Source organism: Sorghum bicolor, chromosome 2 (assembly GCF_000003195.3).
Source record: "Sorghum bicolor cultivar BTx623 chromosome 2, Sorghum_bicolor_NCBIv3, whole genome shotgun sequence".
In the NCBI taxonomy this organism is placed as follows: Eukaryota; Viridiplantae; Streptophyta; class Magnoliopsida; order Poales; family Poaceae; genus Sorghum; species Sorghum bicolor.
In genome coordinates, this window is record NC_012871.2 from 58,631,042 (window position 1) to 58,771,505 (window position 140,464).

The 140,464-nt window shown below is 45.0% G+C and overlaps 13 protein-coding genes, 2 long non-coding RNA genes and 1 pseudogene across 16 annotated transcripts; 7 read left to right on the forward strand and 9 right to left on the reverse strand.

Annotated features, from left to right (window-relative positions):
• On the reverse strand, nt 3,826-6,877 carry LOC8059663 (cytokinin hydroxylase). Its single transcript, XM_002462312.2, has 5 exons — nt 6,461-6,877; nt 6,083-6,315; nt 5,673-5,938; nt 4,724-5,132; nt 3,826-4,621 (listed from the first exon to the last, which is right to left on the reverse strand). The coding sequence occupies exons 1-5, from the start codon at nt 6,738-6,740 to the stop codon at nt 4,199-4,201; spliced, it is 1,611 nt and encodes a 536-aa protein (XP_002462357.1). The 5' UTR covers nt 6,741-6,877; the 3' UTR covers nt 3,826-4,198.
• On the forward strand, nt 16,701-23,674 carry LOC110432948 (probable ubiquitin receptor RAD23). Its single transcript, XM_021454251.1, has 11 exons — nt 16,701-16,999; nt 19,835-19,996; nt 20,249-20,296; nt 21,018-21,088; nt 21,707-21,769; nt 21,968-22,145; nt 22,403-22,540; nt 22,623-22,736; nt 22,875-22,993; nt 23,076-23,148; nt 23,249-23,674. The coding sequence occupies exons 1-11, from the start codon at nt 16,934-16,936 to the stop codon at nt 23,390-23,392; spliced, it is 1,176 nt and encodes a 391-aa protein (XP_021309926.1). The 5' UTR covers nt 16,701-16,933; the 3' UTR covers nt 23,393-23,674.
• On the reverse strand, nt 23,946-24,662 carry LOC8060226. Its single transcript, XR_002450245.1, has 3 exons — nt 24,582-24,662; nt 24,396-24,486; nt 23,946-24,064 (listed from the first exon to the last, which is right to left on the reverse strand). It is a non-coding gene; the product is annotated as an uncharacterized LOC8060226 (long non-coding RNA).
• LOC8060227 (sprT-like domain-containing protein Spartan) lies at nt 25,152-30,424 on the reverse strand. The gene is made up of 7 exons (XM_021452677.1): nt 30,123-30,424; nt 28,167-28,319; nt 28,000-28,069; nt 27,793-27,876; nt 27,567-27,688; nt 27,118-27,197; nt 25,152-26,721 (listed from the first exon to the last, which is right to left on the reverse strand). Exons 1-7 carry the CDS (start codon nt 30,284-30,286, stop codon nt 25,487-25,489), a joined length of 1,908 nt encoding a protein of 635 aa, XP_021308352.1. The 5' UTR covers nt 30,287-30,424; the 3' UTR covers nt 25,152-25,486.
• LOC8055803 (DNA mismatch repair protein MSH6) lies at nt 32,318-42,924 on the forward strand. Its single transcript, XM_002460148.2, has 21 exons — nt 32,318-33,489; nt 33,568-33,664; nt 33,925-34,027; nt 34,106-34,159; nt 34,249-34,323; nt 34,442-34,510; nt 34,589-34,672; nt 34,858-35,055; nt 35,190-35,695; nt 35,773-35,902; nt 38,416-38,507; nt 38,705-38,877; nt 39,069-39,271; nt 39,357-39,458; nt 40,191-40,353; nt 40,909-41,198; nt 41,278-41,415; nt 41,498-41,577; nt 41,701-41,797; nt 41,891-42,020; nt 42,151-42,924. The coding sequence occupies exons 1-21, from the start codon at nt 32,607-32,609 to the stop codon at nt 42,396-42,398; spliced, it is 3,915 nt and encodes a 1,304-aa protein (XP_002460193.2). The 5' UTR covers nt 32,318-32,606; the 3' UTR covers nt 42,399-42,924.
• LOC110432546 (heavy metal-associated isoprenylated plant protein 7-like) lies at nt 43,082-44,412 on the forward strand. 2 transcript variants are annotated; one of them, XM_021453209.1, is made up of 3 exons: nt 43,082-43,578; nt 43,694-43,778; nt 43,870-44,412. In XM_021453209.1, exons 1-3 carry the CDS (start codon nt 43,567-43,569, stop codon nt 44,043-44,045), a joined length of 273 nt encoding a protein of 90 aa, XP_021308884.1. In that variant the 5' UTR covers nt 43,082-43,566; the 3' UTR covers nt 44,046-44,412. The 2 variants fall into 2 exon arrangements, with proteins under 2 accessions (XP_021308884.1, XP_021308885.1); XM_021453210.1 differs by having other exon boundaries at nt 43,697-43,778.
• Nucleotides 44,467-47,553, reverse strand: LOC8055804 (dihydrolipoyllysine-residue acetyltransferase component 4 of pyruvate dehydrogenase complex, chloroplastic). Its single transcript, XM_002462315.2, has 6 exons — nt 46,423-47,553; nt 46,148-46,339; nt 45,939-46,026; nt 45,789-45,859; nt 45,590-45,673; nt 44,467-44,719 (listed from the first exon to the last, which is right to left on the reverse strand). Exons 1-6 carry the CDS (start codon nt 47,536-47,538, stop codon nt 44,615-44,617), a joined length of 1,656 nt encoding a protein of 551 aa, XP_002462360.2. The 5' UTR covers nt 47,539-47,553; the 3' UTR covers nt 44,467-44,614.
• Nucleotides 50,361-56,214, forward strand: LOC8060229 (putative receptor-like protein kinase At4g00960). Its single transcript, XM_002460149.2, has 3 exons — nt 50,361-51,222; nt 55,009-55,424; nt 55,530-56,214. Exons 1-3 carry the CDS (start codon nt 50,772-50,774, stop codon nt 55,947-55,949), a joined length of 1,287 nt encoding a protein of 428 aa, XP_002460194.1. The 5' UTR covers nt 50,361-50,771; the 3' UTR covers nt 55,950-56,214.
• Nucleotides 51,445-56,738, reverse strand: LOC110433060. The gene is made up of 3 exons (XR_002450447.1): nt 56,728-56,738; nt 56,517-56,519; nt 51,445-51,636 (listed from the first exon to the last, which is right to left on the reverse strand). It is a non-coding gene; the product is annotated as an uncharacterized LOC110433060 (long non-coding RNA).
• On the reverse strand, nt 66,060-66,614 carry LOC8055805 (probable transcriptional regulator RABBIT EARS). The gene has a single exon (XM_021453534.1). It carries the CDS (start codon nt 66,612-66,614, stop codon nt 66,060-66,062), a length of 555 nt encoding a protein of 184 aa, XP_021309209.1.
• LOC8060230 lies at nt 68,643-69,190 on the reverse strand (annotated as a pseudogene).
• Nucleotides 90,887-93,903, reverse strand: LOC8060231 (protein CHLORORESPIRATORY REDUCTION 6, chloroplastic). Its single transcript, XM_002462318.2, has 4 exons — nt 93,554-93,903; nt 91,888-92,022; nt 91,588-91,796; nt 90,887-91,501 (listed from the first exon to the last, which is right to left on the reverse strand). Exons 1-4 carry the CDS (start codon nt 93,795-93,797, stop codon nt 91,295-91,297), a joined length of 795 nt encoding a protein of 264 aa, XP_002462363.1. The 5' UTR covers nt 93,798-93,903; the 3' UTR covers nt 90,887-91,294.
• LOC8060232 (pentatricopeptide repeat-containing protein At2g37320) lies at nt 96,102-98,962 on the reverse strand. The gene is made up of 2 exons (XM_002462319.2): nt 98,412-98,962; nt 96,102-98,051 (listed from the first exon to the last, which is right to left on the reverse strand). Exon 2 carries the CDS (start codon nt 97,969-97,971, stop codon nt 96,322-96,324), a length of 1,650 nt encoding a protein of 549 aa, XP_002462364.2. The 5' UTR covers nt 97,972-98,051; nt 98,412-98,962; the 3' UTR covers nt 96,102-96,321.
• Nucleotides 99,046-121,505, forward strand: LOC8055807 (transcription initiation factor TFIID subunit 2). The gene is made up of 25 exons (XM_002460152.2): nt 99,046-99,493; nt 101,408-101,936; nt 102,035-102,186; nt 102,281-102,347; nt 102,569-102,768; nt 102,880-103,033; nt 103,698-103,782; nt 103,873-103,964; nt 112,394-112,519; nt 112,594-112,647; nt 113,158-113,214; nt 113,685-113,782; nt 113,882-114,214; nt 114,288-114,375; nt 115,780-115,905; nt 115,984-116,040; nt 116,787-116,866; nt 116,982-117,024; nt 117,805-117,891; nt 118,098-118,187; nt 118,704-118,762; nt 118,852-118,942; nt 119,048-119,213; nt 119,284-119,467; nt 120,106-121,505. The coding sequence occupies exons 1-25, from the start codon at nt 99,381-99,383 to the stop codon at nt 121,142-121,144; spliced, it is 4,170 nt and encodes a 1,389-aa protein (XP_002460197.2). The 5' UTR covers nt 99,046-99,380; the 3' UTR covers nt 121,145-121,505.
• On the forward strand, nt 122,625-136,224 carry LOC8055809. The gene is made up of 16 exons (XM_002460154.2): nt 122,625-122,927; nt 123,881-123,971; nt 124,059-124,149; nt 124,246-124,330; nt 124,818-124,887; nt 131,899-131,968; nt 132,265-132,310; nt 132,399-132,450; nt 132,577-132,645; nt 133,077-133,282; nt 133,388-133,462; nt 134,206-134,275; nt 134,348-134,428; nt 134,714-134,793; nt 134,898-135,576; nt 135,684-136,224. Exons 1-15 carry the CDS (start codon nt 122,731-122,733, stop codon nt 135,007-135,009), a joined length of 1,395 nt encoding a protein of 464 aa, XP_002460199.2. The 5' UTR covers nt 122,625-122,730; the 3' UTR covers nt 135,010-135,576; nt 135,684-136,224.
• Nucleotides 124,926-127,021, forward strand: LOC110432515 (5'-3' exoribonuclease 2-like). The gene is made up of 2 exons (XM_021453115.1): nt 124,926-126,552; nt 126,786-127,021. Exons 1-2 carry the CDS (start codon nt 125,694-125,696, stop codon nt 126,821-126,823), a joined length of 897 nt encoding a protein of 298 aa, XP_021308790.1. The 5' UTR covers nt 124,926-125,693; the 3' UTR covers nt 126,824-127,021.

Genomic DNA, 140,464 nt, shown 5'->3' on the forward strand with positions numbered 1-140,464 from the left:
GGGGGCTGCCTAGTGTTTCCTCGCCGCTGCCACAGAAGACCTATGCCTCAGCGCCCTCTCCTATCTCCCTCATGCTACTTCCTATTCTCTCCACTCACCTCTTCCACCTCTTTGTTTGCTATCGCCACTCCAACCACTTCATTCAGCTCGGTCAAACTCCCTAGATCTCCACCCTCAGTGTGTACTTCTTCTACCTAAAGCCACAACCTCTCCTCCACTCGCCGCCGTCGTGGATGACAGAGTCATTAGGTCCCCATGGATCTAGATCTAGAGGCTTCTTCCTCTCAACCACTCCCAATGGTGCTCGCAACACAGAGCCCTCATCCCTATTGCAGCTAGACGTTGTCTTCATTTGTTGACGCTGCCAACCACTGTGGTTGAGATTGTTGTGGTGTTACCTCCATCTCTAGCTCAACCATTGGCGGACTCAAGGGGGGCTGGGGTGGCTATAGCCCCCCTCTTAGACTCAAAAAATTTTAACAGATTTTCTTTTTAGCAAAAGACTCCATGTATTTGGTATTTTTCTATGTTTATTTTATGAATCTTTTCTTTTGAGCACTTTGAATCAATATTGAATTATCAATCTTAGCTATATCTATTAGTGTACTGGATTGAGCGAGCAAAAAAAATTTAGCTATGTTATTTAGCCCCCCTCTTGGTCCGTTTCTGGGTCCGCCACTAAGCTCAACCACATAGAGTAGTCATTGCCCCTATTGGTCTATGGTGGAGACCTCTCCTTAGTCACCTGTGAGGTCAACAATGATGAGCCACCCCGAGATTCAATTAGAGATTGCTATGGAGGTTTTCTTCTGCCTTAATGTCATACAAGAAAGCATGTCACTTTTGGTTGCTAAAGTCTAGCTCTAAGTAGAGATTGCCATGGAGGTTTTCTTCCACCTCAACGTCATATAAGAAAGCAGATCACTTTTGGTTGCCGAAGTCCAATTCCACCAGGATCTAATTGCCTTCTTTGATGTGGCCATGGGTGCACAAGATAATCTAGCTTCATGCCCTGCTGAGAAGGTTTCCGTGCACTTCGTAGCATAACCGCTACCTTTAATGTTGTTTGTGGCATCCTCAACTCCACAACATTGTCTGGTCAATCGAGATTTGGGTTATTATGTTTTCGAGATAAACCCACAATTCTGGACAGAGCAATTGGTTCCTTTATTCTTCGATTATTGTGAATCTTGGTTAGGCAATCTGGATGTTAAGAAGTCCTTACAATGCCAAATAGGATTTAAAATTCACCTTTAAATTCTCCACACCACGTATTCACTCCACACCTGGCCCCCACGTCGTCCGTTCGGGTGGCTTGAGCGTCTCCCCTATGTCTCCTACCTTCCACAACAACTTGTGTCTCTCGGCCTCTGATGCCGCTGAAGCTGCTGCGGGAGGCTTGGCAAGCAGCAAGGAGGGCAACAACAGGGCCATCTCGCTCCTTCCCCCACTCATGGCCTTTTAGTTCCTCTCCTGTCGCTTTCTCCTTCACTGGTTTTTCAACATGGGAGGCAGCCATATCTATGCCACTGGTAGCCAGGTGTGCAAGTGCATAGACAAATTTGCATGGGGGCTGCCAGATCCCTACTCTCCCATGCCAGATTTGTTTGAGTCTGATGGTGAGCGACGACGTGTGTGGCGCTCGATCTAGTCAGCCTCTCGATGATGGCACAGCTCCTCAAGATCCGCTAGTGAGGCTCCAACAATCTCTCACGATGGTGTCCCTATGTTTGGTGTGTCGACTATGGGACTCCGTCCTGCTATCTTGAGGTGTCGGTGTAGTGTCGAGTCTTCCATGTGCGGTGGTTGGACTTCGTTCATAGGGGTTTCCCAAGACGGAGGGTTGAAGGGCATCTTCCTATGGCTACGCGTGTGGCGATGACGCTTGCAGTGCGTGTGGTGCCATTTGGTATCGAGGGGGGTGGAGACGCGTGCGTGTTTCACCGATGCTTTTCTTCGAAACAAGCTTGAGGTAAGGACGAAAGTATGGAGGACGACATATGCTGACACCACATCCTTCTTGGAGGTGTCCTCTTCTCCTATCATGTTGGAATTGCAGGTAAACACCATCCCATGACATGATAGCTTGTCGGTGCCTTTGGCGTCGTTTCCTTTTTGGAGGTGTCGCTAGGCTTTTTCAACTCAAAGTTACAATCTTATCGTCTAGCCATGGCAGTGCTCCAAGCTATGTTGATGGTGGTGCTCGTCAACTTGTTGAGTCTGTTAGTTGTGCTCAGTGCTAGTTGACAGAGAGTTGGTATTGCTAGTTGGTTCTTGGGTTGAGATGTTTCTGAGTTGATTTAGTTGTTAGCTAGATGCCAGTGTAGTTGAGTTGCTAGTTAGATCATTTTTGACCATGTTGGCTCAAGGTTGAGCAAGTAATGGGTAAAGTTGTTAGTTTGTTGGACGGTGTTCTAAAGTTGAGCGGGGGTAAAGTTGTTAGTTGCTTGGACAGTGTTACAAAGTTGAGCAGAATAGGTAACACACTCTTCCAATTATGTAGTTTTTGGGCTCAGTTTTGACTCAGTTATTTCTCCGTCTAATAAAGATCACGAAAAAGCTTTTGTCATTCGTTCGGGAAAGAAATTCTCCACGCCCATCCAGTCCTAAATTGTTTTTTTTTTGTAAATTGAATGGCAAGCTTTTCTGAAGCCCCTTCTCTGTTAATATTTGCACGATTAATCTCTCTCGCCCATTCAGAAAAAAAAACACTCTTAGGCGTATAATAAGCTTTTATGCATCACATGCACACATTTAGGGCCTGTTTGGATTGTAGGATTTTTAGAGGATTTTTGGAGGATGTCGTTCCTAAGGAAAGAAAGCATGTGGGTGCGTTTGGAACAAGGGAAAGGAGATTTCCGTTCCGGAGGAAAGGAAATGAGCTACATGCATTTCACAGGAAAAAAAGCATGCGGTCGAAGCCAATGGAAATCACGCTGGCTGGCTTATCACGGCTGCATGTGCTCTTCCTGCCTTGGATAACGAGAGCTGAAAAGATAAGAACGTCCAAGAGAGAGAATGGATGTAGCTAATGAGACCTTGTTTAGTTCCTTACAAAAACCAAAAACTTTTTAAGATTCTCCATCATATTGAATCTTATGATACATGTATGAAGCTTTAAATATAGATTAAAAAAATAAATAATTACACAATATGCTTATAATTTGCAAGACGAATCTTTTGATTATAGTTAGTCCGTAATTAGACAATAATTGCCACATACGAATAAAATGCTACAGTAGCCTAAAAATTTTTTGCAAGGAAACTAAACAAGGCGTGAATAAAGAGTACAGCTGCTAAAGTAAAAGATCAATGTAGTTAATAAATAAAATAATAATTTGCTAAGTAATCACTTTAAAATGCGACAATGGTTAGAACTAATTTATTGTGTAGGGACATGTGATGATTCAACCATATTCCTGCAATCCAAACAGCTCAAAGTATCAATTCCTGTGTTTTAGAATCCTGTAGTTTTTCACTTTTCACTCTACTCTATTCATGTAGTTTTTTCAATTCCTCTATTTTGTAATCCTTTGTTCCAAACAGTCCCTTAGGCTCACAGACACAGTCTGCGGAATTCAAGGTGCGTTTAGGCTGCAACCAAACTAGCATATGTCCTCTCTCTGACAGTTCTTCAGATAGCGCCCCTACGATGGTCAGCCCACATGCCTTTCTTCAGCTGCCAGTAATTCAGCAGCTTGTTCTCTGTTGGTTTAGTTTGCATCCTCTTAATAAATATAAGTAAATGTGTACTTTACAGCTGTGGTACTGCTTAAGCCTGATCCCTTCAGTGTCCCCTGTTACCTGCATGATTCAGACAGTATATAGTACCCATGTGCTAATCCTCTGTGATTAGTCAATGTAATTATGTCACTAATCTGCGTACATATATGCTCTCTAAGTCGGTACCAAAAGCTCCACCAACCCTAAACTTATAATATATAGTACGCAGTTTAGCACACTGCATCAGGTTATGGCGTCATGCCTACTCCCTTGATCAACAGCTGCGGACATGCCGGTCTCACATGTCAGCGGCGCTACAGGGAAGAAGAACCAACAGGAGAGAACAAAACTTGAAGCACTCTCTGCAGCCGAGAAGGCGCGCACCGCCGGCCGGGGGCACCAAAACGAACAAAACAAATTTTGGGAGGAGAGGGGTGGGTGGGGGGGGGGGTGTCTTCAGTCTTGTCGTCGTCGGTCACGGCCGCAGCGGGCGGAGGTGGACGGGCACGCCGTGCTTGGGGCGGAGGGTGAGCACGTTCACCGGCGCGTGGCGGTAGTCGTCGGAGATGGCGATGCGAAAGTGGGACAGCAGCATGGCGAGCACGACCTTGGCCTCGACGAGCGCGTACGCCTGGCCGACGCAGTTGCGCGGGCCCGACGCGAACGGCAGGAACGCCGGGCGCCGCCCCGCCGCGAACCGCTCCGGCCTGAACTCGTGCGCGTCGGGGCCCCAGATGGACTCGTCGTGGTGGATGGCCAGCACCGGGATCCACACCGACAGGCCGCGCGGCAGGTGGAGGCCGCCGGCGGCGGTGAGGCGGATGTCCTCGAACACCATCCGTGGCAGCAGCGTCGCCGGCGGGTACAGCCGCAGCGTCTCGTGGATGATCATCTGCAGCTGCAAGGAGCACGCGGGGCAACGTCAGAAACAAGGCCGCAATAATGCCAAACATCACCGGCTCACCGGCGACGATCGATACGACGGCACGGACGGACGTACCACGGTGAGCTTGGAGAGGTCGTCGTACGACGGCGGGTCGTCGCCGCAGACTCGGGCGACCTCGGCGCGGGCCCTGTCCTGCCACTCCGGGTGCGTGGCGAGCAGCATCAGCGCCCAGGTGAGCAGCAGCGCCGACGTGTCGTGCCCCGCGAAGAAGAACGTCTTGCACTCGTCGATCACCAGCTGCAGGTCGTAGCTGAACTGCTGCTGCTCCGCCGCCGCCGCTCCGTCCTGCTTCTTCTTCTTCTCCATCTCGGCCAGCAGCATGGCCAGCAGGCCCCGGCCGTAGGCCGACGTCGTGCGGCCCTCGTCGGCGATCTCCCTGCTCCGCCCGATGGACTCCGTCAGCACGGCCTCCAGCTCGCCGTTCAGCCGCGTGATCTCCCTCCTGTACTTGCTCGGGAAGTACCTGCACACACACAGCGACGTCGTCCAGACACGAAGTACGTCAATGCACCAGGTAGTGTGCGTGCATGTCCAAAAAGTTGTTTACTGGTGACAGGCGTACGGCAATAATGTGGTTGTGTTTGTGTCAGTGACCATATGGAATCGTTTCGAGTCGAGGCATCAGACAAGCCGATGCCTCGGCCTCGGTTCAGCGTGCGTGCCATGCCAGCGACCAAAAGTTCCCGGACAGGCGCTGGTAGTGCAATACTGCAATGGAATGGCACACTGAGAGTGGAATCCTACTTGATTAATCCATCGGTTAAGCATGATTAGTGTACCAACGAGAATTAATTAGCTAGCTTGTTAAGGTTATTTGAGGTCGCAGGCCGGCATGATCGGGCATGGGCAGGGACAGAGGTAGCGACAACGGCCAGGCGAGACAGTGGAGCGCGCGCGTGTGCCTACTGCGCGTAGGTGCACGGGTTACGAGATCGACAAAGATGAGCGGCGGGCCGGCGGCCGGCATCGAGGGGTGCCGCGAGGAGACGGCGGGGTCACTCACTGGCTGCCGGGGATCCAGAGGTGGCGGCTGGAGCTCGCCGTGAGGCGCTGCAGGTCCTCGAGGAGACGGAAGATGAGCTTCCCGGTATCGTAGCTCGTGTCGAACTCGGTGCGCGAGATGATGTCGCCGGTGAGCCGAGTCATGTACCCGCCGATCTCCACCTCCCGACGCCGCCCGCCGCCGGGCGACGGCGCCGGCGACGACGCTGCCTCCTGGAGCGCACGGATCGTCTGCTTCGTGCACTCCACCATGTGACCCACGCGCCCCTGCAATACGACGCCCGGTGACGTCAGTTTCCGCGGCCACCACGACCATTCCAGGAAAAAAGAAACGGAACACACACACACACACACAAAAGAAACGAAAGAAAAAAGAGGGAAAGAATGCAAATGACGGCGGCGGCGGCGGACCTTCAGCTTGTCGGGCATGAACGCCGGCGCGACGACGTGGCGCTGGTGCGACCAGTGCGCGCCGTTGGCCATGAGGAGCCCTCGGCCGATGAAGTGCCGGGTGCCCTGGCGCTGCAGCCACGACTTGCCGGTGGCGTTCGCCGCGTACTTGGACGACAGGAACTCTTTGATCTGCGCCGCGTCCGTCAGGCACAGGCGCGGCTCGCTGCCGTACCAGTACACGAACAGCTTCCCTGCAGCCGCACGCGCGGACCAAACACACACGTGTTACAAAGAACGTTTCCCACGCCGTCGTAAAAGGACTAAAGGTACGCGGGTCAGCGGCGCAATGCGGCGGCGGCGGCGGCCTCTGGCACATTCTGGCCTTGTCAGACTCACCGTATGTCCTGGACCAGAGCACGTAGTGCGGCATGAGGCGGCCGACGATGTCGTGGCTCAGCGCCGGCATGTCGTCGGCGGTGGCCTGCGCCACGAGCGACGACACGTCGCGGAGGTTGCCGATGAGCGGGCGCGGCGGGGGACCGTGCACGCCCTGCCGGGCCATGATCCGGCGGATTCGCAGCGGCGTCAGCAAGTAGCAGGACAGGGTGATCCATGCCGCCCTCAGGAGCAGTATCAGGGCAGGGGACGCCAACACCATGAGCGTCACGAACGCCATTGAAGGGAGGAGAGGCGCCGGAAGGATTTTGGGGGAGGCGTTGATACCGTCCAGCTAGAGGCGGCGGCGGCGGGCGGCCGGCAATGCAGATTTCGGTGGGGGTCTGTGGGCTGTATATATAGGCACACCCCGTCATGCTGGTCAGGAGGGACAAATCTCCCCTCACTTGCCAATTATAATCAATGTTCCTTATATTTATTTTTGGGGTAGATTTTCTTTTTTTTTCTTTTAGAATATTTTTGGGCTATAGATTTGAAAGCATTTAATTCAGTCCATATTTCTTTTTTTAGAATTAATTCAGTCCTATATATTTCGTCAAATACCTTTTCGTACTTGGCTTTCATTGCTAAAAGTTTGGTAAAACATTAAGCTTTTGCCAGTTTGGTTCCTTTTTTAACAACAGAGAAATAAAAAGCGGGGTCTGCCCAGTTTAGACCTTATTTGGATACACACGTATCCACCTCAATTCACATGTATTTAAAGTGTATTAAAGTGAAACTTAAACTAATTTTCACTAGAATCCACCTTGATGTGGATAGATGTGCATCCAAACAAAGCCTTAGACATATTTTGTGCTAATCTCGACATCCAGAAATATCTATATATCCCTCTATATCTATATTTATATTTTTATATATACTCCAACCATTCTCGAATACAATACATTATCACCTTCAAAATTGGTATTGAATGTTCATACTCGTATTTGTCAGTTTATTGAAAAGAAAACCATGATTAGGGAGAGACTCCGTAGTTATGTTTAATCTATGATGCATGTGTCATTTGAGTACATTACATGACGGGGAATATATATTATACACTCATTATTAAAGAGTGAAATGATTGTGCCATCTGTCTTTCTTTAATTCCTGTAATGCCCTAATCTCCTCCTTGTTCCTTCTGCGATCCAAACTCATGATCCATGCTCATATGAGTTGAATGTGTATTTATGCATCATCAATGGTGCATAGTCTGATTTTAATACATATTGGGACGAATAACGTAACCGTTACATCCAGAATATAATGCATTACCACCTTCAAAATTTGTACTTAAATTGTTCATACTTAAATTTGACAGAATTTATTAAAAAGGAATCATGATTTGAGAAAAAACTCCTTAATTGTGTTTAATCTATGGTGTGTCATTTGAGTATTCCCTTAAGTTAACTTATTTTTAAAAAAAAAACAAACATCGGTTGTATTACACGACAGGGAATATATATATTATTTTTGTTCGGAGGAACTGCAGTCAGTTCTTAATTGCTAGGCTAAACTTTAAAAAATGGACATGCAAAGGTCAGTGCATACAAGATTTGTGGAAGGGAGGACTCTAGAGTTAAGGGCTATATACATTATGAAAAAACACTGCCCACCTGGTTCGACTATCTCCGAAGATCCAAAACTGCATTCCTGAGGATTTGTCTACCAGAGACATCGTAGGTCTTAACAGTCCTCCTCCCCTTCCAGAGATTGCACAAAATGATGGTAATCACGGTTGACTAAACATTTCTAGGTGCTCTGATCTATTTAAGGTCCAAGTCTCTCCCATAGGTCTTCAAACTCGTGGCCCCTCTTGCAGGAGAAGAAAAGGTTGCGCTTGATCTTGTTGGTAGGCAGCCACATTCTTCAGAGGCATCGGAGACGGTCAGACGGAGATGTTTATGTGGTAGAGAGAAACGACGCTCTGGTTGGTGGTATTCTCTGTCGACTAGCACCAGAGACCACATACAAAGATCGATGTGTTGTGCACATTGCCATGCTGACCTTCATCTTCATGCCCCTTGTATCTGGGACACCGTCAAATGCACATTGCCATCGCTTGATCGACTAAGGATCCCCAATTCTGCCTCGGCGGCCACGGTGAGGCCTCAACCTCAGCCCGACGTCCCAGCAGTTTACTTCGCAGTGGGCATCGCGGAAACAGATATTTGGGTGACAAGGGTTGACAAGAGTTGATGATGCTGAAGTGGAGATGGTGAAAACACAAGGCTTGAAATGCTGAAGCGTCGTAGTTGTTAGTTTGGGTCGTTTCGACCAAGTTGGCTCAAAATTGAGCATGTAGTCAAGTGGTACACTGGTGGTTTTTTTCACCTGATTTTCACTCGAAAAATCTGGGCCGACAATTGTATTTTTATTTTCTTTGTCTAATATAAATCACGACAAAGCTTTTGCCGTCCCTTCTAAAAGAATCCAGTCGCAATTATCTGCTTCGCACCTGCTGCGACTAACAACAAATGTAAGCTTATAGATATATATGGTTAGGGATAGGAGAATGAGAGTTGTATAGAAACTTTAGAGATAAAATAGAAGATGTCTAGGCCTAGATTTTTTTTATAACAAATAGACCTAGAGTCCAAGTAAGACATATATCAATTGTGTAGACTACATACTAAACATAAACGACAGCCTAAAAGCAAAAGCCCTTCCAAACTACTTCCTCCATTCTCATAAAGAAAGTCGTTTTGGACAAAATTTAGGTCAAACATTAGGAATATAAATTATGAACTTTTAAGTTGATGAGTTTGGAAATATGAAAATCATATAAATAGATTTGTCTTGAAAAATACTTTCATAAAAATATACATATATCACTTTTTGATAAATATTTTTATAAAAAAATAAAGAGTCGAAGTTAGGCTTTGGAGACTGTGTTGTTGTCCTAAACAACTTACTTTATGGGTATGGAAGGAGTATATGCTATCTCTAATGGCATATATACTTACCGCATGAACCGAATACGCAATCGTACTCATTAATTTAGTGCTAACTGATGTGGCCAATGTATCTTGGCACTATGGAAAAAGTAGCAGCGTATCACTTTTATTTAGAAGTCATTTATGCATTGATTGGCATAAAGATCTCTCAAATGGTAACGTCTGCTGCAGCCATAGCCAAAATTCATTTTCAAGAAACGCAGAGATCAGGTGCAAGGTACAGAATTCATATGAACACATAAATGCATTTTGCGTATATGCACCGTGCACAGTAGACATGACGCAACCTCGCAATTTAGATGTATATATATAGTAGCTACTATATCGTTGACTGTTATTCCATTTTGTAAAGAAAAGTACAGAGATGATAAACTATATATATATATATAATACTGTACGTATTGCCTCCTGCATTGCAGAAGGGACAACTATATGGTACTACATGGACAAAAGGATGGACAAGTTCCAAAATCAGAGCACTAAGGACAGCACATTGCCGAGATGGCACCAAATGTTCTAATTGTAAGGCTTAGACAGCAGCATGCAGGATTGCAGGCTTAGTTTAGAGTATCATTAGCGTGTGTATGGATTGGTCAATCCCTTAATTAAACAATCTCATTCAGGGGGCGGGCTTTATTCTGTATTCCCCATCACCTGCTCTTTCACCAAGGATGATTCTGAAGCAAAGGTTTCTGATAAGAGGCATAGATTATTGCAGAGCGGCAAAAAGGTTAACAAAAGGCAGAAAGATACAGGAATAGGGACAGAGGGGCGAGCAATTTTGTTTCCGTTGAGTAGCCTAGTTCTCTGCACCGGCAGCAACTTGGAGAAATAAAATCCGTCTGATGCTAGGCTTTTGGAGAAGAATACAAAAGCTGTGGCCTCTCATATACCCATTGTTTACTGAATCCGTGGCATATATGTTCAGAAAAAATACATACAAAAAAGTTCAGTACGAACGGAACACAGCGTGGATGAGCTGTAGCCGATTGACGTGAGTTCTTTTTAGGTATAGATTTTTCTCTCTCTCTCTCTCTCTCTGAACTCGCAATCGAAGAAGTCGGTGCACCGGCAAATGCGACTGCTGGTTACAGCTTGATTAGCTTGAGATCAGGAAGTATTTTACACGCACAGATGCAACGATGACGAGAGCAAGTAGAGCTTGTGTGTTAGCTTACGTGAGCATTTGTGAATTCAGGACGGTGAATAGTATACTAAATAAACTAAACTGTCTGAACGTCTTGGAATTGAGGAAGGTTAGTGCTTTCTGAACCAAATCTGAAAGTTTCTGAACAAAAGGTTCAGCATGATGAGTTGGTATGGTAGTGCCAGAACAGGAAATGCTGCTCTTTTGTTGCATCTGAATTCTGTGATGGGGATATCGTACTAAAATGCCGTGCACGACAAACAGGAAAATCATTCTCATGAAGCTTGCCAGTTGCCAAGATGATTGAAAACGCGAAGCTTTCCATTCTTGGGTTCGCAAGAGCTGCGAGCGCTGCGCAGCATGGGGGCAGGGGCTCTGTCTGAGCTTTCTGAATCTGCAGCTCGATCTGCATGGTGTGCGATCTCCTGAAAGTGAAAGCTGATGATTGCTCAACTGCTCTCTCTCTCTCAGCTCTCTGAATTCTGAAAACATCACTGACAATGCCGTATCTGAATCTCAACAGAATGAATTATAAATTTATTATTACATATCCTCCGTCAGTAATATGACTGCGACTGCGAGTAATACTGAAGCTTAAACTGTCAAGGAAAGACGAACCATCGTGAAGCTTTCTGGTAGGTATAAGAGTAAGACGCGGCGGTTCTTGAGAAACCGACGGCTCGACAGCTCTCTCTCTCTCTGGTCCCGTCGTCAAACTAGACGACTCCGAATTTTCCTGACGGGAACCGTGGTTTTTACAGCACCGTGGTGCACGAGCGTGAGTAGTGAGTGTGACACGGACGACGTCGGTGAAATGCGCGACAGCGTGAACGAGCAACGCTGTCGGCGATTCAAGGTTTAGAATTAGAATGGCATGAGCGGTCGGCGGTCAGGTCACACCCACGCACGCGGTTTCTTGCTGCTTCCTGTTCCTGACGTGCAGTCCTCGATGCATTTTTCCGGTCTCACCGTCGTCCGGCGACCGGCGCGGCGTCCCATTCAATATTTTTCGTCGGTCAGCGCCTCCTCGGCGATCCCCGATCGAGCTCCCCGGAGGAAACGCGCGCCATTACCAAACCCGTTTTTTTCCTTTTTTTTTATTCTTTGCGAAGGCATTTTCCCTCATTTTTGTAATGACGCTAATCTTACTTTTATAAAAAAATTTCCCTGCGCCGGTCATTCTTAGATCCGACGGCAGCTGGAGAAGGTAGGCCGGCGGCGCTGCCGTGCAGTTGCAGCTAAACATGTGGATGAGATGATCTGCAGAAGTGCAGATACGCAACTGAACTGAGTGAGTCAACCCATAGAATTTCCATGGGAACAACAACGATCATGATACACATAGAAAGAAAGATCCCACGAGCTGAGCACGCGATTTCAAAAGAAATCCTCGTGCCAGGGTTTTTATAAAATCCGCTCAGTTTTTTCAAATGAGAAATCATCCACTCTCCTTCTCCAGCTTGGTCGGCAGCAGGTGTGAAACGGCCATCCATCATCACTGGCCACTGAGCTGCTCAATTGCATAGATTTAATTAACGATGACAAATACATATAATCCACTCTGACTAGTGAGAGTAATAACGGGAAATCACAAGTATAAATGGGCACATCAGATGGATTTGGGAATCTCGATCGACAGGGCCTAAGAACGAATGCAGGGCTCTGACCTGCGCAGCAGATTTGCTTTGCTTTCCCGTCTGGGTCTTGACAGCTATCAGCCAATCTTTGTCTGCGTAATCATCGAGAAATAAAACTAAGTAGCGACTAGGCTGTATCAACAATGATTCCCTCAGGACTTTTTAAAGAGGAGTAAAAAAAAGGAGAGCTCGAGAAAAGCGCGCAAACTTTGATATGAATTTCTCTCGGCAAGTTGCACCGTTATCTGCAAAAACCTGTCCGCCATTAAGTCCGACTCAGCAATTAGCCTGGATCATTAGGTCTCCGCACCCGCACTTGCTTAGTCGTGCCATCTTTGTTCAAGTTGATTGAAGAAGAAGGGGGAAAAAAAATCTTGTGAGATAAATACAGAAATTCACCTTCATATGGGACAGGAATTGAATCACAGTAGAAATACACCAAATGATTCAGGCTAATGGATTTTCTTTTCGTCTCATAGTCTCATAGAAACTGGAATTTTCTTGACAGCTGGTGGCTTTTTTTTTCCTTTTTTTTTTTTTTTTGTTCCTCGTGTTGGAGGTTGATGGGCTCATCATGGCCCAATAGGCCAAATTTTTATGGGCTTGCATCCCAAATACAGCACGTACGTAGTAGAAAGTGATGAAACCAGGACGAAGAGAAAGGGATGGCGTGCGGCGGCCGTAAAGAATCCCGGCCCAGCGCAGAAAGCCGCCGCCATGTCGCAGACGCAGAGGGATCGATTGCGGACGCGACACTGTGCTCGTACCCTCTGGTTCGTTCAACTTGCGCGTGACTGCAAACGCGGCGCGTTCCGGTTTGTCGTGCGTGGTGCAAAAGTGCCAGTTTATGTACGTGTTAGGATAAGCAAGCAATAGAGAATACGGAAAGAAGCAGCCCGGCCCGGATTAATACGCCGCCGCCTTCTGATGCTTTGTAGTAGTATTGTGTGCGTACACCCCTACCTTGTCTGCATTTGTCTGTTCAAGGCTTGTCCAACTTGAGAGTCCAAGTATCCATCATCCATTTCATTAAGGTATTGTTCGATACTAAAGAATTCTCATATGACCAAAAGTTAACCATGTGACTGGTGAAGTCTAATAACTAAAGGTGTTGAACAACTTTCGTTAAGGTTACAAACCTTAATTATGTATAGAAAAGGGGTGAAAGACAACAAAAACCCTAGTTTCTATGAATAGCTTAATAGATAGCCTTTTGGTGAGCCATTTAACTAATTAATTTATTAAATAACTCAATTTTGGCTAATATGGAAGTGTTGTATAGGTCATGAGCTTTGATGTAGTGCAAACCATTGATGAAAATTTGGTATTTTGATGGTTTAAATTGAAGAACAAAGTTTGAACTTTTAGTTCCAAATGCTTGGACTTGGAAAATATCCCACGTCGATGAGAAATGAAAACATTTCCATTTTGCCGTAGCATGTTCTACGATTTTCCCTAAGCAATAACTCATGCCCAAATATAAACTTGCACTTCAAACATGGGACTAGAGATTGGGAGTGTTGACGATGAAATAGGACTGGTTTGAACTTCAAAGTTGATGTCAAAAAGTGCAAGAATCATTGTTTTCATCCTTGCCCATGAACTTGAGCCTCGTATTTTCTAAACCATTGTCCAAATCATCATGGAACCTTAATAGGAATTATAGTGTGACGTGTGATCTCCAACTTTGGTAAAGAGTCATGGGCATCTTTCCATTCCAAAAATGCCAAAAAAAAACTAATGCCAAGACGCTTACATGGCTCTTTCTCGCTCCGTCGGCCTAGTCACTGCGTCATGCACGCACTTTACCATGCGCATGCCATGCATGACGCCATACGTCACCACTGCTCTGTCACACCACGCCAAGCTCATGACCATGTCGAGAAGAAGAAGAAAGAGAGATAAGAAAATAACTAAAAAACTAACAAAAGAGAAAGAAATGAAACTAAAGAGGGGGAGAAAAAAAAGAGAAATGAACTAGATAACATAATAGATAGAAAGAAGACAAAAAAACAAAAAAAAAACTAGAAAAACGAATCAAGACCGGCCTGCATGCGAGAAAATTTGAAATGCATTAAAACATGACAAAAAAATTAGAAATCAAATTATGCAACAGACGGAGTTAGAGGTAGGCAGTGGACGGAGAAGCAACAGGGGTTAATTTGGAAATAAAAAGACGGTTTGGAATGTTTCGCTCCTTAATACATATCTCTTTTTTCCGTCTTTCCTCCCCTCTGTGTTTTTTGTTTGGGTTTATTTCTCTGAATGTTTCTGTTTCCTAGTGGATTTTTTGTTCTCTGTTAAATTCAAAAAATAACATTATGGGTCTTTGAATCATTGACCTTTTCCGAATCCCTACTAAACAAATATTTCCACCACCAAATTATTTATGAGTGAAAAAATATTTCCACCACCAAGTTTTTCATGTAGTTTTGATTAGAAATAACATTTATTCTTATTAAAACGTGGATCAACCGATGGTCCAACTAGTCAAAACATGTTTTTTAGTTTTTCATAAAATTTTAAAATGACAATAGTTTCAACATTATGGACTGAATCATTGGTCTTTTCCTGAGAAGCAAATATGTCCACCATTGAATTGGTCATGTAGCTTTGATTAGAAACAAAAATTATTCTTATTAAAACTTGGATATGGTCCAACTAATCAAATCCATGAATTGAAATTTTAAACAGCTTGTTACCTATTTTAGTCTAAATAAATGTATCCATGCAATCCTTGATGGGAGATGCCATGTAGAAAATGTGGAGAGGTTCCCACTATAGTTATGGGGCAGCATACTAATCCTTAATATGCCAACAACTAACTTCTTGCTGACTTTAATTGGATATAAAAATTACATATTTTTATGGGTACTCAAAGAAAATCACAAAGCTCAATATTTACCTCTAGCACCACATAAATAGTACTCCATCCATCTCAAATTGTAAGGCATTCCAAGAATTTTGGAGAGTTAAAGCATCTCATGTTGGACCAAAATTATAGAAAAAGGATAACAATTTATGAGATAAAGTAGATATACTATAAAAATATAATTAACTAAGAATCTAATAATACTTAGTTGGTATCATAAGCGTTATTATTTTACTATATAAATTTGATTAAACTTAAGATACTTTGACTCTCCAAGTTTCTTAGAATGACTTATATTTTAGGATGGAGGGGGTATGAAAATTAAAGTTATGCTATATTTACACCTAAATATTTTGTGCTTGCAATAGGAGAAAAAATCTATCAAAATTATATTTTAATTCAATAGAGTTAATAGGACATTGTCATATTGTTATCAACATTAACTTATATGATGACCATGGTCATCATAAAATTTAGAAAAGATAAAGGGAATAGGTATATATCATTTTCATCATCGTTTTCCATGAATGTTTGATAGTTTTTTTCTACTATTGCAAAACAAAAACATGTTTGCTAGCTAAACTTAATAACATACATTGAACATCCTATTAAGAATAACCATAAGCACAACAAATTTAGGTGCTAAATTGGAAATGATTGTTACAACAACTAAGAATCAACATATAACATATTGTTAGGGAAATGATAGTAGCAAAGAGTAGATTGATCTTGCTCATAATTAATATGCAGAGATTGTATGTAGATGGCTATGCACATCTCTTTACCTATCGGTTAGCAAGATTCGATGAGGATATTATCCAATCATCTTAATTTTAGATTTGTTTTGATAAGTTTAAGACTAGTTTCTAATTGAGCTAAAAAAATTAGCTAAAGGTAGCTAAAACTTTTGCTAAAAGACAGCTACTAACGCACGACCGCACAAGCGTACACTATCTTCTCTTTTCTTTCTTACGCCTGCATGCACTATTGTTCCTTTTTCTTTCTCTCATGGTCCCATCACCCTGCTACCCATCACTCCACTATGGGCACGCTAGGGTTTTGTCGGAGCTCCGATGAAACCTTAGCCCACCCGCCGCACCACCTTCTTCCCTTTCCCTCCCTCGCCATGGCCATATCACCCCAGCCTCGTCCTGGCCTAGCCGCCTCCACCGCCCACTGCCACCAAGACGTACCCTAACCCGTCCTCTCATTGTCCTTATTGCCTGGCCTGCCTCCCGTGATCCCCGTCTCTTCTAAACTTGTCGGAGTTTGGGAAGATGAGAGGGAGAGAGGGAGAAAGAGAGAGAGGAGAAGTTCGCTGAACCTTAATTCTCAGATGGTCGAATGTGGATGAGGAGAAAGACACACCTTGCAAGCTGCAAGCACCACTGCCACCGAAACCCGTATGCACTTGAGGAGAGAGGGTGAGGAGATTCGTGTGCAACATTTATGCAAACGATCTTAAAAATAGATGAATATTTTTATTTTATTATTATTGAAAAGAAAAAATATATGCACGGGGCACACATCTTAGCGAAGGTCCCTACGCGACTATAACTTTCATGACGTCTACGTCTATAAAAAACCCTACGATTTGGATGACTTCGTGAAACAGAAAGATAACATATAAATTCAGCAAACAAGAGGACCCAACCCGCAAAAGGCGCCCTTCCGCCGCTACCGCTAGGGACCGGAATAGAAATCTCCGAGGAGAGCTCGTCCCCTCTCGCCTTCGTCCCCTTCTCCGCCTGACCGCTGCTGTCCGCCTCCAACCCTCCAGTTCGACGCAGACGGCGGCGGCGGCGGCGGCAGCGCGGCGAGATGAAGGTTTCCGTGAAGACGCTCAAGGGATCCAGCTTCCAGATCGAAGTGGAACCCACCGACAAGGTACTCGTCGCCTGCGCTCCCGATCTGTCGCCATGGTTCTAGTTGCTGGATGTATTGGCGGGGCTGCTTCGCTAGATTTGGCTGCTTGTTAGGTTCGTTTGGGGTCTAGGATTTGGTTGGTTCCCCTGCGGAGGCGATGAGAGTGTTGGAAGCCGCGAGCAAAGCTGCCGTGGATCCAATCTGTAGGTTGCTGGTTTGGTTCCGGTGGTGCGAGTGGAACAGGTGGAACGGAGAGCTGTTGCAGAGTTCGCCTGTGGGTTTTCTGGTTTCAGTTTGGGTTCCTTCTAGTGATGTTTTCGTGGATACATGAATCAGATGGCAAGGCGAAGTTATTGGGCATTAATTAGTTCATTGGTTGCTCCCTTTCTAGTTGGTAGATGGAGCATAAGTTGTAGTCAATTTATTGTTCTCTCATACATCTCTGCTGGTTGTGTTTGATTGATAAAAAAAAAGCAAGGCAGAGTGATACTTCATTACCTCGCGGGCATGAGGCACGAACATTGATTAGTTATTGCCGTTTCAGTTTATGCTCAGGAGCCATTCTTGACTTGTCGATGTTAGATCTTATCAGTAAAAGCTACTTTCTGCCAGTTTGTTTCTAGGCAGCTTCAGGATGTAATGCTGGATTTTCACCTATTTGGTAATGTGGTTGGAGTGGATCAAATAGGTGCATGCGATGGCTGCCATAAAAAAAAAGCCTTTGAAATCTGAGATTTTTTTAGTATACCTAAGTTCATATAGCACGAACCTTAGATGCTATCATCACCCTTTCATGAATATAAGGATGCCATCAACACACCTTTTCTGATTATTCCAGCTCTCTAGATAGTTACAGATATAAGGAGTAAATCAACCTTACCTGCTTACAATCGGCAGTAGAGACTGTAAGGAGATGACTTCTCTTTATTTATCAGCTAGGATAAAATGAGGATATTGCCTGACTACCCAACTCATGTCCTACTCCAATTGTCTTAGATTCACACCACTTAGTTTAATAGTTTGACATGCTAGAGAAAGATTCTGATTGGGTCGATAACTAAATGTGTGCTATGCACCAAGATAAGGCAACATAAGCATGACGAGGAAGATAAACGCTGACAATCTTTCCAATAGGAATGGTTCACAGGTGCAATTACACCTATGACCTATCATCTATCAACCATATGAATACAACATGGTCCAACTAATAGACACACACTTATATCCACACAACCAAAATGCATACCATGTGCACTGTGAACACCCTATCAGCATCCTTATCTGGCTACAGCTTCCATGTTGTCTCCAACATCACAGCCCGACTGATTTGGACACCTTCCATAAACAGCAGTGGGTACATATAAATTCATCAAACTAGAAGACCCAATCCGCAAAAGCACACTTCTACTCAGGGGCCAAAATATGAGGCTGAAAAGAAATTGCCCTCCTCACTCCTTCCTCCCCTCGGTTGGTTGTTGGGTTCCAGTGGTGCAAGTGGAATTGGCAGAACTGAGAGCCGTTGGCCTGTTGCAGAGTTCGCTTGTGGATGTGGACATGGGGTAGCTTGGCCTCTTGGGTTTGGGTTCGTCCTAGGTGATGTTTTTGGTGGATACAAAAGTCAGATGGCATGGTGAAGTTATGAACCCTTGAGCCTTTAATCCATTGGTGTTCTTCCCTTTCTAGCTGGTCGATCTATTGTTGCTGCTATGAAGACTATAAGAGTGAGTGGCCAGCACTTCCATGACAATCGTCATGCGGGCACCATCAGAAGGAAACCAGGAGGAACCGAAACAGAGTAGTCTAAGCACAGGGGACAGCGACTGTGTTGCCCTGCTTATACCCCCCTAACTTCCTGGGAACGTATCTGGTGGAAACCACAACCTTCATGAAAACCCGTGCAAACCACAGCAAAAAAGTCGCCTAAATTCACCAAAAAAATCACACATGTAGATGATATGATGATACATAACCTTGTAAAATATATTGTCCAAACTCGAATTCGTTTGTGAGATATAAAAATGACAAATTTCTAACGGATCCTGTGGACAACTTTCTGGCTTGAAATTTGTTATTTTTATATCTCACAAACAAATTCGAATTTGGACAAGATATTTTACAAGTTTGTGTATAATCATATCATCTACATGTGTGATTTTTTTGGTAAATTTAGACAACTTTTTTGCCATGGTTTGCATGGGTTTTCACGAAGGTTGTGGTTTCCACTAGATATGTTCCCTAACTGCCTAATCCCTGGACTAACGCAAGTTATCCACAAACGCACGCACGCAACTGAACTCCCTATGCCACGCCTCCTGTCGCGGGTGTGATTGTGACGTCTTCTGCTGCTGTCCTGGTCTTCTCCTTTCTTCCTCTTCTCTTCTACAATCTACACAATACCGGTCTAACACTGGAGGTTGTGTTTGAAAAATATAAGGCAACATGATACCTCACATGCACAAATACTTTTTTAGTTATATTGTCAATTTCAGTTTGTGCACAGGAGCTACTATTGATTCGTCGATGTTAGATGGCATCAATAAGTGATACTTTTTGACAGTTTGTTTCTAGGCAGCTGTTTAGGATGTTTTGCTGGATTTCACTTGTTTGGTACTGTGGTTGGGTGGATCAAAGAAGGTGAATCCGGTTGGCTGCCATAAAAGAAAGCTTCAAATTTGCAAGATTTTTTTAGTATATATACCTCATTTATTTCTGTTATCTACTTAACAAATAAGGGTTTTGATAATGCAATCTAGATTCTATTAGCACCCTTTTTTTTGGTTCTTTCAGTTTCTATCTAATAAGAAATTGATAGTGATGCTGTTACATGCCTGCTATTGACACAAGTTCTTGAAACAGGTTGCTGATGTGAAAAAGGTCATAGAGAGTATACAAGAAAATGCTTCCTATCCTGCTGACCAACAAGTGCTTATACACCAGGGGAAGGTGCTCAAGGATGACACCACATTGGAGGAAAACCAAGTGGTTGAGAATAATTTTCTTGTTATAATGCTCAGACAGGTAGGCTACTTGTTTATGACTTGGGGTGATAAGAAAGTTATTGCCAAGATATGAATAATCAATAACGTTAACTGAATAACTGTCATAGTGCATTGGATTGTTTGAAAGAATTTGCGCTTCATTTTCTAATGCTAGCTTGTTAGGCAATATTGTATATATGGATGCAAAGGCTACTGTGAATTTGGAATGTCTACAGTTGCATCAGGAAGTGTTCTATATATCTTATCACAGTACAATTGTAACCTTTCACAGAACAAGGGATCATCAAGTGCAGCACCAGCTAAGGCAACCGCAAATCAGGTGAGACATTAGAATATTTTGTTTGTGTTGATACTGATTTTTTTTTCACGTTTTGTTATTTTTCTTTCAGTATTTAACTTTTTCTTGACCCATCTAATGTATAAGGAACTCTAGTAAAAATTACGTTTATTTATTATTTATTTATTGCAAAAGTTACCCTTTTCTATATATTGTCATTCTGGATAAAGCCAATTAGCTATGACACAGTTTTAGTCTTTTAGTTAATTTATATATTATATATGCAAATCAAGCATAGATGAGGTCTGTTGAACAACTGGCTTTTTACCTTTTCTATATATTGTCATTCTGGATAAAGCCATTAGCTATGACACAGTTTTAGTCTTTTAGTTACTTGATATATTATATGCAAATCAAAGCATAGATGAGGTGTGTTGAACTGGTTTTTGGTTATATGTGGTTGCTATTTTATTTAACCAAGGGCCTAAAGTTCTAAGGTTCAAACTACAGTAGAATGTTCTGAACTCAGGAATTCTGTGTTTTTGCCATCGCTGTTGATGTTTTTTTTTTCATCCTCAATGGATCTATACTTGTTACAGTGCTGTAAAAAGAAAGCCAAAATCATAAAGCAACAAACAAAAACAAACAGGACAAAAAGAAAGAGACATGACGAATTGACGATTATGCAAATACATATGCTTTAGTGTGCACTGTAATATGTTTCTGTTTGAGATATAGACATTAACTTAAACTACTTTTGCAGGCTCCCCCTACTCAGACAGTGCCTGCTACTCCAACTCAAATGTCAGCAGCCCCAGCTGCACCGGCACCTATGTGAGCTTCACATTTAATTTTATGTAGAAAAGCTTGATTTGTGTTAGGATTGATAGTATGGATCCTTTTCGGTTGGTTCTAGGGCAGACAACATTTGCAATTACTGATTTCAGTGTCAGTTCTATGTTTGTATTGAATTGAATTATAACAAAACAAAAGGTTGTGTGTGGTCTTTGAGCCTTTGACACTGTAGTTGACAGGCTGTGAGATTTGCAGATTTATGCCACATTTCAAGCTCTACTGTTTTGAGGATGTTTCTTACTACCAACATGTCATTCTAACCATGTCCTAAGTCAAACAATTAAGTTTGACCTATCAAGAAGATCGTCAACATTTATGACAACTATGTAAATGTGTTACATGACGAATCTAATGGTATTTGTATTGGGTAAATAAATATAAATATCGGTATCTTTTTGGGTATAAACTTGGTTAAACTTAAAATAACTTAGGACAAAACTAGAATGTCAAGTTTTATGGGACAAGAGGTAGTACTATTTGACTTCTCGAATGTCCTTTGTTAACTTGAGTGTAACAATGCATAAGTTGGGTATAATTTTCATTCACTTTATACTACCATTGTCATTGCCAGCTAACTCCTTCCATTCTCTGAATTAGTGTACCTGTCAGTGCACCGGCTGCAACTGCTACAGCCTTGGCAGCTCCTGCTGTTGCTGTATCGTAAGTTCCAGATTTTCCTTCCATCTTAGATGATTTAACTAATCTTGTAATAAGCAGAATCGTTGTTTGATAATGTATGGATTTCCTATTAATAAAAATAGCTGTTAAAAGTTGCTAATGACATTCACATATATCTTCTCTTTAATGTTCACTTGAACAGCACTGAGTTGTTCTTGTTCTTGTTCTTCACTTAAACAGCACTGAGGCAGATAGTTATGGTCAGGCTGCCTCAAACCTAGTTGCTGGCAGCAACTTGGAAGGAACAATTCAATCCATTCTTGAAATGGGTGGCGGGACATGGGACAGAGACACTGTACTACGTGCTCTGCGGGCTGCCTATAACAATCCAGAGCGTGCTGTTGAGTACTTATATTCTGTAAGAATGATTCTTTGTCCTCCCTTGCTACTTTCTAGGCCTTACATATGATGAACTTTCAGTGATCTATGTGTGCCCAAATACGTTTAACTAGTGAACACATTATCTGTTGCATAAAGCAGATTGAAGCTGTATGCACATATGTTTAATTTCAATGTTTTGTGACCGTTAGAAGTTAATTGCCCTTTTAATCTAAGTATGAGGATGCAATTTTGCTTTCCAACTGTAGACACTAATGTCCTTCATCTTCTGTTTAGGGGATTCCTGAACAAATGGAAGCTCCTGCACCACCTCCAAGTTCCCAGCCAGCCAATCCTGTCCAGGCGGCACAAACAGCTCAAGCTGTAGTTCCTTCATCTGGACCAAATGCTAACCCTCTCGACCTCTTTCCCCAAGTAACTCCCCCTGTGCATGCACACTGACATTTTTGCCACTAGTTGAATTTGTTTCTCATATTTGCCCTTGTCTGAACTGTAGTCTCTTCCGAATGCTTCCGCTAATGCCGGCGCAGGGAACCTTGATGTTTTGCGTAATAACGCCCAATTCCAAAACCTGCTTGGTTTGGTGCAGGCTAACCCTCAGATTTTGCAGGTCTGTTTCCTTGCTCTGTTGCTCATCCTCTCCTCTCTTTTTTTTTTGTGAAAGTTGCTCATCCTCTTTCAGTCTCGAACAATCTCCCTTTTGCAATCCGTTTCACTCATAATTCATTTTATTATGTGCATTGTGCAGCCATTGCTTCAAGAATTGGGGAAACAAAATCCCCAGGTTATGCAGCTAATCCAGGAAAACCAAGCAGAATTCATGCGGTTGATCAATGAACCACTGGAGGGAGATGAAGAGAATGAAATGTGTGTGCTTCTTCCTTGGGCTGCCCTTGTTTTTTTTTTGTACTGCCGACATCGTTTGATATTTTTGTACTTCCTGAACCAGGATGCTGGACCAGATGGCGGATGCAGCTGAGACCATTGCAGTCACTCCAGAGGAGAACGAAGCTATACTTCGTGTAAGGGATCTTGACTAGTTCTTACACATTTGCTTTTACCTGCATTCTCACCACCTTGGTTTTTATGTTCGATTTACCCCACCATATTCCTCATGCGCAGCTTGAAGGGATGGGCTTTGACCGGGCACTTGTCCTGGAAGTGTTTTTCGCCTGCAACAAGAACGAGCAGCTGGCCGCCAACTACCTCTTGGATCACATGCACGAGTTCGACAACGATGACGGGCTCGGAGGGCCACCACTATGAGAGGCGGAATAGCTCTCAATCTCTGCATCATGCGAAGGCTTGTAGGGCAGAAATAGGAAAACGTTTTGGGATTTGTCTCGTCTCGTCTGTCCGCTCCCTCTACATTTCTGTTTGGCTTTGCTGTTTTAGTACATAAATTCTAGATTTACAGACAGACTTTATAACCTGATATAGAGGTAACGGATCAGTTTACTCTTTTCTGGATAAACTTATTAGCTTACTATATGTTTTGTGCTATTATTGCCGTTCTGGCCGCATTGAGCCAGCGGTTTCACGGTTCAACATGACAAGCGCTGGCTGCCGCAGTAGCAGAAGCGAGATGCTTGTGAGATTCCTTCCCGGTGGTTCGTTTACCCAATCCTGAACCGTGCTGATACTGAAGGCATTATCTGGCATAACATGTTAGTGCAAACATTATTACACGAATGCACGAGTAAGGCTCTCGTAACTGTGATTAAGAACAGCAAACTGGTCAGTAATGAACTAGCCAGCACACAAGCTCCGTAGTTTCTTGCACGCATATCTACCTGATTTGGGAGATATATATTGTCTTGTTATTCTCCGGACCTGCTTCTCAATTTTTTCTGGTATGCCATCTCTTAGAGGCATCAGAATCTCCATGTATTGCTTCTCCAGTGCCTTCATAATTTCTCTCTCAACATCAGCAACAGCCTGATAAGACAATAAATATAAATTGACTCCATTGTAGGAGAAATATGAGGTCTGGTTCAAAGAATGCAGGTGTACACTCTAAACTCATCAGATATTGGGGCCATCTATTGATAAACACTCCATACTCGTTTATGCTCTCTTTTATTTGCTCATACATTTGCTCGTAATGGTGAAGCTCGGTATCTGAGCTAATAAGATATTCTGAAACGCCATCTTCATTAACAATTGAGCTGAATTTGCATAATTTCAACAGGTAAAGAACAAATGTTACCCAGATTTGTCCCAAGCTGTAATAATTACTATAAGTCAGCAATCTACAATTTCGCTTTACCTCGTAGGAAGCTCATGAACATCTTGGGCCAGTATATCTGCTACTGATGATACCCCGGTCCTCTCAAGCCCTCCATCCATTTCAGCCGTTTCTGTTTGCAATACCATATGAATGCCAATGAAATCACCACTTCCAGGACAAGTTAAATCAAATGAATTACTATCACAAAGTCTCTGATGTTCTTACCAACTGCATCAAACGTGACCTCCTCGCCCCCTGCAATTGGAGGGGCACTAGGAGTCCCCAATACCTGACCCTCAAAGTGGCGTCCCTGTACATAAAAGGAGAACTCGCACGTTTATGCAACTCTGACTCTGACTCTGACTTCTGATGTTCGATGGACGAAACTAAATGAATGCTATGTGTTTTCAGGGACAGGTGTCTGACAGATGTTATGGTTGTATTGCTCAAAGCAATTGGGAGGCTGAAGAGAGGTAATATCCTTGGAAGCAACAGCCAAGACTGACATGGTGGCAAGTGGATCTTTCAGATTCGCGAGTTTGATTGATATGCTGTGTTTGTGGCGAGACTTGAGTTCAGGACATATGCTTGCGGAGTTGAACTGGTCCACATTGAAATGTGTGTATGCTGCATTGACATGTGCGTCACATTCCAGCAGCAAGTAATTATCAACTATGCAACGATGCAGCAGCCACACAGGTTAGACATCAAGCAGATGTTTCATGTGGTACCACATGCATATCCACACTAGGCTTTAGAGCCAAAGATGCTGACTGAATCACCAACAGAAGCACAGGCAGCAAAGGCGCAGGTCATTAAAATTCAAGTTTTTTGTTTAATAAATCAAGTTCAAGCTGTAGCACCTACAGTCTCGTGTCTGTCCACGAAAGAGTTCGACGACATAAAAAAAATATTACAGATATGTTGTATGGCTCTCAGCAATTTAAGAGACTTCGTGGGATCGTCAGACACTACTCTATAGTAAGAACTAGCACACTACGTCACTTCCAATATACTATGGCAGACTCGCCACATCTAGTGAGTTTGGCTGCTCATCCATACAACGCACTGCCTGTAGCAATGAGCCCAACAACCATCCAAAATATGCTAGTTATCATCATCGAAGAGGGTCACTCATCATCAGAAATTACTATCATCTCAGGGGCATCCAGGCATGGCACAGATGGCTGCGACTGATCTCCAGTTGCTGGAGTCACCACCACCTGGTTAGCAGTAGTACCAACTGCATGGTCTGAGCATGGAGATGGTGGCCGGGACTGTTGCATCGATCTATCTTGTGGTGCCATCTCGATTCTGTGGCTACTGGCAGAGGCATATGTCCTAGAGTTGACTGATGGCTCACTTCTAATCTTCTTTGACCGTGAATAAGTCAGCATCTTTGCTCTTTCTCTTTCTCTCCTCCTCCGCTCTGTTCTTTTGTTTACAAGGGGCTCGGGCGATCCACTTGACCTATCTGATTCATAGAAGTTCAGCCATGCACTCATCACAGCATACTCCTTTTCCTTCACAGGCTTCCTCTCCTTTTCCTTCACAGGCTTCCTTTTGCATTTTCCCTTTCGCTGCTTCTCTGATGCCATGGGTTTGATTCCAGGGACAGTTGGCAGAACAGTGGCTTCCTTAATGTCTTCGGGCTCATGCTGCCTGTATGCCTTCATTGAGGAGCTCATATCCAATAACTTCTCGTTGCTGCAGCCCATCAAATGGGAAAGTTCTTTCTTTTCCGGTGCAACCCGGTCTTGCTTCAGTCTTTTCTGAGGGTTAGCTGGCTGAGAACAGGCTTTCTGAGCAATCTGGAGCTCATGCTGCTCTCCTGCTTTCTTTGACGTAATGGTTTTTGGTGATTTTGCACCGTTGCAACACTCTGCTGAGGAGACTTTGTTACTCTCTGTTGCAACCAATGCATGCTTCAGTTTTGGTGTTCCCAGGGGTGCAGAAGGGAGAACACTGGATTCCTGAAGATCATCAGGCTTATGGCGCTTGCCAGCTCTCTTTGATGTATCTCTCCCCTGTGATTTTGCATCATTGTAGCCTCCCACGGACACAGGCTCACGCTTCACCGTTGCAACCAATCCATGGTTTTGATTTGGTTTTCCTTGGGGTGCAGCATGCATAACAAGTGTTTTCCCAACCATTTCAGGCCTGCACCTCTTGTCTGCTTTCTTCGAGGAGCTACTTCCCTGAGGTTTCCCGTTGCTGCCACTCCCTAGACAAAGATGCTTTTCTTCAGCATTTGGTTTTGTGGCTTTAGTATACCATGGCAACTGCAATATAGATGAACCAGATTCTTGAATGGCTCCTTTTGACTTGGATATTTCTGATGGTAAAGTCAGAAGCAACTGAGCACCTGGAAGGTAATATTGTGTGAGTTGATATGGTAACATGTCTTTACTAGAATGATAAGCATCAAATGTCACTGTCCACTGACGGTGGGGTTACCACAGTACACAGAACAACATAATGTTAAACAATGAATTCTAATATGTCAAGCTTTTATTACGGTCTGCTTGGTTGATTGAGGAAAATGTCAAGCATGAAACCCTCATGAAGAAAAAATTATCACGGCAGAAAAATTTTGTTGCATCGAGAATAAAAACAATCATGCACCTAGCTCAGTTTATGTGTAAAAGTATAAGTGTATAACTGTATTTGGACAGCCACATTTAGCTTCCATAATCATTATTGCATAGATCAATGTTTACAAATGTAAATGCATAATACATATGAAAAGTGGGACATATACCTTCTGTAACTTTCTTTTGAGATGGTGCTTCAAATTTCAACATCGTTTTTTCATACGTACCAGAACATTCGTTCTTGTGGCTGCCAAAAATAATACAATCAGTAACACAGCTCCTTGCATACACCAATGGAAATATATGCTGATTAATATTATCTGGAAATAATCTTAAGTGTAGTAATTGAGTCTATTCCAAAATAGCGCAACAGCGGAAAGTAAATTTAGTGATAAGTTAAGGTCAATTATTTTGGCGTAGTTTAAGGTTAAATTTTGAGAACAAATTCAATATCTAGTTCTGAAGGCACTGATTAGTTATTCGCTAGTGACCTTCATGTCGGATAAACCTTTTAACAAGACTCAAATGACTTGATCTCTAATTTTATTGTGCCTGTGGTACAACGGGCTCTGTCCAAATATGATAAGCTTTTATTTGTTATAGTAAACACTCTTACTTGTGCCAGTAGCAAAGAAAGTTCCCACAGGATGCACTGATGTCATCGTTCTCAATGCAGCAGGCATTAGATGGAGGACCCTGGTTTATGGGCCTCAGAAGTGTATCACCACAAGACCCGCACTGGAAAGTAGTAATAGAGCATGCCACATTATGATAAAATACTGCCAAAAAGAAACCTTAATCCAAAAAAGAGAGATAGCACAATGAGCAGATCATAGAAGTACCTTCCACAGCACACCCTTGAAGCTATGGTGCTCTTCTGGGATGAAATCATGACGAGTGGTGATATTGTACCCACCATCTGGTCTCTGAAGCACAAGAAAAAGAGAAATCACCAACAGGGCATAACGGCTTACAGGTTTTCAGACAGAAAACATAACATGGTGGTCCTTTACAGTGCATGAGTAGGTTTCCATACAGGAAAGACTAACCTGGCAATCCTGTTTGCGGCATGAGTTAATGGCTTCCATCCAAGCACGGAAAGCAGGACCATGATTATAGCTGACATGATTAACAGAAAAGCTAAGCAGCTAGCAAGCAGGGTAGAGCTAACAGCAATTTAAGGACATAAGTCTTAATTAAGAGCCGAAGATGTTACCAGTCCTTCCTATGAAACTTCACGTATATGATTGCATGGATCATTTCATGAAGCAATGCATTCTTCCGGTCAGTACATGAGCGATACTTGAGAAATGACTCGGAGAGTGATATGGTATTTTGTTGTTTTGAAAAGGTGCAAGATCCAAAAGACCTGCATAGATAACCAAAGCAGTGTTTCTAGAATTCAGTTTAAAACTGAATCGATAAAGAAGGATGCATTTAGCTAAAACAATAAAATGGAGGATGCCAATATTGGATATAAACTTTTCAAGTATGATCTTTTCTTGGCAAGTATATCTGTTATCCGAGCATCAAAATAAATCAATAAGCATAGCAACCATTGAAGGTATCACCAAAATTCCTATTTTGTCTTTTAGTGATATTTAATTCAAGTTAGAAGCTTTTACTGCCCATTAAATTTCAAAGTGTTGCCCATCCATTTAAGAAAACAGTTTGCAGATGAATATTGTCACTGATCAGAAACTTTTTTTTGTAGCATATAAACAATTCGATCATGCGTGACTGAAGTACCAAGGTAAAAGAAAATAAACCAAAGGTATCATTCGCTGCCCTTTTACACAGAGGTACCATAAATTCATAAGCAAGATGAACGATTCCTGTGGAATTCCCGCGTTCCAAACAGGTAATGAAGTTTTCCCCTCACCCAACATTTCGTGATCTCCACTAGAGTTGGCAATGGGTAAATCCCCATCGGGTATGAACTCTCCAGACCCATCCCCGTGATAACAATATGACACCACGGGTATCCCCATATACAGTCATGGGTGGGGGAATTTCCCCAGACCCATATCCAGGTGGGTAAATTAGACCCGGCGGGTCACCCATACCCGCCAAACATCAGCAATTCACAAGCACCAATCACGTAGTAGCAATTCACAAGCATCGTCACATAGCCACCTCACCATATACCTAGCAAATAGCAACATAATAATTTCTACTGCAACCACTAGTCATAGCACCATAATAGTTCATGATCCATACAAATCATGTAGTAGAGAGAAGTACTTTGCTAGCACTACATAGGGTTTCAGTGTATGAGCTGCCGGTGGACTGGTGGCTGGTGGGCTTCTTTAGTTTTGGGCCGGGTATTTTTCACCCATGGGTAAATGGGTACGGGGACTACTAGAACGTCCCCATACCCGCGCACCCAATGGGTGAAGGGTTTGCTCTATTTGTGTACCCGTGGGTACTGGTTTCACTCCATATTGGTACACTAATAGAGTAAATACCCATCGGGTCGCGGGTCGCGGGCCCCATTGACATTTTTAATCTCCACAGAGCAAATGATATATCCTCAATACCATAATGCAACTAGCAGTACGCTCCATATCCTAAAACTACTCAACTACAGAGTAAGACTACAGTAAAGATTCCACAATCAAATAGGAGAGGGAAATGAATCTCCATGGTAGAAGGGAGGAGTGGAGCACAGTAAAAGGGGCTCTTTTTTTCCATGTGCCCGGTGCTGAAGGGAAATTAAGGCTTTTGTAAAGATCATCGAGTTGAATGCAGATGATCCTATCCAGAAAAGGAAGAAGAAAAAAATATATACAAGAATAAAACCGTAAGAAATTTACTCAAAGAAAAGTGTGTATGATGATGATCGAGACACATTCTGCCTGGATTGGTCGGCACCAAACTACACCAAAACCAAAGAAATGGCGAGGGCGCAGCATGTTCGTTCTACACCCAGCCGCGCCCAAATTCGCGGAACCCAAAAGATTTACCGGCACTAAAAGAACACGGCCCCGGAATTTATCCCAAAAAAACAACCCTAAAAGAAACACCCGAGAAAAAAAAAATGCAGCGCAGGAGATCGAGTACAGGACGCGGAAACCCAGCGCATCGCCTAACTGCGCGAAAAAAAGGGGCGGCTTTGAACATCCGAACCAGAGCCGCAGCGCAGGTTTAGGAGAACCTGAAAACCCCCAACCTGCTTAGTGGTGACAACGAGGAGCGCCACTGGACGGTGAAGCCGGCGGCGGCAAGCGCGCCCCGGAAGTAGAGGCCGTCGTAGTGGTGGAACAGGTCCCCCACGTCCGGGTTCGGGTCCGCAAGGTCCACCTCCGCCACCGCATCGTCCTCGTCCATGGCCATGGCACCACCGCCGAGCAGGCCGATCAGCCGGCGCTGCTGGGCCCCTCCCTCCCTCCCTCGAACCCACGCGCCCGCACCACCGACCCGAGAAGCCCCTCGCCTCACCTCTCGTCGGCGCCCGAGTGGAAGCAGAGGAGACGGAGACGGGATTTGAGCTTCGAGTGGGTAGTAGGCACTAGGCAGGGCTCTACCGCTCTAGTAGGTGCATGCAGATGGCAAGGGGCGCTGGAGCCGATTCGACTCACCGCGGACTTGACACTGACGTCCGGGACCCACGCCTCTTTCTCCGCTATTTCTTTTTTCTTTTTTGTGTGTGGCCACTCAACCACGGCCACGCTCTACGGAGAGGAGACTGAGATTGACGGCTGCGATGGTCCTCCGGTTGGGGCGGGGTGTCACGCTGGCCGCTGGATGGAGGCGGCATGCGCGGCGATGGCTGGCGGTGTTTGGGTGGCCGGCGTGTTGAGGTGCAGGGCCCCGTAGTGCTACGACAACTGGAAGGGGAAATTCAAAAAAAAAAATGGAAGTCGAAGTGGAGCTAAGGCCTAGTTTAATTTGTAGCACTTTCATTTGTATTTGATAATTATTATCTAATCATAGATTAACTAGACTTAAATGATTTGTCTCACAAATTATAGATAAACTATATAATTAGTTTTTTTAATCTATATTTAATACTTGATGCATATGTCGGAAGATTCAATGTGATGGAGAATCTTCAAAAGTTTTTAATAGTTTTTAAATCCGTTCACTTGCCTTATAAGCCATATTTTTTCTTCTATTTAACAGTGTTTTTCTCAAATAAAAAATCAACCCTAGACCCCGCCGCGGCAGCCCACCTAGCCCCGGACTACGACTGACTATTGTCTCGCGGACTCTCGGTAATCACCAGTGAACGTCTCCTCCGTTTGTGTGTAAACTTTTGTTTCCTCTCATCTAAAAAATAAATAAAAATAAAGAGAACTTTTATTTTGTATTGACTACCGAGAGAAGTGATCTGTGGTATAAGGTAGTACGAGGTAGAGAGATTTTTCTTATTCGCATGCTTTGTTGGTAAAACTTTTGAATTCGTTTTCCATATGGATTGGCCCTAGCATTTAGTTATGTTGATGGCTTCCATGAGCTTCTGTTAAGTTATTTATGGAGCAAATGATGAAAATGCATGGATTGAGATAAATTAAAGTGCAGCTAAATGATGAACATGTGCAGCTCGTGCCATGGAGAGATTGCCTTACAATATGGAGAGCCCACAAACAAGCCTAATTTTTTTGGGTTTTGTAGGCTCATGAAGAAATCAGCTCTACGGGAAAGTCAAATTTGATTCAAGCCAGGCTGAGAGGTCTATTTCTGGTTTCTCATCACTTTGGTTTATGGAGTTTTTTTGCACATGTGGGCAACCTTCTTGTCATGGATAGCGTGGTTATAGAAAGAAAATAATACATGCGTTCAACATGCAAAGATTTATATTATTATATAGAAATATAAATGTGTATTTGATAGGGATTTAAATTTTCATGAAAACATTTTGGATCTAGATTCTCTCTAAAAATTTTTTAGATGATGAATAAAAACCCACTTCATGAAATTGTTTGGTTGATAGTCTCAATTCTGATTCTAAAAAATATTATTAAAAGATAGAACCTTTTGTAGACAGAGAATAACTTAAATATACTTTTTTAACTCGTTTCACTTAAAAAAATTAATTGAAAACTGTAGTTGCTAGCATAGAAGAGGACAGGAATCATAATCACCTAAAACTAGTTAATTGACGTTTTTCCTTGCTAGGCATAAAAGTGAGAAACTAGTGACTCTTGCAATAGTTGAAATGTTTGTGGTTGTCAAACAAGGCCTAACCATGATTTGCAATCTCGAAAGAGAAATTTAAACATGACATTGGGAACACAATTTGTCCATTAACCAAAGAAAATTGGAACGCCACAAATATAAACCGTCAAACTGACCAGTGACCAGTGGTCCTGAAAAGTCTACAGAAGTAGAACCGTCGAACCGGGCCCACATGTCAGCGCCCCTTGACCACCTCCCGCGCCGAGCTCCATCCCCCACGCTCCGCCGCAGCGCCCTCGCCGCCTCCGGTGGCCGCTGACGTGTCACCCCGCTCCCTCCTTCCCCACCCCCACCTCCTCCCTTTCCCGCCACTTCTCCGCGCCATTTGCCCATTTCCCTCGCCCACCCGCCTCCTTCCTAGCTCCTACTAATCCCCTCCCGCCATCAATCCCTCCCCCGCAAAAGGACAAAACCCTAAACCCGCGGACGCGGAGAGGAGAGGAGAGCAGCACCCATTCCTTCGCTCCCCACCGCAATGGCGTCGCGCCGAGCCAGCAATGGCCGCTCGCCGCTCGTGCGGAAGCAGAGCCAGATCACCGCCTTCTTCTCCTCCTCCCCTACCCGCTCCCCGTCCCCCTCGGGCCCGAGCCCCGGCGCGTCCAAGCCCTCTCCGTCGCCGCTGAACCCCAGTGCGAGGACGAGGTCCCCGCTTGCCGCGGTATCCCCTCCCCCTCCCAAGCTGCCGCCGCCGCAGAAACAGAAGAAGGGAAAGAAGGATAAGGAGGATCGTGATGCTGTCGCCGCGGTGCCTGCGCCCTTGGCGGCGGAGGTGGTGGGGAGGCGGCTGCGGGTGTACTGGCCGCTGGACGACGCGTGGTACAAGGGGAGGGTGGCGGCCTACGACGCGGCTTCCCGCAGGCACCGCGTGAAGTACGACGACGGCGACGAGGAGGAGGTCGATCTCGGGAAGGAGAAGTTCGAGTGGGAAGCCGCCGTTGAGGACTCGACCCCGCCGCCAGCGAGGAAGCTGCGGCGTCTCCGGCGGATGTCTGATACCTCGGTGGCAAAGTCACCGGCTGTGGCAGAGGATAGCGCTGGGGATTCCACTGAGGACGAGGACTGGAAGAGGGATACTGTCGTGGAGGATGATTCTGAGGAGGTGGAGCTGGATGAGGAAGATGAGGAGGAAGTTGTCGCAGTGCGATCACGAAAGGGAAAGCCAAAGAATTCCTTGCTGGTGTCAGGTTCAACGCCATCGACATTGAGCTCTGGTTTGACATCAGAGTCGGGGTCAAAAGTTTCGAAGAAGAGGAAAAACGTGGATGTGGCCTCATTGGATTTTGCTAAAAGGTTCACCTTCGAAGCAGTTAATACCACAAGAAAAGTTGACCCAGAAGTGCCAATGAGCTGTGGCAAGAGTAAGTAGTGGAATCTCAACTGTTGATGGGCTTGAGTTTGTCTGCCCCTCTTTTTGATTTTGGTTGCTTTTGTTACAGAAGGGCAAACTACGGGAAATGACTACACTGCTCTTACTGGGGATGCAGCTGAGCGCTTTGGGCAGCGGGATGCTGAGAAGTTCAAATTCCTTGGAGAGTGAGTGTTTTTATTGCTAGATGATTCGTTTCTTCGCAATGCTAAATTTAGTATGCTGCAATTTTTTTTTGAATCTTAGTATGCTATAATGTGTTTCTTGAGCATACATTTTTCACATGCATCGACTAGAAACTTTATTGCCTTGTCCTATTTCTCTTTGGTCTAGAGAAACGTGTTTCCTCTCATTCTCTAATGAAAGCAAAGAATTGGTATGCTTGATTAAATCTTTAGGGGCTATGCATTTCTTTTTGGAACTGTAGGGGGCGCAAAGACGCAAAAGGCAGACGTCCTGGAAGCCCGGGCTTTGATCCAAAAACTCTTTTATTGCCACCCCAGTTCTTGAAGAGTTTGACAGGAGCGCAGGTATAAGTTCATGTTAATAAACCTCATTTTCTGTGGCACAACCTGTATTAATGCTAAGTCTTGGCAATTGATAAACAGAGACAATGGTGGGAATTTAAATCACATCACATGGATAAGGTTCTGTTCTTCAAGGTACATCTATATTTTTCCACAGGTTACTGGGCACTTAAATGCAACAATTTCATTCAGTGATAATAATAATGTAATGTGAATTTGAATAGATGGGCAAATTCTACGAACTATTCGAGATGGATGCACATGTTGGGGCAAAGGACCTTGATCTTCAGTACATGAAGGCAGGAATATCTTCTCACATTTATGCTTATTGATTCTTCTGCTATTACTGAGCAATCCGGATCCGTGTTTCTCGTATTATCTAAAACTCACTGTCTGTATTCAATCATGTTATTTTAGGGTGAACAGCCTCACTGTGGATTCCCAGAGAAGAATTTATCAGTGAATTTGGAGAAATTAGCTGAGAAGGTAAACTTATTTATGGTATTTTCCTCATTTAATTTCACACATAATTGCATTTTAGTAATAGCATTAATTGCATTGCAGGGTTATCGAGTTCTGGTTGTGGAGCAGACTGAAACACCTGAGCAGCTTGAACTTAGGCGTAAGGAGATGGGTATAAAGGACAAGGTATGCTTAGATTCCATCATTCCATGGTATCAATGGAAGTTAATCACTTGTGTTATGGGAACATGCAAATGTGATAATCTCAAAGTTGTCTGCTGAGTTTAGATTGCAAAGTTTAGCAATATTTCTTTCCTTATTCTGTCAAAACAATTTAAAGTGTGCATAAGATAATGCTTTACTCTCTGAAGGTTGTCAGGCGTGAAATATGTGCAGTGGTCACAAAAGGAACACTGATAGAAGGAGAGCACCTACTGGCAAACCCAGATCCTTCATACCTCCTGTCTGTGACTGAAAGTCACCAACAAAGTTCAAAGAAGAGCCAAGAAACTTGTACCATTGGTGTTTGCATAGTTGATGTTTCTACAAGCAAATTTATTGTAGGACAGGTTAGTGCTTACATCCTGTGTCCATTTCCATTTGTATTAAATTGTAGAAAACTATTATCAAATTAGGCAAATTGCTCAAGAAGCAAATTTGGAGCTGGTGTAGCCTCTTACACTTGTATTTGTTGCTTTTACAGTTCCAAGACGATCCAGAGCGCCATGGATTGTGTTCAATTTTGTCTGAAATGAGGCCTGTGGAAATTATAAAGCCTGGTAAAATGCTGAGTCCAGAAACTGAGAAGGCATTAAAGAACAACACAAGGAAGCCTTTAATAAATGAGCTACTTCCGTCCACAGAATTCTGGGACGCAGCAAAGACTATTGATGAGATAAAGCAGTACTACAGCTCAGCCGATAAACAGAACGATGCTGATGACATTCAAGACTGTGTGAACTGTCTGCCTAACTTATTATGTGAGTTAATTGGAGCAGGTGATAAAACATATGCACTTTCTGCTCTAGGAGGTTCCTTATTTTATTTAAGGCAAACCCTTCTGGATGACAAAATACTTCCATTTGCTGAGTTTGAGCCACTTGCATGCTCGGGGCTCATCAACAATATCCGAAAGAATATGATACTTGATGCAGCAGCGCTGGAGAATCTAGAACTTTTAGAAAATATGAGAACTGGTGGCCTCTCAGGGTATTGCTGCTTGGAACTATCTGTTTTCTTTAGAAATCAAATTCTGGTGTCTAAGTGCTAATATATATATTCTTCAGGACCCTGTATGCACAATTGAATCATTGTGTTACTGGATTTGGAAAGAGGTTACTCAAACGGTGGATCGCGAAGCCATTGTATGATCGCAGCGCAATACTACGGCGTCAAAGTGCTGTTGCTACTTTCAAGGTTTGTGTTTTTTGGAATTATATTCCTAAATTATGGGTCTCATCCTGCCTAGTAGGGTGGTATTCACTAATTGAAAAAAAAACAGGATACAAAGAGCACCATAAACACCAAATTATCTTCCTTTTCTTCTTGCTGTTCACAGTGGGAAATTAAATCTTGGGAACTTTGAGAAATATCTCAATGAAGTTGCCGTTCTATCTTTTTTTTCCATATATATAAAATATTCTACTTCAGAATGACAGCACTATTACTTCTTTGCAAATGAATAAAAACACGGATTTTCATTACACCTTCAATACTAATCATGATTTGTAATCAGCTATTTCCAAAAAAAAAATTTGATCGCTAACCAGCTTCTATCTTTTCCGCAAGTTTTTTCTGTTAATTCCTAAGATTATTTGGAAATGCTACTATCTATACCTAATATTAAAGTATATATACCTGATATTAAAGTACAAAGAAATTCTTCCTCCATCCCTTGGTCCGTCATCCCTCCCTCCCACCCCTCTTCTTCCATCACTCACTTTGACTGGTCTCGCTTTCACGGTCATCCCTCATACCCTTCCATTCCTTGGTTCATCATCTCTCACTTAGTTTGGAGTTGCAAAACCTTCATTGGCATCACACAACTCATCTGGTGGCCTGGTCGGCCGAACCCAAGCCCATGTGCGTCTCGACTTGGCACTTATATTTATAACCTCACAACCAATATAGACGTAGCCACCTATTTATTTATCACACATTTATAACCTCACAAATTGCACTTAGCACATTTATATGGGATTGGCATTGAGGCTGCGCCCTGGTTAAACCGGGTGGACCAGGGACGCCCTTGGAGCAACCTGCAAGATCAGGAACAAGGCGTGACCACTGCTTTCTTCAGGGCTGCAACAATCTCTTTTCTGGGAAATGGCGAATCAACGCTATTCTGGACAGACAACTGGATCCAGGGTTCAAGCATCAGGTTTCTTGCTCCTGCAGTCTTCGAGGCAGTGCCGAAGCGTAAATGGAGCGTTACCGTCGCTGAGGCGATGCACAATCATTCCTGGGTGCATCATGTAACTGGTGCTCGCACCATGGGATTGCTCACTGATTTCATCGGGCTGTGTCGCCGGCTTGAGCAGGTCCAGCTTTCCCAGGGACGCCTGACACCTTCGCTTGGAGGTTTGCTGCCTCTCATCAGTACTTGGCTGCTTCGGCATACGGCGCCATGTTCCTCGGCTGATCCACGCCTCTGGGAGCTCGGCTGATTTAGAAAACGTCGGCGCCCCCAAAGGTTAAGATGTTCTTTTGGCTTGCTTTGCACCGGAAGTGCTGGACAGCAGATAGGCAGTGGCGTCATGGCCTTCAGGATGACAACTTGTGCATCATGTGTGACCAATTGCCTGAAACTTTGGACCACATCATCTTGGGATGTATCTTCAGCCGTGAGGTTTGGGCCGCATGCCTCAGAACCTTCTGTCTACACCATGTAATCTCTGTTCAAGAGCAGGACATCATGACCTGGTGGACAGACTCGAGAAAACAACTACCCAAGCAAATCCGTCGAGGCTTTGACTCTCTGTTCTTCATTGTTGGCTGGAACCTGTGGAAAGAGCGTTACGCGAGGACCTTCGACAGATCTTCAAGACAACTGGCCGTTGTTCTTCAGGATATCTTGGATGAAGCGTCGCTCTGGATGGCGGCTGGTTTCAGGGGTCTGAGGGCGATCATGGCCTACGGCCAGTGATCTGGGCAGTGCCACCAAGCCCTCCCTCTGTAGTTCATTTAATGTCTCTTCTGTTTTAGTTCCGGTGTGCGTGTTGTGAGGTTCTCCTGCGGTAATCTTCGGATTACCGGTTTAGACTTTATTGTAAACTGTTTCCTCTGCTTAATGAAATACATGCAGCGCATGTTCTCTAAAAAAAAAAGATGTAGACGTAGCCACCTATTTAAGCTGAGTCAATCTCTAGACAATTGCCTATATGGGATATTGGGATTAATCTTTTGTTGTAGTTAGCATTTATTATGGGCCTTAGGATTTAATTAAAATAGGGTTGGGTCAAGCCCAGTTAAATCCAATGAGATAGCTAGCTAATTATGGGCCTTAGGACCACACAATATGCTGTATGTCCTGTTGCAACGCGTGGGCATGTTTGCTAGTCTTATATATTTGAATAAGCCATCTTTATTTTGGGCTTGGCTGTCTGTTTAAATCTAACTAAAATCAGGGCCTGAAGTGCTTATTTTCTATCTACATATATTTGCTTATCAGTCTCCTTTGTTCGTGGCTTGAAGAACAACCAGGGGCTATACTAAGTCATTCACCTTAGTTTTACTGTTTTACATATTGAAACGTGACAGATTATGAATTGTCAAAGGAAAACTCCAGACATTTCAAACTGATGAGTAACACGTACGGTCTGATTATACATATGTTTGTAATCTACATAGAAAAACAGCAGCACAGAGCTTTATTTTGAGACCATGTTTCCTATGATTTTGCATTACCATTTGAATCATCTTCATTTCAGGGAGTTGGCCAAGATTATGCTGCCCAGTTCCGTAAGGATTTGTCTAGGCTCCCTGACATGGAACGCCTGCTTGCACGCCTTTTCTCAAGCTGGTAATTTGTTGAATTATATATTGTATATCAGTAGAGATCTGATGCAATACACTGGGATTGCTGCACCTTTTGGTTGCTGTAAACTATTTCCTTGTGTTTAGCATCAGAATACTGTCTTGCTTTTGTACTTTGGGATCTTTGAATTTTTTTTGGCTCTTTGTCTAACCTGAATGACTCAAGCTACATTTTTTGTGCAGTGATGAAAACAAGAGAAGTTCATCAGTTGTTGTTTATGAAGATGCATCAAAGAGACTGCTTCAACAGTTTACTGCTGCACTTCGGGGGTGCCAGCAGATGTTCCATGCATGTTCTTCTATTAGTACATTGATATGCACAGAGGGATCTCAACTTAATGATTTGCTCTCACCAGGTAGAATAGCAACTTTCTTTAGTACTCCATAACATATGTCTATTTCTAATGCATTTTCTCATTAGTTTTTTTGGTGCGCCCATATGTTGCTCCTTTTGTCTTCATTTTATTTTTTTTGTTTGGCTGCTTTAGGTTACTATAATAGAATTTAATGCGTTAGGTAACCCTTGCAAGTGAATAACTATTTGCAGGCAAAGGCCTACCAGATATCTCATCTATTTTAGACCGATTCAGAGATGCATTTGATTGGTCAGAAGCAGACCGGAATGGTCGGATCATTCCTTGTGAAGGTTGTGATCCTGAATATGATGCCACTTGCTATGCAATAGAAGAGATCAAATCCAGTCTAAAAGAGTACCTGAAGGAGCAACGAAAGCTTTTGAGACCTGCATCGGTAGTGCTACATTGTGCCTCTTTTTCAAGTTCTGCATCATTTAGTTGTCTCTTTGCCAATTAACAATTAATCAACAATGGTTCAGGTTAATTATGTTGATGTTGGAAAAGATATGTACCTAATTGAAGTGCCTGAGAGTCTGGGAGGTTCAGTTCCCAGAAACTATGAGTTGCAGTCTACAAAAAAGGTGATCACAATGTTTTATCCCTCTTAATTGTAAATAAGTACATAAATGTATCATTTAACTGAGCTACTACTGTTGTATACATTTGGTTTGCTAATATATATCTACTAATTTTACAAATAGTGTGTATCTTACTACTTATTACTACTAACCAAAAAACATAAAGGCATTCTTCAGAATCTTATTCAGTTATTTCTTTTACAAATAGTGTGACCTACTACTACTACTACTACTACTACTACTACTAGTCTACTACCGTGTAATCTGTAAGGTAGTTCAAGGTGTTAATGATGCTTTCTAATAACCTTAAAAAGGTAAACACTAAATGCTTAGTTGCAATTATTGTGCTGTTGTGCATAAACTAGGTACATTATCGTCATGCCTCAAAGTTCAGTCCTCTGTTTTTGACATTAAATGGAGTTCGACGGTTTGCTTGGGGCTAGTTTTGAAATCTGTGTTCCTTCCAGCAACTGATCTGGAAATGAGCCGCAAAACAAGACACTTTAATGGTCAGAATTGACTACTTATCAACTATTGCTGAATTCCTGTATGTGCAATGACTGCGTGGATCCCAGCGGTTCAATTTCATTTCTCTTTCTTTCATCTTTTGGGCTAAGCTACTGCATATTTGTTTTACTTTGCCTGAACACATGGCAATTTTATTGAATATGGTTCATAGATGTTCGATTCAAACTAAGAATTGAAGTCCTAAGACATTTTAAATGTTCCAACCAGGGTTTCTTTCGGTACTGGACGCCAGAACTGAAAGAACTAATATTAGAACTTTCAAAGGCTGAGTCAGAGAAAGAATCAAAATTGAAAGGCATTCTTCAGAATCTGATTCAGCTATTTGTTGAGCATCACACTGAGTGGAGGCAGTTGGTTTCTGTTGTTGCTGGTAACGCTTCATGCAATATTGTTTTTTTTTTCTCTTGCACTGTAGTTATTACATCAGTTTTAGCTTACCATAGGTTAGCAATATTCCTAATGTTCTATACATCTATGATATTTCTTCCTAATTGCTCATTATTTTACTGTTCCCCTGATTTGCTATTTTATTGAAAGAAAATACTGAGAATTTGTTTGATGTTCTATGTTACTAATTTTGGAGGGATTTATTGAAAACAAGTTACCAATTTTGCATAGACCATCTGACCACCTGCCAATTATATATCAACTTGTTTCCTTCTTCCAAAAGGTGTGTTTGTGTGACCTACTATATGGAAATCCTTATTGTCAAGCGTAAACAAGTAACAATGATGTTGGTTAATGATGAAATATTACCCGTATGTCAATTGATGCATGACTAGTAAAGAATTGTTATCATGCTAGCTGTACTTCTTTGAAAGAGAATGCTAGCTGTGCTTCTAACAAAGACACATAGCTGCTATACCAGATTCATTGTGTAGGTAGATTTTCTACTCTAAATGTTGCCTTTGATTTTATCATGCAGAGCTTGATGTATTGATAAGTCTTGCTATTGCAAGTGGTTATTTTGAGGGACCAAGTTGCTGTCCAACTATCAAAGAATCAAATGGCCAAGAAGATACTCCTACTTTCCATGCTAGAAATCTTGGACATCCCATTCTACGAAGTGATTCCTTAGGCAAGGGTTCATTTGTACCAAATGATGTTAAGATAGGTGGGTCAGGGAATCCCAGCTTTATTGTTCTTACTGGTCCAAATATGGGTGGTAAATCAACTCTCCTGCGCCAAGTTTGTCTTACCATTATATTGGCTCAGGTAATCCACCATCTCTATCATGTGTATCACTATATCAGCATTGCTTGTTCATGGCAACTGATTTCATATTCTTTGCCAGATTGGAGCAGATGTTCCTGCAGAAAATCTTGAGCTTTCTCTTGTTGACCGTATCTTTGTTCGAATGGGAGCAAGGGATCATATTATGGCTGGCCAAAGTACATTCTTGGTGGAGCTCGAGGAGACTGCCTCGGTGCTTGTAAGTTCTTCCTTCGATATATGTGGACATATATATATTTTTTTATTTGTATGTTCTCAACCATGTGCAACTTTTGCCTCAGTCATCAGCTACCAAGAATTCTCTTGTGGTATTAGATGAGCTTGGACGGGGTACATCGACTTCTGATGGACAAGCTATTGCGTAAGTTTAATTACTGATCATCACATTGATTGCTGCCTACTCCTGATATCTATTCATTCTCTTGTAGTCTCATTTACCTTTACTGTTCACTATGTGATCACTGACTCGCCCTTGCTACAACAGGGCCTCAGTTCTGGAATATCTAGTTCATCAGGTGCAGTGTCTAGGCTTGTTTTCTACACACTACCATAGGTTAGCTATGGAACGCAAGGATACCAAGGTAATTGATACATACCTTATCTTTTTTTTGTTGATTCTTAATCCAACTTTATCCAACGTTGTAACCTGCATATATGAATACTGAACATTGCAGGTATCACTGTGCCATATGGCATGCCAGGTGGTTGAGGGAGAAGGAGGTCTGGAAGAAGTAACTTTCCTTTATAGATTAACACCTGGTGCATGCCCTAAAAGCTATGGTGTAAATGTTGCTCGATTGGCAGGTTATTATCAAGCTAATGTGTTCATTTCTACATGTCTCCTGCTCTGAATTCAAATGCTCTTTTCCCTAAGGCCGTGTTACGCTGACACATACTTCCATGCTCATTTGCTGTCTTTGCCCTTGATACTCAGGAATACCTACTTCAGTGCTTCAAAGAGCAAATGAAAAGTCAAGTGACTTTGAGGCCAATTACGGGAAGCGACACAAAATGACCAAAGATAAGCATGTAAGTGCACAGAGCGATGACGTGTTTTCTGCCATCAGGGATTTGTTCTGCATTGTGAAGGCATGGCCTTGTCGTCCTGAAGACCAGGCAACGAGTATAAGCATGCTCCGTGAAGTGCAGAAGCGTGCCAAGGTAAAGGCTGTGGAAAGTTAGGCAATCGTTACATAGCATGTTCCCTTGGTAGAGATCGCCTATTTTGCTACCTTGGTGGCATTTCTTTTTGTTGGATTGGCGTCATATTGAGGGGAGAAAATTCTGTGGACACGGGTTCCAACCGAGGACTGCGTTCGCATAGGTTCAGTGTGGGAGCGAGTTAGGCTCAATCCCATCAGATGTGTCAGGATTCATTGATGAGCCGTGGATTGAGAATTCAGCGTCTACAGCTTACTATCCCTTCCAGCAATTTTGTGCGCTCTCTGATTCTCCTACCAGAAGCCCTAGGACACTGGTCTGTCCTGGTTTGTTCGAGCTCGGTAGGGTGTTGGATCAGTGCTAACCGGCTGAGTGATTAGAGGATAGATGTGGCTCAGTTTAATCTGAGACGTGGAAAAACATCCCTGATTGTAACCTACATGAAAGGTTTATATGGTTTCTAGAAGATGTAAATCAGACTACTCTTTGCAAAGTTGCAAGCCAACTTAGGATTAGCTCCTCTAATGCCTTTTTTGCATTCTGAAAAGTTCACGCTTTAGAGGTGTTTTGCTGGAAAATTTTGCATTTAGTCGAAAAATTGAGCTATACCGTCAACCCAAATAGGCCCAACTCCAATGTTTTATAGCCTTCTCGTACAATAATCTAATCTTACTAAAGCGAGTAACAAAAATGTGAAAGCATATATCGTAGATTCGTAGGGGTCGGTGAATCTGAGTAACAAAAATGCGAAAGCATATAGGCAGGTCCTCCGTCCAAATCAACAAGCCAAAGAACAGCAGGCGTAGCAAAAGCTGTGTGGAAGCGGAAAGGGCACTGCATGGAAGCCAGCCTGCGCTGCTGGTGCCCCAGAATCTGATTCCCAGAAAGCACATCGATCGAGCCCACACGGGAATGAATCACACTCGAGTGAAGTGACCATAAAAGATCAGGCTCACAAGCAGTCAAGCCGGGGCAGTAAGCAAAGCAAAGCACACCAAAGCGAGCATCAAGCCACGCCTCGCACGCTAATCCCATCCTTTCCGCTGCTGGCTGCCCTTAACAACTCTCAGTCCTCGCTCTCCCTGGGGCCTTTTCACACTCTGCACCTCGCCTCCGGCCAGTCGAAGCCGCGTCGCCGTCGCGTCGCCGCCTCGCCGCCAAGGGGAGAAGAGCTCCTCGATCTGTCTCCATGGACTACAGGGTGAGTGCTACCATGATGGTTTTATGTTATGTTCTGTCAGTCCTAGCAAAATGGTTTTCGAGAGCTGAAACTTTGAGAGGCAGTTAGTGACTGACGTGTGCCCTGTACTCTGCAGCAGCCCTACTGCATGACCCTGAGGATGAACATCGACTGCAACGGGTGCTACCAGAGGATCAGGAGGGCGCTCCTCCAGATGCAAGGTAGACACTCCAGCTGCCCTTCTGTGATGACGCCTGAAACCTCTGTTTGGGAGACTTGTCTGAACCTTTTATTTTTGGACTTTTTTTGCAGAGCTGGAGAGCCACCTGATCGACAAGAAGCACGGCCGGGTCATAGTGTGCGGCGTCTTCAGCCCGCAGGACGTGGCCATCAAGATCAGGAAGCGGACCAACCGCCGCGTCGAGATCCTCGACGTCAGCGAGGTCTCACCGCCCGCCCCAGAGGGCGCCCCCGGCCACATGCCCTGAAGGAGCCACGCCACCACTGCGTGCTCTGGAGCTCTAGGCCTGCTTGTCATTCTCTTCAGCAACGGCAAGGCAGGCCCGCCTCAGAGGATGTAAGCATGTGCCTGGCATGTTTTACCTTCTTGTAACTTAGGAATCCTGCATCATTTTGTTCTGTAACTGTAAGGCGGCTTATTGAAGTAGCCAGAAAATTTCAGTACCGTTCTAAAAGTCCATCTGATGCAACCAGAGAGGCTATGCTCTTTTGCTTTAACTATGCTCAAAACAGGAAAAAATGATTTTGCTGAATTTCTTGCGAATTAGTAGTATCATCCAGTTAGACACAAACAAGATACTGTACAGGAAGCATCCTCTATCATTATTAATGCTACCCAAGTGTTTATACTATTAATGGTTTCTTGAAACGATAAATGCGAATTGAAAATGAGCATCCAGGTTTTGAGTTCTGTATAAACTGTACACAAATTTCTCTAATTGGAGAAAACATCAAAAGGTATCTCTTTATTATCTATATTGGCATTCTCTTCCAATTGTGAATACAGAAAATTGAGAACAGCTGTATGAAACTTTCCTTACAATGTGAGGCTTTCAGGATCCTCAACAATCTTTGCAAATGTTTGCAGGAATGCTGCCAAATCAGCACCATAGATAATCCTGTGATCAGCAGTAACATTCACCTGAAAAATAAATGATAGGATCAACTTACTTAGATTCTGAACACCATCTCTGCAGGGAAAATTGGTTGCTATTATGTACCAAGATTGTGCTGTATTTTTTTTCTTGTCCCTGTACTGTGAATATGATGCCTACCCAAGCTTGCTCAGCACAAAAGGGTTTGTTGTTGTTTTGAGGATAGGATGGTGTGGTGTTGTACACATATTCTTATATAGATCTAGAATAGTAGTTCTTATTTACAAACAAAATTTGTAACACATCATTGGAGATCAGCATGTCCAATTCTAATTTTAGGAGTCAGTAGTATATGTACTTATGACAGAAAATAATCAGTTAACCACTAGTAAATAAGGATGCCAAGCATTCTAATTCTTGATTTATCGTGAATGATATCACCAAACAAAACTTGACCACAACACACAATTCTGAATTTAATATAAAAACCAACTTAGATACCAAAAAAAAAAATCAGAAGCATGCTAACATAGAAGCATGAATCTGAAACTGCAGCAAGTCTACACCCTATGCCTCTTAAATTTAGGCACAGTCACCAGATCCTTGTCTCTCATACATTTGATATGTGAAATGACGTTATGTAATAGATTTCACTTACATGTTCTAGGGAATAAGCAGACTGATCACAGACTTTTTGGTATGGGACTGTAGTTAAATGCTTTAAGGTTTAGCTATTGTATTCACAAATAAATTTCATAACATGCTACTGTGCTTTAGCATTTCCAATGAAATGTGCTAAGGCACATACACCAACTCATCTTCACAATTACATAAAACGCTAGAAATACTAAACAACAGTCACTAACCAGAGCTTTGGTATACTCAAATTATAGATATAGATCTGAGAACAAACTAACCAGCATTTCACTCTTGATACTAAAGAAACCATCCTTGTCAGCCACTACAGTTGGTCTTGATGCTCCAACAGCCATGATAGCCCCCTGCATATAGCCATGTTACATGTAAGCAATCTTCTTGTGTTTAATAAAAGAAATACAATTCTATCAACATTTCATACTAACTAGGCAGACAGCAGACACCAGGGAAGAAACCCACCTGACCAGCTGGAAGGATTGCATCGAATTTATCCACCCCAAACATACCCAAATTGGATAGTGTAAATGTCCCTACAGACAGTCAGCGCTTCAGGTAAGCAAAGTTTTCGTGAACAGCTGATGTCAATAGAACAAAGGATATGTTGTATACCAGAGTTGTATTCATTTGGTTGCAGCTGCTTCATGCGTGCCTTCTTGAGCAGCACTCTCCACTTTTGCGCAAGCAGATATATATCCAGCTGCCATGTAAATTTTTGGAGCTACTTAGTAGACATAAATTGTATGCACTCGACAGTCCACTCATATCCTAAAATGCTGCATTGCTTCACAGGCAACACATCCACTGCAATAAGCACCAACCTTATCAGCATCCTCCAATACTGGAGTAAGAAGGCCACCCTCGAGTGCAACAGCCACTCCAATGTTGACACTGTTATTGTAGGAGAAGCTCTTTCCATCTCTGCAGCTAGCATTTACTACAGGGTGCTGGGTGAGCGCCACAGCTGCCGCCTTCACCAGCAGCACTGTCTTGGTAACCCCCTTCGACTTGACCTATACCAAACTCAATTCAATCAGACAAGCATGGTCGAGGTATGAAATTTAACACTCCGCGTGAGATCAATAGAAAACTGTACCTTTTCATAGAGTGCGTCAAGCTTGTCAGTGATCATGGAGTAGCCAACCCGGAACGTTGGCACACTCAAGCTGTCCACCATGTTCCTGCTCACCGCCGCCTGCATTGTCGTGAACGGCACCACCGTGCCACCGGGCACTGGTGGCAGCACCGCACTTGCGGGCATTGGTGGCGCAGGGCCAACAGCAGCAGGGGGTGGAGGTGGAGGGGGCGCGACCTTTCGCTTGTGCTTGATGCCAGCAGCTGCCTCGACGTCAGCCGCCGTGACGCGGCCGTGTGGCCCGGTGCCGACAACCCCGGCGATGTCCACCCTGTGCTGCTTCGCGACCTTCTTGGCGTAAGGTGTCGCGATGCCCTTTGTCACTGGAGCCGCCACAGGCGCTGGAGGAGGTGTCCCCGAGACGGGGGCGGCGGCGGCATGGGGAGGAGAGGGTTCCTGGCTTTGTCCCTGCGAGAGGGCCTGAGCGCGCGCCCGCGCCAGCGCGACCTCCTCCTCTGACTCGGCGAGGAGGGCGATAGGGGCGCCTACGGGGGCGGTCTCACCGGCCGGGACGAGGACGACTGCGACTATGCCGTCGTGGAACGTCTCCACGTCCATGTCGGCCTTGTCGGACTCGACGACCACCACGGGGTCGCCCTTGGCCACGCGGTCCCCCTCGGCTGCCGTCCAGGAGACGATCTTGCCCTCCGTCATCGTCGAGCTCAGAGCCGGCATGAATATCTCCCGAATCTTCGCCCTCACCACCGCCATCCTCCGCCGCCGCGGCGCCGCCGGAGCAGCAAGGCGCGCGTGCCCGGGGGCGGTGGGGACGGAGAGGTAGGGGGAAATCAGAGACGCCATGGCGCACTGGTGGATGATCACTGAAGAAATGGTCCGTCTCTCAGGACTCGGTTGGGTCGAGGAGAACGCGGGCTGGGCGGCGGAATCCGGCGAGCGCCGCGGCGGCGCGAGGTGGGAGAGTGGGAGACGAACCAGTGCGTTAGGTGAAGGTTGGCCAGCCCACTGCAGTGTGGGCCCGTCGAGCCAGTCGCCGTTAATAGTCCGTACGACCTGGCATATCTTGCGTCCGTCTGATCTCGATCCAAATCTTCGCAGCTTGTCCGATGGATGGACCATTAGCGGCGGAGATCGTTACGGTTACGGTGGCCCGCTAATTAGCAATAATTTTTTTTTAAAAAACCCTCGAACTATCCCGTAATACTCTTTGGCCTCTTAAAGTTGTATCGTGATCTCAATTGCTGCCTCTATAACTCTATTAATCGTCCAATCGCTCTTCCACGGTTCTGATCACGTTGGGTTGGACAGTCTAATAAAAATGATTTTGTTTAGGTTCCTAACAATTTTTTAGATTCTTCGTCATATTAAATATTTGGACGCATGAATATAGCATTAAATATAGATAAAAAACTATATACATAATTTGCATGTAATTTAAGACGAATCTTTTGAACTTAGTTAGTCTATAGTTGAACAATAATTAGCAAATACAAACGAAAAATACTACAATAGCCAAACTATGTTGGGAAGGGAGTATCATACAACCAACGCCAAGAATCAACCGTTGCAGAAGTGGAGCAAACCACCAAAGGGGGTCCTGAAAATGAACTGTGATGTCTCCTTCCTGCCTAACTTATCGTCGGGCAGCTGGGGGTTCTTGATACGGGACGACGAGGGCGATGTGTTCGTCACTGGCCGAGGGAAGGTTGATCATCTCCTAAATGTGTTTCATGCTGAACTTGTAGCCTGTCTGCAGGGAATACAAGTAGCGGTGGATTTGGGTATCAGTCACCTGATTGTTGAATCATATGCAAAGATGGTTGTCCAAGCAGTGTCTACCAATGATTTTGATGATTCTGTCGTGGGCCTGTTGGTGTCTGAAATCAAGAACTTAGTTTCCTCCTGTTTTCTCAGCTTTCAGTGTGTGTTTAGAAGTAGAGAGTGCAATCAAGCTGCTCATGAGTTAGCTAAATTGGGTCTGTTATGTAATCAGGGAGAGGAGCAAATAATGAGCTCTATCCCTGAAGGCGTTCATGTATGTGTTGCTAACGACATGTTAGCATCTGAGTAATGGAATCCACCCAGTTTGAAAAAAAATTTGTGAACTAAACAAGACCTTAGAGACCAACATAGTGCATAGAGCTACCGCTTCAATAACACTAGATGATTTTTGTCACGGCATGTGCAAACGAGATTTTGATAGTTGGTATATAGAATCATCTCACAAATCGAAATCACAACAGTAATCAAACTAGGTCCTGAAAATTTCTAGAGCTATGAAGTAACTAGGTGGAAATGGAAGGTAAAATACGAGTCTAGAGACTGTTCTCCTGTGTCTATTGCTAGGTCCATCTGAAAGGCTATGTTAAGAGTTCCTGGCTTGATGTTATTGTTAGTCCTGAAAAAAAAGCTCACTAAACTGGCTTATTGGTCCGTTTGAAAAATGTTTTGTTTGAACTTATGTTTGTTTTAGAAATGAAAATAAGTTAATTTTAAGTGACTTTCGACTTTGACTCGGTTCTTTAGTCTCGGTTTGAAGTTGATCTCAAACAATTCACGAGACTATGATAAATGAGATTATATAAATTTTAAATATAACTCATAAATAATGCGATTTGCACGTTGTCATATTTTATGCATTGAGCATCTCAAGGTTATAGATTGCACAAGGACCGTTCTTTTCATAATAGAACCGACAAAAACAAGTTTGCAAAAAGCTTTTGTCAACGTACTGTGGATCTCCCCTTGGTTTTGTTTGAGAGTAAGGCCCCGTTCATTCGACTAACGAATTGATGTTAGGAACTTAGGATATCACGGAAATATCTCTGGTTTAGAAGTTGAGACGAATGTTGCATTCTGCAAAGTTGCCAACAGGCAGACGAGTCTTGAGGCGATGGAAGGCCGCCATCGCGTCATTGGCGGTTACTGTCAAAGTGTCAATCGCTTTCGCCTTCGTATATGTACTATATACTAGTAGTACTTGGATCGATCAAGTAGAAGTAGTGATCCGATGCAGTGCATGTTGACCTTGTAGCGATGGATTATTGGACCAGGTACCGGTAGTGAACGAAGGCGGGGCCATCCAGATCAGTCCACCACCATCGTCGCCCCCATCATCAAGGGCAAGAAGGAAGCTGTGGATCGAAGAAGAATATTGCCCAATGCATCAGGCAAACTGATGGGCAGAGCCATGGCGGTGGTGCGTCCACGTGCGCGCGGCGAGACCAAACCTCCGGGTGAAGTCAAAGTCTTGTCAATACGTTTCTGCTAGCACGAGCTATGGTGCAATCTGGACATCTGGTAGCACGAGCTATGGAACGCAGCTCAAACGCAACAGTGCGGCTGGCCGCAGCTGCGCAGCTAATCACTCACTATTCCGGACCGATCATCGTACTCGTACAGTATGTGCCATGGAAACATGGCCGTACGGTACGAGTACACGCAAAGCTTGGTCCGTGAGGACGCGAGCACCGCCGACGTCGTCCGTCGTCAGGCTTGTTGCTGTCGTCATGATAAACGCCATGGGCCGCTGCGCCGTGTCTCGCCGGCGGGAAACCGACGTGGGTCAGCATCGACTCCCTCCCGTGCCCTGCCGCCGTCCTGCTACACGTAAACGGAGACGGGTCGGTCGGACCGGCCGTGCCGCTTTGCTTGCTTCCTCCCGGTTTCCCACGAATCCGTGCGACACATGACCCGCCCCCGACCTGCACGGCTGGCTGCACGGCGGCACCTATCCTATCCTCCATGCCGCCGCTTGCTGCGCCCACGGACGCCGAGGGTTGCCCAGGTGGAACCGGCGGGCGGAGCGGAACGGAACGGAAACCCCAACCCAACCCCGGCGTTCGTCAACGCGCAGTCGTCTGGACTTTTTCCCCGCGACAGAGACGGGTCTTGAGCTATAGCAGCAGCAGCAGCGGCACCAGCTGTGGCTTGACCCGCTGCGTTGCGCTCTTGCTCTTTTTTTTGGAGTCCCCGTCTCTCCGACCCCGACGAAAATTCCACACCCACCGCCTCCCCCATCTCCCTCTCCCTCCCGCTGCCTGCCGTCTCTCTGCCGAGCTAGGCAGCTACCGCACGCCGCCACACGCTTCGCTCCCCAAATCCCCCACCCTCCACCACTTCCCGTCCGCTCGCCTCAAAGCCCCACCAGGTGCGTGCGGAGTCGGACTGCGGACGCGGCCTGCGCTCGCGCACGCGCACCCGCACGCGGAGGCGGAGAAGAAGAACCCACCCACCACCTCTCCCGCGGCCGCGGCGTGCGTACGTATTTCACCCGGCCTCCTGTGGGATCATCGATACCCTCCCCAGTCCCCCACCGGCACCCGAGGGCGCTGGCCGGCGACGAGGCCGGCATGAAGCCGCGGGCGCTCCTGGAGCGCCTAGCCCGCCCCTTCTCCTCCTCCCGCCGCGCGTCGTCCGACCGCGAGAGGGAGGAGGAGGCGGACCTGGAGGCGATCGCGGCGCGTGAGCAGCGCGCGTTCCGGTACGAGACGCTGGCGGCGGCGACGCGGGGATTCTCGGAGAAGAACCGGCTGGGGCAGGGCGGGTTCGGCCCCGTCTACCGGGGCCGCCTGGAGGACGGCCGCGACGTGGCCGTCAAGCGCCTGGGCGCCGGGTCACGGCAGGGCGCCCGGGAGTTCCGGAACGAGGCCACGCTGCTCTCCCGGGTGCAGCACCGGAACGTGGTCAACCTCATCGGCTACTGCGCCCGCGGCGCCGACGACAAGCTGCTGGTGTACGAGTACGTGCCCAACGAGAGCCTCGACAAGATCCTCTTCTCCCCTTCCTCCTCCTCCAATCACTGTGAGTCCCCCCCTTCCCCCTCCTTCCTTCCTCCATTGCTCCCTCTCCCTCCCTGTCTCTCTGTTTCTCTCCCTCCCTGTCTCTGTCAATTTCCGCCGGTTGTTTGGTCGATCGGCTGCTCAACTTCGTGCGTTTCCGGTTCCGTGCGATCTCATGTCACTCGCAAAGGGGTTGAACAACTTAATTGCCACTTGATTCATAGGGAGAGATTTAGATTCGCGGTTTGTAGAAGAGCAGATTAGAGGTGGTTTAGTGCAATCCGTCTGCTCAGATTCAAAACAGCGGCCGATGCGTGGTTGGTGGTGATATTTTTTCGTAGGGGCGGGCGGGACGGTAGGGCATCAATGCGTCAGGAAAAGTCGCTGCACTGTTGCCTACTCGTCAGGCCGGCTGGTTCAAGATCCATACGTTGTACTATTACAAGTACAAACCGAGACGAGATGATGCGCAGTTCACACACTCATCGCTTGCCTGTTTGACTAGGAGGTACAGTAGGCCGTGGATTTCACATTTCAAACGTGAGGAATTAAGCTGCTGTTTGCTTCGGTACAGAGCATCGGACATATAATACAGCCGACTGGGCCCACCTGTATCGTTTTTATAGTGCAAGTGAGATTCACTAGTAATATAGTACGTTTGAGATAGATAATTCATCCGTATAAGTTTTGGAAGTTGTTTTGGACAAGATTTAGATTAAACATTGGAAATATAAATTATTAATAACATTTAAGTTATTGAATTTGTAAATATAAAAATTATATAAATAGTTTGAAAAATACTTTTATAAAAATATACATATACTATTTTTTCTAAATATTTTTATAAAAGCAAGAGGTTAAAATTATATTTTGAAGATCGTATTACTGTGTTAAATGACTTCTAATTCCTGTCAGGAGGGAGTATATAAGATTACACTATATTCGTATCTCGTGCTTCTCCGTCCTCGTATTACCGTGTGTTCGTGCGTCGTCACTCTTTTGAGCCTGGATGGAGGTCAACAACGCGTTCTCATTGTTTGTATGTACTCGCTGCCTCGCCGGGGAAGCACGACAACGGTCCCCCGTGCATGCATGCGCCCAAGTTATCTCTTGCAAGGGTCAATCGGTCATAACTAACCAGCACCCGTATCCATAAGCAATTAATCCTAACTTGTGCAGTTGGGCTTGGGCTGTGATCATGTAGGGCTGACAGGGTCCACCCGACCAGTCGTCTGACGTTAGTCTTTGACGCAGTCACGAAACATGTTGGTTTCCACTGTAGATCATCAATCTAGGATTAGTCGTAGTTGGCTTCCGATTACATACACCCAAAAACCCAAAACTTTACAAGATTCTCCGTCACATCGAAATTTACGGCACATGCATGAAGTATGAAATATAGATAAAAAGAATAACTAATTGCACAGTTTATCGGTAAATCACGAGACGAATTTTTTAAGCCTAGTTACTCCATAATTAGACAATGTTTGTCAAATAAAAACGAAAATATTACAGTGTCAGAATTTCAAAACTTTTTGCATCTAAACAAGGCCTCATTGTCACCATCAGCCTGACTATTTTGCCTGACTATTTTTTGTTACGATTTTGTTGGAGTTTCTTTACCGTCAAATATGAAATATGCACATGCGAAAACAGCTTTTGAAGCCAAAACTAAGCAATGGTTGTTGTTGTTCTTGGGGTGTGTGTGGTGGTGGTGGGGGGGGGGGGAGTAATGGTTGCTTATGGCTAAACTAAAGTGTTTTTACTGTGTTTTATTTAATAGCGAGTCTCTGGTCAAAGTTCGTTTGTGGTTAGATGGTCGTGGGACCCCCCGGAGAAACTTGATTCCATCTGTTGTCCAGCTACAACGACGGACCAATTTGCAGCATTTGCTATCGAAGGTAGTCCGTTCGCTTTTCCATGACCCTGACGTGCCACACTAGCTTCTTTGTATCCATTGTTAGTTTTCGTGACCAGAGTACACCGTAGACTGCATGCGGGGCATCGCAATCTACATCAATCTACATCAACGACGGGCATTGCAAAATTTTTCAGATTCCCCGTCACATCGAATCTTTAGACACATGCATGATGTATTAAATATAGATAAAAATAAAAACTAATTACACAGTTTGATCGAAATTGACGAGACGAATCTTTTGAACCTAATTAGTCTATGATTGGATAATATTTGTCAAATACAAACGAAAAAGCTACAGTGTCGATTTTGCAAAATATTTTGGAACTAAACAAGGCCTAATGAAAAGAAAAAGGAGCTGCCTAAATCCGGACATTGCGCTAACTGAATGAGCCTGTTCGTTTATTATCTTATAAGCCAGCCAATAGTATTTTTCTCTTTTTAGCTATGACTTTTTATACCAGGAAATAGGTTCATAAACCATATCTACTAAGGTAGGTAGGCATTCTTGTGCCCTGGGAAAAACTGATCATCGACTTTTCATCGACCTGGTCAACCCACGCGTGGAGTCCTTGGTGGCAACATGTCAGCCATTGCAGCATCAGCACCGCGCCATGGGATTTGCGGACTTGTCGTGCACGTGCTCTTGTTTGGTGCTCCTGCCAAACTTCCACTAGCAATGTGGCCTGTGGGTCTTTATAAAAAAAAAAAGAAAAAAATTTGCACTGTTGGTGGCGCACTGGATTTGTTTAGATTTTGGTTTTTTTTGGGGGACAAGAAGATTTTGTTGGACACCACTGGTACTGCTAACGTGTTTGACTCCTCTTGTCATGTATCCGTGTGCGCGCACGCGCTCCACCGGAGACCCCGGACGCTCTTTTTTTGCTTGCGCGCGTTCCCTTCTCCGGTCCTGACGAGACCTTCCCATCCGGCGTTACTGTCATCCCCGCGGACGAGAGAGTATCGTCAGCGTGATGCAAGAGCAAGAACGTTTGTGGGAGACGACAAAAAGCTTGTACTTGGTTTTCTCACTGGAACGTGCGTTTCTCTGGATACACCGTACGCGGACCGTGTTTAGATGAGCTGACTTGACGACGTGGAACGGTTGGGGCTGCGGTCCCTCTAGTTTCGGCATGGTTTTAGTTCAAAAATTGATTCTGCGTTACATCAAATCTTACAGCATATATATATAATATTAAATATAAATAAAAAATAACTAATTGTACACTTTGTATGTAATTTACGAGACGAATTTTTTAATCTAGTCTATAATTAAATAATAATTTATTAAATATAAACATAAGTGTTATCGTAGGCAAAACCAAAAGTTTTCACAGCCTTTGTCAAAACGACGTGGAACTCTATAATTAAATAATAATTTATTAAATGCAAACAAAAGTGTTATTATAGGCAAAACCAACAAATTTTCACAGCCTTTGTCAAAGCGACGTGGAACGGTTACTGCTGCTGTTGTCGTGCTGGAGCCAAGAAGAAGCATCCTCTTATCTGGGTCTAGTTGGGCCCAAATGTGTAGGTGTCCTGGGCCAAGGGCATACTACTGGATTCAATGTCCTGAGTTTTTATCCCCCTCGAATACGCACAAGCAATGCGTGTCTTTGTATGGTAGGAATTGAGTTGATCATTCAATTCAATGTTCTGAGTTTTGAGTGTACTGAAAAATTCTTTAATTCTTTGGGGAAGTTTTCACAATTCTTTGCTTTTTATTTCTGCCACTGCGATTTCTGAATCGTTTATTCCGATTTGTCAGACGCACGAAAGAACACCGATCCTTTTTCCGCCTTCCTTATTTTTCACATTCATCTATACTGTATCTGCATATCCTCTCAGCCTTCTGAGTTCTGACACTGCTTGCCCTTGTGTGATGTCCAGCCAGCAGCAACAGCGACCGATCACGACGAGCGGAGCTGACCTGGCCGCGGCGGCACGAGGTCGTGGTCGGCGTGGCGCGTGGCCTGCTCTACCTCCACGAGGACGCGCACACGCCCATCATCCACCGCGACATCAAGGCTAGCAACATCCTCCTGGACGACCGGTGGGTGCCCAAGATCGCCGACTTCGGCATGGCCCGGCTCTTCCCGGAGGCCGGCGACGGTCACTCTCGTGTCCATACCCGTGTCGCCGGCACTAACGGGTACATGGCGCCCGAGTACCTCATGCACGGCGACCTCTCCACCAAGGCCGACGTCTTCAGCTTCGGCGTGGTGGTTCTCGAGATCGTCTCGGGCCGCAAGAACTCCGCCTTTGTCCCACCCCCGGACGCCGAGGCAGACAGCCTCCTGGAATACGTACGTACTCAGTACTATGCTAATGCACTCGTGTACTCTTTGCCTCTATGATCTATCCTCATGGCTACCCTAGCTTACATTAATTAATTGTTCTAATGGATGCAGGCCTGGAGACTGTACAAGAAAGGTCGGACCCTGGAGTTGCTTGACCCCGCGGTGAAGTCGTCGGCGGTGCCGGAGCAGGTCGAGCTGTGCGTGCGGATCGGGCTGCTGTGCGTGCAGGCCGACCCGCGGCTGCGGCCGGACATGAAGCGCGTGGTGATCATCCTGTCCAAGAAGCAGAGCAAGCTCGAGGAGCCGACGCGTCCGGGGGTGCCCGGGTCGCGGTACCGGCGGAGGCCCCACGGCCTGCGCGGCTCGCACTACTCTGCCGGGTCATCGTCCGGCACCAGCTCGCCGTCTACGTCCGCAACGACGTCGCACGCGTCAGCGTCGGCGTCGGCCTCCAACGCCATGACGACGTCGAGCACGCACACCATGAGAAGCCAAGGCTTGCCCTCGCACCGAGAAGACGAGGAGTCGTAGCAGTAACAGGGCGAGCCCCAACTGTACATTTGTCTATTCTTTCCCTTTTTCTTCAGGTTGGTGTTCATTCAAGGATGGGATTGCAGAGTATAGGTATAGATGCGCATGATTGTTTTGCTAGTTCATAGGATCTGCCTTTTGGATTTCGTTAGGATGCTGCTGATTAAGCTGTTGATCGGTCCGTCTGTGGTAGACTGCAGGCAAGAACTGTGTATATAAAAATGAGAAAGATAAAGAGCAAATTCTCTTAATGCCGCTACAATTATATGGGTCTCTGACTGCCACAAAATCTGTTCATTTTTCCTGTGTGCCTGTGTGCTACCATTTAAAATTTGTGCATCCTATCTGCCACTTCTCACACACACCGTTCAGTACTGCTTGCTCGAACTATTTGAGAACCATTTATGTCTGCGTGCAATGCCAAACTTTACCCCTCTTTCAATGACAACATGGCCCACCAGCCGGCCTACTCTGCCCCCACATGAAGTCACTGGGCCCGCATCCAACTTTACTTTTTTTTTCGAAACTCAGTTACAGATATAGACACTCACAAACATGAGCGCACACTCACTTTTATGAACGTACGCATACACTGCCTCTATGAGCACCTCCGAAGAACGAGTTAGCCTGACAAATCTCGAGATTGCGAAGTCACCATAGACGCCTCGCTGTCGACGGTCACGTCGCCTACTACTAAAAGAATAGTGCTCTTAAATCCTGGAATAAATTCAGGAAAATACGAGCACCAGTATAAAATCCTAAAATAATAAATCAAAACAACTACAAACCAGATATACTAAACCAACAACTAAGATAACCTCTAAGAATAGACCTCAAATCAAAGGAGTGCACAACGTACGAAAGGTATCTCCTGAGCTCTAGCAATAGCAGACACAAGCAATTTTGCAATCGGCGAGGAGGAGGCTCTGACGGTCCTCGACGGGAGGAAGGGTGGAGTTTGCTAGAAGAATCCCCCTTCCGCAACAAGCTCGAGTCCTGGACACGCGGCTTAGTGTTACCGGGTCTAGGTGTTAGAATAGCAACTAACTCTGTAAAGATACGGCAAATGACCGTAATCAACTTGGCTACGTCCAGGTTCTAGGTGGTTTCGGTTAGAGTAGATATGATCTTTAGTTTGTTGTAATTATCTCAACCGAAACCCCATTCTTGTAACACAAGTTTGTAAACTCTATATATATATATGAAACATGGAACCGTGGGATGCCAAGATAGGCTACCACGTTAGCACAATTCTTTCATGGTATCCAGAGCCTAACTCTTCCACAAACACGTCTAGCAATGGCCTCCTCATCTGCTGCCAACTCCGATCTAAACCCCTTCCGCAACTCTCAGATCTCTGAGAAGCTCACCCGGGATAACTACCTTCTATGGAAGGCGCAAGTGATCCCTAGCGTTCGGGCGGCGCCGCAGTATGAAGGAGTGCTCGACGGCACAACGCCGCAGCCAGCCAAGTTCGTGGAGACGGAGAAGGACGACAAGAAGATCGTCATCGTCAACCCTGACTATGAAAAGTGGCTGACAAAAGATCAGCAACTTCTCTCCTACATCAACAACTCCCTGTCCAAGGAAGTTCTGGCGCAAGTGGCTACTCTGACCACCTCTGCGGCAGTCTGGGCGACGCTGGAGAACATGTTCTCGGCGCAGTCGCGCGCAAGGATCACGAACCTGCGCATGCAGATGGCAAACTGCAGGAAGGGCAGTCTCACGGCTGTTGCCTACTTCGCCAAGATGAAAGCCCTTGGAGATGAGCTAGCAGCTGCAGGCAGACCTGTCTCGAATGAAGAGTTGATCACCTTTATCCTTGCTGGATTGGATCTCGACTACAACGCGCTGGTCCAGTCGGTCATGGCCAAAACAGATCCTGTTACCTTGAGTGATCTCTATGGCCAAATCCTGGCGTATGATTCAAGACTTCAGATGCTTCAAGATATGCAGAACTCCGGGTACAACTCATCAGCAAATGCAGTCGCCCGTGGCCGTGGCGGCTTCCGTGGTCGCGGTCGTGGTGGTCGCAATGGTGGTCGCACTCCACCACCAAACAACAAGGGAGGCCGTCAAGGAGGCAATCAAGGCACCAAGCCAACGTGCCAGATCTGCAAGAAGAAGGGCCATGAGGCCTTCGACTGCTGGTACCGCTTCGAGGAAGATTATCAGCCCGACGTGAAGACAGCTGGCGCAGCATCGACCGGCTACGGAGTCGATACGAACTGGTACGCGGATAGTGGTGCCACAGATCACATCACTGCTGAGCTCGAGAAGATGACGGTCCGCGACAGGTACCATGGGTCCGATCAGGTTCACACTGCCAATGGATCAGGTATGGTGATTAGCAATGTTGGTCATTCAGTTTTACATACCCTGAGAAAAGATTTACATCTGAAAAATATCCTCCATGTTCCTAGTGCTAGCAAAAGTCTAGTATCTGTTCATCGCTTAACTTCTGACAATGATGCTTTCATCGAATTTCATCCAAATTTCTTTCTTATTAAGGATCGAGCCACGAAGAAAGTTCTGCATCAAGGCAGAAGTGAAGGCGGTCTTTATCCTTTGAGGTCGCAAGGTTTGGGAGCACAAGGTCGTAGGCAAGTGTGTGGAGTCAGTAGACCATCTACCTGGAGATGGCACAGTCGTCTTGGTCATGCCTCTTTTCCTATTGTCGAGAAGGTTATCAAGGGAAATTGTCTTCCCGTGTTAGTGAGTCTAGATGTCGAGTCTGTATGTGACTCTTGTCAACGAGCCAAGAGTCATCAACTTCCATATTCCAAGTCAAATAATAAAAGTCGTGCTCCTCTTGAATTGATTCACTCTGATGTGTGGGGTCCCGCACCTAGTTCTGTTCGAAATTTCACCTACTATGTTAGCTTCATCGATGACTACAGTAGGTACACGTGGATTTATCTTCTTAAAAATAAGTCCGATGTGTTTCAAGTGTTCAAAAATTTTCAAAGCCTTGTTGAAAGGAAATTTGATAGGAAAATCATATCCATGCAAACTGATTGGGGTGGAGAGTATGAGAAGCTCAACTCCTTCTTCGAGCAGTTAGGAATTTCTCATAGAGTTTCCTGTCCACATGCTCATCAACAAAATGGGGCAGCTGAACGCAAGCATAGGCACATAGTCGATGTTGGTCTTTCCTTGCTTGCAAATGCATCCATGCCATTAAAATTCTGGGATGAAGCTTTTCTCACAGCAACATATCTTATCAATATTCTTCCCACCAAAGTCATCGACTATCACACCCCTGTGAGTCGCCTTCTTAAAACCACACTAGATTATGAATCTCGTAGAGTTTTTGGGTGTGCGTGCTGGCCAAATCTTCGACCATATAATACCCGAAAATTGTCCTTTCGCTCCCTTCAATGTGTTTTCCTCGGTTACAGTACACTTCATAAAGGTTTTAAGTGCTTAGACTCTAAGTCAGGTCGAGTGTACATCTCTCGTGATGTCGTTTTCGATGAAAACGTCTCCCCTTTTGCATCAATGCATCCCAATGCAGGAGCACGGCTGCGTAGTGAAATTCCTCTTCTCCCTGATAGCTGTGCTCCTACTTCTCTCGGGGATGTAAACTGCAATGTACCTAACAGCGCTAATCCTTTGCCTTTGAGTGATGATGATGAATTTCAGGTTGAAGACATACAGGAGGGAACCGATCTGGGTGTCACAGCGGATCCAGGCGCTAGCGTCGAGGCTGATCCACCGTCAGATCAGTCTGAAGATGCAGGCGCGTCTCCCGGCTCGCCGCGTGGGGAGGCCGCATCTACATCGCACGGCGAGCTGCCGATCGCATCTACATCGCAGCACGGTGAGCTGCCGGCATCGCAGGTTGTCTCATCGGGGTTTTCTGAGCCGACGGGATCCGCAGGATCTGATGCTTCACAGATTTCAGTGCCGAGTCGGCCACATACCAGGCTTCAAAGCGGTATAACGAAGCCTAAGGTGTACACTAACGGTACGATCAGGTATGCCAACATTTGTTCTACAGAAGAACCAAGTTCAGTCACTGAGGCGCTAGATCAACCAAGGTGGAGAAAGGCGATGAAGGAAGAACATGATGCTTTAGTCAGGAACAATACTTGGGAGTTAGTTCCAACAGCAAGAGGTAAAAATCTTATTGATTGCAAATGGGTGTATAAAATCAAGAAGAAAGCTGATGGACAGATCGATCGATACAAGGCTAGATTGGTCGCTAAAGGTTTTAAACAACGGTATGGCATAGATTATGAGGATACATTCAGTCCAGTAGTAAAGATTGCAACAGTCAGACTGGTGTTATCTCTAGCAGTGTCTAATGGTTGGTGTTTGAGGCAACTAGATGTGCAGAATGCGTTTTTACATGGTGTTCTGGAAGAGGAAGTTTATATGAAACAACCTCCAGGCTTTGAGGATGCTAGGTTTCCCTTTCATGTTTGTAAACTTAAGAAAGCAATATATGGATTGAAACAGGCACCAAGAGCCTGGTATTCAAGGTTAAGCTCCAAACTTGTTGATCTTGGGTTTGTACCTTCAAAGTCAGATACCTCATTATTTATCTATTCCAGAAGAGAAGTCACAATTTATATGTTAATATATGTGGATGATATAATTGTGACTAGTTCATCTCAGGATGCAGTTAATATTTTGCTGGCTGGTCTGAAGGAGGACTTTGCTCTAAAGGACCTAGGTGATCTTCACTACTTTCTGGGAATAGAAGTCATGCGAACCAGAGAGGGTCTTCTATTGTCTCAAAAGCAGTATGCTAGAAATATATTGGCTCGGGTTGGTATGTTGAAGTGCAAACCTTCTCCTACACCTCTGTCGGCGTCAGAAAACATATCTAAGGAAGATGGTACACCTCTCGGCCTTAAAGACAGTACCAGGTATAGAAGTGCAGTTGGAGCTCTTCAATATTTGACACTTACACGACCTGATTTGGCATTCTCAGTGAACAAGGTCTGTCAATTTCTTCTGTCGTGATGATCGACGCTCCACTGGTGGATTTGCTGTATTCCTAGGACACAACATCATCTCATGGAGTGCTAGGAAGCAGCCTACGGTGTCTAGATCAAGCACAGAGGCTGAGTATAAATCAATGGCGAATGCTACGGCAGAGTTGATTTGGGTTGAATCCTTGCTAACTGAACTTGGTGTCCGTTCAAGAGCTAAATCAGTACTCTGGTGTGATAATTTAGGAGCAACTTACTTGGCGGCAAATCCGGTATTTCATGCAAGAGCTAAGCACATTGAAATTGACTTTCATTTTGTGCGTGAGAGGGTTGCACGCAAGCAGTTGCAAGTCCGGTTTATATCTACTCATGATCAGTTAGCAGATGGATTTACAAAGGCCTTGCCTCAGAGAAAGTTTGCAGAATTCAAACGCAATCTAAATCTTGTGGAAGACACAAGCATTGATTGAGAGAGGGTGTTAGAATAGCAACTAACTCTGTAAAGATACGGCAAATGACCGTAATCAACTTGGCTACGTCCAGGTTCTAGGTGGTTTCGGTTAGAGTAGATATGATCTTTAGTTTGTTGTAATTATCTCAACGGAAACCTCATTCTTGTAACACAAATTTGTAAACTCTATATATATATGAAACATGGAACCGTGGGATGCCAAGATAGGCTACCACGTTAGCACAATTCTTTCACTAGGTTCTAGTGGATCACATCCGAACCCACTACAGAACAAACAGAGCATACGGATCTTCAAGATGCATCAATGGACGAGGCGTCGCTTGAAGGAAACGCTCATTTTCTAGGTATATATATAATGTCGCCTTTTAAAATGAGTTCTAGGGTTAGCTTACCTAGAGTTCATTATAATATGTTTTAAAATGAAACTTGGTATCGTGGTTGGATGTGCGCTATTTTCTAACTCTATGAGTAAAAAAGATACTTGGATAAGGTCATAGGGAAGGAGAGAGTACGATGGACCAAAATTTAGGGAAGAAATTTTGACGCACTACTATAGAGTAATCTTTACAGGCGTCTCCTATTTTTTTCAAGGGCATTTTACTTGACAACGACCTAACCAACACCGGGAGCACTATTTCTTACAAGCCACTCTTAAAAATACATTTCCAGGTGCACTTCTGTATCAACTAGTAACGTGCCCGTGCTAACGCTACGGTTTTATCTCAGAGATATATATAAAAACATTTAATAATTTTATTTTATAGTTTAATTTTTACACAATTATATTTGAGCATGTATACCATCTGGAAACACTTTTGCATAAAGAATAAAAGGTAAGCTAAGTCCTCAACCATATAATGTCTGTGCTAACGCTACGGCTTAATTTTGGAATGCTTCTAAAAACAAAAATTATAGTTTGAAAATATATTTTCACGCACTACTGTTATTATTTGTCGTGTTATGAGCATCTATGTTACATTTTGTCTAACTCTTTAATTATGTATTGGACATCTTCAGGGATGTTGTCGAAACATTTGTTTGCTTTGCTCACCAAAATGTCCGCCAAAAATTCCATCCTCAGCGAAGTTGAGTGCTGTGCATGGCAAATGATAATTAGTTATTATTATTTTTGTAGTGTAAGATATGTATTGTTATAGGCTATATATGTTTACACTGTTGATTTGTGGCAAATTTTTGCCGTCCCACAACTTCATGAAGTTGTATACAAGAAAGCCTCCCAATTTTCTGGACAAGAGCAGTTGTTATTGATGTGCACAATGAATAAAATAACCATTTTACTGACAAATGTGAAATATATTACAAGTGCTTACCAGTATTTATTATTATCTGTAACCTTTGTTACAAGTGGATATTCTCGCTTCCATTTATAAATATTGTCGGTCCACTTTGCATTTGTCAGTCCTATGGCGAGACTGAGTCTTCTAGCAATAGTGTGTAATGTAGTTATATATGCCATTTTTTGATTATAACTCTCCAAACATGTCTCATCTTCAAGGGGGTCCATAATATGCACAATTTTTTTTGCATATCCAATATAAACAAAATGTAAGTTCCATCCTTATAATATGGTAGTAGAATCTAAAAACAAACATAGAAACTATTAGTGGTAAACAGAATGAATTAATTTTGTAAATCAATACACATAACATAACTTACATGGCTACAATCTCTAATTTTGTACTCCATGTTTGGCCAACACTTTAGTATTTTTCTTAATTTTTTATGGTATACCTTACCACAACATCGTTGATCTCGTCCGAACCTAGTTATTTCCTGATGATTTTGCAAAAAAATCAAACATCTTAAGTAATTGTATAACTAAATATTGTAAGTATTTGATAAATTATAAATTTTTATTTCAACTTACAGCAAATCTGAGGTCCATGAAGTGATATTTTTGTTTCTTCAGCATCATGTCTTGGTTGCACACAGCCGAATAGCCATATTTAAGCATTCATGATCCATCTCTCGATCCTTATTTAAAATATTTTTAATCTTCCTAAGACTTAAAGAAATTGGGTACGGTCTTGTACTCCGCACCCAGTCTTTGCTAAATAAACAACTCTATTTTAATAAATGGTGAATTTTGGTGTATCCCAAAATGATGATTACCTGCATTATATTTGTTGCAGTAAATATTAAAAAAGAGTGACATCTCATATAAATTGTTGTAGTAAATATATATTAAAATAGAGTGACATCTCGTATAAATAAAATTCATGTCATGTATCCTATATTTACCAATGGCCGTAGATACTGTACTTCCGGACGTGGTTTTTGTGCCGATGCTTGTAGCGTTATGATCCCTACATACATACAGGTGGTTGGATATTTTCCTTGTCCAAACAAAGTGCAGAGTTCTAAGATTCGGCATTCTTCCTTTGTCGATACTGACGCGAGTACTCACGTTGTTTCCTTCTCATCTCCTCCTTTCGTTCGTCGGACATCTCGGCTCGACGAATCCGTAGCCGAAAGTTCCGTTCTTCCCTCGTCCGTCGGGCATCATCTAGAGAGATATGAAATAAATAGATACCCACAAATACTATACATGTACCCTGTTTGGCATCATACCTGCGACGTTAGTGATGTCACTTAGTGCATTGGGCGTATCTCGCGGCGTCGACATTGAGTAGGTGAGGAGGCAACACCTTTTGATTTTTCAAAGGATCGCAGTTGTCCACAGAACAATCAGAATGCACAAATTTAGAGAGAAACAAATAATAACGCAGGCATAAATTCAGAGAGATAAACAGAGATTAATGCACGTAGAGAGTCGATGTTTTTGAAATATGTAAATTTCAGTCGATGCCAAGTATTATAATATATTATAATATTTTTTTTTGCAGAGCGATGAGGAAAGCAAGATACGAATGAAGGAAAGACCTAGTTGTTCACGCGGCGTTCAGAGATCCCTGTTTGTGTCGAACATGGTTCCAGCGAAGGAGGTCGACGGTGATGACGAAGCCGACGTGATGCAGTCGATGCCTTGAAATCCCAAGCGCGGCGATCGCTGGAAGACGGTGGTGGATCGCGCGACCTAGTCGACCTAGTTGCGGCACCAGCCCCACGACGGTCCTCCACGGCCGGGCGTCAGTTGTGGCGTTGACAGAGGAGGATTACACGGAAATTCACGGAGGTGTGCGATCGGCAATTGGCAAGAATGGAGGTTGGGGCTTTTTTTTAGTATTCACGGATCGGCAATCGGCAAGAATGGAGGTTGTGCGTGTGTTTTTCCGATTGACTGAGAGGTGTGCGTGTATACAATTGACGGAGGTGTGCGTGTGTTGCGGCTACGGAGGTGTGCGTTTGTAAGGTCCTGATCATACTTCTAATCTGGGCCGTTAAATCTGTAGGACATGTGCTGTGAGTCGTTAATCTTATAGGTGAGATTTGCCTGGAGAAGATTTCAATTATAGTAGAGAGTAATTGCCCCCAAAAAATATGTCAGTTTAAGAGAGAACTGCCCCTATATATCAGTGATTTCTAGGGATGGTTGACCAAGTCAACTTTCCATAGAAAGCGATTTTTTAAGTAGTTGCAACATAAAGAAATTCATAACCTTTTCAAATAAAGTCATATGAAAGCAAAAAATTATATCAAAATTATAGAACTTGACAAGATCTAAAACCTATAGTTTGATGGAATTTTTATTTGAGATCTTTTATGGGCCCTATAGATCTGAAACTTTTTGTTGAATGTTTTCTATTTATAAGATCATTTACGAGTCAAAACATTGATTATAAGATTTTCCTACATATTAGTATGTACAAAAGGATAGCATCATATACGTAGTCACTAAGTCACAAGGACAGACAGAGAGAAGGGAAGGAGGGCAGAGGGCCTGGCGCCCCTAATGTTCCACGGGTTTCATTAGATATACTCCTACTCTTTAATCATCTTCAATCACTAGTAATTACCTAAGTAGATCCGTATCAAAGCCCAATTAAAAGCTCCAAGCAACCGAACATGTAACTAGGAAGCTCCAAGCAGCCAAGGGAACCTGGAAGAGTACTAGTTTATATTTTTTTTTCCATTCTCAAATCAGTAAAATCATATCTTTTAAAGCCAAAGGTCACTATAAGTGGATAGATTAAATAGATGTGATGTTATCCCATTTATGTTTAATCCATGAATAATCTCGTTTTTATCTTTCGTTTAGGCATTTAGCATCTGCCCAAGTGAAAGAGGTTAAAACAAACCAATTGATAGTTTTTTAGTCGAGATCAAGGTCTAGCAGCAGTAGCAATGAAAACGCTAATGCGAACAATAATAAATCAACCTACGGAACCGACCGATTAGTTCCATTAATATTATTAAATCTTATGATCTAGCTAGATGGTAATCGTCAAGCTAAATTTAAGTTAGTGGAGATTTAATAGAACATCTTTATTTATATTACAAGATATATGCTACATCATTTTGCCATACATATTATGATTGAATCAATATGATAAACAATATGTACTCCCAGAAATACACAAAGATAGACTTATACTTGTGATCAAAGAAACTAGCTTAAATACACAGATTATACATATAAAGACATAAAGTAGAAGATACATTTAGCAGAAAGAAATAACAATGATCGGAACATTAATTATTATACAGAGCCACGCGCGCGGTAATTCCATCATCATGCACGCACCCACATTACTAGCAGTTCCTCTGTCTGAGCTAGTAGCCCAGTCTAAGCTGAAGATCCAGACGTTCTTCCGTGCCATCGCCGCCATGACTGCACGCTCCCATCCTCAACTCCAAGTTCTTCACCTCGGAGTAGTAGTCATTAGTCGCAGCAGCGGACGATGCAGAGGAGAAACGGTCGCCCAGCTGCTTTTCTAACGGAACAGGCAAGCCGCCTCCATCGCCGCCGCCGCGCGCTAGCAGCGACGACAAGCTGAGCCCAAGATCAAGAACTGCGCAACTAGGGTTAGGGTTGCTGGGAGGGGGAGCAGTACGGTGTGACGACGACGACATGTACTGCTGGTGGATCAGCCTGGCCCTGTCCAACCTGTGGACGTTCATGTGCCCTCCCAGCCCTTGTGCTGACCTGAACTCCTTCTTGCAGTACCCGCAGGTGTAGGACGACGACGATGACGACGACGGCGGCGACCTTACCTGTGGCGGCGGCCAGGAGGAGGAGTCGGCGGCGGCGGCCAACAAGCTGAAGTTGTTGTCACTGCATGGCGGTTGGTGTTGCTGCTGCAGCTTGATTTGGCCGGCAGCATCCATAGCTAGCTAGTCGAGTGGCCCGTTTAACTAACTACGACCTTTGGCGAGGACAAATGGAGGGAGCCGAGAGAGAGTGCTATATATACACCAAAGCTGAGCTAGTTGAGCTATAAGAAGTGAAGGGTATGCTTCATGCAGGACACCAGAAGAGGCGATCAGCTAATTGCCACATAGGGATGGCGTCGTGCAGTGTTCACTTTGTAGAGAGGAAAAAAACAAAATGGTCTGCAAGCGTCCATCGGACCATGCGTCCCCGGCCGGGCCCCGCGCTCTCCCCGCTGCTGCGAAAGCGACACACAGACGTGATCCATTGTTCCATTGAACTCGACCTGCTGTCTCCTCCGACTCCGATTCTCAAACTTTGCTAAGGGACGAGACGACGGACATGCATATGCTCACACTCACACCGGCTGCTTGTGAATTTGCAGATGTAGGCTAGCTGCAAGCTAGCTAGCTACAGGACCTGCACCCATGCATGCATGGGCGGCAAAACAAAAGGCTGCACGCACCGTTGTTGTCACACGAAGGGCGGATGGCCCGGCACACTCGAGTTTTGACCACAATGAGATAGTGAGATTGATCAGCATTTGGTATTGGGGAAAAAAGTTTAAATCCTTTTTCTACATCTTCAACTTTTCGCAAAATCTTATTTCTTCTCTTGTGCATAAACCTGGTTTTTATCATATATTCTCAACTTTTAAAAACCATTTATTTTAATTTTCATCTTCGGCGTTTTTTGTGAAAAGTTTGGCCTACATGTCGCTGTTAAAAGGGATATTGACATCATTGGAATATGTTGATGATACTACTTTATGAAAAATAGACTTTACGAAAAATGCTTTATCTCAGATATATGAAACCATTTTCACATTCCCCCCTTAAGTCATGCTCTAGCTATAGTATGGATTTAGCTTAGAGTTATTTGAATCTTGTATAGTCCTTACCTTTGCATTCATTTACTAGGAGGTGCTTTAGTTATTTATTAAAATTAGCCGACGTTAATGACCCGGACTACCTAGAGGGCTACGTGACTTCAATAACAACATATAGGTGTCATGCAACCACGCTCATACTTGATCCTGTAATTTGTAAAGGAACACAAGCGCCGCCACTTGATCAGGAGTTAGGCATAGTGACTTGGTGAGTAGTAACCAAAATACTCCTTTTGTCCCTGAATAAATAGATTTATTTTAGAGTTGTTTTAAGTCATTTTTTTCAGGAGTGGTTCTGTTAAACAAGTGTCTTTAAAAATTATCTTTAGAGGCGATTTCAAAGTTGTTCCTGAAAATGACTTATTTTTCACAAGTGATGGCACAATAACGATTTTGATAACCAGCCCTAAAGATTGTTCTTTACCGTCTATAAAAATTGTTTGTATGATAGTGGCTCTTTAATATAGATATAAACATATAAAAAATAGAGACCGAGACAAAAAAAAAATCATATAGGACAAACATATAGCAAAAGACTTATATTTTTGTCCTCAAAGAAAATAGCTCAAATACACACAGGTTATACATAATGTAGAAGACACATTTAGCAGAAATAAATAACAACGACGGGAATAGATTCAGATTTTCCACGTGATCATCATTCTAACGAGAATTTTTACATCTGTCATCATCTTTGCTATAATACGTTTTAGAATTGGACTCTGTGTCGTTGTTGGATGTGTGCTATATTCTAACTCATATGAGTGAAAAAAGACACGGGCAAATTTTTGTAGTAGTGTGTACAGAAGATAAGAGAATTATAAGAGAAGATATATAAAGATAGAGATAAAAAGTTTGATATAAGACAAACAACATGTACTCCCAGAAATACACAAAGATGGACTTATACTTGTGATCAAAGAAACTAGCTTAAATACACAGACTATGTATACATATAAAGACATAAAGTAGAAGATACATTTAGCAGAAAGAAATAACAATATAATGATCGGAACATTATTATACAAAGCCACGCGGTAATTCCATCATCATGCACACGCACCCACATTACTAGCGGTTCCTCTGTCTGACTGAGCTAGTAGCACAGTCTAAGCTGAAGATCCAGACATCCATCGCCGCCATGACTGCACGCTCCCATCCTCAACTCCAAGTTCTTCCCCTCGGAGTAGTAGTCATTAGTCGCGGCGGACGATGCCAAGGAGAAACGGTCGCCCAGCTGCTTTTCTAATGGAACAGGCAAGCCGCCTCCATCGATATCGCCGCCGGCAGCGCCGCCGCGCGCTAGCAGCGACGACAAGCTGAGCCCAAGATCAAGAACTGCGCAACTAGGGTTAAGGTTATTGGGTGGAGGAGCAATACGGTGTGACGACGACATGTCTGCTGGTGGATCAGCTTGGCCCTGTCCAACCTGTGGACGTTCATGTGGCCTCCCAGCCCTTGTGCTGACCTGAACTCCTTCTTGCAGTACCCGCAGGTGTAGGACGACGACAACGGCGAAGACCTTACCTGTGGCGGCGGCCATGAGAAGGAGGAGGCGGCGGCGGCCAAGCTGAAGTTGTTGTCACTGCATGGCGGTTGTTGCTGCTGCTGCAGCTTGATTTGGCGGTCATCTACTCTTTCCATAGCTAGCTAGTCGTGTGGCGCGTGTAACTATGACCTTTGGCGAATGGACAAATGGAGGGAGCCGAGAGAGAGTGCTGTAAAGCAAAGCTGAGCTAGTTTTTTTTAAGGTAAACTGGAGGGGTTTACACCCATACAGCGTTTATATATACACACGCTATTCTATACCTAAGGTGTAGAATATTATTGTTTACCGAATTATTATACTATAAGCAAAATTCAGTATCATTCAGTATTTGTGTTTCAGTATTTGTGTTTTATTATTGTTCAGTATTTCATGGTCCAAGGTGTAGTACTAGATGATACTGAACGCTCTTTACTACTTTTCAATATTTTTTCTGCTCAGTTTTGACTTATGGTGTAGAATAATATTTCATAGTCCTAGGGTGTAGAATAACGTTGAATACTATTCTACACCGAACTATTATACTGAGCAAAATTCAGTATCGTTCATTATTCGTGCTTCAGTATTATTTAGTATTTCATGGTCTTGGGTGTTTGACAAGATGATATTGAACACTCTCAGTATTTTTTCTGCTCAGTTTTGACTTGCGGTGTAGAATAATATTCTACACCTAGGGTGTAGAATAGCGCTGCCGTATATTTTTCCACATGTACGTATAGTTACTCTCATCTTTAATAAATCAAATTGTGTATGTGCTCATACTTGTTTATCGGTTTGAGTATGTTTATATACTGATATTAAGATACTCTAGATCTTGCCACGCGAAAATTTTTCAAAAAAAATTATATTTTAAATATATTACTAAAATGTCACTACTATATTATATACAATAAGTATAACCATATACTCTATGTATGTATATATATATATATATATATATATATATATATATATATATATATATATATATATATATATATATATATATATATATATATATATATATAGGACGCGTTTCTTTTACACGTGCGTGTAGTTACTCTCATCTATATATCTCTAGATTTAAGGTGTATATGACCGGACGAAATATATATATATATATATATATATTCCGTACTTCCTAGAGTAATTACTCTCATCTTCAATAAACCAGATTACGTATGTATTCATCGGTTTGTTTATCGGTTTGAGTATGTTCATATACTTATATTAAGATACTCTAGGTCTTACCCTGCGAATTGTTTTTAAAGAAATTCATATTTTTTAGTATAGTATTATCAACGCGTGAAGGTGCTTCATGCAGGAGTGCAGGACAACAGAAGAGGCGATCAGCTAATTGCCACATAGGGATGGCGTCGTGCACTGTTCACTTTTTAGAGAGGAAAAAAACAAAATGGTCTGCAAGCGTCCATCGGACCATGCGTCCCCGGCCGGGCCCCGCGCTCTCCCCGCTGCTGCGAAAGCGACACACAGACGTGATCCATTGTTCCATTGAACTCGACCTGCTGTCTCCTCCGACTCCGATTCTCAAAGTTTGCTAAGGGCCGAGACGACGGACATGCATATGCTCACACTCACACCGGCTGCTTGTGAATTTGCAGATGTAGGCTAGCTAGCTACAGTAGGTTGTGCATGGGCGGCAAAACAAAAGGCTGTGCATGCATCGTTGTCACACGAAGGGCGGATGGCCCGGCACACACTCAAACTTTGACCACACTGAGATAGTGAGATCGATCGGCACTTGGGCCTTGTTTAGTTCCCACCAAAATCCATAAAATTTTTAAGATTTCCCATCACATCGAATCTTACGGCACATGCATGAAGCATTAAATATAAACGAAAATAAAAACTAATTACACAATTTATTTATAAATCGCGAGACGAATCTTTTGACTCTAGTTAGTCTATGATTGGACAATATTTGCCACAAACAAACGAAAATACTACAGTAGCGAAATTCAAAAACTTTTCACATCTAAACGAGGCCTTGGTATTGGGAAAAAAAATTAAAATCCTCTTCTTTACATCTTCAACTTTTCGCAAAATCTTATTTTCTTCTCTTGTGCATAAACCCGGTTTTTATCATTCTCAACTTTTAAAAACCATTTATTTTATTTTTCATCTTCGGCGTTTTTTGTGACAAGTTTAGCCTACATGTCGCCGTTACATAAATTGGAATATGTTGATGATACTACTTTATGAAAAATAGAATTTATGAAAAATCTAAATATATTCTTTGTGAAAATTATCGAAATAGTTTTTTCTCTTTTCAGAAAGGTTATTCAACTAAAACAATCCTATAATATCATTTAATCTTAGAGTTGATAAAATGCTTTATCTCGGATATATGAAACCTTTTTCACATCCCCCCCTCCTTAAGTCATGCTCTAGCTATATTATGCATTTAGCTTAGAGTTATTTGAATCTTCTATAGTCCTTACTTTTGTGTATTAAAATTAGCCGACGTTAGGTCATCTTCAGTGTAGGTTTTATGGTTTAATTCCAATATATCCATATTTAATGTCCTCTCTATACTCCCATAAAACTCTTATCATCTCTATCTTCTGTTGGGGAACAGCTGCATCCTTCCCCCTGGTAGCGTCGAAGGTTATCCTTCACCCGAGGAACCTCCGACGCCTGAAGCGTCGAAGGATATCCTTCACTGGAAAAATACTAATGTTGACGACTCGTCTGGTCGTGCTAAGTGTGTGCAGGGACTGAGGCACCGGCGGAGGCCCACAGGCAAGGAAAGGGGGAACCTCCGACCCTCCCGGGTCCGAGGATGGCGAGAGAACGCGGCCAGGCCGAGGGACCTCCGACTCGACCAGGCTAAGGGGGAACTCCCGGGGTGGCCGGGTCAAGCAACCTCCGGCCCAGCCAGGCTGAGGAACCTCCGACACCGAAGCGTCGGAGGATCCGCGATTGGGCGGAGGATCCAAGCCTCCGACCTGCTGAAGCCCCAGACAGAGGATAAACGAAGGGCTTGCAATGTGAAATTACGCAGGTGACTTAGGGTCAGTAGACTGTGATGTAAGAATATGCTGGAATATTCCCCCACCGTCACGGGGTATTTATGTAAATGTCGTTAGGTCGGTTTCCAGGCCCTATATAAGGGGCGCGATGCCGTCATTAATAAAAAAAGAGAGGGCATTCACTGCATTCACCTACTGTTGAGCCCACTATCCGTTACTGCTCAGGCCTCTCACAGCACCGAGTGAGAAGGTTCCCGATCTACTGTACTGCTGGGACGTGCGGAGAGCATTTTCCCAAGATTGGCGCCCACCGTGGGGCCCTCGAAGGATCACCCGCGATGGCTGGAAAGAGAACTAGCACCACAAGACCTCGGGCAGAGCCCCCCAGGAGGGGAAGGCCGAGAAGGGCCGTGCGGAGCACGTATGCGACCGTAGAGGGGGAAGGCTCTGAGGGCGAACAGCCGGAGAACGAGCAGCCGGAGCCCAGCCAGGAACCTTCTCCCGCCGCAGGCCCGGCGCAACCAACAGCCACGCAAGAACTCTAGCTACTGCAGACGCAGCTGCAGAACCTTCAGCAGGAGCGAGACCGAATCGCTGCTGCCTACGCCGCCAGCCAAGAGGCAGCAGTAGCTGCAGCACAGGCAGCTGAGATCAGGCAGCAGCTTTCAATCCTGCAGGCGGAGATCCTTAGCATGCAACCTCCACAGCCGACGGTCCAACCCACTGTCCTACCCGGCGCCAGTCCATCAGTAAATGCGCAGCTAACGAGTTACGGTGGCGCGCTGAGGAGCACATTGGACCTTCGTTCCCCCTTATCCGAAGGATTGCAAACCTCACCTTGGCCGGCAACCTACAAACCAATCACGCTCCCCAAGTTCAACGGAAAAGCTGACCCCCGACAATTCCTGATGAGTTTCGAGGCAGCTGTAGCCTCAGCTGGAGGGAACGAAACTGTAATGGCGAAGTCCTTTGTGATCGCGGCCGAAGGAGATGCCTTGGCGTGGTACTCGATGCTCAGACCCGGGTCGATCTATTCATGGGAGAACCTTCGAGACAAGATTTTGGCGAATTTCCAGGGGTTCGCGGTTGAATCACTAACCTCCACGGACCTGTTCCAGTGCCGCCAAAGTCAGGGAGAGGCACTGCGGGAATACTTCCAAAGGTTCGTGCAGACTAAGGCGAGAGCACCCGGCGTGCCGGAGGAGGTTGCCATTGAAGCGGCCATCAAGGGTCTTCGCATAGGGCCCTTCGCAGCTCACTTGGCCAGAGAAAAACCAGCATCCATGCACGAGCTGTACCATGAGTTCGAGAAGTATTGCAGGTCAGACAACGACTACCGCAAGAGGTTGGAAGACCAAAACTCTCAGAAGAGGCAGAGCAATGATAGAAACTCGCAGAAGAAGAACCTTAGCCAGGACGAACGCCGGCCACAGCGGGAGGCTGGTGCACAGATGATGAATATTGAGCAACCAAAAAATGACAGGCCGGAACATGACCGTCCACCGGCGGAAACGCGAAACTCGGAACGCAGACCCAATCAAGCCGGAAGAGGGGGCCGAAACGCAGGATGGCCAAAAAATCAAAATCTGCGGCCACGGAAGCAATATTGTTTCTTCCATGGGGAGGAGAAGGATCACTCCACCAGGGATTGCCCGGATGCAAAGGAAACTCAGGAGAGGATCAAGAGCAGGTCAGCTCCACAACCTCCAACACCAGTCGCTCAACCTCGGGAGGTGAATCACACATTCCCTCAAACCTTCTACCATTCGTATGTTGGAGGATCAAGCCAGCAGCACCCTGCTCCAGTTCAGTCGAACGCGCTAGCCTCCGCTTACTATCCCAGCTTCCTACCAGCTTGGCGCCCGACACAGCAGCCCGCGGATCACAACCTTCCACCAAACTATGCTCCTCCGCGACCCCCACATATTACATACATCGAATCCCCGCAACCCCGCCAACAGTCGCTACCTCCTCCCCCAAACCAGCTGCAGCTACTCCAAGCCCCACCCCCACCAAAAAACGAACCCCACCCCGATAATCAGATCGGCCCTCATACACCCCTGCCCACGATTGGAATGATCTTGCCAATAGCTGGAGGGTCATCAATGGAGTTCCAGACAAAGAAGCAGAAGAAGGATCACCTCCGACTCGTCAACAACGTTGCAGTTCAAGGGCCAGTAAGATGCACCGATTGGTCAAGAACCCCAATAACCTTCACCGAGGAAGATCTAAGGTTGGAAAGCTACCCTCACACAGATGCCTTGGTCATAACAACAAATGTTGCGGGTTGAGGAGTAGGCAGGATCTTAGTGGATTCAGGGAGCTCCATAGACATAATATTTGCTGGAACCTTCGACCAAATGAAGCTCAGCAGAAGCCAACTCCAACCTTCGGAGTCACCTTTGATCGGGTTCGGAGGAAAGCAGATACATGCTCTGGGGAAGGTCGCCTTGCCTGTATCCTTCGGTACATCGGAGAACGCAAGAACAGAGTACGTCACCTTCGATGTGGTAGACCTGCACTACCCATACAATGCCATATTCGGGCGAGGATTCTTGAACAAGTTCAATGCGGCCGCTCACATGGGATACCTATGCATGAAAATCCCGGCTCTGCACGGAGTGATAACGGTTCACGGAAGTCAAAAGGAGGCAAGGAACATAGAGAAAGCGATTTACAAGTCCTTTCGGAACGTAAACTCCGTGGACTCTACGCAACAGGAAGCTTCCCAGCCACCAGACATGCCAAGGGGTAAAACAGACCTGGCCGATCAGGAGGAAACGAAATGTGTCCCTCTGCAGGAGGCCGTTCCAGATAGGAAGGTCACCATCTCCGCCACCCTCAGTAGAGAGGAGGAACTCGATTTGCTGGACGTGTTGCAAAAGAATCAAGATATCTTCGCTTGGAGTGCCGCTGACCTACAGGGAGTCAGCAGAGATATCATAGAGCATTCGCTGGACATCGATCCGAGAATGAGACCAAAGAAACAGAGACAGAGAAAAATGTCTGAAGAAAGAACCTTAGCCGCGAAGGCAGAGGTACAAAGACTTCTGGACGCCAAGGTCATCAGAGAGGTCATGTACCCGGAGTGGCTGGCGAATGTGGTCCTGGTCCCCAAGAAGAATGGTAAAATGAGAATGTGCATAGACTTCACAGACCTCAACAAGGCTTGTGTCAAAGACTCCTTCCCCTTGCCAAGAATAGATACCTCCGTTGACAAAGCCGCTGGTTGCCAGAGATTTTCACTACTGGATTGTTTCTCCGGATACCACCAAGTTTGGCTCAAAAAGGAAGACGAGGAGAAGGCAAGCTTCACAACCCCATTCGGCACGTATTGCTACACCAGAATGCCAGAAGGTCTCAAAAACGCTGGAGCAACCTTCTCCAGAATGATGGGGAAGGTTCTAGGAAGTCAGCTACAGAGAAACATTATAGCCTACGTCGACGATGTTGTCGTCATGAGCAAGCGCAAGGAGGACCATATCAAGGACCTGCAGGAAACCTTTGTCAACCTTAGATCTGCCGGGCTGAAACTTAACCCGGAGAAGTGTGTGTTCAGGGTCAGCAAGGGAAAAATGCTGGGATATATCATCAGCTCCGAAGGAATCAGAGCTAACCCAGACAAGACAAAAGCAATCATGTCAATGTCAGAACCCTCAAACAAGAAAGAAGTGCAAAGGCTGACTGGCCGAATAGCAGCCCTCAACAGATTCATTTCAAGATCGGCAAAACGGAGCCTTCCATTCTTCAAAGTGCTGAGAGGAGAAGGTAAAACAGAATGGGGTCTGGAACAATCAGAGGCCTTCAGGCAGCTCAAGAATTACATTGCGACCAACCTGGTGATAACAGTGCCCGAGCCAGACACTCCACTACTACTGTATGTGGCTGCCTCCGAGCACGCCGTCAGTGGTGTTCTGGTGCACGAGACAAGCGACAGTAAGGGAACGGTGCAAAGACCCGTTTACTACATATTCGAAGCTCTGTCAGGAGCAAAGTTGAACTACACGGAGATCGAAAAAATCGCGTACGCAGTCCTGTGTGCATCAAGGAAACTCAAGCATTACTTCCAAAGCCATGAGATCAAAGTACCCACTTCACAGCCATTGGGTGACATCCTTAGGAACAAAGAGGCTTCCGGACGTATAGGAAAATGGGCGGCCGAGCTATCATAGTTTGACATCACCTATGTCCCTAGAACCTCCATCAAATCTCAAGCCCTGGCTGACTTCATGGCAGATTGGACACCTTCGAACAAAAAAGAGGAGAAGGTAGTCGACCAGCCATGGACACTGTACACAGATGGCGCCTGGGGGCAGTCAGGAGCAGGAGCAGCAGCCGTTCTGATCGCGCCATCCGGACTCAGGCTAAAATATGCTGCGAGACTCGAATTCAAAGCAACAAACAACATAGCTGAGTATGAAGGTCTCATCCTCGGGCTGAACAAAGCTAAGGCTTCCGGAGCAAAAACCCTGCTCATCAAAACAGACTCCCAGGTGGTGGCAGGACAAGTGGAGAAGGAATACCTAGCACACAACCCGGAGCTGGCAAGATATCTGGCTGTTGTAAGAGGTCTGGAGAGAAGGTTCGAGGGATTCACTCTGCATTACATTCCTAGAGCCGATAACTACGAGGCAGACGAGCTAGCAAAGGCAGCAGCCAACAACACCCCCTTGCCAGAAGGAACCTTCTACCAAATCGTCGCAGCACCCGCAACTGAATCATTGCCGAAAGCTTTTCGCTCAGTTCTGCTGACAGAAGGCGAGGATTGGAGGCAAGCAGTAGTTGATTCTCTCAAAGGCAAAACGGCTGCAGATGACGAAGCATTAGCCAAGAGGATGGAGGCAAGAGCAAGGAATTACACCACCATTGACGGGGTCCTGTACAAGAAAGGCGTAGTCCAACCTTTGCTGAGATGCATATCACAAAGCGAAGGCAGAGAACTCCTGAAAGAGATACACTCTGGAATATGCGGTTCTCACATTGGACCTCGCGCATTATCTGCTAAAGCATTAAGACAAGGCTTCTACTGGCCAACCCACATCAAAGATGCTCAAGAAATAGTGAAGACATGCAAAGCTTGCCAAACCTTCTCACCAATTCAATCAGGACCTTCAGCACTAACTCAGCTCATACCAGCATCATGGCCGTTGCAGAGATGGGGAATGGACCTGGTAGGACCAATGCCAACTGCCCAGGGGGGAAACAAATTCGCCGTCGTGGCCATCGAATACTTCACAAGATGGATCGAAGCTAAGCCACTGGCAACCATAACCTCTGAAACAATCAGGAAATTTTTCTGGCAGAACATAGTCTGCAGATTCGGAGTTCCAAGCTTGCTCACAGTTGACAACGGGAAGCAGTTTGATTCAGACAGTTTCAAGGAATTCTGCCATCACATAGGAACCAAAATTGCTTTCGCGTCTGTTTATCACCCAGAGTCAAACGGGGCCGTGGAGAGAGCAAACAGAACAATATTCTCCGCAATCTCCAAGACCTTACTCAACCTACGCAAGGGGAAATGGGTTGAAGAACTACCCAGAGTTGTATGGTCACATAACACAACAGTTTCAAGAACAACTGGGTTCACTCCATTCAAGCTCTTGTATGGGGAAGAGGCAATGTTGCCCGAAGAAATCAAACACCAAAGCCTGCGTTCCATGAAGCAGTAGTTGGCTGAAGATGAAGAGTACTGCAAGGAAACCTTAGAATCAATAAGACTTGAGGCAGTGGAGAACATTACCAGGTATCAACAAGAAACCAAGAAATGGAGAGACCGCAAGGTAGTACGAAAAGACATACAAAATGGGGACCTGGTACTCAGGAAAAAAGGAGATCACCCAAACGCTGGTAAATTGCAACCCAAGTGGGAAGGACCTTATACAGCAATACAAGCGGGAAGGTCGGGATCCTTCTACCTGAAAGACCTCGAAGGTACAACCTCCACCCACACGTGGAACGTCGACAATCTACGAAGATTTTACATTTGAGTGTAAGGATGACCCCCGCAAAATAAGCGGCGACATCCACGTCCCTAAATACGCTTGTTTTCTTTTTCTCTCTACTTTTTCGCACTCCAAGGTCTGCACTCTTTTCCTCACAGGGGTACTCCTACCAGGAGGTGAGGTTTTTAACGAGGCAGAACCTATGTAAAAACCTCTGAGATATAAAGAGGAATCCACCCCAGAACCAAAGCCCAAAAGTCGAAAAACAGCCAGCAACGAGGCTGTAGCATTCGACAAAACATCACGTGATCACAAGGACCCTCCGCAGCTTTCATCCAAAAGCTAAGAAAGCTCGGAACGTCCTCAAAGGTGAAAAAACACCAAATCCTTAGCAAAAGACCTAGCCAAGAGCCGGGCAGCAAGGATAGCATGGCCAAAAAGTGAAAAAGTCCTGTCCTCCTCAGGCATCACAACATGGCCAGAAGGAACAAAACCTTCAAACCTGACAAAGACCTGAGGACAATCAGGCATCAGGAACTATATTATTTTTGCCAAAAGGCAGCGGAGGTTTAACATTCACAAGACAGACCTCAACAAAATTCACATAACCTTCACCAAAATAAGGTCAAAGGTATCCTGCTACTCTAAGCAGACCCCCAACAAACAAAGTGTGAAAATAAAACAAAACTACAATAACCCTCAGTCAGGTACAGCAAAACCAACTACCACAACAACCATCAATAACTCGATAATAAATTTTAACCTAACAGAGTACATAAAATAAATCCATGAAAGCCTATAAAACCAGGCTCACCTTGCCCCCACCCTCAATCAGGATCAGTATACAAAGACCCGAGCATCGAGTGCAAACCTAGCAGTCAAAAAGCAAAAATCCTAGGCCACCATGGAAGCAGGAGTTAGCCTCACAACAGCAACAAAAGTTTGTATTGCACGAAGCTTCGTAATACTAGAACTGCGGCGTTGTGATGAACATCGACCACAAAGTCGTGTACAGCCACAACAGAAACAATGGAAGTCAGACTCAGAGGTCTCTGAAGGGTATCGCACGAAGTCTCGTAACGTCCCTTCAGAACCTCCGACTCAGATACCCGAAGGTTCTCCTCGACAACACTCCACGGGAGTCGAGCAAAGGAAAAAAGTAGCACAATTCAGCGGAGGCTCCTTCGCACCAATAAAGTCGAAGGTTCTAAGGCCAAGAAGCGGCGATCCTCCGCGCAAGAAAAAATCAACAACACCTTCGCAACATCGAGCATCAAGCACAAGCAGGCCACAGCAACACAAAGATCCTTAGGATCAACACCACCGTGACGTTGCAATGTATAAACGTTATAGCGCGAAGGTTGCAATAAAAATAAAGCTAAAAGGTGCGTAGACCATGGCCGAAGCAATGGTAAAAATGTCTGATCTTTATTAACTATAAACAAAAAAAGTTTACAACCAAAAACGAAAAACATCCTTCGACCGTCAAGAGTCGAAGGTTCTAAGACCCTCGCACAATTTTTACATACGAATCTGGAATAAGCCTAAGCTCATCGCAGTAATCACGAACAAGAAAATCAACTAAGTCATCAATACTACGCGTAGGATACTTATGGCGCCACCAATCAATCAGGTAACCCCTCGCGTACAGATCTCCACGCTTGAACGTCACAGGGGTAACGTAGCTTCCTTCGACAAAGTTTGAAGGAAGAACATCCTCTGGAGCAGATCTCACAACCTGTGCAAAAAAAGAGCAACTTCAAAACCAACTCAAACGAAGGATAAAGCCAAAACTTATTACGAAGCTTTCGAACCTCCGGATAACCATGGAGAAAAGGCTCAGCCAAATCCTCGGGAACATCCGACACCCATCGTACCCTATCCTTCTCACCAAAGATGCGAAGGATAGGATATGGCGGCTGCGTAAAAACAACAAACCTTGTCAAAGAAATATACACATAACCTACGATAAACGAAAAATAAAACAAAAACCACCACCTAAGCCGGAGGCCATGAACCTCGACGCGCAAGCGACCGGACGAATTCAGATCGTTCGTCATCTAGGTCATATCCAACAAACTCAAACATATCCACCACCCTCATGTTAGGGAAGGCAATTCGCCAGTACTCCCACAATTCGCCAGAAACATAAATCCCTTTGTAAAAAATTGAAAGTGTAGTAATGCAATGATCCTGCGCAGGTCCTCCGCCAGAGACCTGCGCAGGATCAAAGTGTAAAACAAAGGATTATTCGAAAACAACTCAATATATTACATTCTCAACAGTCTTTACAAATTAAGCAAAACCTCCGGCCTTACTTACAAAAAAGCGTCACATGCATGGACGCAAAAAAATACTAAGAAAAACCTAAAAACTAAAAAGCCTCACACCTGAGGCGGAGGAGGAGCAGAAGTCTCGGGCTGCTCTGGAACCTTGGCAGCAGATCCCTCCGGAGCTTTAGCACCAGCATCACAAGCCTCCGCTTCAGCCTGCGTCGGAGGATGCGCCTCGCTTGGTGGACGCGAAGGACCGGCCTTATCAACCTTAGCCTTCTTCTTCGCAATCTCCTACAAAATAAACATCTTAAGTGACATTGCAAAACAGCAAAACAGAATACAAAAAGAAAAAAACAAAACAAAAATACCTCAGCGCGACGAGCCTCCGCCATCTTCTTCGCCTCAGCCCGCCCAAACCTAATCCAGAACGAACTAATGAAGTTCCGGACAGATTTGCGCAGGCTAGAGGTGCCCTCGCCAACATCCTCCGCCGAGGCAAACTCCTCCTTAGCAACTCCCTCGGCGTGGGAGCAACCTCCGCGCTGCAAAAGTCGAGCGAAGGAGCTAACCGCAGCCAAAGCCCCAAAATCAACAGCTCCTCCGACAAAGTCAGGTAGCATGCGGATATGGGACTTCAACCACGCTAGGCCAGCCCCAACGTCGCCGCTGGGCGGAGGAGCAGAGGTGCTGCCCCCAAACTGCGCCAGCGAGTCGGCATAGAGCCCAACAATAGCTGCAGCCTCCGCTTCCGCTTTCTGCATGCGCGTCTGCAGCTCAGCCGCAGACGTCCGCTCAGCATCAAGCTCCTTGGGAAGGCGGTCAGCAATGTCCTCCGCCTTCTCGGCTCGCTGTAGAGCCAAGTCCCTAGCTCTCCCCGCCTTAGTGACATTCGTGCGGAGGACAGCCGCCGAAGCTTCGGCATCTTCTTTCTCCTTCTTCAAGACCTCCGACCCAGCCTTGTAATCATCCCTTTCCTTTCTCACGGACTCAATTTCCCGCCGGACGGAAGAAAACTCCTTAACTTCCTCCGACAGGCGAGCCTTCTCAGCCTCCAAAGTTTCATTTTCCTTCTTAAGAGCCCCAATGGCTTCATCACGGCAAATAACCTCTCGGGAGCACCGCTCCTCCAAGGCAGCAGCCATGTGATGACCCTGCCCAAAAACAACACATATGAAACCTCCGAACAAAAAACGGCGAAGGAAAATAAAACGCATCACAAACATACAAGGCTATGGTGCTCATATTGAACGCGAAGGAGCGTGTCAAAGTCCATGCCGCGGAGCTTCTGACGAAAACGATCTGTAAAGCAAAAACAAGTAAGAAAAAACATCGTAAGAAACATAAAACCTTTGGCGGAGGCCAGAGAACGAACCTCCGACCAAGGAATGAACCTCGCGCAAGGCATCAGTCCAACCTGAGATCGAAGGATCAGAAGCACCTGCGCAAAACCAAAACAAATCTTAGAATAAAATACAAAAAAAAAACAAACCAATTAGTTGAACAAAAAAAGAAGAAACTCACTGGGACCAGGAACATCAGCAGGCGAAGGCCTACTTGCCAGCGCAGAAGGCGCAGGAACCCGAGGCGGTGGAACCGCAAGACCTTCCTGTGCTATGCTAGCACCCTTAGCCAGTTCCTCCGCAGTGGCCAAACCTGCAACCACATCCTCTAAAAACAACATAAAAATGATATAAGACCGCGATAATAGAAACAAGCAGAAAAAACAAAAATAACAGCAAAGAAACGAACCTATATACAGCGAGTTTATACCATCTCCGGCCAGGCGCGGAGGAGCCTCCGCCATCTTTACCCTCCGAACAGAGGCGGACTCTGCTTCATCACTAGACGACTCCTGCACATCCTTTGGCGGAGATCCTCCGCCAGCAGATACCTCCCACGCAGAACCCTCAGCCACCGCAGGATTCGCCTCCGGCGCAGGACTCGCCTCAGGAGCCTCCGCGTCTGAAGACTCCTCCCCAAGAAGAGACGCGAAAGGCGCGCATACAGAAGAAACCGCGCGGGAGGCTTCAACTTCAGGAACTCCACCGGCAGGAGCAACCTCCGCAGGAGCAGAAGCCACCGAGTTAGACTCGGCAGCAGAAGAGCGGGCGGAGGAAGACTCCACAGGAGTCTCCAACACAACCTCTGCCTTGCGCTTCTTCGCAAGCTGCTTAACACCACCACCACCCTTCCTCTTCTTAGCCTCCGCCGCAACAACGGCCTTGGACGAATCCTTCTTCTTCTCCAGGCCAAGCAGAACCTCCGGAGGAACGACATAATCCTCATACTCGATCCCCAACTCTTCAAAAACGCGATTGAAACGCGGCATAGTCCCAAGTGCGGACTTCCGCTGGAGGTATTCCTTCTCTGAGATCTTTCCAACGATCCTCCGAGCAGAAACCTCCACGCGGTCAAGGAAAGATTCCTTCGTCTCATCCTCCGGCAAACCCGTGCCAAATCGAGGAAACAGCAACCCCTCTGGAGGACCAAAGACCGGTACTTGCACCATTTCAATGGTGAACTCGTCAGTCCTGCGGCCAAGGGGCCAGTAGTCGGCTGCAACCATCTCCTCGACCAGGTCCCGACCTCCGGAGTATCGGCAAGCCAGCGCAAAGGCCTTGTCGCAAGCCAATCGCGCCTCAAGCTGCTCCTCCGACAACGGCTTCGAAGGATCAACCTTCGAGATAGGCTTCAACTCCTTCATCAACGATGCGTAAGGGTAAACCTTATCAACGCTACCGTCATCCAAAGTCCTCGACGCAGCGGGGGTCTTCACGTAGAACCAGGCTCTCATCCAATCCTTCTCCCACTTGCCCTTTTGGCAGTAGGAGATCTCGCACCTTGGCCCAGGCATTGTGCGGCGCGGCATGAACGCGCAGCTTCCAAACTGCGCAATGCACTCAACACCTTCGGCATCCTTCACCTTCTTAGGCTGGCGCTGAAGTTCGAAATACGAGCAGAAAGTGTCAATGTGGGGCATGGCTCCGTAGGATTCACACGCCCAGGAAAATTTGCTAAGGGTCAGTATCCTATTGGGGCTGAAATGCTGTAGCTCAACGTTGAAGCTCTCCATCACCTCGCGAAGGAAATGGTACGGAGGCATCCGAAGTCCGCAGGTAAAAAAGTCCCTGAATACAACAGCATAACCCTCTTCAGGCGCAGGCACCGTCTGACCCGCAGGAGGAGCCTTCGCACGGCCATCCTTGAAAAACCGCGCTTCAACCATGTCAGCGATATCCTCCGTCCTCACAGTCGACTCCCCAAACTCAAAGGTAATTGCAGCCATCTCCTCAAACTCCTTCGCGCTGATTAGATCACCAACAGAAGCTTCGACGTCAGACAACGTCTCCTCCAGATCTTGAGCTGCTGCCACCTCAAGCATCCACTCCCCAAACCTCCGCAGCCAACCCCCAGACCTTACACTAAGAAAATTTCGCAAAGGACCAGAAAAATCTGACCTCGAAGGACGCGGCGGAGGAAGATGAGCCACCGTAGATCCTCCGACAAAACTTATGAACTAAACACAGCAGTAACACACGCGAGCAGTGCGAGCAACTCAGAAAGCGAGATGTGGCGAAGAAAAATGTGCAGGAAATGAGCGGCAGGGGTGAGAGCTCAGAGCACCCCAGCATCCCTTTTTATAGGGGGGGGCCTGCGACCGCGCGGCCGTTGCGATTCCCCGCGCCCAACGGCTAAAACCGGAGGACTCGGCCTGACCGTTGCGATTCACCAGCCCAAACGGCTAACTCCAACGGCTATAATACCCTTCACACTCTAACGCGCGAAGGATTACAGCCTATCAGAACAACAATGATCGAAGGATCCTGTCAAAACAAATGGCTAAGTAAAAGAAATATTTTTTCGAAACCGCTAACAAACACATCCTGCGCACCAGGGGGAAGGCAGACCATGCTCGCGGCCTCCGAAGCGTGGCATGTTTTTGAGCACATGGACCGCAGGAGTGCCATTAGCCCAAAAAGGGGGAACTGTTGGGGAACAGCTGCATCCTTCCCCCTGGTAGCGTCGAAGGTTATCCTTCACCCGAGGAACCTCCGACGCCTGAAGCGTCGAAGGATATCCTTCACTGGAAAAATACTAATGTTGACGACTCGTCTGGTCGTGCTAAGTGTGCAGGGACTGAGGCACCGGCGGAGGCCCACAGGCAAGGAAAGGGGGAACCTCCGACCCTCCCGGGTCCGAGGATGGCGAGAGAACGCGGCCAGGCCGAGGGACCTCCGACTCGACCAGGCTAAGGGGGAACTCCCGGGGTGGCCGGGTCAAGCAACCTCCGGCCCAGCCAGGCTGAGGAACCTCCGACACCGAAGCGTCGGAGGATCCGCGATTGGGCGGAGGATCCAAGCCTCCGACCTGCTGAAGCCCCAGACAGAGGATAAACGAAGGGCTTGCAATGTGAAATTACGCAGGTGACTTAGGGTCAGTAGACTGTGATGTAAGAATATGCTGGAATATTCCCCCACCGTCACGGGGTATTTATGTAAATGTCGTTAGGTCGGTTTCCAGGCCCTATATAAGGGGCGCGATGCCGTCATTAATAAAAAAAAGAGAGGGCATTCACTGCATTCACCTACTGTTGAGCCCACTATCCGTTACTGCTCAGGCCTCTCACAGCACCGAGTGAGAAGGTTCCCGATCTACTGTACTGCTGGGACGTGCGGAGAGCATTTTCCCAACATCTTTATTAATATAGTGTCACATCAACATATTTAATGTTCATATAGCTCTATTGAAATCTCATTGAGACTGGCCTTAATGACCCATACTATAACAACATAGGTGTCATGTAACCACCTCGTACTTGATCCTGTATTTAGTAGTCGAATAAACGGCGATCCAGTAAAAGAACACAAGTGCCGCCACTTGATCAAGTTAGGCACGGTGACTCGGTGAGTATAGTAACCAAAAATATTTAGAGAGAGGGATATGAAAAGACTCTTTAATTTGTCGTATATCAAAAGACTCCAAGTCTTATTTATTAATTTAGACTCTAAATCCACATTGTTCGAGGTAATAAATAACTTTAGACTCTATGATAAAGCCTGTATTGTGAGTGTTCTAAGCAAAATATTTAGAGAGACGACGGAGGTCAAAAGACTCTTTAATTTGTCGTCTTTGCTTATCTCTAGCTACTCTCATCAGTCTCTCAGACACTACTCGATCGCATGCAGGTATGCAGCTCCTTGTTCGGTCATTTCTTTGCTTCAATCTTCAGCTGCTTTGGCACAGATCGACACGGGTAAACCTGGTCGGGCTCCATCCATCTACACATGATTGATTACTACTACTTCTACCTGTGCGGAGCAGTACTGCCCAGCAGCTGGACGTCGGATCTATCGCCCGAGCAGCAGGCACATGTGAGGACTGCTGCATTCAGCGATAAAACTGTACTGGATCGCCATTTTTTTTGCACGTACACTGCGTCGTCCTCGGTCTCTGGCTACTCGTTGGGGAGATAAGGCGGGCCGGTTTGCACGCGTGCGTGCATGCTCCTGCCGCAGTCCTGTTCACTGCTACACCTCCATGCACGCCTCGGCGAAAGCAGCTCTCGCGCTCGCGCAGTGCCGCCTTGACCCCTTGTTGGCCTGGCCGCTGTGCTGGCCGGGTGAAGCGATATCGAGAGCGCAACAGCGGCAGCATCCTAGAGCTACCTGCTAGTAGCTCTCTCTCTCTGCTACAGGTACTCTGAGCGTATACCGGCGTAGGAGCTGGATCGACCGAGAACGTGCGGGTGGTGCCGATAGAGATAGATAAAGAAAAGTGAACTAGCTAACTAGTACCAAGTTGGTACACCGAGACGTGAGGCCGGAATCTCACGATCCATCGATGATGATCTTAGCTAGCTACCACAGCCACGTACAACAACTCTATCTCATGCACCGTGTCACATGCTGAGCCTGCATGCAGCGACAACTATAACTAATCTTTCCCTGAATCACTATAGATCATCGAGAGAACAAACGGGAGTGATCAGGGGATCGCGACATATATTACATATGGTAAGAGCAAGGTGAGTTTGTCTTGTTTTCTACAGGTTGTATCTTTTATATATATCATATATGCTCTTGCATTTGCATCCAAGCAAGTAGATAGGTTTTCATTTTGGTATCTATTATTTGTTAGCTTTAGTTGTGTTGTCATCAGTCACCGATATAGGAGAGATTGGTTGTAAGGAAAATGGCACCTAGCATGGGCCATATGTGATTTTGGTGGTCGATTGACAACATGATTGAATGGACTAATATGGTTTGCCAGTATACAAGGTTTTAATTCATTTGGATGCAAGGATGGATTGCACTTGACAATGTGAAGATAGAGTGATCAACACCTCAACAAAGACATTAGAGTTGTTGTTGAAGACCTAGACATCAAGTAGCACTACCGGAGAGCCGGCCTTTGCCGTGTATCCGCCCGTTTGCCGTGAGCAACACACGGCAAAGGTCGAGTTTGCCGTATGTCTAATCCAAGCACACGGCAAACGCTAAGCACACGGTATATCTGTCCTTTGCCGTGTGTTGCACACGGCAAACACCAGGCACACGACGAACTCAAATTTTTACCGTGAGCAACACACGGCAAAAGCTAACCCACGCTAACGTCTACCTCCAGCCATCAACGTTTGCCGTGTGCGGCCGTTAGGCACACGGCAAAGCCTGGGTTTGCCGTGTGCTTGAGGCTGGCACACGGCAAACACAAACTTTGCCGTGTGCCAGGGGTGCGACACACGGTAAAAAATTTATCTTTTTTTCAGTTTTTGCCCTCCAAATTTTTTCTTCTCTACACATTCACCATTTGTAACTTCATACTCAAATTTCATAAAATTGAAAACATGTTTGTTATATTTTTGCAATTAACATTATTTATTTTCATTTTTCCGGTTACGTTCAAATTTGAACTACGAGTCAGTGAAATAGTTGGAAAAAATATCAAAAAAATGATATTCATGTTACCAACCCTGTCTGAGAACACACATTCGAAACGGAAATGACTTTTGAATGCCGTGGTTAGGAGACACGACGCGGAACGTGCGTCGGTACATTTCGAAAATTCTAATAAATGCTATTTTATTCCATAAACCCTGAAACTTATACATATGTCATGTTATCATACATAGAGGCTACAAAAAAAGTTTGGAAAGATTTCGAACAAGTTGTCATGTATGATGTATAGAAACTAGACAATCTTCGAAGAAGTTCCACAGAGATATGAGTGAAGAAGCATGAGTTGGAGTAGATTTGACTTTTATATTTGAATTTGATTTTAAAACTTTTTCTATAGGCACTGCACCATATAGGTTGTGTCATGTCCAAGTTTAGAAAATTTTCGGAATTGTTTACTATTTCTTAATTATTTTTAGCATTTTAATTGAAAATTTTAAAATTTCAATTTTAAAAATAATCTCGGATGGAAAAACTCTCTAAATAAACTTTGTAGATCTCAAAAAGTTATGAAACTTTGTAGTTGACAACTTTTTATTTTGGAATCATCTTGTCATGCAAAAACTACGTTTGAATTTCTCAAATTTGAAATTCAAATTTTGTAAGCGACCTCGGATGGAGAAACTCCCTAAATGAAAATTGTAGATCCCAAAAAGTTATGAAACTTTGTAGTTGACAACTTTTTGATTTGAAATCATTTAGGACCTCAAATTATCAATTTACATATAATTTGATATAATATTTGAGCAACCGAAATGCAATATAAACACAAGTCATAGTGTGGTGCAGTGGCTAAGAGCGAAGAAACGCGAGAGGGAGGTCATGGGTTCGAATCCCATGGGCCGCAAAAAAATTCAGGACTTTAGCTTTTTTTCGTTGGGGTTTGCCGTGTGCCCAACCCTGGCACACGACAAACATTGAGACTTTGCCGTGTGTCTACATGGTGACACACGGCAAACCCTGCCGTTAGGCCGTCTCCCGCCGTTCGTTATCATTTCTTTGCCGTGTGTCAAGATTGACTCACGGCAAAGTTTCGCCGTGTGTCCATAATTTGGCCGTGAGTAAAAATAGGGTTCACCGTGAAAGAGTTTGTCGTGTGTTCTTTGCCGTGAGCAACACACGGCAAAGCCTTCGCCGTGTGTAATTTGGGCTTTGCCGTGTGCGCCAGGCACACGGCAAACCCCTGCTATCCGGTAGTGTAGATAAAACACAAACAAGAAAAAATATGAACAAATGATGAAGAACTAGGCTACAACAAGTAGTCATCGGATAACTCTACTGATGCTCTATGAAGAGCATTAGAAGTTAGGCTCTGATGAAGATATCGTCATCGGAGCTCAGGGTGTCGAGCAACAACTCCACATAAGTTTTTTCAACCAATCGGAATTTGCTTGTGATATGAAGAGGGGAGCACCAAAGAATGTGTCACCGTACCCTCCGGGTCCCTACAAAAGCTTTTGGAGGCCACAGGATATACTCTAGTGGTCACCGTGGAAGTGGCACTAGAGAAAAGGTGCAATGGCCAGTAATAGCTAGTTTATGTGTGGTAGTCCCTGGAAAACTCTGGTGGGGACTCCAGAGCTTTCTAGTGCTCACTGTGCATGTGCAGTTTTGTCTGACAACTAGTTTTAGACCTTGGGACAAGCTAGGCCAACCATTTTGGGAGTGTTTCATGTGCGTAATGCGATGACCTAGTTGTGTCTTTGGAACCAAGAGGAGTCACCACCGCCGCCTCTGCCGCCTCTTCTCCCACCACCGTTGGTCCCCTTCCCTTCCCCTCTGGCATCTCGTCGGAGGCTGAAGGGAGTGGAGATTCATCGTTTTCAAAAAGTTTTCTAGTAGATCGAGTCCTCAGGGTTAGAATCTCTCCATGCCAAATTTCTTGGTATTAGGGATTTATTTCCTCCTCTCTGGCAACAGCAAAGGGAAAGGGTGGAATCGCTTTCTCCATGGCGACTACGTCGAAGATGAGGACGCCAACTATGGCATGAGCAATTTTATCGGCATAACCACGAAGACCTTTCTTTCCGGATGGCGACATCAAGGTGGAGATGATGTCGCTGCCATGGAATATTTTTCTTCGGTCTCTTCTTCATTTTGTCGTGGTTAGATCTAGCCACGATGAAGGACTAGGGAGAATAATTTTCAGATCAATTTTCCTCATTCTTTGGTGGCAGAAAGAAGAAGAAGGAAGACAAAAGAGAGAAGAAGTTTCTCAACTCTGCCTGCAGGAATGTTGGTCATCGTTCGTTGGGCATTTATTCTTAGGCCTTTTGCCGAGTGTTTGCTTGTGCAGTCATCCATATGAAGCGTCATACAAGTTTGGTTTTGAGATTTGGAGCTACTCACTGCGTGGGTATAATTTAGATGAAAATTAGTTTCTGAATATATGTATTGTATTCCAGAGTGCTTGTAATATATTGATGTATTCAGCTATTATATAATATAATTCTTCTTTCGACTAAAAAAAGTGTTCTATCCACCACAAGTGCTTAAGGAAATATTAGGTGATTAGAGTAGTGCTTTTGCAAAATGCCTAGGCTAGTTAGATCCGCACATTGATGCTTGTTAGGCTCTTAGACTTAGTGTCTAGTGAGATTTGCATATCTCTTACCAACCTGGTGCTTGGGCACACTATTGCTTGTACATAAGGGGTTTGTAGTTTTGCAAGACCCTTTGATGTGTGGAGAGACCGTTGAGCGTGTATGAAAGGGAACATGTGACTCACAACGTTTTGGCAGGAAACACGATAGTGAAGACGCTCAAGAGCGCTTTGGGAGTAGGCCTAGCAAAGATCCCCTTGCGCGTGGGAAAGGACTGTGGGCTCCGCAGAGTTACTCGACCAAGAGCTTGGCCATTACGATGGTGTCCTTGCGTGGGGCTCCAAGGAGTAGGGGAAGTGCGAGTTTCTTGATATCTCGGAATAAAATAAGTCATCGACGGAAGTTTAACATTCTCTACTTATTAAGCTTCCATAGTTACATTGCTTACCTAGGTTGTGTGCTTTATATTCCTAATCTAGCTTGCTAGGTAAGTTATAGGACTGAAATCTGTGGTGCAAAACTTTTTTGCGAAAGAGATAACAACACCTAACAAATTGTAGTCCATGTTTAGATAAAAATCTTGCATAGATTTTGTTAAGTAGAAATAGAGGCAAGTACCTTTTAGAAAGTCTAATTCAATCCATCCTCTCTCTTAGGCATCATGGTTCCTACATCCTCAACTTAACATGGGTGCTTGTGCTTTTGTAGATTTATTATGGTAGATTTTAACTACATTATTCTTTCAGCGGTAGAGGTTTGACAACAAAACTATCTATGTGAATGTAATATTGCTAAATACTCCAAATTATAAGTCGTTTTAGCTTTTGTAGATTTATGTTTTTGCTGTGTACCGAGCCAACGAGTAAATATCTAGGTGCATAATAATTAAGATTGTGTATCTAGAAAAACCAAGATGACTTATAATTTGGAACGGAGAGGTAACACCTAAACAATTTTAGAAGACAATGAAGTACATTTCTCTTTTTTTCCTAACACAAATTTCGCTTTTTGGTCAAACAAAATTGAAAAGTCACGCTGGACAACATAAAGTCGTCCTCCCTATCCCTGAAGAAAGACAATCCAGAAATCGTGCACTGGAGGAACCACATTCCAAAGTCGTCCGCTTGGGAACGATTTTCTTTATTCTTTTTCCAGTAAATGGTTTCCTTTCAGAATCGTATGTTATATTTCTGCAAAGGCAAATTCATTCTACACCAAAAGATGACATAAAGTAATTCGTTCGCTGGGTAGACCATTTTACCCAATTTCATTTTACCATCCATTGACTTGTAAAAATCGTCCCACTGTAGACGACACTTATTATTTTCTAATGCAGAGACAAGCTAGGTCGCAGGAGCAGGGGCACCGACCTCGTTTGCTGCCACTGACAACAGAGCGAAAAGGCCATGAGCAACAACAGCACCAAGCTCCTGGAAGAATGCAAACGTGCCTTTCTGTACAATTCTGTAACTGATTCTGTGGGATCGGATCCCCATTTTGAGCTTTGTATATTTCATCACGAACGATGGACAGGGTACTTCTCGATCAACTCGAACAGCTCGTCTCCAACACCGAAACCGAGCATCCTGGCCATGTCTGCAGTCTTCAACCTCGGCTTCGGATGATTTTGCTGCTTCAGCCAAGTCTCCACAGCAAACACTTTCTTCATCACGAACAGCTCCAGCGCCTCTGGGTTGAAGACCACACCCAATCGCATGCTCATCTGCAGATCATCGATCCACGAAACATTTTTGTACACCGTAAATTTTTTAAAGGGTGCATAGAACCACTTTTTCTCTCTGAAATTACCTGATGAGGGACAAGCATTGCAGTGTATCTCGCAAGCTCGCCAGCTCTCCAGTCAAGTACAACTGGGAACCAAGGGTAAGCAGCGTCAAGCCTCACGAACCACAGCCGTATGTCAGGGAACTCTGACAGCTCACGCGTGTCGTACTCATCCTCTCTCTCGTAGTTAATGGTGAACCCAACGGTTTGATCCAACAGGGTTTTTGAATCAGCTGAACAATACACAAAGTCCTTGTCAGATCACAAACTCGTGAATGCCAGTTGAATCTAATGGTATGGTGTTCTAGATATGATTGTGTGAACCTGCTGTTAAGGAACTCAAGTCACCAAGTGCTTCTTGAACCGGCGATAGGTCGAGTGTTCGGATGGTGTTATTGTTGATAATGATCTCAAAACGCCCTTCGGTAGGTGGTGGCGGAGGTTGGACCTGTGGGGTCTCTGCAGAAAACACAACCCAAATGGTTACTTACAAGTGCAAATGCCAAGGCTCAAAACTACTATGGTTCCATGATTTGGACAAATGGAGACACTCAAATGAAACCTAGAAATAGTGACCAGGCATGGCTGAAAATGCATAACCACTTGGCTACAAGTACAAATGAAACATAGGGTTAGGGACCCATTGGAAATTGCCTAAATCCATTGCATATTGCCTAAATCCATGAAAACACAGTTCAAAGGTTGTACCTCAGGGGAAATTATCGTCATCCGTTGCAAATTGCCTAAATCCTGTCTTTGCCGCAAGTGAGCCCTATGTGTCAGTGTCACACCGATGGCAAATAGGTAGGGGATTACAAAAGTTTCAGAGCTCAATATCTGATTGCCTATCTTTGTAGTGTATGATACTGGTGCTCATAGCATCAGTGGATAAATTCTTGGAGAAAATCTTTTGACACCAAATCCGTGGTGCAAATTGCTGTCATCCTTTATCCTTTGAGTTCTTGAGTCTAGCACTAGCACTACCGCACGTGTCAGGCTTGACGCTGTGGTGCTATGGCTGGCTACATTCCACAAACACAATGCTAAAGATTATCACTAGCAAGCAAGTGAGACCTATCACCTAGACCTACAAGTAAATTGAAATTCCTGCCATAGTCGAAACATAAAACAATTGGTTTCAGAGCAAAATGGTGGACGTCCTGCTGCAACATTGTTTACTAATAATAGCCTATAGAACAATGGACCAAGTCTACTTCTATCTTTAGATGACAACGGGCATATTACCCGCGGGTGGGAGACATATAGACCCGCACTCAAAATATAGTTTATGTAGTAACCTATCGCTCGTAGGTATTACACAGGTATACACAAAAATATATTGCCTTACTACATAAATTAATGTATTACAATTCATTTGATAGTAAATTACTACACAGAGATTGCCAAAGTCCAAGGTGATCTTAATCCTGTGGAAGAAAATTAAAAGGCTGACAAAGCCATTTTTAGTAATGCTCCAGCAGTCTGACGCAAGTGAAGAATCAGAAGTTGAGATAATCCTACTAGCTGCTTGCTTAAAAGACATGTAATCAAGGAACCACTTGACAAGCTTAGTCCATCATTAAGTATTATTGAAAATGCATCAGAGATCAGACCAAACTCTAGTGAATGGAGTGAGACTTATGTTGCTTTCATATTTATGAGGATCATAGTTGTATGTTTGGAGCAACTGCTCAGTTCTGCTAAGCTGATGCCTGATCCTATTACTCTTATGACAAGTTTGCACAATGTTTTAGTATCTCTCATGCTAGAAAGACCAATAGTTTTGTGCTTGACCAGTGATCATGCACTGAAACGGGTGAATCAGGAGGATGCATCATCTAATTCTGTTCTCAGTTCACATCAGACCATTGATTAGTCGAAATTGTTTTACCTGACGACATCACTTTGTTCGGTACTAGTACATTCAGAGAGGATCAGTTGGCCGTTGATTGATTAGTGGGAGTGGAAAAGGAAAAAAAAAGAAAATCACCGTCTTGGCCCATGGAGAGGGAGAGGTCGTAGTTCCCGGAGGGGTTGAACGCGACGCGTGCGGCGAACCCAGACGCCCGCTCTGCCCTCGCCGGCGCCGCTCGGAGCTGGACGGGCAGCTTCCCCGTGGCGGAGCAGCGGGAGGCCGGATGCAGCGGCGGCGGCGGGCTGCTGCTGATTTGCCGCATCGGGGCAAGGCGGTGCGGCACAACGGGAAGGTGGTGGGCTGCGGCTGCTGCTGCCATCGTCGGTGGGCGCGCGGCCGCCGGCGAGGCGAGTTGCTGCGGCGACGCAACGGTCGAGAACTGCGGGGTCGCGCGGTTCACGCTTGTCCTATCCGTTTCTCTCTTCTTCTTTTTTATCCTGTTGGTTTTAGCAGAGCAGCGGCCGGTTCTGTGAGGCGAGATGGGCCATGATTGTTGGAGTTGGAGGTATTCCTTCCTCAGATGGCCCAGAAAGTAATAGTTGGGCGGAACGTTACGGACTTACGGCCTAGAAACCAACTCAACCCGTTGGCGCGTCCAGCCCAACAACAAACCCCAAATCCCGGCTTATACAATGGGTTTTATAATAACTTCTCTAATTAGCAGCAGCTTATATGTCATGTTTGTTCTAATAATTTACTCTCAAATTACAGTTTGTCTTGTTTTGTATCGCTACCCTCATTTTTAATGAATACTCCCAATTGGCAGCAAGTCATGTTTCCTACCTTTTTTATTTATTGTATAATAATTTGCCCCCCTTAATTGGCAGCTTATGTATTGTTTATTTTAATAGTTTGGTCCTCCAAGTTGCATCTTGTTTTTTTGTTCCGTTACTCTTTTTAGGGATTAAGTACCTTTTATGTAAATGCTATATAACAAATTTATTATATTCGATACTATGTAAAAACTTTAGTATTCTTTAGAGTAGCAAGTTTAGTATTATATCGAAGCAACTCTTTTTATAAATCTCCCAACACATTTTTATGCATAAATTGCTACTAAAATAAAATTCTTTGAAACATACGCAGGTGGGGTATAGTTTTCTTTGTTTCGTCACCTAGAGAATACCTATGCAATGGAATTGAAAACGGATATACCTTCAAAAGTTATAGCTTTTTTAAGAAATATATTTTTTTTGGAAAATGTGTGCAAGGGAGTGCTGGAGCATCATCGTAATCACTCTTGCCCAAACGCTGGGGCGTGTCCGGACTCCGGAGGCAGGTAGGGTCATGCTCTTGACGTTTGCGTGACCTGTCGTAGCTTATCGCAGTCCAACGTAAAAATCATCCATCAATATGTGTGTTTATAGTTAGCCCGCGATAGTTGAGCGAGTCCATACGGAGATTATCAATGTGGAGTGAGCGTAAATTTCACCACTGCCTCCATCAGAAAAGATAAAAAGGATTGCACATGCCTTGAGTTATTATAATAACTAAATTATCTACATCTACCTTATAATCCTAAACATCACTAAATTATCTCCGTATACATAGTATCTACATCAGTAGCCCACTGGCATCAATCTGTATGTCAGTGTGCCACATCTTCTACTAACTTGCATTTATTTCAACTATACATAACATTACTCCAAAAAAGCCGCTATAAGTCATTATAGCAACCGAAGATTGATCGCTATAACCCTTCACCTACCGATGCCAATGTTTTTAGCCATGCAATCTCGACCAATTATTACAGGGAGAATAAATAGAGTTAGTCAACTCATACAAGGTGAGTAAAAGAAAAGCACACGCCATTAGAGGATATATGTTCGAAATTTGTCTGTCTCGTCTCTCTATGATCGTGCAAGTTATAGGAGAGTATCCAAATATGGCGGGCAGCCTGATCCTAGGACAAATTAGAATGACTGACACTATTATTGGATAGAATATGCAAACCTCTCATGCCTATACGAGCTAGAGTACATAATTCAAATTCAAGATGAATGTACGATGCTATCGTTGAATAAATCTTCAAGCAGCAAATCTACCATGCTGTCGCATAATAAGCTGTACATCCAATTGCAACAAACGAGTATGTCTTCAAGTAAACAATAAATGGAGACAGTGGATTCATTTGGATGTCAAACTGTCAGATTATGGTGTATGGCCTGTTTGGCAGAGCTCTAACTCACAGCTCTATGCAGAATCTGTGCCTGTTTAATAAAATAAAATATCTTAAACTTATAATTTTAATCTAAAAGAAGAACAAGGTGACTAAACAAAAGACCCTCGATCAGTCCACAGCTCCAGCTCTACAGATTTCTAGAGCCAGAGATGACTAGCTCTAGCTCTACAAATTTGTAGAGCTGTACAACGCATACCAGTACAGTATAACTGAAGTTTCCTGGTCAAAAAAGAACAATAGTGTCCTTCCGTTAAATATATGTAGTGAAAATTAAGAAATTAACATCTATTGGGACTTCCTCACACTATAACCATGTTGAGTTGGACTGACTTGAATATAACCCACCTAATGCCATCCATCTCAATCTCCCTATCCCATACCACATGAGTATCCAAACACCACCTAAGATTGAACATGCATTCTTGTATACAGAGGTTTCAATTGTGAAAATATATTTAATACAAAATGAAATGGATATCAGCAGTGGTTCAGAAGAAAGTAAACTGAGCAAATCAAATCTTTTAAAATGCTCAAGCACAGGTGTTATACTTACATGTTAATCGAGATTGCAGATATTTGAGGTGTGAGTGACACATGACAATTCCTATTGAGTGTCTCCTCTTCAAATGAAGTTGAACATGACAAGCAATGTTCTTTAAATTTATATAGTGTTTAAACTTAACATGATATGCTCCCAATCCAGACCCTCAATCAGTACATCATACTTGTGGTCCATATGTGACTGCAAGCAATCAAGAACATCCAGGACATTGTTTACCTGGCTCTTTGATCTGTTTTCTGCTGTGAAAGTGTAAACTTTATTGCCAACTTCTATCCAACTGCACCCGATGTTTGTTTTCAGTCCTCTCTCCTTCATCACCTTCCTCACTCTTGCCACATCATCCCAGCAGCCAATGCTCCCATACAAATTCGCTAGCTGGACATGAGTTGCAGCACAACTTGGCTCCAGCTTTAGACGGTGCTCTGCAGCTTGTATTCCGATCGAAATGCTCCCATGCACCCTACAGGAAGCTAGCAGGGAGCCCCATATGACACCATTTGGAGGCATGGGCATTGTCTGGATCAGATCCCATGCTTCATCAAGCAGCCCTGCACGGCCAAAAAGATCGACCATACATGAGTAGTGATCTATCTCTGGTATTACTCCATGTTCAATCATTGCCCTAAAGCAGCGTCGGCCCTCCGCCACAAGGCATGCATGCCGGCATGATGAGAGCACGCCTAGGAAGGAGATTGCATCCGGTATTATATGCCCTTCCATTTCTTTAAGCAAGCCTAGGCAATGCTCAGCAAGGCCATGTTGTGAATATCCAAAGATCAAGGAGTTCCAAGAGACCAGGTCTTTGCATGTAATGCTCTCAAATACAGCTCGTGCTTCACCAATACTCCCACACTTTGCATACATTGATATCAATGCATTGGACACATGCACATAGGAATCAAAACCCATTCTCATTTGTAGGGCTTGCACGCTTTTACCAAGTACAAGAAATGCATGATTAGTGCAGACACTGAAGATAGTTGCAAATGTAATGTCATTTGGCTTGCACACAGACCGCCTCATCAGTGCAAACAAATGGAGACATGGTTCGACCTGATTATCCTGGGCATAGCCAGAAATTAATGCTGTCCATGTCACAGTATTTTTTGCTGTCATATTTTGAAAAACCCGATGAGCAATTTCCAATTGGCCGCATCTTGAATAAAAACTGATTAGTGAGCTGCCAATGGGGATAGATGAGACATATCCTACTTTCACTAGTAGAGCATGGAACTGTACACCTGCAGTAAGAGTTTTCCCATCAGCACAGTAACTCAGTGCAGATGCCAAAATAGATGCATCTGAACTGATTTGTCCCCTCCTATGCAACTCCACAATTTGCATAAACATGTCCTCCTTTGTGAGTTTAGTTATGGAGGGGCAAACTGAGGTATTATTTGAGAAAATGTTACTGCGTTCAGGCTGTGCTTGGTTTGAGCTTGAGTTAGCAAAGCTCTCTTTACCCTTACGCATAGCATGCAGTCTTGATTGTACTCCCAAGATGTCACCCATACAACCATTGATAAGGCGGTGATGCGACGGAACTTCCTCTTGGTCATGATGATGCTTGGATGGTACAAGGTCCAAAACTCTCAATGCATTTTGAAGGTTGGCATGCCTTTGCTTTCTTGATTTCTCAAGTGTTGGGGATGTGCTAAAATTTGCCACAACTAGATGAAGAGTTGCAGCCACTGCTGGCATAACAGCATGGCATTTGAGATGACAGTGGCAGAAGAGATGTGTGTGCATGTCAGCAGTGGACCATCAAGAAAAATTCCCATGGGTGTGCACATTCCACAGGCGCAAACAAGTTTGATTTTATAGTATAACTGCATCATAAATTCAGTATAGTTAAGTCAAATTGTCAAAGATAAGGCTAATTGTGCTAGGCTATAATTGTTTAAGCAAAAGTATCAAACAGTCTTCCATGGCTAGAAAATTACAAGTATTCTACGAAAAATTAGAGCATCGCACAATATTGTTTCATGTAATTTCAAAATGCTTCACAATACTAGGTCTCTACTAAAATCACAGAATAGTTAATTGCAAAAGACGGTGGAAGAAATAGATCTGTTTTTTTTTTCTGAACACACTAGCAAGTTCCTTTAGGATACCAGAGACTTCTACGTGGCATTCATACGCTGAATCACAAATTCATACTTCCCAATTTCCCATCACCGATTACTCACCAGAGATGCAGCGTAGCAGTAGCACTTAGCATTAGCATAGCAGCAGGGGAAGAGGCAGAGCACTAGAGCAGCAGCGGCCAGCAGGCACTGCGGCACTGGTCATTGGGCAGGGGCGCTGACAGCCCGACCACGCTGCAGCTGCGCAGCCACCCTGGAGGATGGGGGCGTGCGGTGCGACCACCCAGCGGAGTAGAGCTCCCACGGCACCGCAGCGCGACGTCAGCGCTCAGATGGCGCTGAAATCAGGAAAGACGGGGCGGCATCGTCTCGTCTGGCATCATTGGCCTGTCTGGGACAACCTCTCGTTGAATCAAAGCAGCTAGTGGGGAAAAGCGCGATAGGGGCGGAGGGAGGCGGCGGCGGAGGACCGTGGGGGAGGAGATCGGCGACGGCAGAGGACGACCCCACGGTGGCGCGTGGTGGAGGGGCGGCCGGGCGGGGCGGCGCGGAGGCGGAGCAAGAGCGATTAAGGCCGGAGCATGGGTCAAACTTCGAAGCCCATAAGCCATAAGCATCCTTTGCTGGGCCAAAAGCCCAGCTCTCCAAACAAATGCACTGCTGTATGATGAAAGGACAAAGGAAAAGGAGGATATAGCCGCCTACGGCAACCTCGATAAACCCAGTCCTGTAGACCGCGAAGACACAGCCCCACCAGTCAGGTATTCACGCGCGACGAGGCTCCCGTCCCCCACCGCAACCCGTGCACCGGGTCCACGCTGACCCCCTTCACCGGGGCGGCGAAAGATCTCAGCCGCGACGGTCTCGAGCGCCGGCGAGCGCTCGTCCACCCGGGCCTATAAACTGGCCACGGCTCCTCTCCCCTCGCGTCGCAGAGCCCCAGCCTCGGGATGACGTGGCGTACCGCGACACCACCACACCTCACTCAGCCCCACAGGTCTCCGACCAACCCCTTCTAGAAGCTTCCAAACCCTAGCGCAGGTGGAAGAGCAGCGTGGAGGAGCTCCAGGGATGGCGAAGGCGAGGAAGCAGAAGGGTGACGGTGGCGGTGCGGGCGCAGGCGCCACCGTGCTCCACCAGAAGCTCTGCCTCTCCATCGACATGGAGAACCAGCTGATCTACGGGTGAGCCGCGCCGCAGCTTTAAACGTGCCGAAATAGCTTGCGATCCTCTCCCCTGGTGCGCGCGCCATGACCTTTTGTGCGGGTTTAGCAGTTCTTCTGTGCTGTTTAGCGGGTGATGGGTCGAGGCGCGAGGATTAGGGTTTGGAGCTCGAGGTGGAGCAGGGAGTTTATGCTGCGAGCGTTTGCGTTTTGTTTGTTGGAGTTCAAATGCTTTGTCTGATTTTTGTAGGACACATGACTCAATTTGTTTGCTGTTAATCATTTATCGGATTTGATAGTGCAATGTCATTGCTGGTTACTGACTGAAGTTGATGCTACTGCCTGAGTAGTGAGCTGTACAATGTGATTACTTAATAATGTCTGGTGAAACTTTGCTCGTCTACTTGTGCTTGGCTACTCATTTTGGGCTGTATCGTAATGTCAAATTCTATCAATTGCATTAGTAACTGTTCGTACTTGTGCAACAATTAATTGCCTGCGAGGTCTGAATTTCTGTGAAAGTTCGTTGTAAGCTGATTTAAGGGGTGTTTAGTTCCCCGTAAAATGCAAAATGCCAACTACTTTGGAACGATGGAATGCAAAATGCCAAAATTTTCAGGGTTATGTTTAGTTCCATACAAAATGCAGAATTTATTGCCCTCATGAGGGCCTCTTGAGGCTCTTTTGGGCTTTTTTTTTTAGCCTCTTGAGGCCAAAATCCAAAATGGAGAATAGCCACCTTTTTGCCAAAAATTTTGCATGGTGTTTAGTTCCATTATGCAAAATAATGGACCAAAACCCATTTTTTTTGGGAATAAAGGGGAACTAAACACCCCCTTAACCATGCACATTATGATGCTTTGTGTTATGATGGTTCTGCCTTAGTAACTGATCTGCCCTATGTTTACTGGATTCCTGTAATAGAGGGCGCAAATTACTGGGATGCTGTGCTGAAAGAGCCAATTTGTCATTGTGTAAACCATAAACTGTCTCTGTTGTCATCTTGCTAAACAAGGATCTGCATTTTTTGTAAATCAAACCTTAAGTTATTTTTTGAAACCTGACTGGGATGCATTTGACTATTTGCTGCCGTGCTACATTTTATAGACACTGTAGTATGCTATATCCCTGTGAATTCAGGCCTTTTTGTAAATGCTAGATTTTTTTTTTGAAGTAGTAGTGCTTTGTTTTCACTGTGTTAACAGAAGGTATCTTTTCCTCACACACACCAAAAAAAAAAACAGAAGGTATCTTTAACTTTCTCCATTTGAAATTAGTTCATTTGATTTGAGTAATCTAAGCACAGGGATTGCATTGTCTGTAAACTAATGTATATTTTTTTGAAAATATATACATGTTTGTATTTGTTATTTGTCACTTGTCAGAAAAGTGAGTATAATTCCCTGTAGTTCTTGTTAAGAAAATATTAGTGAATTTAGTAAAGGAGCTGGTGGAAATTGCAACCTTAGCCTTTGATAACTTCAAGTGTTGGCCTATGTGTATCATAGTAGCTTGACATTGTTAGCAAGTCATTATAGTTGTGATTATTCTCCCAGGCAAGTTGCAGGTTAAGTTATTCTGCTAGATTCAACATTTGAATGCACTTTCCACTTTTCCATAGGATTATGCTCTTTAGTTAATGGGGCAAAAGATGCCAACTACACAATTTGGATTGGAAGTAACCTGTTCTTTTGGTGAATTGCATTTAAGCTATGTACAAAGTAACAACATATGAGAACATATACATGCCTTCTGCATTTCGTTCGATGATGTGCTTACTTTTTATTGTGTTACTCATTGATGTCTGGTTTTTTAACAATACAAGGGTATAGGATCACTCAAATAGTTATTAGAGACCAGTCTGGGTGAACTTTTCTCTGTGCTGACAATATGACTATGGGAGGCTGACAACTTGTTTCTGGTCCATTCATTAAGGTACACTGAGATAAAAGTTCTTCTAGCTGAAAACGACACATTTGCTCTACATGCTGACAATATGACAATCAGGAGCATTCTGGTGGATGGTGAAACTGTTGAGTTTGACTATTCCCCTCATTGGAAAAATGAAAGTGATCAACCTAATTGGTCTTCAATATCATGTTTGAAGACTGCTGCTGATGCTGCATGTTCAACGTATACTTCGTCTCTAAATCGAGAAGCTACACCAAATCTTATTGTGTCATCTGAGAGATCAGTTAAGTCAATGACTGAGCAGCAGTTAGATGAAAACAGTGAAAAGCATGAAGAAAACAGTGGAAGGCTTGAAGAACATGGTGCAAAGCCTGTTCAAACTTCCTATGATCAAATTCTTAATGGCTGCAATGGTTCTGCAGTTGAAGAGGGAATAGAAAATTCTGCGGTGGAAGAAGGAAAAGAAAAAGAAAAAGAAAAGGAAAAGGAAAAGGAAGAGGAAAATGGAAATGAGAAGAGCAAGGAAAATGGAAATGAGTCTGAAAATGAAAAGGTAGAATGAATGCTTACACTAATAATACACATTATTTATCAGCTATTTATGTATTAGTAGACATGCACAGACATGATATTTTTGTTAACATATTATAGGTGAAGAACATAAAACTGTTTCACATAGATTATATTTTGGAGAAGGCTGAAACTGGCATTCACTTCGTTGGCAATGTCATGCATAGTAGCAGTCAGATAAGGCGCGCACACTGTTGGTTTCCGTGTGTTGATAGTTCCACACAACGCTGTCCGTAAGTTAAATATATTCTTTCCTGCTTTTGTAAATCCTGGTATAATATTTGCCTTTTCACGTTAATAATTCTCTTTATACCATGTTATGCCCAGATTTGACCTAGAATTTACAGTTAGCACAGATTTCATCGCTGTCAGCAATGGTGACTTGCTTTACCAGGTATGCGTTCAATCTTGATCAAGAGGTCTAGAGAGACAATATTAAATTCCTTGTTTTGGAAGAACTGACTTTTGTGAAGTAACAAGGGGGCTCTTTTAGCTTTAGTGCAATTGGTATTACCGTTCGTGTGTGTAAATGTTAGATGATGTTCTCTTTTTGTACTGTTTCCTGATCTTGGAAGGTCTTTCTCTTTCACATTCTGCTCTTGCTACATCATGCAGGTCTTAAGTAAGGAAGATCCTTCAAAAAAAACTTATGTGTATAAATTGAACACTCCAGTTAGTGCACAGTGGATATCCTTGGTTGTTGGTCCGCTTGAAGTTCTCCCTGACCAAAATGACATAAATGTCTCACACATCTGTTTATCCCCTGCTTTGGCAAAGCTTCAGAACACTATTGCATGTTTCCATGATGCATACAGGTGCTGATCAATCATTTTCTTGTGAAAAGTGCTTAGTTTGTGTTGGTTTTATTAGTATCTGAATAAGCTTCTTTTTTTGATTGATTTCTGAAATTTGCGTTTTGTTTGCAGGTGTTATGAAGACTATCTTGCTGCACCGTTTCCCTTAGGTTTATACAAGCAGATTTTTCTTCCATCTGAAATGACTGTATTACCAGCAAGCTTAGGAGCCTCCACATGCATCTTCAGTTCTGATATCTTGCATGATGAGAAGGTTATAGATCAGGTGCGTGTGTTTCTCTTACTTTACTCCCCCATCCCCTTTGAGGTTGACCAAAAAATTTGACACCATACTTTTTCACGAGATGCGAATGTGTGGCTGCTATAGCATGTGCTTATTGCTTTATCAATTCTGGTAATTCTCTATTTAGCTATTTTTCTTATTAGCTGTTGTTTTTGAGCTCCCCTTGCCCACTGGGAGCATTTAGCATCAGTAATTCTGTTCTGGTATTTTTGTTTTAACCAAGTTAGATTCTCCTGTAGATGCCTGTATGACAGTACATGCTTGTTAACTTGATCAATTAATTTGGTACCTCCAGCAGATACTGTAAATATGTTTGGAATATGTCAAATACTTCTGCATGTTTGTGTGCCTATATTTTCTATTTTTTGTTGTCATGCTTTGGATAGGAGTGCATGAAAATCTGCAATCCATGTGCCTGAATCATGATCTGCTATTACTTTTACTTTTTCTTACTAGGCATTAACCTTGATTCTTTGTATCCCTTTAACTAGTGGCTTGGTAACGCTTTCTACTAGGCATTAACCTTGCTTCTTTGTATTCCCTTAATCAGTGGCTCTTGGTAATGCTTTGGTACCTGTATTCCATTATAGTCAGGAATTATGTTTTTCTTCATAACTTGCACTGACTAACTTGTAAAATAGTTCAGATAATTGGCACAAGAATCAAACTGGCTTATGCCCTTGCAAAGCAATGGTTTGGAATATACACAAGTGCAGAGGAGCCCAATGACGGTAATTATTCTCTAGCTGTTCATTCATGTAGCTATTACTTGTTATTTCATAGGTAAAACACTGTTGCCAAACAATTTCCTGAATGAACAGAATGGCTGTTGGATGGTTTGGCTGGTTTTCTTACTGAGTTATTTATCAAGCGTTACCTTGGGAATAACGAGGCGCGTTATAGGCGTTTCAAGGTTCGTCTTTTGCCAAAAGCATGTGTTATTCTGATTCCTGTTATCGCCTGAATGATCAATTATACGAATATTTTGAATAGCACACCTATAGAATAACTTAGGGCCATTTGGATTTACCATAACGATTTGGCATGAGATTCAATGGGATCATTTGGGTTTGTTTATCATTTTAGTTCTTTTCACGCAGGAGAGCTGTGTGTCTTTGTCCTATAGAGAGAATGGGGGAAGAGCCCTGTACAAAGCAACCTCTCCCAACCTCATGTAGATGTAAAATGAGGTTGAAATACAGCATGAGATGACACGCAGCTCTTCTGCGCCATTCAAGAAAAAAAATACAGTTTGAGAATAATTGCTTGTTAAATCATAATAAGAACAATCAAATGTAGGAGGCCTCACCCTAGAACCCTGTACATGACTAGCAAATAATTTCTGGAGCTTTCTAGCTCCAGCCACCAAAGTATGATATCCTCTGTGAAGAAATGTTGGGCATTGGGCCAGGCACGAGATACATAAAAGTACGTCTATTTCTATGGAAGTCTGTGCACCTAGGATCACAACAGAATTAAACCCTTTTCTTTTTTAGCCTTCTCCATCTTTTGGCTTCCTTTTTTCCACCAATCCCTAAAGCTCTGTTCATTGCATCTTGGCACGGAGCGTCCCAGCCTGGCAAGCAGATTGAACCAAAACTGCCAAGCAAATACACGAACATTTAGGTCAACACACTTCTCTAGATGTGAGTCCCCATTTATTGAATTGCAGCTAAAGGACCTCTAGTGTGTGGCTTGAGTAGCACTTCTTAGTGTTGGAGTATGTGTGTAACAGGCCCATGTGGCTAGGCCCATGAGGCCCATGTATCCCTAATTATATGGCACCCTGGTTAGGGTTAGCCCAACTAATGAGAAACCCTAATTCTAACATGGTATCAGCCTAGGTTTTCCTCCCAGCCGCCTGCAGGCAACCAGCCGCCGCCGCCGGCCGGCCGCCGCCGCCATGGCAGGCCGGGCACCTCCTCCACCTCCTCCTCTTCCCTACCTCCAGCAGTTTCCGGCGCTCCCCTACCCGTCCTGGGCCCGAGCCGCCGCGGGTGGCCAGCCTCGCCCTCCCCTGCAGCAGCCAGCGGGCGCGGACGTCGCGGCGCGCGGGGAGGCCGCGATGCACGCGGACGCGCAGCCAGCGGACGCGGCCCGCCCTTCCCTCCTCCTGGCGGCCGTCGCGGGCGCCGAACCAGACGCCGCCGCCGCCGTCGCCGCGGGTGGCCAACCCCGCCCTCCCCTGCAGCAGCCAGCGGGCGCGGACGCCGCGGCGCACGGGGAGGCCGCGATGGCGGCTGCGCGCGCGGCAGCAGCGCGCGGGGCGCACCAGGACCGCACCCCTGTGGACGGAACGCGTGCAGACGCCGCCGAGGACGCCGCGGCCGCCTCTGAGCTCCAGCTGGGCACCAACGACGCCGCCGCCGCAGCAGCCTACGCCCGGGGAGCGGCTGCCGCCATTGCTGCAGGCCTTGGCATGCCCTTGGACATGACCGATCTGCCCAGGACGCTGCTCATAGCCGGAGGCGCCCTGTCCAGGGGGCTTGCTGCCGGCCCGCGTGCAGCTGTGGGCGCAGCCCCCTTCCCTGCACCGCCTCCGCCGCCTGTGATGCATCGTCCGGACTCCACACTCATCGCTGCTCTCGTCACTGCTCGGGCTGCGGCTGCGGAGGGCCGGGCCCGCGTGCGTGAGGCCGCTCTCGCTTGGGAACGCGAGCGCGACGCGGCCGACGCCTTGGCCCGCCAGATCGCCGACGCCGAGCAGTTCCTCGGCCTTCCAGCCTCGCCTGACGTCGGGACCACGTCCTCGGGATCGACTTCGGTCGTCTGGCACGATCCGGCCGACCCCCACGTAGTGCAGCTCCACTACCAGGCAGGGGGCGTCCAAAACATCCGCCTCCTCGTCCCGGTCGTCCTCGAGCCCGAGTCGCCCTCCTACGCTCGCTGGAGGGACTTGGTCCTCCTCACCCTCCGCCGCTACGCCCTCGACGACCACGTCCTCCTCGACACCGCGGGGGCGGTCCCGACCCCCTCGTGGCTTCGCCTCGACAGCGTCGTCCTGTCCTGGATTCTGGGGACGATCTCCCTGGACCTCCACGACCTCGTCCGCAACACCCCGAGCGCTCGCGGGGCCTGGCTAGCACTCGAGGGCCAGTTCCTGGGCAACGCCGAAGCCCGGGCTCTGCGGCTCGACGCGAGCTTCCGCACCTTCGTCCAGGGCGACCTCTCCGTCAGCGAGTACTGCCGCCAGATGAAGGGTATGGCGGACTCCCTCGGCGACCTCGGCTGGCCCGTGGAGGACCGCATCTTGGTCCTCAACGTTCTCCGCGGGCTCAGTGACCGCTACTCCTACCTCCGGACGTGGATCACCAGGCAGCGGCCCTTCCCCACCTTCCTGCAGGTCCGTGACGACCTTGTCATGGAGGAGCTTACTCAGGGCCTACAGCCTGGGTCCACCTCCGCTTCGGGGTCCTCGTCGTCCTCCTCGACTGCTCTCGCTGCCACTCCTCCACCTCGTCTCGCCGCCCCACCACAGTCGTCACTTCTGGGTCCTCTTCCCCCCGGGCCGAGCGGGGGTGGGGGGGGCCGTGGCGGTCGCCGTCGTCGTGGTGGGGGACGTGGAGCAGGTCGTGGGGGCAACACGACGCCGCTGCCACCTCCACGAGGTGCACCCTGGCCATCCTACAACCACCCATGGTCAGGGCGCATCTCCATGTGGCCGTTCCAGGCTTCCGGTGGCGAGCCTCGCCCGCCGGCAGCCATGCTCGCGGGTGCTCCCCCGGGGTTCCCCTCAGTGACCCCGTGGGCGGCCCCGTTCCCCGCGTTCTCGTGGGCTACTCCACCGACGCCCTTGCCCGGGTCCGCCGGCTGGGACCAGGCGGCCTTGGCGCACTCCTTCAGCACCATGGCCCTGACACCTCCAGTCGGGCCGGAGTGGGTCGCCGACTCTGGGGCTACTTACCACACCACTCCTAACCCCGGTATACTTTCTTCTGTTCGCCCTCCTTCTCCATCTCTCCCTTCGTCCATTATGGTCGCTAATGGGTCTTGTCTTCCTGTCACCTCTGTGGGTGCTGCCGGCCCCCATGGTTCCTTTCGTCTTCCTGATGTTCTTGTTGCTCCTTCTATGGTTCACAATCTTCTTTCTATTCGTCGTTTTACAGCTGACAACTCTTGTTCTGTGGAGTTTGACTCTTCTGGTCTTACTGTGAAGGATTTGGCTTCCCGGCGTCCTCTGCTCCGATGTGACAGCACGGGGCCCCTTTACACTCTTCGCTTTCCGGCTTCTGCCTCGCCTCCTTCGCCGGTTTTGTCAGCTGCCTTCACCACCACTACCTCCACTACTTGGCACCGGCGTCTCGGCCATCCTGGACGTGATGCTTTGATGCAGCTTAGTCGTAGTTCCGATATTCGATGTACTCGGGCTCACGATGAGCATTTGTGTCATGCGTGCCAACTGGGCCGTCATGTTCGTCTTCCTTTTTCTAGTTCTTCTTCTCATGCGGCCCGCATTTTTGATCTTGTACATTGTGACTTATGGACCTCTCCTGTCATCAGTATTTCTGGATACAAGTACTATCTTGTGGTGGTGGATGATTATTCTCATTATTCCTGGACTTTTCCTTTACGTGCAAAGTCTGATGCTTTCCCCGCGCTTGTCCACTTTTTCGCTTGGGTGTCCACACAGTTCGGCCTCACTATCAAGGCTGTCCAGTGTGACAATGGTCGGGAGTTCGACAACTCCACCTCCCGCGCCTTCTTTCTCTCACACGGTGTCCAGCTGCGCATGTCTTGCCCGTATACCTCCTCTCAAAACGGCAAGGCTGAGCGCATGATTCGCACCACCAACGACACCGTGCGCACTCTCCTGCTCCAGGCCTCTCTTCCTGCTCGCTTCTGGGCCGAGAGCTTGCACACCTCCACTTACCTCCTTAACCGCCTTCCTTCCGCTGCTTGTCCAGCTCCCACACCCCACCACGCTCTCTTTGGTACCCCTCCTCGCTATGATCACCTTCGAGTCTTTGGGTGTGCGTGTTACCCCAACACCACCGCCACCGCTCCTCACAAGCTGGCACCCCGTTCGACTCTCTGTGTCTTCCTTGGGTACTCCCCGGATCACAAGGGGTATCGATGCTACGACCTTACCTCTCGTCGAGTCCTCATATCTCGCCATGTGGTGTTCGACGAGTCGATCTTCCCCTTTTCCACCACTACCACTCCTGCTTCCACCTCGGAGCATGACCTCTCCTCTGTGTTTCCTACTGACCCGGTGGTCGAGCCACCTTTTCCGGTGTTTCCTGCAGGTACTGCTACGTCGCCTGTCGTCCGTGACACCTCGGGGCCTCTACCCTGCCCGGGTCCCGAGGTGTCACCTTCCGGCCCGGCCCCTGCGCCTGACGCGGGTCCCGGGTCGGCACCTTCGACATCGGCCCCACCGGTACGCTTCGCCCAGCCGGTGCGTGTCTACCAGCGACGTGCTCCCGACGTGGGGTCGGTACCTTCGACACCAGCCCCACCGGCACGTTTCGCCCAGCCGGTGCGCGTCTACCAGCGACGTGCCCGGCTGGCGCCGCTGCCTCCGGCGGCGCCGGTGGCCCCCTCTTCGCTGGGGTCACCTGCGCCATCGGCGACGTCTTCCCCGCCGGCGACACCGACCCCGCCGCCGCGGCACCCTGCTACTCGGGCCGTGACGCCGGTGTACCACCCACCGCTCCTTCACCGACACCCGCGTCATGTTCACCCGATGGTGACGCGACACGCGGCTGGGACCCTGCAGCCCCGGGCTCTTGCGGCGATGCCTGGGGACTCGCAGGTCTCACCGGTACCCTCTTCCGTCCGCGAGGCCTTGCTGGACCCTCACTGGCGCCGCGCGATGGAAGAGGAGTACGCGGCACTCCTCGCCAACCAGACATGGGATCTGGTGCCACGACCGCCGTCCTCCAACATCGTCACCGGCAAGTGGATCTGGACCCACAAGCGTCGGGCTGACGGCACCCTTGAGCGGTACAAGGCTCGTTGGGTTCTCCGGGGCTTCACTCAGCGGCTCGGTGTCGACTACGACGAGACCTTCAGCCCGGTGGTGAAGCCGGCCACCGTCCGCACGGTGCTCTCGCTGGCTCTCACGCGCGGGTGGCCCGTGCATCAGCTGGACGTCAAGAATGCTTTCCTGCATGGCGTTCTTACTGAGACAGTCTACTGCAGTCAGCCGGCGGGGTTTGTTGACTCTTCTTGTCCAGACATGGTGTGTCGGCTCAAGAAGTCTCTCTACGGCCTCAAGCAGGCCCCCCGGGCGTGGAACCATCGATTTGCTGCTTTTCTGCTGACTCTGGGGTTTGTGGAGGCCAAGTCAGACACCTCTTTGTTCATCTATCACTATGGGGCTGAGACTGCATATCTGTTGCTCTATGTTGATGACATTGTCCTTACAGCCTCCAGTGAATCCCTCCTTCGACGGATCATCGCATCACTGCAGCAGGAGTTCGCTATGAAGGATCTGGGTCAGCTCCACCACTTCCTCGGGGTCACTGTTGAGCCTCACCCTGCTGGATTACTCCTTCACCAGCGGCAGTACACTCTTGACATCCTGGAGAGAGCTGGGATGACTGACTGCAAGCCCTGCTCCACTCCGGTTGACACACAGGGCAAGCTATCGGAGGCTGAGGGTACCCCAGTGACAGATCCCACTGCATATCGGAGTCTTGCCGGGGCACTTCAGTACCTCACCTTCACCCGGCCGGATATCACCTATGCAGTTCAGCAGATCTGTCTTCATATGCATGATCCCCGGGAGCCACACCTCACCGCTCTCAAGCGGATCCTTCGCTACCTCCGCGGCTCCGTCGACTTCGGTCTCCTCCTCCACCGACGGTCGTCCTCCACCGAGCTCGTCGTCTACACTGACGCCGACTGGGCCGGGTGTCCGGACACCCGCCGCTCCACCTCCGGCTACGCCGTCTTCCTAGGCGGCAACCTGGTGTCTTGGTCGTCCAAGCGCCAGCCGGTCGTCTCCCGCTCCAGTGCCGAGGCGGAGTACCGCGCTGTCGCCAACGGCGTGGCTGAGGCTTCCTGGCTCCGGCAGCTCCTCGCCGAGCTCCACAGCCCTCTCTCCCGGAGCGCACTGGTCTACTGCGACAACGTCAGTGCGGTGTACCTCTCCACCAACCCTGTGCAGCACCAGAGGACCAAGCATGTGGAGATCGATCTACACTTCGTTCGGGACCGGGTCGCTGTCGGCGATGTTCGGGTCCTCCATGTCCCGACCACCTCCCAGTTCGCCGACATCTTCACCAAGGGCCTCCCGTCCTCGACCTTCGCCGAGTTCCGCTCCAGCCTCAACATCACCAGTGGCTAGTTGTGTCTGTGGGGGGTCTCGTGTGTGTGATTCTTTTCGAGTCCAGTCTGCAACTCCGCTGCGCCGGTAGTTCAGACTGCGGGGGGGTGTTGGAGTATGTGTGTAACAGGCCCATGTGGCTAGGCCCATGAGGCCCATGTATCCCTAATTATATGGCACCCTGGTTAGGGTTAGCCCAACTAATGAGAAACCCTAATTCTAACACTTAGGTTGTGGGTTCAACTCCTCGTGGGAGCATTTCAGGTTGGGGTTAGAAAAAATGCCCTCATCTGTCCCATGCCAAAGCACAGGTCTAAGGCCCGTCCCCCATTGCGGTTGTTCTCACATGGGCTAGGGTGCCACTGCGTGAGAAGGTTTTCTTGTTAATGCAATGTTTGGGGGCTGTCTTGCCCCCGTATGTTGAGTTTTCTTTTTATTGAGTTGCATGCACTTACAAGTTCAAACCAAAAGCTTAAGCTGATGGGGAAGGTGGGCAATTCACTTTATATTTCAAGATGCCCCCTCACGTGGAGGCTCCCTATGTGGAATAGGAGTAGGCAGCAATTATTTAATTTAATTTAACCAAGATTCGAACTCGAGACCTCTAGCTCATGCACTGACCAGTTTAACTCAAAAGCTTAAGTTTATGGGGAATGTGGGCAATTCATTTAACCTGCAGTCAAGCATTTGTTCTGGACTGCTAGCCATAAGAACACCTTGCATTTGGTTGGAGCCTAAGTTTTGCATAGTTGCTTCCAACAATTACTCTAATAAACATAAAAACTTTATAATACAAAAATGGTTACATTGGATTTGTATTTATAAATACTTTCTAATGGTCATACTTTTGTTGCCACAAATTATATATTATAGAAGAACTAATAGTCAAAGTGTGATCTTGAAGACCACACCAAGTCAAATCATGCCTTATATTCTGGGATGAAGGGGTATATTTTAATAATGCAAAAGGTGCTATGAAGGTAATGATCTTTGTGATGCCATTGTTACGTTAATAATTGATATTTAAGTAGCATTTGGACCAGATAGTTCTTGAGGTAGGTTCCATGCGTGCTCTTCAATTACATATTGGTCAGAAGGGAATAACATTCAGGTATCATTTGGATAGTGGGAAATGGTGGGTGGGGACAGGATACAAGGGGGTGGGTTAAATGACAAATGATCTGAACCATGTTTTGCAACTGGGAATGAGATATACTGTAGCGTAGGGTAATAAGACTCTTATCCCACCAATCTAAAACCAGATGTAGAGGTGGGTTATGGGAGCTGGGCGTCAACCTGCCCCTCCACCCGAGCTCATGATGACACCACTGCATACCACCACTTGATGTGCTCCTGTGCTTGTTGTAGAACCCAGCCCACTTCATCTTGTGCAGGGAGTAGCACACTGCCCATCTCCATAAGGTTTGGTTATCATTGGGCACACTGCTTCATTGGATCCCACCGTTGCCAGGTTTGGGTATCATTGAGCATCGCCCTCCTTCAATGCCTGCTGCAGCTACTGTCCGGTTCCGTTGATCACATACTGTCGGCCACCGCTCCCACAGTTGACCTTGCTGCAGCTTGTGCAGCATGGCCTGCTGGCTTCTGCGCTTATGCCTGCATTAAGTCATGCTCAAGGCTGCATAGGCCCAGTGCTGCTTCTGTGGGTGGATAGTGAGTTTTAATTTGTGGATAGCGAACTTGGATGAGAGTAGTTGAGATCTTGATGGGGGTTTACTTCTTTTTGCTTACCAAAAGGGGTATTTTTGTCTTTTAGATACTCATCCCAATCCCTTACTGATCATTCACACAAAATGAATGGACGACAAATACATATCCTTATCACAATTCGAGTAGTTCATATGCTCTAACTCTACCATATCCCATTCCAATGGTGAATTTAAACGCCACCTTATCATAGGTTTATCGAGGATTGCGTATCAATTTGTGGTTTTCATGTAGCAACAATTTCTTCTGCCATGCATATATACATTCATCAACTAGATCGTTGAATATCATTATTATTTTTATAAGGATTGAATATCACTATTCTTTTGTATTTGTAATAGGCTAACTGCACAGTATGTGAGTCTGATGTTAGTGGTGCAACTGCTTTGAGTTCTACTGCTGCTTCAAGTGATTTATATGGAACTCAAACAGTCGGTTCATATGGGAAAGTTCGATCATTGAAAGCTGTAAGTTTTGAGCATTTCAAGTACACTAGTCTATATATATTCTTCTCTCATTTTTTCTCTTTGATCATGAACAGGTAGCTGTTCTTCAAATGTTGGAAAAACAGATGGGGCCAGACTCCTTTCGGAAGGTATTTTCATCTTTGATACAGCTATTTGTTCTATAGATAACTTTTATCTACATAATTGCAACACTTCGACTAAGCAACTAATCGATGTGGAGAAGTACAGAACTATTCATGATAAGAGTTACCGTGTGTGTGTTTCTCGCTTGTCCTTTTCGGTCTAGGCTCAGAGTATTTTTTTCTCTGTTCTAGTTAGTTCCCTAACTTGTTTTTTTCCCCACTCATGGCTTTGCCCGGAGTGAGGTGGTGATCTTTGTACGGTACCGTTTTTTCCTCTCTTAATACAAAGGTACGCAGCTCTCCTGCGTATTCAAGGAAAAAAAAGGAGTTACTGTGTTTCAGATACTAATCATCCCTTTTTTTTTCATCTATATCCATAGTTGAAAATTCTAGATAATATCTAGGTAGGAGCAAACTACCTATTGGCTGTTTTTTTGTACCTGGTTATTTCTTAATTGAAGATTATCTTATATATATATATTGCTTCTGATAGACTTCAATTTTTCCCAATTTCAGATTCTGCAGGTGATAGTGGCTCCAAATCGTGCCTCTAGAACACTTAGTACGAAAGAGGTATAACAAATTGCAAGCTTTCCCATTCCTCCACCTTTTGTTAGCATTGAGTCTATATGCATATTAATTTAGTATAAGTGTAGAATAGGATGAGATGAGTGCCCTGCAATTATATTCCCTAAAATGTTTGTAGGGATAAAGTAACTTTCATTTGTAATCGAGGTAGAGTTTGTATTGTGGGCTAAAGCTGCTTTTAAGTTGTACTGAGCACTAGCATAGTATTAGCCTATGCTGATGGATGTGGTATGTGGTGTTGTTACTTATGACAGTGTTAATCTATATATATAGATAATCTTCAATTAAGAAATATAGGGTCCTTTATTTCCCTCAGTTACATTGTTGTGTACTAATGTGGTGTTTATGCACTCTGTTATATTAACTATTTATACTGTTGAACAAAACAAATGTAATATGATTAGCTGTAAAATTGACGCAGAATTGAGTTTATTGTTTTACTCCCTCTTATTCAGTTCAGACACCTTGCAAATAAGGTTGGTAACCTTGAACGCCCATTCCTGAAAGAATTTTTTCCACGGTGGGTTGAATCTTGTGGATGTCCAATTATGAGGTATAAAAGAAATTATTTGTTGTTTGCACATATCCAGTTTTGACATTCTTTTATTCATTGTCTCCTTGTACTTAATATCATAATCATTCTGCTTGGAAGATTGGGAATTTCATATAGCAAAAAACGGAATATGATTGAATTAGCCGTTTCAAGGGGTTGCACAGCAAAAGCTACACCCGATCCTGATATTCACACCAATGGTGACACTAGAGAAGGCGATGCTGGATGGCCAGGAATGATGAGTGTACGTGTTCATGAGACTGATGGAGCGTATGATCATCCAGTTCTGCCAATGGCTGGTGAAGCTTTGCAGGTGGTGGAAATACAGTGTCATTCCAGACTAGCAGCAAAGCGCGTTTGGAAGAAAAAGAACACAAAACTTGATGGTTCTGATGACAACATAGATGCCTCTACTCAAGAGAACCGCACAAGGTATATTTCCACTTGTCTTTTATTCATTTTGCCCATTTATTTTATATCTCACTTACATTGCTGACATGTGCAGTGTGGATTCACCTTTGTTGTGGATTAGAGTAGACCCGGAGATGGAATACCTTGCTGAGATCCATTTTCACCAGCCAGTTCAGATGTGGGTGGGTGTTACCAACTTACCATATAAACCTATTTTTTTATTGACTGGCAACAGTCCTGTGTTATCATCTGCATGAAATTGATACTTATTACTGAAGATGGTGTTGCACACATGGAGTAAGTTGATGCTGAATAATTTCTGCTAATTTAGTCTTGGTGGTTTAAGATGTTTAACCATTAACCAGGAGAAAAGTTCTCCCCTACTCTACTTCTTTGATAATGTACCAAATTTTGGTAATGAAGATCCATCTATAAGATGTTCTTGTACATAAATAATTTTCGAGACATCAGGAACACTAGTGGTGGTGTTGGGTTTAAGGAATAGGTTAATCCATCTCATCACTTCCACTTTTTGGTTTGGTTTGTAGAATAGCATGGGTTGATCCACAACCGACCTCACCCTCATTTTTTCCACACCGGTAAAAAACCGAATTTCATTACCGCAGCAACGAAATTACAAAGGTCTTTCAAACCAAGTTCAGCCAAACCAATTCGAAGGACCGAAACACAAGAAATAAAAAACGGTACTGAGGCCTAGGAACACCAAGGGCACCTATCCAAAGCACAAGAAAACACGCCAGCAACAACACTGCTGCAGCACAGACCACAAGATAGATGTTCTTGAGCGACTAAACTACGGCTAGACATATCTCTAGAGCCCAAATACAGCAAACTCTAGAAAGACTTCAGAGATGTCAACACTTATGAGTATCAACCATCATAAGGCACCATCTGTTGTCCTGCACCCATCTGAATGCCTTGATTGTGGAAGAACAATGCCGCCGACTTCACCACAGCTGCGCCTTGGATAACCTGAGCCTGCATATCCTCCTTCAGCTCATAAACAGTTATTATTAGTATAAGCACGAGGAATGGAGAAATCCACCAAAATTCATGGAATGAACTCATGATGCACCACCTCATCTAGGATGCCATGGTAACTCAAACCAAACACCCTCTAAATTAGTCTCTTTGAGACTTAAATTTTAATCTTCATACCTACTTCTGGAAAGTATTGTGATACATTCCTGAGCTTTTCTCATGACTACTATTAGAGATTCCGAGTTGATGCGCCCCTGATTCGTATCACATCCAGTTTTCTTAAGGTGTTACCTAGTCATCGTCTAGGTGATGAGGCACACTCGCGGGGCCAAGGTTTCCCTGAAGCCTACCCAAAGGGAGGGGAGGGACCATGGAGAGGAAATTGACTAAGGGACAGTCATTGGCACATCTCTCCCTCCTCACACTGGAAGGGGTCGGTGGCAGGCCTCAAATTGGATTTTCTTTGGGGGGTGGAGAATCATGGTTGGTGGGGCTGCAGTGGTTTTTGGGGTGATAGGGCTTAATGTAGCTTCATTTTGTCCCCCCTGTCTGATTCATTCATTTTTTTATATGTTTTCTGCCAGATCAATCAGTTGGAGAAAGACAAAGATGTTATATCTCAATCGCAGGCAATATCTGTCCTGGAGAAATTACCTCAGCTGTCTTTTGCTGTGATTAATGCCCTCAATAATTTCCTAAATGACACAAAGGTATTTTAAGTTTCCAAAAATAATGCTTATTGAAATCTTATAATTCAAGGTTATTGAGTAACTGATTAATTAAATCAGGCCTTCTGGAGAGTTAGAATTGAAGCAGCATATGCACTAGCTGTTACATCATCTGAGGTATGTTTCTTTAATGTTTGCTACTCTTTCTCAGCCATATTTTATTGCTTTACGTATTCAGAGAGATTTCGGTTTCGAGATACCTGAATAACCAATACTTTACACATTGTTAGTTTGAGAAAAAAAACTTTGTGCAATGTTAGTAGTTAACTATCTTCTGTATCAGATTATTCTTTTGCGGAAAGGGCCAACTGAATTTGCTTGGGACAATTTTTTTTTTGCTTCTGCTGTATTTGTGAATGAATGGGCTGTAATATAGGCTCTTTTGAGTTTTACTTAAGGAGATTCGTGGTATGAGCTGTCCAACAAAGTAGTTTCTCCTTCATTTGAAGATTTTCTTGCATTTCCTAGTGGATTCCAGTATTGTGATGGAAATCAAAGGGAAACAAAGCAGATGCGAAAGTATTTCACATAAAAGCTCTATCTGAAGTGGTACAGAATAAATGAATAATAAAAAAAGGAAGAATAAAAATAAAATTGAAAATAATGTGTCAGGAAAGTCTCCTTGCTCTTGTATTTTGTTACCTTTCTTTTGCTGCTCCAGCAAGTCATTGATTGACATTACTGAAGCATATTAACATGCATTGCCTTATAAATTTTATGTTGTGCTGTATGCCTTTGTTTCACACCGTTCAACAATAAAAGTGGGATATTTGGCAGATCTTACTTCTTGCCGCTTTTCTAACTCGCTTGGATGCATTCTATTTACACAAGTATCTTACATGAGTTTATTTTGCTTCATTCAGGCAACTGATTTAGCTGGGTTGCTTCATCTGGTTAAGTTCTATAAAAGCCGCCGCTTTGATGCAGATATTGGAATGCCCAGGTCAAGATCTGCACGTGCATAACTTGTTTTCCTTGTTGCAAGCTGTTGTGTGTCATTGTTCCTTTTTTTTGTTCTTAATAAGATTAATTCAAGTATCCTTCTGTTTTACTTATAGGCCAAACGACTTTCATGATGTCCCAGAGTACTTTGTTCTTGAGGTAATGCTTTGAGGTAGGAATTGTTATGTGAGTACGAATGGCCAAATAATCTATAGGGCACTATTAAAACATTTCATGTGTTAGGAACTGTTTGTCTCAGTTTGTGATATGCACATTTGAATAAAACAATGTACAACTCTTTTGGGTAATACAAGAATGGTGGGAAATGTTACAATGCATTTCTACAATCCATTATAGAATGCTGTGGCATTCAAATATAAAATGGCTGTTATTACACATTCTAGCAAGCCACCACTAGCCCTTTACATACCCAGATTGTTATGAGTACCTGTACTTTTAACTTGCAATACCATTCAGTTGTCATTATTTTCTGAATAAGATATGGAATACTTGAAATAATTAGTGCGGCAGTTATTGAAATCAGTGCTCATATCATCACTCAGTCAAACTATACTATATATGGCTGAATGTACAAGGCATATATTTGCCTTGAGTGTACATACCAGCTCACCTAGTGGCCTTATAATCTTATATGTGACAGTCTGTTAAATCTTTATTGTTTATCTTTAGAGTAATTAGGAACTGAGTTGGCAAATGGAGATGTTCAACATAAGAGCGCCCAAATCTGATACACAAGGACATTTGTACTTTCTTTTTTGTTTCCTCAACCTTATGTTCGAGCATTTCATTGTTTGCAAAAGCAAACTTTGAGCAATTTGGATTTGCTTGTAGCTGATCGAGCTAGTAATTCAGTTACTGAAGCCATTATGGTTTGTATCATACAAGCACTAATGGTATATAGTTTTTTCCTTTTGTTAGGCAATCCCCCATGCGGTAGCTCTTGTTAGATCATCGGACAAGAATAGCCCAAAAGGAGCCATTGAGTTTATTCTTCAGCTACTGAAGGTTGCTGCTGCTCTCTGGTTTACATTTTATTTACTTGTCATCTGCTTTCCTGTAACCATATTACTTATTTTTGTAGACTATGGAGTAATTATTATTCTTTATTCATGATCATTTAGTGTATATGCTCATTGCTTTACTAATTCCCTAGGCAGCAATTACAATGTTTATGCTAATAAGTTTTGCATATTTTGTGTCCCATTTTTCAGTACAATGATAACAACGGGAATATTTACTCTGATGTGTACTGGCTATCTGCAATGGTCCAGGCAATAGGCGAACTGGAATTTGGCCAGCAGGTCTGTATGGATGCATATTATATAGTAAAATATGACCTATATTCATTGGTAGATGCATTCCAACAAATCAGTTCATGCTTGGTGGGAACAAAATGATTGGATATGATTAGTTATGAACGTACATGTCCGCCTTCATGGAATAGCTAGTCCATTCAACATAGTGTTTTCGGGGTTAACTACACTGAATTGTTTTGTATACCTATTTGCTGGTCTAAAGCTTCATTCAAAATGTTGAAATTTACAGTGATGACTTGTCTGCATGATGTTAAGGAAATTGGTCTGATAAGAGTGGATCCTGTCCTGACCCAATGCTTCTTTTCAAAGTGGAGTGAATTTTAAGACTTGCTTTTTTTCACGTACAGAAAGTGAAATAAAACCATTTTTGTGTGTGTGTGTGTGTGTGTGGGGGGGGGGGGGGGGGGGGGCGGGGGGTGTTGATGCTCTTGTAGTGTTGTTCATGAATTTCATTTAAGGCATTTATGATTGTACACCAAATGAGATCGACCTTTTCTGCAGGGCATGGGCTTCCTATCCTCCCTTCTCAAGCGAATTGATCGGCTCTTGCAATTTGACAAGTCTGTGGACCTTCCCAACAAGTGTTATTTATTTACATGTCATCCTGTTCTGAAAGCTGGTAATAATTGGCCTGAAAACCTTTGTGCAGCTTTATGCCTGGTTATAACGGGGTCTTGACTGTCAGCTGCATTCGTACCCTTGCACGAATAGCTAGGAGGGTGTCATCTTCTGTCTGTCTTGTAAGAAAGTTCACGTTCCCATCACTCTTCTCCACCTTGTCCATAAGCTGTGTTGTGCTCTGCATTGTGCATATCACATTCATGCATAACCTCTCATTACTGCAGGATCGCATTTGTGATTTGATTGCCCCTTTCCGTGACATGGACAAACCATGGAAAGTTCGAATTGAAGCTAGCAGGGTTCTTATTGATCTTGAGTTACACCATAAAGGACTTGATGCAGCTCTTTTGTTGTTCTTGAAATATGTAGATGAAGAAAAGTCTTTGCGAGGTTGGATTGCTAGAATACTTTTAGCTTGTTTTGTATGCTTTGCTATCTTCTGACATGGAAGCTGTTGCAGGAGCAACAAAGTTGGCTGTTCATGTCTTGCGTATATGTCAAGCAAGTATTGTTCCTTACGCCAATGATCAAATAAATTTGACAACTCTAATCGGTCTTCTTCATCTGCTTGCTGGCACAAAGGCATACAATAACGTATTTCTTCGTCATCATGTGTTCTGTATATTGCAAGTTGCCGCTGGAAGGTTAGCGAATTTGTTATTGCACATGTATTCATTATTTTCTTTCATCAATCACTTGTTGTTGCATTGACCTTTGCATATCAACACAAGGCTTTCTTTCTAATTCAACTATTGTACTGTTATGAAAAATATTTTAGAACTTTCATGTTTTCAGTTTGAAAATGGGGACATGAACTTGCATGCTTTTCTACTAAAGACCCATGTATCCTTGACATTCCCCCTGATTGGAATCATTCTGCTAACTGAATCCTTGACATTCGTACTGATTTTATCAGTTCCAGCATACACCCTGTAAGGACAATGTCCACCACCTCAATACACATGTATTCAAAGTACTTGGGAGATAGAAAATCACATATTTCAGTAGTATATTCTCTCTGCCCAGAAAATAATGCAATTCTAGCACACTACCAAGTTAAAGCACCTTGAGCGGGTTTGACTAATTTGGTTAAACTTTAGATACTTCAATAAAGAATGCACCTAGAATTGCATTCTTTTTGAGATGGAGGTAGTCTCAATTTTGGGTTACGTATGACCCAACTAAAACAAATTTTCTCCATTTTTTACTTCCACCATGCCAAGCATGAGTCCATGTGGGTACTTTGTGCTAATTTTTCTCTCATATGGACATTTTCATTCAGGTCCCCAACATTATTTGGTGTTCCAAAGATCGTCACATCCCCTCCGGTGGTCAAGGACATATGTAGTGATCAGCACACTAAAGCTGATTCCTCGATTCCTCAGCCATCAAAGCCTCAGGAACCTTCCACTAGCACTCCTAGTGTCCGGGAGGTCTTACCTACGTCTGGACCTACTAAAGATGCTGATAATATATCTAACTGCAGCGAAAGAAGGAATGTGGTCAAAATTAGGGTGAAGCTTACTGCGTCTTCCAGTAAAGCATCTGATGCTGACCACAGAGGCCATTCTCATGGTGGAAGAAATGAAAATGAACCAGGTCCATGTAGCTCAATGTCAGTGGATGCCCCCATGGTTGGGGCAGCAAATGAACCATTAAATGTAAGCAATCATAACATTGAGGAACAGAACTCATGTCATGACCGTGAATCAAGGATGTCCGCAAGTGTTAGCAATGCTAAGCTAATGGACAGGCATGACATTAACAAGGAGCTACAGTGTACTGCTGATTCAAGGCTGGATGCTCTTCCCAAGGATCAGTTCTCTCCTGCCGTTAATCCGCCAGAAGTTTTAGACAAGCCTGGCAGTCAGCTTGAAGGTGTCTCCACCAGCTATGATGGAAACCAAGCTCCAGAATCTGTGAACGGAGTGGAAATGAAAGAGAGAAAGAAAAAAGACAAGAAAGATAAAAAGCGGAAACGTGATGAAAAACGAGATAAGAAAGATGACCCAGAGTATCTAGAGAAAAAGCGACTTAAGAAGGAGAAGAAGAAAATGGAGAAAGAGTTGGCCAGAAAGCAGCTAGAGGGTGCAGGAAGAGCTATCCCTGAACAGCGGAAAACAGTGAAACCTTCAGGTTCACAGGAAGTTTTGCCTGCAAGGCCACCAGCTCCAGTGCTAAGTGCTGAACCAGCTCCTGTTCGGAGCTCTGAACCTCAGGTATCAAGCAAGGAAACAACTGTAGATACTGCACGTACAGCAGCCAAACCACGGATAAAGATCAAAGTCAAGCCCTTGGTAAGAAAACCTGAAGGGAACTAGAAAATATTGTAGAATTGTGGTCAGGCTGCTACCATTTGTAAGGATTACTGTACAGCAGGAAAAAATGCGGGTATGTTGTAGGTTGTACCATGAGTAGCCAGTTTTTTCGTGAATGGCTGATGTATCCTGTAAAAAAAACATTGCTCTGCCCTAGTAATTTCTGGGGTAATTGAAATCTGAGTTCTAGGGTAGTCCATGTTCTGTGCTGCTGTTGCTTTATCACCTCAGCACTTATTATCTCACAGGTTTGTGGCGTTTGTTTTATTTGCTGGGTCTTAAAACTAAAAGTGAAGGATCTCTGTGCTCAATTTGTAGCTGTTGATGTGTTCATTTCAGATTTGAGAAGGCTTGATGGATTTAACTGCTGAGTTTGCGCTAACATTCTCTCTTTGCTGTGCTCAATCCTATAGCAAGTGCTAGTGTGCTACTTAACGTTTAAGCTTGTTACACTGGTTCTCTGTCTTTTCCGCAGATTTTGCTGATGAGGTCAACACACACAACGCTGGCCGCGAGCCAGCCTTGCTCCTTGTTTGCCCTTATAATCGGAGGATTATGGTACAATCCTTTGCATATTCTGAGAACAAGATATGATGACTTGTTGAATTCTTGATTGATCTAGCTAGAGGATACTTGCCTGGCACTGGTATATTCCTCGATCCACAAGCATTTGTTCTTCTATAATGCGAGGTATCCTGTTTGCTTAGTTGATAAGGCATGGTTGAAAAAATATTGTTCGCTGATTTATTGTGAGAAAAAAAACATTGACAGATTCGGTAGATAATTTCAAGCGAACAAACTTTGCACGCTATAGTACTAGAGGAGTTGGAGCCATAAATCGTGACTTCTCTCAGCTCTTAGTTCATTTGACAGGACTACAGTGCGAGCTCAAGCCATAAGAAGCCTAGCCGAACATGCACATAGTACTGGGCAAACACACCCTGTTCTTCAACGCATTTAAGTTATCTTTTGTGTAGAAACTTGCTATAAAAATCATGGGTTAGAACTAAACAATAATCTTTTTTCTCCCTTGGAAACTATATTTACAAACTTTGCATTATGAGTGCTCTAATGTGGGACCTGTTTTTGTAACTCTGTCCTAAGATGAAAGGTGGAGGTGTGAGAGCAACCAAAGAAATGTTATAGGAACTTTAATTTTATGAAGCGAATTCATGGTGGAGTTTTATATATAGACACTCAAAAAAGTATCACATTTGATATATCTCAAGAAAAAAGCTAATATAAAAGGTGGATAACAAAATATAAAACGATGTGGAGCAGATTTTGTAAACACAGTCCTAAAATATCACCTTTGATATATCTCAAAGAAAAAGCAAGTATAAAAGGTGAATAATAAAATTATAAAATGACGTGGAGCAGATTTTGTGAACCAGTTGTAAACAGCCTATAGGAGGGCAGCAGGATCTTGTAGCCGTGGGCCCAGTCTGACAGTTACGAGATAGAGAGCCAACTGAAAACTGATACCACATCAGCCGGAAAAGCCGAAACGAGCGGGGAGAAACGAGGCAACGGCCCACCGTCAGATCACACGCACTCCTCACAGTCACACACACACACATCGCACATTCATGGCACGGGGAGTAACCGGCGACGCCGCAGGAAGTTCCGCCGCCGAGCGGGGGACGGGGGCAGCCGCGCCGCCTCAGTCTGCAACGTGGCAGCGGGTGCGGAGGGCCGGGCAGGGGGCGGCGGCGCACGCGCTGCTGCTCTGCTTCACCACGCTCCTCGCGCTCAAGCTCGACGGCGTCCTCTCGCTCTCCTGGTGGTAAGCTGTAAATCATGTACTCCTGCCCAGCAATCCAATCCATCTGTGGGACTTTGCTAAGCGCAAATGTTAGTGGCGACCCGCGTTTCGCTGGGCCGAGGGCCGTACCGTACCAGTTCGCTCGGAGAAATTGTGTATCGTTTGGGGTATCTAGTATCATGTAGCCATGGAGGTTGTGGAACTTACAGAGGGCACGAGAGGTGGATGGTGCGGGCATCCTAATTTATCATGCAGCCTTTTCATTTGCAACATAGGACATGATGCGTTGGTGATTTGGCAAATTGCACGTGCAACTGAGTCACTGACTAAGGGGATTCTGAAATTCCTTCTGGGTAAATGAATTGGAAATTCGCTCTTGCATCCTGTCCTGGGTCAGGGTATGAAGATACCTTCCATGATTGGAAATTTATAGGCTATTTGGTTTGAGGAATGCGTTACTCATTACTGACTTTTTTTTTTGTGTTTGGTCTGTGAAATGGAATGGGTTGATGCATCATCAGTTCATTCTTCACAAGTTAATAATTAGTATACGAGGAATGGAGTCATTCCACCAAATTAGAATGGACTCATGGTACGCCACCTCATCTAGGATGAGTGATTGCTCAACCAAACAATCTATTTGTTTTTTACCAGCCAAGAAATGCTTTGTACGTCTGGTTTAACGATTAAGGTGCTGAGATTTCGGGTGACAGTAACTTCGGCAGACACAGTTTCATTACTTTCCTCAAACCAAAAGAAAAAGTCAGGGATGACAAGGTTATGGATCACCCCATCCCTCAAACCAAACACCCCATTAGTCTTGTGCGTGCAACTTGATGAAGAATCTGCAGACATGAATGTTGCAGGGTATGTCATAAAATTGCTAGAAACACTGAAACAGGTACAACACACATTTAATGTCAGTCTTTCTTGTCTCAATATTGGAATCCTCAAAATAAGTACCAACACTGCAGGGTGCTTTTCATCCCTGTATGGTTGTTCCATGCTGTTGCTGCTCGATGCCTATTCTCGTTACCGGCTCCATCATCACCTGAAAGTTGTCAAGTGTGTTTTCTACTTTTGCTTTCAAAGTCAATACCTTCTTTCTGAAGTTTGCTAGAAGCAGGTTAATTAGATCATTCAACTGTGCAGCGGGTTCCATTCCATTCCATCGTCGCAACTCCGTTGCTAGTTGCTTTTGAGCTGCTTCTCTGTGTTTATCTGGAAGGCCTCAACCACAATGGTGAATCCATTATGTACTGTGATTTATCACTAGTTTGTTTGTTTGCATTCTGAATTGATTGTTTTTCACTTGCTGTCTCAATTGTTTGTCTTTCAGGTCATGTGGAACCTTTCATAGATTTAAAGCTTGTGTTTCTTCCACTCTTGGCTTTAGAAATCATTACACTGGTTGACAACTTCAGGTAATCACATAAAACAAGTGGAAAAGTGCAAATTGCTTATATCAATAATAAGCATTACATGACAACTTTTTTGTCATCTAATCATTTTATAGTTCCCCTTTTACTTTTTCTACATCAATAATCTAACCTATACAGTGTCATCCCAATCTATAAGAAATTCTTCATGTTCTGGAATAGTAATCCCAATCTATATTAGTCTTTTCATAATATATAAGGATCATGGTAATAGTCAGCGATCATTTTTCACTAGTAAGTTCAAATTTGTTGCTAGGATTTTTGTATACTGTAGAGTAATTACCAAAAAAGTTTCTATGGTGTACCAGAAAATTTTGCTATGGTGTGAACAATGAACCAGGCATTTGAGGTGAACATTTATTGTTTGTCATTTGACAGGTCCTGAAAAGAATAATGTAAAAGACATACCTATTAGTTCATGCTTATTTGCACAATTTGTTTACTATTCCTTACTCATTTTTCTTCTTATTAGGATGTGTGGTGCTTTAATGCCTGGACATGGAGAAACTATAACCGACGAAGCAATTTGGGAGAGGCTTCCTGTAAGACTTGACTTGCACCTGTAGCCCCTGAACTTTCAGTTTGTGGTAATCTGTTCTTTCCAACAAGAACAAGAACAAAGCCTTTTAATCCCAAACAAGTTGAAACCCAACATGAGCCACCAACAAAAAGGGAAAAGAAAGATAACAAAAATAATATATAAGTAATCTGTTAGATATATGTATATCTAGGGGGTTAATTGTATATTGCTTACTTGTAACTCAAGTCATTATTGACTATATAATCAAAGCCACCGAACCCAAGGGGTATGAGGTGTTTGCCTTAATTCTGCATGGTATCAAGCTACTAGGGTTTATACCCTCCCGATCCCTACCCTTCCACTGCCCTAACCCCCTGGCCGCCTCCACCACCGCCGTGCCCTAGGGCGCCGCTGCTCCACCAGCCGCCGCCCCCCTCAGGCCGCCGCTTTTTCCCCCAGCCGCCGTCTCTCTCAGGCCGCCGCTCCACCTCCCACCATGTCTACCTCTTCTGCAACCTCTGCTGCAACCTCCGGCACCCAGAGTGCCGACCTCTCCTCTCTCGGATCTGGTGAAGGCGCCCCCATCATCGCGCCCCCTACGCCGCCGTCAACGTGAAGCACCATGTTCCCATCACGTTGGAGTTGGCTCACCCTAACTACAACAAGTGGGCTGCCTTCTTCACCTCCCTCTGCGGCAAGTTCTACCTCGGCGGCCACGTTGACGGCTCTCTGGCACTTGCTCCCACCGATGCATCGTGGGTTGCTGCAGACTGCGCTGTTCGTGGATGGATCTACGGATCTGTCGCTGACGACGTCCTCGACCTTGCCATGGCTCCCGAGCATCGTGACCTATGGGTCGCGATCGCGGATCTGTTCCAGGCCAACAAGGCGCCACGTGCTGTCTTCCTTGCGGAACAGTTCCATTCAATGACACAGGGCGACCTCTCCATCGACCAGTTCTGTCAACGCATGAAGCAGACCGCTGATTCCCTCCATGACGTCGGCCACACCATCCTCGACTCCCAGCTCGTGCTGAACCTTCTGCGTGGTCTCAACCCACGCTACTCCAGCACTGCCGACGACATTGTCAACAAGGACGTGCTGCCGTCCTTTGCTGCTGCTCGCAACATGCTCGTCCTCAAGGAGCTTCGCCTCGCCAACGAGTCCAAGGTGCAGACTGGTACTGCTCTGCTTGCAGGCCCTCCGTCGTCGTCTACCTGCACCAATGCATCCTGCCGCTCCTCCAACTCTGGTTCTCCCGCCGCCCCTCCTCAGCAGCGTGCGGGGAACTCAGGTTCTAGAGGGGGCGGCTCTGGTGGTGGTCGCAACAACAACAACCGCCGTGGTGGTCGCCGTGGCAATGGTCAGCAGCAGCAGCAAGCCGGCGGTCACTGGCAGCAGGCTGCCCAACCCGCTGGTCCAGGGTTCTGCTTCAGCCCAGCTGCTTTCCAGACTGGGCAGCGCCCTGCCTGGCACCCTCCTGGTGGTCCTGGCGTGCTCGGGCAAGCACCCCAGGCGCACACTGCCTTCGCGCCCCTGCAATACTCCATGTCGGCGCCCCCACCGCAGCAGCAGCAGTGGGATCCTACTGCCCTGGTTGCTGCCCTGAACCAGATGTCTATGAACCAAGGCGGCGCACCTTGGGTCATGGACACCGGCGCCACTGCCCACATGCACTCCCACGACGGTATCCTTACTTTCCGCTCCTCTCCTTCCTCCCCGTCTGTCATTGTCGGTGATGGAACCTCTCTCTCTGTCACTGGGCAGGGCAACTGCCTTCTCTCCACGCCTTCCTCCAACTTTGCACTAAATAATGTTCTTATTGTTCCATCCATTATTCGCAATCTCCTTTCCGTACGTCAGTTCACTCGTGACAACAAGTGTTCTGTCGAATTTGACGCTCTTGGTTTTTCTGTTAAGGATCCTCGGACCAGTCGGGTGATGCTTCGCTGCAATAGCTCCGGCGACCTCTACACCTTCCCTGCCGCCTCCCATCAAGCTTATGCCGCCTCATCCGATGTCGCCCTCCTGTGGCACGGTCGTCTGGGTCATCCTAGTCCAGCAGTTTTCACTCGCCTCAAGCATTTAGTCCCCTGTAATAAGAGTCTCACTAGCATCTGCCATGCCTGTCAGCTTGGCAAACATGTTCGTCTTCCTTTTAGTAGTTCCTCTTAATGTACCTCGGCTCCATTTGAACTACTGCACTGTGATGTTTGGACATCTCCTGTTTCTAGTGTTTCTGGCAATTCTTATTACCTGGTTATATTAGATGATTACACTCATTGCTGCTGGACGTTTCCACTTAAGCGCAAGTCTGATGTTCATCAGCATCTAGTTCAGTTTTGTGCCTTTGCTCGCACCCAGTTCGCGCTGCCCGTTAAGTGCTTCCAAGCAGATAACGGCACTGAATTTGTGAACAATGCCACAACAACCTTTCTCGCATCCAATGGGATCCTCCTTCGTCTTTCCTGCCCCTATACTTCAGCCCAGAATGGCAAGGCTGAACGTGTTTTGCGCACTCTCAACGATATAGTCCGCACTCTTCTTCTCCACTCCTCCATGCCTTCAGCCTATTGGGCTGAAGCCCTCGCCACCGCCACCTACCTCTTAAATCGCCGCCCGAGCTCTGCTATCTCTCATGAGATTCCTTTTTCTCGCCTTTATGGACAGCCGCCTGATCTGTCCAATCTTCGTGTTTTCGGGTGTCTCTGCTATCCTAACCTTTCTGCCAACATTCCCCATAAGCTCGCACCACGTTCCTCTGCGTGTGTGTTCCTTGGCTACCCGACATCTCACAAAGGCTATCGCTGCCTTGATCTGTCCTCTCGTCGCGTCATCATATCTCGACATGTTGTGTTCGATGAGACCATTTTTCCCTTTTCAGCTAACACTGCAGGGCTCTCCTCTCCGGCGTCGCTCGACTTCCTTGTCGATGACAGTGACGACCTTATGCCACTCCTTCAAGGTGTCGCACCTCAGCCTGGCGGGCGTGGTTCTGTACCCCCGTCCGACTCGCCGACTCCGCCTGGCGGGAGTGGTTTCGTGCCCCCGTCCGGCTCGCCGCCTCAGCCTGGCGGGCGTGGCTTCGTGCCCCCGTCCGGTTCTACGCCTCTTGATGACCCCGCCGTCATCTCCTGCGGCCGTGTGGTTCCAGTCGTTCCACCGACGTCACAGGTCCCGTCGGGGCGGTTCGGCAGGGTCTTCGTCCGTCGTCCCAAGCCGCCGGCCTCAGCACCTACTCCGACCGCGGGCACCACAGCCTGCGCTACTGGTGCCTCACCCGCTCCTGGTGCACAGCCAGGTGCCCCGCTGCCAACAGGTGACCTTGCTGCCCCTGGTGCACAGCCAGGTGCCCCACTGCTAGGAGGCCCGGCTGCAGCAATCCCACCTGCTGCTCGTGCTACTACAAGGCTGCAATCTGGTGCTATTCGTCCCGTTGACTACAACAGCGCCTTCCTGTCTACCGCCGTCGCCTCGCCACTACCAGCTAACTATCGCAGTGCGCTAGCTGATCCGCGGTGGCGTGCTGCTATGGCGGAGGAATTTCAGGCTCTCGTTGATAACAACACTTGGCGCCTAGTTCCTCGTCCACCTCGCGCCAACATCGTCACTGGCAAGTGGATTTTCAAGCACAAGTATAATGCTAATGGTTCGCTTGCTCGGCACAAGGCTCGCTGGGTTGTCCGGGGTTTCTCTCAACAGTACGGCGTCGACTACGATGAGACCTTCAGTCCAGTTGTTAAACCGGCCACCATCCGGGTTGTTCTCAGCATTGCTACCTCGCGCTCTTGGCCGATCCACCAGCTCGACGTGAAGAACGCCTTTCTTCATGGTCATCTTCAGGAGACCGTCTACTGTCAGCAGCCTCCAGGCTTCGTTGACCCTTCTGCTCCTGATCATGTTTGTTTGCTGCAGAGGTCTCTTTATGGTCTGAAACAGGCACCTCGGGCGTGGCACCAGCGGTTTGTCACGTATCTTCGACAGCTCGGTTCCAGCCCTCAGCCTCTGATGCGTCTCTCTTTATTTATAAAGATAGAGATAGTGTCGCCTACCTGTTGCTCTACGTCGACGACATCGTCCTGACGGCCTCTTCTTCGGCACTCCTTCGTCGCATCACTAAGCGTCTTAGCTCAGAATTTGCGATGACGGATCTCGGCGCGCTTCACCACTTCCTCGGCATCTCCGTCACGCGCACGGCCGATGGTCTGTTCCTCTCCCAGCGACAGTATGCTGTTGAGCTTCTCCAGCGTGCTGGCATGTCAGAGTGCCATCCCACCACGACGCCTGTGGACTCTAAGTCCAAACTGTCCGCTGCTGATGGTCCTCCCATCGACGACCCTGCTTTCTACCGCAGCCTTGCTGGTGCGCTGCAGTATTTGACACTCACACGTCCAGACTTGGCATATGCAGTTCAGCAGGTCTGTCTGTTCATGCATGATCCGCGGGAGCCGCATCTTGCTCTCGTCAAGCGCATTCTTCGCTATGTCAAGGGCACCCTTACGCAAGGTCTGCATATTGGCACTGGTCCTGTTCGCTCTCTCACGGCGTACTCTGATGCGGACTGGGCTGGCTGTCCTGACTCCCGGCGCTCCACGTCAGGCTACTGTGTCTTCCTCGGTGACACGCTAGTGTCTTGGTCTTCCAAACGGCAGACCACTGTCTCCCGCTCTAGTGCCGAAGCGGAGTACCGAGCGGTTGCTCATGCAGTCGCCGAGTGCTGTTGGCTGCGCCAACTTCTTCAGGAGCTCCATCTGCCTCTACAGTCGGCTACAGTTGTCTTCTGTGACAACGTTAGCGCTGTATATATGACAGCTAACCCTGTTCATCATCGCCGGACCAAACATATTGAGATTGACATTCACTTCGTCCGAGAGAAGGTGGCTCTTGGCGAAATACGGGTCCTCCATGTACCGTCGTCTCATCAGTTCGCTGACATCATGACTAAGGGTCTTCCTGTACAGTTGTTCAGTGATTTTAGGTCCAGTCTGTGCGTCCGTGAATCTCCCGCTTCGACTGCGGGGGAGTGTTAGATATATGTATATCTAGGGGGTTAATTGTATATTGCTTACTTGTAACTCAAGTCATTATTGACTATATAATCAATGTTTTCAAGACGGCTGGTCGTGTCTGGACACCGGGGGACCGTCCAGGTCGTCCAAGACGATTAGTCGTCGTCCAGGACGATTAATCGACCCTGGACGAGTCCCCTGGACGTCCTGGTCGTCCCCTACACATATGGGGACTGATATATACCACATATATTATGTAGCTATATACAATACACATTATACCACATATATATATACATGTTCTAGGCTCTAGAGTCTAGATAAGTTGGCCACTTACCTGGCTGCTGCAGAGCCCTTTCTTGTCTTGCTGGCTGCTGCTGCCAAACTGAAACTATAGAAAAATAAAGCTGCAGAGCCCTTTCCTCCCTTGCACAGCTGCAGGCTTGCAGCAGCAGCTGCACGCTTGCAGGGAAGAGAGGGAGGGCAGCTGGAAGGGAGGAAGGGAGGGAGGAGAAGCTGAGAGACGGAAGGGAGGAGAGGAGAGGAGGAGCAGCAGCTGGGAGACAGAAGGGAGGAGAGGAGTGGAGAGGAGAGGAGGGCAGCAATGGAGGTGGCTGCTGCTGCTGGACGGGAGGAGAGGAGAGGAATGAATGTGTTGTGCTGAAATGAGTGAGGGGTAGACAACATAAACCCTAATGGGCTTGGGCCAAAATATAAGGCAGCTAGCTAGTCCCAAACTCTGAGATGCAGCCCATCTACTGACTGGACCATCTCCTGACTGGACGCCAGACAACCTGAACGGACGATTAATCGCGTCTGGACGACGACTAATCGGACGACCAGTTTCCTGGTCGTTCTGGCCAAGTCGGAGGCCCTGGTCGAGTACCTCCAACCGTCCAGGACGATTAGTCGCGATTAATCGGACGTCTTGAAAACACTAATATAATCAAAGCCACCCAACCCAAGGGGTATGAGGTGTTTGCCTTAATTCTGCATAATCAGTAATAGTAATATTATTATTGGGGATCTAAAGGCTCTTCATGATCAGGCATGTGAATAGCTGCTTTACCTCTTCTTACATTATAGCCACACCTTAGGATTCCACTATGCATCAGTGCCTTTGGAAGTCTCCATTGGACATGTTCAAACCATTTGACTAGTCCCGGACAAGCTTTTCTTCAATTGATGCTAAAACCATTCAGTTAAGTCTTATCCTGGAGTCTTCATGACAGAAGTTGCGATCTCCAGTTTTTTTCCATTTAGTTCTAGCAACCAAATTTATGAAATACTAATATCTAATAATTGTGATCGTTTCTCTTAGTGTCATTGGAATATGGAGCTCTAATCAACCATTCATTTTATATTAGCATTATTTTGATTGATGTTTTATATTAAGGACCAGTTTGTGTCCTATTTTGTTTTGACTTTCTTGAATCTAGTTAGTTATGTGAATCTTTACCAATACTAGTGCCACCATGCTCCAAAAAGTATATTTATGAAATGGCTATTGTATTCAAACATAGCAGTTGAATCTTGAAAGAACTAAAGTGTAAATGGATATCATACAGTACAACTACAGAATTTAGGAGAATGTAAGCAGCGACCGAGCTTCAGTGAGGCCAGCATGGGCCATGCCACGCCATGCCCTTCCCCCTCAGTTTTGCAAACTCCATTAGATGTATACATTGTTAGATAGCAAAGCTTTGGGAAAAATCAATCTATCCATTGCTCTGTCATTGAATGTAAGTCTACAGTTTTCTTTCTCCAAGCATTTTTTTAACCCATGACTTGTTAGAGGTAGAACATTTGCAAATTGCAACAATATGCCATTTGATCTGTTTTATAATTTTTTACTGCATGATCCAACATAAAATTATATAACCATGTGTATATTGGATACCAGCAATAGCTATGCCTATATATGAATGATGCATTCCTTGAGACCTTTAATTAATGTAGATGACTAGATGCCTTATATGCAGACTAAAGCTATAACTATTACTAACAACTTCGTCTTTTCATAGTACTTCTGGGTTGCAATTTCCATGGTATTTCTACTAGCAGCCACTTCACTCATGCTTCTGAAGTTATGTGGTAAGCTATATGAATACTATTGAGTTCAGAGCTGCTTTTCAGAAGTTCCAAAGTGAATGATATGACTTGGTCTTTCTTTTCTCTTTCGCCTGAATGGCCTGAAAATCATATAGCTTACTTATTATCTTTTGATGGAGTACTACAGAAAATTCTTGAGGATCCACTTGTTTATATTTTATTTTATGCCCTGGTAGAAATAACAAACGTTCCATGCAAGACTCATAGTGATTAACTGTAGGTGAGAGTACACTGGTATGTTTTGACTTTTTAAGTGACAGCTAAACTTTATGCACCAGGTGATGCAGTTACTCTGGGGTGGTGGGATTTATTAATTAATTTTGGGTAAATACTTTTTCTCCATTTCAAATCATGCTTGTAATGCTTGTAATCACTTTAGACAGTTCTTATTAATTACTTGACATCTTTACAGGATTTCCCAGTGCTTTGCTTTTCTAGCATGCACAAGATGGTCAAATCCAATGGTCGGTAGACATTCAATCGTTTATAACAATAAATTCAATCTTACATGGACAGAGTGCATTCGGAACAGCAGTGTTCCATTTTTATCCAAAAAGGATGCTGACATAGGCTAATTGTGTGGTCTGCAGGACATTGGAGGTCCTGTATTGATAATTCCTATAGTAGTTTTTCAAGTTCTTCTTTGTATGCGCTTAGAGGTCTGTTCTCAGCTCCATTTCCAGATGCTTTATTTTCTTTTAGTAAATACAGACTGCCTACTTTTCTCTGTTGTTATTTGGACATTGATAACTTGCACCTATTGCTGTATGTGTAGTGTATATAGACATTGTACCTTTTGACCTTTGAGCTTTCATATCCTGGTCTTGTGCATATTTCAGCTGCCTTTTTCTGAGAAAGAAACATTTTTTGGTCAAGTCTTGGAGCTGCCTTTCATCACTGCCACACAGTTTATAGTGAAGATTGTGTGCTAAATTACTAAGTATCATACTTCTTTTTTAACCCAAATATGGTTTTGAATGTCTCAGTACAAGCTTGCTGCACATGTTGTCTGTGAATGCTAAACCGTACACCCATGAAACTCTTGCTTGTGTGCATTGCTAATCTGAGTACCATTTGTATCTGATTGCAGGGTACTCCATCTAACGCACGTTTTATCCCAATTAGAGCTATTTTTCTACCCATAATTTTGCTACAAGTGGCTGCTGTATCTTTTGCTGTTTGGAGATTCTTCAACAGGCTTCTTACTAAACTTAAAGATGGAACTGTCAGTCAAGCACATATTTCTGTGTCCTCCAAAGTTGATGAGCTATTTATGATGATACAATATGGTTCAAGGTTATTTGCTATTTAGCATTACTCTATTACCTCTGTTCAAATTACATACCTACTGTAGGGGTTGTAGTTGGAATTCTCAGTTTATTAATCTTTATTCCTGATCAGGCTCCTTCACTGGTGGTCTATTGATGAAGATAGCAAAGAGGAACAGGCTCACTTATGCTATGCAAATAATATTGGGTATCCATTTCAGAATTCTGTTTAGTCGTTTAGAGCATAGACATTAGACATACTCATGGCATGTGTGCCTTAAAAAATCATGATGTATGTGGATATTTTGGATGAGGGTTATAATCACTGAGCACTTTAGTTGGATCCTAATCGTGATGCTACTTTTTGTATATGCCATGCATCATTACAATCTAAATATATTAAAAACAGTAGTCTATGGATAAATTTGTAGACAACATATTTTTTGTTGTGACATGCTGCGTGGAGCTCACCATCTCAGCTTAAACATAAAGTAGCATATTGGTATGTGTCCCACCATTTTTTGTTTGCTTGGAGAGGGGGAAGAGGGGGTTGCAGGATTAGGATTGAACATCATGGTCTCATGGGGGAAGGAGACAGATCTTTTACTTGCAGAGAGAAGAAAGAAAAAGAAGACAAGACCATTGTTTGAAAGATGTTCTGTATAATTTAAAGCCCATACATAAATGTAAATTACATATAGGAGATCCCACCTATGGTTAGGTGGCTCAAGATGTAGAAAGATAACTAAAAAGATTTCTTATGCTAATTGCTTTACTGAGTAGAGCTTAACAGAATAACAGTGACGCTTTTGAAGTTACAAATTGGTGTAAAGCCACTGTTTGATACTTCATCAAGAGGGAGGGAAGGGGGAAGTTGCTTCATATGCATTCTAAATGCTTTCGGGTAGCTTAACACTTTCAATGACTGATCTCCTGTTTTGTTATGTGCAGCTATAGTACCTTTTGCAGTTATCCACCAGAGGTGGTAAAAGAGATGCCAAAGGAAGTTCTTGTCAAAGAGGTTATTTTTCCATACTTCTTGTAACAGCATCCTTGTTTATATGGAGCTAATAAATCATTTGTCCTCTTCTAGGTACAGAGACTTCAACTAGCCTTGGAAGAGCAAACTGAAATGGCAAATCATAGCCAACAGCAGTGTGATAGTCTAAGAAATGTACTACCTGCTATCCCCTTTTTCATCACACCAAAACATTCTTCACAATTTTCATGTATTCACTTACAGATCTCCAAACAGCTATCCCCATCTGCATAATATTATTGACATTATTTGCCTTTTAAAGTTTCCAACAGTTTATTCAAAAGGCTGTACCATTGTCATACAACATACAGAGATTGTTCATCTATTATCAAAGGGTTAATACACACTAAATGTTTCCGACTAATTTTTACTACAAACTTTGCCTGAACTAATCCAACCAGAATATTTGCGTCAATGCAGGAAAGGATCTTGTGTCGAATTTGCTTTGAAAGAGACATATGCATTGTTATGCTTCCCTGCCGCCATCATGTTCTCTGCGAGTAAGCTTGAATGTTCATCCTGATATTTTGGTACATTCTGGATATATTCTTGTCATCTGTATATGCATGATAATTCTAAAGTTCTCCATTTGTTTCCCTTGCAGGCCCTGCTCTAACAAGTGTCAGTCATGCCCAATTTGCCGATTGACCGTTGAGAGCAGGTTATCTGTTTATGATACAGTGATATCAGCCAATCCATTATGTGATGCAGTTTAAAAGTTCACATGTCGACAGTAGTTGTAAGGTACCTACTTCTGGTGTTGGCAAAGATAGCCCACACCTGATTCCTGGCAGTGAAGGACCGGTTGTGAAATTCTTGGTATGAAATTTGGAAGGAAGCTAGGAAAGTCTCCTATTGTCAGATTGCAGCACAAGAAAAACAAAAGCCACGATGCACATCCGTCTGCAGTGATATGACACAAAGGAAGATGAAGTATATGGATTCTTGCTCATATATATGGCCAGTGCGAATAACCACTTAAATAACTGAGTTTGTTCTCTAGCCATATATGACATCTGGCCAGTTTCGATTAGTTCCCAAGCGAGTTCTGTTTAACAGCTGATGGGAAACCTTGCAAACATGTGTAACTGGAGCTTCAGGTTGTTTTAGATTTTCTTTGGAGTTCAGCAAAGCGGCAAATTCCCAGTGTTCAACTATGATGAATCCATGAATTCACACAACAGTGGCACCACCTTTTCCAGTGGAGTTCTCCACCTGTAAACGGCTTATAAAGGCATCTGTACAGATGCGACAATAATGTCTCTATCAATTTTATCTCCAAGGTATAAGAGCATTGAGCTTTCTCCTAGTCATGTCAAATAATGAGATAGCATTAGCATCTATTTGTATGCGCTTGTCGACCTCATATGCCTTTTCTCCACCATACCAGAACTATCACTTTGCAGTACGAGAATTGGCTCTCAAGTCAACATTTGTGGCTTGTGCTTTTGTCACATTGCTATGATTTCGCATATCTTGCGGTCTGCAATCCTCTGGTACTCGATTGGAGATCTCTGCCTAGCGTGGAAGGCATCCAAGATTGTGTGCTGGTGCCAGTATTTGCCAAGAACTTGCTAGGTGCATGCTCCACATTATTCGCAAGGACTTGTCATTCCAGTTTTGTCATCCTTATCCATGTTATAGCTAGCTTCATGTGTAGGTCACCTTTGTTGAAATAGTCCAGCTTTTGCTACATCTATGTGGTGATACACATATGTATCCAGAATGTGAGGACATTCTGGTGACAATGCTGATAAGCACATGTCTTCATGGTTAGCTGAGAACCATGTATTTGGAGATACAGTAGGTTAGAATAATCCTGTCATATTGCACCGATATTGATGTATCTAGGGTGTCTCAACTATGTTTCAAAAAGTTTGGTACTGGTTGTTCCTGCTGACTGTATGTTAATTATAACTGGTTATTTTATATGGGCCGAGTATTTGTAGATGATTTAATCAAGCTACCTAGATGCTTCATAGTTAAAATCTGCAATGTTTTTTGATTGTGTACACTACATGACACTTAACACTCAGACCAACCATGCACGCAAACATACACATACGTGTGTACACTACAATCAGTGTAGATACTAGTGTCGTCTTTAAAGTTGATGATCTCTAGGCATCCTTTGATCAGGAGATCAAGTCACATTCAGGCATCTCTTCCCTGTTTCTATCTCTCTGCAAGTGCATGGCGAGCTGCAGGCGCGCATGCCGTGCGTCGCTGTTGCCTCTCACCGGCGGCCATGATCGACCACGGGCTTGTCAGATGGGACGCACCCGTACGTGGCAGTGGCAGTGGCAGAGGAGGATCGAGACGAGATCGTGCACGCCGCAGTACTTTTGCTTGTGCCGGCGTCGCGGAATGGTTCAGGTGCAACGCATGGAATGAATTTGGACTTGCACTACACAACGCATGTGATGTGAGTGGCCAGGAGGTGATAATGTCTTCTCAGGAATTGCTTGTCCGGCCAGTTGGGAAATGTCGTCCCACGCACAGTGTTATCGTTGTCCATGTCTTTGCTAGGGCTTGTTTGGGTAGGATAGGGAATAACGAGGTGCAGCCATTTTCGATTGGCGGAATGTTTATTGCTGGTTTCAGTTTGCTGGCCATCCACGCAAAGGGTTCGGCTGTAGTCCCCACCTATTGTTGGAATTATTAGACCTTAGAGCATCTCCAACAACTTCCAATATCCACTTGGTATTCTATATTTTTTGGCTTATGTATAGAATTATCAGTCCAGTCTCACGTGGGCTACTGTGCGCTACTGTATATTTGGGGTTTTTTTTTATCTGTATAAGCAAAATATCGGGGCTGTTATACCCCCGCAAATCGAGTATTTTTAGGAGGAGCACAAATCTAAACGTGTACTCCCTCCGTTACAATTTATAGCTCGTCTTGAAAAGTCAAAACGATCTATAACTTTTATGAGACCTGCTAGAGACACTCAAGAGATACAATGTTATTGCTGCTCAATAACACCGCAACATTCAGCAATTGAAGTTATCAATAAGTTTTAGCTAAGTTATCAACAAATTGTACTTTCTGTCAGTCATTCAGCAGTGTTCTTCTTTCACAACAAATCAGCCAACAGTACTTTTTGCCATGACTTATCAGCCAAACGAACAACAAATTATAAGCTTATCTTCTTCTCTTGTCTGAGCACCACTCATCGCCTTCCGTCACTAGTGTCACCATTGACGGCCTTTTTTGACTCCCTTCGCGACGCTCAAAGGACCCGTGTTCTTGATGGACGGCAACAAATCCTTCGTGTTGGCGGCTTTGCCAACCTCACTGCGTCTTTGCCCTGATCGGCAGCGATCGTAAGCACCTCACCTTTGCCTCGATCGGCAGCGGTCACCCGCTGGTGCCTCGCTTTTCCCCTGCCCCGCGGCGGCGGTTGACAACCCTGCTTTTACCCTGTCATGCACTCATGCTGCGGTCTTGGCATTATGCATCGCAAGACGCATGGCAGAGGGCTTCACCTCTCCGTTGAAGTCGATGAGGTAAATGAGGTTACCTTGCTCCGGGATCCAGCCCCTTCCCATGTCGTGCGTCGCCGCCCAAGTGTGGCAGACTGGCTGCTCTCGTTGTGTGGCTAGGTATTGACGTTGAAGCTGCGCCTGCCACTAGACGTTATTGTCGTGCGCGCTACAAAGGTGATGGGGAGGATCGGAGGGGGTGGAGTAGAGGCGTCTTGGCTCATAGTGCACTCCACCGTTTCTAAAAAAATAGATTCAACAATCTATCTGATGAAATCAATTACGTATCATAAATATTAAATATTTCTTGTATATATTTGTTCAAGGTAACGAGCATGTTTGACTTTTTTTCAGAAGTGAGAACAACAATTAAAAAAAGACAGAAAGAGTATATATATACATACACACACTCAGTAATAACTTCATTACACACAGTACATGTGAGCTCGATTCTGTGTGGGTGAGCTTTTTCTATCTAGCTGCTTCAACTTATTCTCGTAGCTAGCTAGGTACCACAAAAAGGCCGGGGGCAAAGGAAGAGACCGATCGACGAGACCGAGTACACGCATGCTCGTCCCGGGACACACGTATATACGACACTCCCAGCCACCACACACTGTACGTACGCGTGCATCGTGCACGTACGGCCGGCATGCATGCATATATATGCACCGCGGCCAGCCATCATGCATTATCCCCAGGCGATATGGATGACCCTGTCGTAGCTACGCCGGCGTGTGGTCCGCCGAGGAGCTATAGCCAAAGCGTTCGACGACGAGCAGGCTAGCTAGCTAGGGCTAGCTTGCAGCCACCGCTTGACCGTCCGATCGTCGACCATGTATGCGTGAATATATATCTGCGCACGACTGTTAGGTGGTATAGCCCTTTCTTTCTATCCGTATCGATCGGCTGATGATCCAAATCCACGTGGGTACACTGTACTGTTGAATTGAATGCTGATATATATATATATATATATATATATATATATATATATATATATATATATATATATATATATAGGCTAGGCTTTATTTACGCATGCACGTCTCTAGTCCTGGTTCTTGCCTTGTTGTGGTTGGCACTTGGCAAGGGGGCCGGCCGGGGATGGAGGAGGACCCAACAATGGCGGCATGCAGAAATGGAAAGGGCAACGGCGAGAAGCAACCAAATGAAGCTAGTTATGGTATGGACGACGACCTTATCACATCCTTGTTGCTTTATTTCACTGTCGTTCGATCATGCACGACTGCATGTGCATGCGACATATAAACATACGCACCATTATTCCATGGCCTGGAATGCCTGTATGGAGCGCAATGCACATCGAAGGTCATATATAGCTATACTCGCTTTGTGCATGAAAGAATGAATTTCTAACAACTTTAGGACAAAATAGCAAATAAGAGACCATGCTGCCCCTCGTTAAACTATTGAACCTTAATAGCTCTCCGGTTACTGATAATTCTATTTAAAAAATAGTGCTATTTGGAGTATCCAAATAACAGTGTGGAAAGGGCAATTTAATGCTAGTTTCAATAGAGTTTCATACACATTTTAAATATGCTAATGTGGCATATGTATTAATAAAAAGAGAGATGATAAGAATTTTATGGAAGTAGAGAGAGTTTCATCCCCAAAACTCTTCCGCTCCGTTTCTAAAATATGGATGTGTTAGAAACTGAGCCATGAAAATCCCATTAAGGATGGCCTAAGGCCAATCTCAGTGGGAGTATCATGTGAGTTTCATTTGCATTAAACAGGTTGTCAGATGAAGAAATTACTTAAATAAAAGTTGTAGACCTTAATGAGTTCTACAACCTTTGTATCAATGACTTTTTAAGCTAAAATCATTTAGTGCTTCAAAATCTTGGTTGAAGTTCTTATTTTTGAGATTCAATATTTTAGTTGTTCAAGCAAAGTATCATGAAAAGATTGCAAAATTAATAGCAGTACGAACACAAAAACTTGATAGAGAATCATTTTAGAAAAATTTAGAAAAAAAATCATCAAATTTGGAGTTAGTATGAGGGAGAAAGACTAGATACTAGTTTTAGCCAGAGATTAAAAAAAGAAATCACACTTGTTCATCACACTTGGATGCTCATATCAGCATGACATGTTGGATGTTGGATCTGTGACGCTGAAAGGTCCAAATAGCTAGAGGGGGGGTGAATAGCCTATTTAAAATTTCTACAAACTTCACTAAGCAAGTGAGTTAGTAAAACAAATGGCGAAGCAATTCTAGCACTAGCTCAACTAAGCTATGCAAGCCACCTATACATACTAGTACGAGGCTAAACACTAAAGCACAACAACAAGAGAATGCTAGTTACACTCCTAAACAAGAAGACTAAACTAAACAAGCTAAACAACTAGCAAGGTATACAAGTAAGTAAAGGAGTGGAGAGTGATTGTTATACCAACGTTGTAGAGTAGAGATATCTCCAACCAATCACTCACAATCACAAGAGAATCCTCGGCAAGAGATGACACAAGATTTTTAACCAAGTTTAACTTGCTTCCCGGCAAGCTACTCCTCGTTGTGGCGATACACCCACTTGATGGATCACGAGCTAATTGGCAATCCAAAGCCAAACCCTCAGCGGGTGCCGCACATCCACTCACAAGATGGGGATCCTCCAAGCCACGAGCAATCCACTAGAGTAGCCAATTGCGATCTCCC

Coding starts and splice junctions, on each gene's coding strand:
- LOC8060229 (XM_002460149.2), top strand. CDS start 50,772: ATGAAGCCGCGGGCGCTCCTGGAGCGCCTAGCCCGCCCCTTCTCCTCC. Junction 51,223..55,008: donor TTCCTCCTCCTCCAATCACT/GTGAGTCCCCCC, acceptor TGTGATGTCCAG/CCAGCAGCAACAGCGACCGA. Junction 55,425..55,529: donor CAGACAGCCTCCTGGAATAC/GTACGTACTCAG, acceptor TAATGGATGCAG/GCCTGGAGACTGTACAAGAA.
- LOC8059663 (XM_002462312.2), bottom strand. CDS start 6,740: ATGGCGTTCGTGACGCTCATGGTGTTGGCGTCCCCTGCCCTGATACTG. Junction 5,939..6,082: donor TCATGCCCGACAAGCTGAAG/GTCCGCCGCCGC, acceptor GTCGTATTGCAG/GGGCGCGTGGGTCACATGGT. Junction 5,133..5,672: donor CTCTGGATCCCCGGCAGCCA/GTGAGTGACCCC, acceptor GTGTGTGTGCAG/GTACTTCCCGAGCAAGTACA.
- LOC8060232 (XM_002462319.2), bottom strand. CDS start 97,971: ATGCACACACATCTCTTCTGCCACTGTCATCTCAAATGCCATGCTGTT.
- LOC8055805 (XM_021453534.1), bottom strand. CDS start 66,614: ATGGATGCTGCCGGCCAAATCAAGCTGCAGCAGCAACACCAACCGCCA.
- LOC8060227 (XM_021452677.1), bottom strand. CDS start 30,286: ATGGCCATGGACGAGGACGATGCGGTGGCGGAGGTGGACCTTGCGGAC. Junction 28,070..28,166: donor AAGTTTCATAGGAAGGACTG/GTAACATCTTCG, acceptor TAATCATGTCAG/CTATAATCATGGTCCTGCTT. Junction 27,198..27,566: donor TTTCTTTGCTACTGGCACAA/GTAAGAGTGTTT, acceptor TATTTTTGGCAG/CCACAAGAACGAATGTTCTG.
- LOC110432948 (XM_021454251.1), top strand. CDS start 16,934: ATGAAGGTTTCCGTGAAGACGCTCAAGGGATCCAGCTTCCAGATCGAA. Junction 17,000..19,834: donor AAGTGGAACCCACCGACAAG/GTACTCGTCGCC, acceptor TTCTTGAAACAG/GTTGCTGATGTGAAAAAGGT. Junction 19,997..20,248: donor TTGTTATAATGCTCAGACAG/GTAGGCTACTTG, acceptor AACCTTTCACAG/AACAAGGGATCATCAAGTGC.
- LOC8055809 (XM_002460154.2), top strand. CDS start 122,731: ATGGCACGGGGAGTAACCGGCGACGCCGCAGGAAGTTCCGCCGCCGAG. Junction 132,646..133,076: donor TTCTTTGTATGCGCTTAGAG/GTCTGTTCTCAG, acceptor ATCTGATTGCAG/GGTACTCCATCTAACGCACG. Junction 134,276..134,347: donor AGGAAGTTCTTGTCAAAGAG/GTTATTTTTCCA, acceptor GTCCTCTTCTAG/GTACAGAGACTTCAACTAGC.
- LOC110432515 (XM_021453115.1), top strand. CDS start 125,694: ATGGCTCCCGAGCATCGTGACCTATGGGTCGCGATCGCGGATCTGTTC. Junction 126,553..126,785: donor CCACATGCACTCCCACGACG/GTATCCTTACTT, acceptor TTTTCTGTTAAG/GATCCTCGGACCAGTCGGGT.
- LOC8055804 (XM_002462315.2), bottom strand. CDS start 47,538: ATGGTCCATCCATCGGACAAGCTGCGAAGATTTGGATCGAGATCAGAC. Junction 45,860..45,938: donor ACCAAATGAATACAACTCTG/GTATACAACATA, acceptor GACTGTCTGTAG/GGACATTTACACTATCCAAT. Junction 44,720..45,589: donor GTATCAAGAGTGAAATGCTG/GTTAGTTTGTTC, acceptor TTTATTTTTCAG/GTGAATGTTACTGCTGATCA.
- LOC110432546 (XM_021453209.1), top strand. Junction 43,779..43,869: donor GGCGCTCCTCCAGATGCAAG/GTAGACACTCCA, acceptor CTTTTTTTGCAG/AGCTGGAGAGCCACCTGATC.
- LOC8055807 (XM_002460152.2), top strand. CDS start 99,381: ATGGCGAAGGCGAGGAAGCAGAAGGGTGACGGTGGCGGTGCGGGCGCA. Junction 102,348..102,568: donor ATGGTGACTTGCTTTACCAG/GTATGCGTTCAA, acceptor TACATCATGCAG/GTCTTAAGTAAGGAAGATCC. Junction 118,763..118,851: donor CGGCTCTTGCAATTTGACAA/GTCTGTGGACCT, acceptor ACCTTTGTGCAG/CTTTATGCCTGGTTATAACG.
- LOC8060231 (XM_002462318.2), bottom strand. CDS start 93,797: ATGGCAGCAGCAGCCGCAGCCCACCACCTTCCCGTTGTGCCGCACCGC. Junction 92,023..93,553: donor CCTCTCCATGGGCCAAGACG/GTGATTTTCTTT, acceptor TGTTTTCTGCAG/AGACCCCACAGGTCCAACCT. Junction 91,797..91,887: donor CTTGAGTTCCTTAACAGCAG/GTTCACACAATC, acceptor TGTATTGTTCAG/CTGATTCAAAAACCCTGTTG.
- LOC8055803 (XM_002460148.2), top strand. CDS start 32,607: ATGGCGTCGCGCCGAGCCAGCAATGGCCGCTCGCCGCTCGTGCGGAAG. Junction 33,490..33,567: donor GCCAATGAGCTGTGGCAAGA/GTAAGTAGTGGA, acceptor CTTTTGTTACAG/AAGGGCAAACTACGGGAAAT. Junction 39,459..40,190: donor AGTTGCAGTCTACAAAAAAG/GTGATCACAATG, acceptor TGTTCCAACCAG/GGTTTCTTTCGGTACTGGAC.